The following is a 144,179-nucleotide window of genomic DNA, read 5'->3' as shown; positions in this document are numbered from 1 at the left end:
TTCTCAAGTTCAAGAGTCTAATAGACCACCATACAATAATCATGGGAGACTTCAACACACCTCTCTCACCACTGGACAGATCTTCCAAACAAAAGTTGAATAAGGAAACTATAGAACTCAATAACACAATTAACAACCTAGACTTAATTGACATATATAGAATATACCACCCAACATCAAGCAGTTACACTTTTTTCTCAGCAGCACATGGATCCTTCTCAAAAATAGATCATATATTATGTCACAGGGCAACTCTTAGACAATATAAAGGAGTAGAGATAATACCATGCATCTTATCTGACCATAATGGAATGAAACTGAAAATCAACGATAAAAGAAGGAAGGCAAAATCATGCATCACTTGGAGAATGAACAACAGGTTACTGAATGATCAATGGGTTATAGAAGACATTAAGGAGGAAATTAAAAAGTTCTTAGAGATAAATGAAAACACAGACACAACATATTGGAATCTATGGGACACATTGAAAGCAGTTCTAAGAGGAAAATTCATTGCATGGAGTTCATTCCTTAAAAAAAGAAAAAACCAACAAATAAATGATCTCATACTTCATCTCAAAATCCTAGAAAAAGAAGAGCAAAATAACAGCAAAAGAAGTAGAAGGCAAGAAATAATTAAAATCAGAGCTGAAATTAATGAAATCGAAACAAAAGAAACAATTGAAAAAATTGATAAAACTAAAAGTTGGTTCTTTGAAAAAATAAATAAGATCGACAGACCCTTAGCCATGCTAACAAAGAGAAGAAGAGAGAGAACTCAAATTACTAGCATACAGGATGAAAAAGGCAATATCACAACAGACACTTCAGAAATACAGAAGATAATCAGAAATTATTTTGAATCCTTATACTCCAATAAAACAGAAGATAGTGAAGGCATCGATAAATTTCTTAAGTCATATGATCTGCCCAGATTGAGACAGGAGGATACAGACAACCTAAATAGACCAATATCAATTGAGGAAATAGAAGAAACCATCAAAAGATTACCAACTAAGAAAAGCCCAGGACCAGATGGGTATACAGCAGAGTTTTACAAAACCTTTAAAGAGGAACTAATACCAATACTTTTCAAGCTATTTCAGGAAATAGAAAAAGAGGGAGAACTTCCAAATTCATTCTACGAGGCCAACATCACACTGATTCCTAAACCAGACAAAGATACTTCAAAGAAAGAAAACTACAGACCTATATCTCTAATGAACCTAGATGCAAAAATCCTCAATAAAATTCTGGCGAATCGGATACAAAATCATATCAAAAAAATTGTACACCATGATCAAGTAGGATTCATCCCTGGGATGCAAGGCTGGTTCAATATACGGAAATCAATAAATGTTATCCACCACATCAATAGACTTAAAAATAAGAACCATATGATCATCTCGGTAGATGCAGAAAAAGCATTTGACAAAGTACAGCATTGCTTTTTGTTCAAACCTTCGAAAAAATAGGGATAACAGGAACATACCTCAACATTGTAAAAGCAATCTACGCTAAGCCCCAGGCTAGCATCATTCTGAATGGAGAAAAGTTGAAGGCATTCCCTCTAAAATCTGGAACAAGACAGGGATGCCCTCTCTCACCACTTCTGTTCAACATAGTTCTCGAAACACTGGCCAGAGCAATTAGATGAAAGAAATTAAAGGCATAAAAATAGGAAAAGAAGAACTTAAATTATCACTATTTGCAGATGACATGATTCTATACCTAGCAGACCCAAAAGGGTCTACAAAGAAACTATTAGAGCTAATAAATGAATTCAGCAAAGTGGCAGGATATAAAATCAACACGCATAAATCAAAGGCATTCCTGTATATCAGCGACAAACCCTCTGAAATGGAAATGAGGACAACCACTCCATTCACAATATCCTCAAAAACAATAAAATACTTGGGAATCAACCTAACAAAAGAGGTAAAAGTCTTATACAATGAAAACTACAGAACCCTAAAGAGAGAAATTGAAGAAGATCTTAGAAGATGGAAAAATATACCCTGTTCATAGATAGGCAGAACTAACATCATCAAAATGGCGATATTACCAAAAGTTCTCTATAGGTTTAATGCAATGCCAATCAAAATCCCAATGGCATTTCTTGTAGAAATAGATAAAGCAATTATGAAATTCATATGGAAAAATAAAAGACCCAGAATAGCAAAAACAATGCTAAGCAGGAAGTGTGAATCAGGTGGTATAGTGATACCAGACTTCAAACTATACTACAGAGCAATAGTAACAAAAACAGCATGGTATTGGTACCGAAACAAGCGGGTGGACCAATGGTACAGAATAGAGGACACAGAAACCAACCCACAAAACTACAACTTTCTTATATTTGATAAAGGGGCTAGAAGCATGCAATGGAGGAAGGATAGCATCTTCAACAAATGGTGCTGGGAAAACTGGAAATCCATATGCAACAAAGTGAAACTGAATCCCTTTCTCTCGCCATGCACAAAAGTTAACTCAAAATGGATCAAGGAGCTTGATATCAAAACAGAGACAAGGCATCTGATAGAAGAAAAAGTTGGCTACAACCTACACACTGTGGGGTCAGGCTCCAAATTCCTCAATAGGACACCCATAGCACAAGAATTAATATCTAGAATCAACAAATGAGACTTGCTCAAACTAAAAAGTTTTTTCTCAGCAAAAGAAACAATAAGAGAGGTAAATAGGGAGCCTACATCATTGGAACAAATCTTTACTCCTCACACTTCAGATAGAGCCCTAATATCCAGAGTATATAAAGAACTCAAAAAATTAGACAATAAGATAACAAATAACCCAATCAACAAATGGGCCAAGGACCTAAACAGACACTTCTCAGAGGAGGACATACAATCAGTCAACAAGTACATGAAAAAATGCTCACCATCGCTAGCAGTCAGAGAAATGCAAATCAAAACCACCCTAAGATATCATCTCACTCCAGTAAGATTGGCAGCCATTATGAAGTCAAACAACAACAAGTGCTGGCGAGGATGTGGGGAAAAGGGTACACTTGTACATTGTTGGTGGGACTGCAAATTGGTGCAACCAATTTGGAAAGCAGTATGGAGATTTCTTGGAAAGCTGGGAATGGAACCACCATTTGATCCAGCTATTCCCCTTCTGGGTCTATTCCTTAAAGACCTAAAAACAGCATGCTACAGGGACACTGCTACATCGATGTTCATAGCAGTACAATTCACAATAGCAAGACTGTGGAAGCAACCTAGATGCCCTTCAATAGATGAATGGATAAAAAAATGTGGCATTTATACACAATGGAGTATTACTCTGCATTAAGAAATGACAAAATTATAGAATTTGGAGGGAAATGGATGGCATTAGAGCAGATTATGCTAAGTGAAGCTAGCCAATCCCTAAAAAACAAATGCCAAATGTCTTCTTTGATATAAGGAGAGTAACTAAGAACAGAGTAGAGAAGAAGAGCATGAGAAGATGAATAACATTAAACAGGGAGGAGAGGTGGGAGGGACAGGGAGAGAGAAGGGAAATTGCTTGGAAATGGAAGGAGACCCTTAGGGTTATACAAAATTACATACAAGAGGAAGTAAGGGGAAAGGGAAAAATAATACAAGGGGGAGAAATGAATTACAGTAGAGGGGGTAGAGAGAGAAGAGGGGAGGGGAGGGGAGGGGAGGGGGGATAGTAGAGGATAGGAAAGGCAGCTGAATACAACAGACATGAGTATGTCAATATGTAAATCAGTGGAAGTGTAACTGATGTGACTCTGCAATCTGTATACGGGCTAAAAATGGGAGTTCATAACCCAGTTGAATCAAAGTGTGAAATATGATATATCAAGAACTATGTAATGTTTTGAACAACCAATAAAAAAAAAAAACTCTCAGCATAAAAAAAAAAAGAAATCCATTTTCTCTGAAAAAAAAAACAGAAAAATAGTTCCAAACTTCAGAGCCTGTTGTGGATTTATTTATCCTCATATTATTGTTTTTATTGAATTGAGTTTACCCTTTTGATTTTTAAAAAAGAAATAAAAGTCACAAAGCAATCACCTCTGTTTCCACCTTAAAAATAGAAGAATACTGTCATTATCCACAGAAGAGGACTTTGAGGATTTCCTCTACACATTTACAATGTTGGGGGAAAGAAAAGTTTACTTCTCTGAAAGGCCCCTGCAGCAAGCTGCACCCCTATATGGGAGATAAGCCCAGCATAGCAGCTCAACAATCAATAGCATCCCTACAAGTTACAGTGGGTTTTCCAATATTTCACCCCATAGCAAGTTCTGTGGCCCATATGGCAACCCCTGCAGCTGGCATGGCTATGGTCTGTGCTCTCAGGCTCACACTAGGTCATTCCATTAGAGGACACTTCCATGGAGAAAGTAATGGTGAGCTCTCAAGGACTAATGTCACTTAGCAGGATTCTTAGGAAACCCAGTCACAGCAGCAGCTGTTTAGTGGCTATTGATTTATTAGAGAAAACAGTTTTTGGAGTGTGCCCTGAATTCTGGGAATCAGGGGTGGAAACAGTTCAGACTTGCAAATGAATTAGTCTAATCAAGAAGTTTAAATTTAGAAATAAAAGTCATCTGTCCTGACCTAGTTATAAAGTAACTAAAGATATAAAAATTTAATAGACAGTGAAAACATACAGTGCAAAAGCATCAGTTAAAAATGTTCTTCCAGGGAAGAATGGTTTCTGACTTTATAAAAGTTCACTGAGATGGGACAAAATTCAGGGCTGGTGAAATTAGTGTGACCTCCTTAAGCCATCTCCTGTGATGTTATTATTTGTGAGTTAGTTAGAATAAAGTAATTTTTTTTTCAAAAAAAAAAAGATGAACAAAATGTAAAATAGGTAGAAAAAAGGCAATAGTAAATATCAGAGCAGAAATCAAACAAATTGAAAACAGAAAAAAAAGAACAAAATAAATGAAACCAAAACCTCATTTTTTAAAAGAATCTTTTGCCAATGTGGTCAAGAGAGACAAATTAAAAATTGCCAGTCTCAAGCATGAAACTGCTGGGTGTGATGGTGCACACATGTAGTCCCAGTGGCTTGAGAGACTGAGGCAGGATAATTATGAGACTCTAAGCAACTCAGTGACACCCTACATAAAATACAAAAACAAAAAAATGACCAATAATGGGATGGATTCAAACTAAAAAGATTTTTTCTCAGAAAAAAAATCAGTGAGGTGAATGAGCTTACACAATGGGAGCTAATCTTTATCACAAGCACATCAGATAGAACACTAATCTCTTAGGATATTTCAGTCACTTAAAAACCTTAACACCAAAAAAAAAAAAAAAAACCCAAATAACCAAATCAATAAATAGGCCAAGGAATTGGACAGACACTTCTCAGAAGAGGATATACAAACAATCAACAAACATATGAAAAAATGTTCAACATCTCAAGCAATTAGAAGAATGCAAATCAAAACTACTCTAAGATTTCATCTCACTCCAGTCAGAATGACAGCTATTAAGACTACAAAGAACAGTAAGTGTTGGTGAGGATGTGGGAAGAAAGATTCACTCATACATTGCTGGTGGCACTGCAAATCGGTGCAGTCAATCTGGAAAACAGTATGGAGAATCCTTGGGAAACTGGGAATGAAACCACTGTTTGACCCAGCTATACCACTCCTCAGTTTATACCAAAAGGACTTAAAAACATCCTACTACAGGGACACAGCCATATCAATGTTTATAGCAGCACAATTCACAATAGCTAAATTGTGGAACCAACCCAGATACCTTTCAGTACATGAATGAATAGGGAATCTTTGGTATAAATACACAATAGAACATTACTCATCATTGAAAGAGGATAAAATCATGGCATTTGCAGGCAAATGGATGGAACTGGAGAATAAAATGCTAAGTGAAGTAAGCCAATCCCCCAAAAACCAAAACCGAATGTTTTCTTTGATATGACGATGCTGAGTCATAATGGCGATGTGGGGGGCAGGGGGTGAGGAGCATGGGAGGAATGGAGAAATGTTAGATAGGGTGAGGGGATGGTGGGGAAGTAAGTGGGCAAGGAAATAGAAATGATGGTGGAATGAGTTAGACATCATTACACTAAGTACATGTATGAAGACACGAATGGTGTGAAAATACTTTCTGTACAAGCAGTGACTTGAAAAATTGTGCTCTATATGTGTAGTATGAAATTAGTTGCACTCTGCCATCATATGTAACAAATTAGAATAAATGAATAATAAAACAACAAAAAAATGACTGGGGATGTGTCTCAGTGGTTAAAATATTATAACAATTTTATATGAATAAATTGTAATTTAGAAGAAATAGACAAATTCTTTGAAAGATGCTGTTGTGAAAATAAGTTAAGTAGCTTGGAGGAGTTTGGTGCATTTTATAATCCCAGCTACATGGGAGGCTCAAATAGGAGGATCACTTGAGTCTAGGAGTTTGAGGCCAGACTGAATTACATAGTAAGATTTTGTCTCAAAACAAACAAACAAACAAACAAACAAACAAACAAACAAACTACCATTTGACCCAGTTATCTCACTGCTTTGCCTATATTCAAAGGGCTTAAAAATAGCATATTACAGTGATGCTGTCACATCAATGTGCCAAACTGTGGAACCAACCTAGATGCCCTTCAATAGATGAATGGGATAAAGAAACTGTGGTATATATACACAATGGACTATTACTCAGCATGAAAAGAGAATAAAATTATCTCATTTGCAGGTAAATGGATTAAGTGGAGAGCATCATGCTCATTTATTTGTTAACTTTTTATTTTTTTTAATAAATGCACTCAATGCAATAAATTTTCCTTTTAATGCTGCCTTTGTAGTGTCCCAGAGATGTTGATACATAATATCAGTGTTATCATTTACCTCTAAGAATTATTTTATTTCATCCTTGATTTCTTATACTATCCACTCATCATTTAATTGTGTATTATTTAGAAGGAAATATTACATTGGACACATCTGAAATACAGAAGATAATTAGAAACTATTTTGAAAATTTATACTATAATAAAATAAAAAATATCAAAGACATTGTCAAATTTCTAGACATATGACATACCCAAACTGAATGAGAAAGTCATACATGAATTAAACAGATGGATTTCAATTAATAAAATAGAAACACCATCAAAAGTCTACCAACCAAGTAAAGCCCAGGGCCAGATGGATTCTCAGCAGAGTTCTATAAGACTTTCAAAGAAGAATTAACATGAATACTCTTCAAATTATTCCATGAAATAGAAAAGGAAGAACACTTCTAAATTCATTCTATGATGCCAATATTACCCTGATACCAAAACCACACAAAGACTCATCAAGAAAAGAAAACTTCAGACCAATATCCCTGAATAACATAGAGGCAAAAATTCTCAATAAAATTCTGGCAAATCACATACAAAAACACATCAAAAAGATAATACACCATCCCAAATACAGATTGCAGAATCTGTATTTGGGGTAAAAATGGGAGTTCATAACCCACTTGAGTTGAATGTATGAAATATGATATGTCAAGAGTTTTGTAATGTTTTGAATAACCAATAAAATGAAATAAAATAAAATAAAATATCAAGATAAAAAAAAAAGATAGTACATCATGATCAATTTTGATTATCCCAGGGATGCAGGGTTGGTTCAACATATGGAAATCTATAAAAATAGTTCAACATATTAATAGACTTAAAAACAAGAATCATTATCATCTCAATAGATGCAGAAAAAGCATTTGACAATATACAGCAAAGCTTCATATTAAAAACACCAGAAAAACTAGGGATAGTAGGAATATAATTCAATATTGTAAAAGCTATATATGCTAAACCCAAGACCAGCAGCATTCTAAATGGAGAAAAGTTGAAAGCATTTCTGTTAAGAACAGAAACAAGACAAGGATGTCCTCTTTCACCACTTCTACTCAACATCATTGTTGAAAATCTAGCCAGAGCAATTAGACAGAAGAAAGAAATTAAAAGGATACAAATAGGTGAAGAAGAACTATCACTATTTGCTGATGACATGATTCTATACCTAGAAGATCCAAAAAACTCTACCAGAAAACTTCTAGAACTAATAAATAAATTCAGCGAAGTAGCGGGATATAAAATCAACACCCATAAATCAAGTGCATTTCTATACATCAGCAATGAATCCACTGAAAGAGAAATTAGGAAAACTACCTCATTCTCAATAGCCTCAAAACAAAACAAAACAAATAAAAAACCTGGGAAGCAATCTAACAAAAGAGGTGGAAGATATCTACAATAAAAACTACAGAACACTAAAGAAAGAAATTGAAGAAAACCTCAGAAGATGGAAAGATTTCCCATGCTTCTGGATAGGCAGAATCAATATTATCAAAATGGCCATACTACCAAAAGCGTTATACATACTTAATGCAATTCTAGTTAAATTCCCAATGACATTCTTCATCAAAATTGAAAAAGGAGTTATGAAATTTATTTGGAAAAATAAGAGACCCAGAAGAGTGAAGGCAATCCTTAGCAAGCAAAGTAAAGCAGGAGGTATCACAATACCACAGAGCTATAGTAACAAAAATGGCATGGTATTGGCACCAAAATAGACTTGTAGACCAATGGTACAGAATAGAGGACACAGAGATAAACCCACACAAATATGGTTATCTCATACTAGACAAGGGTGCCAAAAAATTTACTGGAGAAAAGATAGCTTACTCAACAAATGGTGCTGTCAAAACTAGAAATCCATATGTAGCAAAATAAAATTAACCCTCTATCTCTCACCCTGCACAAAAATCAGCTCAAAATGGATCAAAGACTTAGGCACTAGAACAGAGACCCTGCAGCTAATAAAAGAAAAAAATAGGCCCAAATCTTCACCACATCAGCCGAGGATCTGACTTCCTTAACAAGACTCCTAAAGTTCAAGAAATAAAACCAAGAATCAATAAATTGGATGGATTCAAATTAAAAAGCTTCTTCTCAGCAAAGAGAACAATTAATAATGTGAAGAGAGAACCTACGGATTGGGAGAAAATCTTTATCACATGCACCTTCTATAAAGCATTAATCTCTAGGATATATAAAGAACTCAAAAAACTTAACACCAAAAAAGCAAATAATCCAATCAATAAATGGGCTAAGGAACTGAACAGAGACTTCATAGAAGAAGAAATATAAATACTGCATATTAGAGACTGTAAGAGGACTCCTATACAGCTGATTTCTGCAGAAATCATGAGCACTGTGACCCCCACACAGGGCTCAGAGCCTCAGTGTTTTAGTAGGACTCTGGACCCCTGACTCCTAAAACCCAAATCCCGAAGTTCTAGCCCACACATGGCTTTCAAGCAGCTAAGCAGAATCACCTGCAAGCACCTCTGCAGAATTCCAGACTGCACTCAGCTCCCACGCAGGTCACTCAGCTACTACCTACCCACAGTACAATGCCATCGCCTGGATCCCCCCACCTCACCAGACTCCCTGGCACTGGAAGCAGATCAACTCCATCTTGGATAACCTTTCTTGCCATATTTGGTGGTGGCAGTTCTCAGATTGGGTCTCCATCTGGCCAGGAATCAAATATACAACTCCCCACCAACCCCCACCCCCAGCAGCAATAACTCAGCACAGTGACCACCCACCACAAAAACAGCTCTCAGTTGGGCAGGTGTGCAGTGTGACCAGGGTGCTGCCCACCTGGTGTGTGAGCCTGGGTGTGAGACCTGGAAGATGTGAACTGCTAAGTGAGAGGGGTTGGGACTAATGCTTGGAGCCTAACAAGGAGATCAGGAATTGAGAAATCTCCAGGCAAGAGAGGGAGATGGTACTGGGTGCTCAAGTCAAACAAGTGGCTCCAAAAGGAGACCTGTGAGGTGCAATCTCCCTGCAGCGACTGGCAGGCACACTTCTCACTCTCAGACACCCTACACTAAGACCAGTCTTCTCACCCTGATTACCTACACCATTCTGAGGGCAGAGACACCAGTTTAAAACAGAACACACCACCTATTGAACGAGAAAAGAAATTCTTTTGAGTTTTTTTCTCTTTCTTTTCTACCCTTCTATTCTCTGACCCTCACATCCCCAACATATGTGAAACCAAGAACTCTGCATAAAATAGGATTTTGAGGATTGAGTCATCTGAATAATATAAAACAAAAAACATTGTGTATGCTCCTTTTTTTCTCCTTTCATTTTTCTTTCCCTCTCCAAATTTTATTATTTTAACATCCTGTATTTTTCTAAATATGTATATGTGTTGTTTTATGTAATCTACTGTCTTTCCATGTACCTACCTACCATAAATTATTTCCTGTCTATTCTCCTGCTACTAACCCTCTTCATTAGATTTCCCTAATATTTCCTAAGATATATTAACTCTATACCCTCACAATATTTCCCCTCAGCATATTGTCCTATGCTCCACCCCCAGTATATTGACCACTGTCAGAAACTGTATATCTTTTTACAAAACTACTGATTATATTTTAGAACATAATTGAATCCAACATTTCCATACATTGAGATTAAACTGTAAATGTCTTAATGAAAATAAAAAATAAATTGTTCATAGGTGATATATTGTTGATATTGGGATCTGTTAACATTGTCCTTCCCCACAAAGGAGGGATCCTAGAACCCTGCAAGAGCACTAAAAACCTATAGGGTAAAAACAATAACACCCAGACTCACAGAGCTAAAAAGGAAGACACATGAGCAACATGAAAAGGGAAGAAAATGGATGACATTAAAGAAGATTATGCTAAGTGAAGTTAGCCAATCCCAAAAAAACAAATGCCGAATGTCTTCTCTGATATAAGCGGGAGGACTGAAATGGGGTTGGGAGGGAGAACAAGGGAGGAAGATTACCTCTAGATAGGGAATTGGGGTGGAAGGGAATGGGAGGGAGAAGGGGAATAGCATGGATGGTGAAGGGAGACCCTCATCATTATACAAAATACATGTATGAAGATATGAATTTGGTGTCAACATACCATATATATAATCAGAGATATGATAAATTATTGTATAATGGTGTATTAAGATTTTTAAGCAAAATAAATAAATTTTAAAAAAGAAAAGACAAGGGAATAAATTACCACAAACAAATCACATTATGCAAACATCGCATTATTAGAAACATTGTCAGCCACAGCAGAAGTAATTACAGAGAAAGAGTTCAGGATATACATGGTTAATATGTTCTGTGAATTGAAGGAAGATATAAGAGAACAAATACAAGCAGTGAAAGATCACTTCCATGAAGACCTACATAAACAAATACAAGAAGCAAAAGATAACCTCAACAGGGAGATAAAAGTTCTAAAAAAAAAAAAACCACCACCACCACCACCACCACCAACAACAACAACAAAAAAAACCCGGAAACACTTGAAATGAAAGAAATAATAAACCAAATTAAAAACTCAAAGGAAAGCATCGCCAACAGAGTAGACTACTTAGAAGATAGGACATCAGAAAATGAAGATCAAATAAATCATCTTGAAAAGAACATAGACCACATAGTAAAAATGATAAGAATCTACAAGCAGAACATTAAAAAAAATATGGGATAGCTTAAAAAGACCAAATTTAAGAGTTATTGGAATAGAGAAAGTCATAGAGGTCCAAACAAAAGGAATAAACAATCTATTCAATAAAATAATATCAGATAACTTTCCAAACATGAAGAATGAATTGGAAATCCAAATCCAAGAAGGCTACAGGATGCTGAATGTGCAAAATCACAACAGATCCACACCAAGACACATTATTATAAAAATGCCCAACATACAGAATAAGGAGGGAATTTTAAAAGCCAGAAGAGAAAGGAATCAGATTACATATAGGGTAACCATTAGGATAATGGGCAGATTTTCCAACACAGACATAGAAAGCTAGAAGATCCTGGAACAACATATTTCAGACTCTGGAAGATAATGGATACCAACCAAGAATCTTTTATCCAGAAAAATTAAGCCTTATATTTGAAGATGAATAAAAACTTTCCACAATAAACAAAAGTTAAAAGAATTTATAGCTGGAAAACTGGCACTACAAAACATCCTTGGCAAAATATTTCATGAAGAAGAAATGAAAACAGCAATGAAAACCATCAGAGGGAGGTAGTACACTAAAGGAAAAACTAATCAAAGAAGAAAAATAATTCAAGTAAAATAATAAAAATAAACAAATATGGCTGGAAATACAAACCATGTCTTAATAATAACCCTAAATGTTAATAGCTTAAAGTTACCAACCAAAAGACACAGGCTAGCAGATTGGATTTTAAAAAACCACCCAACAATATGCTGCTTCCAGGAGACTCTTTTGATAGAAAAAGACATACACAGACTGAAGGTGAAAGGTTGAGAAAAATCATATCACTCACATGGACTGCAGAAGCAAGCAGGGGTTTCCATAGTCAGATCAAATAAAGTAGACTTAAAGCCAAGGATAATCAAAAGGGATAAAGATGGATATTACATACAGCTCAAGGGAAGCATACACCAACAAGACATAACAATCTTAAATATATATGCCCCAAACAGTGATGCAGCTATGTTCATCAAACAAACTCTTATCAAGTTCAAGAGTCAAATTGACCACAACACAATAATCTTGGGTGAATTTAACACACCTCTTTCACCACTGGATAGATCTTCCAAACAAAATCTGAATAAATAAATTATAGAACTCAATAACCCAATCAATAACTTAGACTTAACTGATATATATAGAATGTTTCAAGCTGCATCAAGTGGATATACTTTCTTCTCAACAGTACATGGGTCCTTCTCTAAAATAGACCATATACTATGCCACAAAGCAACTCTTAGCAAATACAAAAAGTAGAGATACTACCATGTATTTTATCTGATCATAATGAAATGAAATTGGAAATAAACAAAATTAAAAATTAAAAATTTCTCCATCATCTGGAGACTAAACACTATGCTACTGAATGAACAATGGGTTGCAGAAGACATCAAGAAGAAGATTAAAAAATACTTAGAGGTAAATGAGAAAATAGATACAAATTTTAAAATCTATGGGACACTATAAAGCAGTACTAAGAGGAAAATTCATTACATGGAGTTCATTCCTTAAAAGAAAAAAAAAGTCAACAAATAAATGACCTCACATGACATCTCAAAGCCCTAGAAAAAGAACAAATCAGCAGCAAAAGCAGTAGAAGGCAAGAAATAATTAAAATTAGAGTTGAAATCAATGAAATCAAAGCAAAAGAAACAATTTGAAAAATTGACAAAACATAAAGTTGGTTCTTTGAAAAAATAAATAAAATTGACAGACCCTTAGCTACACTAACAAAGAGAAGGAGAGAGAGAACTCAAATTACCAGCATACATGATGAAAATGGTAATATCACAACAGACACTACAGAAATGCAAAAGATAATTAAAAATTATTTTGAAAACTTATACTCCAATAAAATACAAGACATTGAAGGCATCAACAAATTTCCTAAGTCATACTATTTTCCCAGATTAAGTCAGGAAGATATACACAGTTTAAACAGACCAATATCAAGTGAGGAAATAGAAGATGCCATCAGAAGCTTACCAACAAAGAAAAGCTCAGGACAGGATGGATATACAGCCAAGTTCTACAAGACCTTTAAAGAAAAACTAACACCAATACTCTTCAATTTTTTTTCAGGAAATAGAAAAAGAGACAGCACTTCCAAATTCATTCTATGAGACCAATATCACCCTGATCCCCAAACCAGGCAAAGACATATCAAAGAAAGAAAACTTCAGACCAATATCTCTAATGAACATAGATGCAAAAATTCTCAATGAAGTTCTGGCAAATCAATACAAAAATATACCAAAAAGATTGTGCACCATGATCAATTGGGATTCATCTCAGGGATGCAAGGTTGGTTCAACATATGGAAATCAATAAATGTAATTAATCACATCAATAGATTCCAAGATAAGAATCATACGATCATCTCAAATAGACGCAGAAAAAACATTTGACAAAATACAGCACAACAAAATACCATTTATGTTCAAAACACTAGAAAAACTAGGGATAACAGGAACATATCTCAACATCATAAAAGATATCTACACTAAGCCTTAGGCCAACATCATTCTAAATGGAGAAAAATTGGAGACATTCCCTCTAAAAACTGGAACAAGACAGGGATGCCCTCTTTCACAACTTCTATTCAACATAGTTCTTGAAACACTGGCCAGAACAATTAGACAGACAAAAGAAACTAAAGGGATATGTATAGAAAAAGAAGAACTTAAATTAGCACTCTTTGCTGACAATATGATTTTATACCTAGAATACCCAAAAAGCTTCACCAGAAAAATTCTAGAACTAGTAAATGAATTCATCAAAGTAGAAGGATATAAAATCAACACCCATAAATCAAAGGCATTTCTATATATTGGTGATAAAGCCTCTTAGAAAGAAATGAGGAAAAACTACTCCCTTCACAATAACCTAAAAAAAAAATAAGATACTTCGGAATCAACAAAAGAGGTGAAAGATCTATACAGTAAAAACCACAGAACCCTAAAGAAAGAAATCAAAGAAGACCTTAGAAGATGGAAAGATCTACCTTGCTCTTGGATAGGCAGAATTAATATTATCAAAATAATCATACTTCCAAAAGCACTATACAGATATTTTGCAATTCTGATCAAAATCCCAATGGCATTCCTCATAGAATTAGAAAAAGAAATCATGAAATTTATCTGGAAAGTTAAGAGATCCAGAATAGCTAAAGCAATCATTAGCAGGAAGAGTGAAGCAGGTAGCATCACTTTATCAGTCCTTAAACTATACTACAGAGCAATAGTAAGAAAACAGCATAGTATTGGCACCAAAATAGACTGGTAGACCAATGGTACAGAATAGAGAACAAAGAGACTAACCCACAAAATTACAATTATCTTATATTAGACAAAGGTGCCAAAAACATGCAGTGGGGAAAAGATAGCATCTTCAACAAGTGGTGCTGGGAAAACTGGAAATACATATGCAACAAAATGAAATTAAACCCTTATCTCTCACCATGCATAAAACTCAATTCAAAATGGATCAAGGACCTAGGAATTAAACCAGAGACTCTGTGTCTAATAGAAGAGAAAGTAGGCCCTAAACATCATCATGTGGGATTAGGCCCCAACTTCATTAATAAGACTCCTATAGCACAAGAATTAAAACCAAGAATCAATAAATGGAATGGACTCAAACTAGAAAGTTTCTTCTCAGCAAAAGAAACAATCTGTGAAGTGAACAGAGAGCCTACATCCTGAGAGAAAATTTTTACCCCTCACACATCAGATAGAGCACTAATCTCTAGGGTATATAAAGAACTCAAAAAGCTAAGCACACACACACACACACACACACACACACAAAACCCCACAAAACAAACAAACAAACAAACAATAACCAAATAACCCAATCAATAATCAACAAATGGGCCAAGGACCTGAACAGACATTTCTCAGAAGAGGATATATGATGAATCAACAAATAAATGAAAAAAAATGTTCATCATCTCTAGCAATCAGAGAAATGCAAATCAAAACTACTCTAAGATATCATCTCATACCAGTCAGAATGGCAGCTATTAGAAAGACAAATAACAATCAGTGTTAGTGAGGATGTGGGGAAAAAGGTACACTCATACATTGCTGGTGGAACTGCAAATTGGTATAGCCAATATGCTAAGCAGTATGGAGTTTTCTTGGAAATCTTGGAATGGAACCACCATTTGACCCAGCTATCCCTTTCCCAAGACTATACCCAAAGGACTTAAAAACAGAATACTACATGGACACAGCCACATCAGTGTTCATAGCAGCACAATTCACAATAGCTAAACTGTGGAGCCAAACTAGGTACCCTTCAGTGGATGAATGGATAAAATAATGTGGCATATATACACAATGGAATTTTACTCAGCAATAAAAGAGAATAAAATCATGGCATTTACAGGTAAATGGATGGTGCTGGAGAAGATAATGCTAAGTGAAGTTAGCCAATCCCCCAAAACCAATGCTGAATGTTTTCTCTGATATAAGGAGGCTGAGTCATAGTGGGGTAGAGAGGGGGAGCATGGGAGGAATAGATAAATTCTAGATAGGGAAGAAGGGTGGGAGGGAAAGGGAGGGAGCAGGGGATTAGCAAGGATGGTGAAATGTGATGGACATCATTATCCAAAGTACATAAATTTGGTGTCAATATTATCCAAAGTACATGTATGAAGAATCAAATTGGGTGTCAACATAATTTATGTATAAACAGAGATATAAAAAATTGTGGTATATTTGTGTAATAAGAATTGTAATGCAAAAAAAGTACATGTATAAGGGCATGAATTGGTGTGAACATATTCTATATACAAAGATATAAAAATTGTGCTCAATATGTGTAATAAGAATTGTAATGCACTCCACTGTCATTTATTTAAAAATATAAAATCAAGAAAACAAAAATAAATAAGTAAGTAAACACATAAATAAATAAATAAAACAAAAGTATGCAAGGTAGCTTTCTGGATTTCATGCATACTCTTGGTTGTGAGGAGTAGGAAGAAATCAGTATCATTTATTATCTGTGAGCAACACTCAAGCATCTCTACCTACTATAGTTTTTCCTTTATTTTCTATAGGTTACTAGTTCCATGACCCTCTTGCATTTCCTCTATGCAGATTTATTTTTAAAAAAAGGTACAGACTTTCATACTATTGTTTAAACTACATATTCTCTAAATTATTTCTAAATTACTTGTAATTCCTAATAAACTATAAGGGCTACATAAACAGTTGTTATACTATATATTTTTTAAGGAGTGAGGAAAAAAGCCTGAACCAATTTAATGTAGATGAATACTTTTGATCCATGGTTGGTTGAACTAAAAAATATGAAACTCACAGATAAAAATGGTCAAGTTAATAAGATGGACAATATATTGAACACCAAATACTAGGAATCTATATTTTGTTTTAATGGGGCATGCTTCCCATTGTTAGAAATTGGTGCATTATTATAAATTTGTTCATTTTGCCTGAGATCTGTGGTGGCATTCTGCCTTACCTTTTACCCAGAGTAATGGAGTTGGCTGTCTATTGTGTGAGACCTCTGAGACCATGAGTCCCAATAAACTTTTCCCTCTCTAATTGTTCTTGTTAGATCTTTTGGTCACATAGATGAAAAAGTTGACTAATTACAGGCTCCTAAACTAGCATTTTAGAAAAAAAGTTTCAATCTGCAAAGTAGATAAAGGTGTGTGTGTGTGTGTGTGTGTGTGTGTGTGTGTGTGTGTGAGAGAGAGAGAGAGAGAGAGAGAGAGAGAGAGAGAGAGAGAGAGAGAGAGATATTTAATTTTTATAGTTTCATCCCATTAAGGTTTTTTTTTTTTTTAGTACTGGGTATTGAACCAAGGGGTGCTTAACTACTGAGCCATGTCCTCAGACCTTGTTACTTTTAAATTTGAGACAGGGTCTTACTAAGTTGTTAAGGCTAGTCTCTAACTTATTATCCTGCCTCAGGCTCTCAAATTCCTGGGATTATAGGCATGGGCCACCACACCCAGTTTATCACATTAAATTTTTAAACCAGTTTTGAAAATCCAATGTTTAGAGTGTCAATTAATGGCAAGAGCAGCTCAGGAGACAGACTGTACATGGTGACTCTGTTGTTAGAAGTCTAGCCCTAGGTCTGCAATTGATTCACTTAGTGAGCTTGAATAACATCATTAACTATGAACTTGCTTCAGCATCTGCTTCTGTGCCATAAAAATTAGAATTGTTAATCTACTGCAAGAAGAGCTAATCAAAGGGTTTTAAACACTTAACTTTCTTCCACATCTGCTTCAAGAAGTCACAATAATCTGTGTAATTTTGAACTTTGTCTGATTTGAAAAGTTGCCATGAGTTTTGCCCAAGCCATCAGCCTGAAAATTATAGTTAAACTTTAAAGTGGAATATAAACTTTATAGCAATGCAAAAAAAATCCATATGCCTATTTATTTATTTATTTATTTGGGTACTGGGGATTGAACTCAGGGCACTTGACCACTAAACCACATCCCCAGCCCTATTTTGTATCTTTAGAGACAGGGTCTCATTGAGTTACTTAGTGCCTCACATTTGCTGACACTGGCTTTGAACTTGTGATCTTCCTGTCTCAGCCTCTCAAGCTGCTGGGATTACAGACATGTGCCACCACACCTAGTAGCCTCATTTAAAATATGTTTTCCATGAAAAGATACTTCTGCTTTTTGCTAGTCTATATGTTTTTTTAATCCCTTATGTTTTTAACTAACTTCCTTATAAAGCACAATAGACAAATAAAAACTTGTTCAGTATTTTAAGCAACATTATTTATAAGCAAATTAATCGAAGAAAGAAGTATTTACTTCTCTTCTTAACTACACAAGTGTCTGCATTTGAGGTTTTGAATATAAATGATCTGCATATTATCCTTCTGTGCAGGCTCTGAGGAATGCTCCTGTGTCCTGTAAGCTTACAGGAAGAATCAGTTAACTATGTTGAGCTCTCTTATTTTGATGCCAAAGTATATTCAATATTTCAATGCTTATTACATGTGTACATATATCATATTCATTTATTTCTGTTGCTGAGGAATGAACTCAGGGCCTCAAGCATACGAAGCATGCACCCTACAATTATTCACATGACCAAAACTTTGTTGTATTTTTTTAAAACTAGGTGTGTAATGATATGAAAAATGGTTAATTATTTTGTCTGCAAAAGGACTCACTTTTTTTTTTTAAATTTTATTTGCATCATGGTGGGACTTCATTGACTGCAACTCATGAAAATGCTTAAGATAACAGATCCAGTGAGTTTGAGCCTACTGATGATGGACCTGGGTCAGAAGAGAAAAGGTGTTGGCCAAGAAATATGTGACAAGCACATAACTCTGGCATTGGCTTCCAAACAGCATGTTTTTGACATCATGCAGCCACTAGACTGTCATATATCATGGCATCCTATTATGGGTATGGTTGGGAGCTATGCTGAGAATCAGGTTTCTAGTCTGAAATGAGAAAGATGTATGTGATAGGTGTCAGGTTGGTGTTTTCTCCTGCAGAGTTTGATTCACCACCTGTGATGTCACTCCCTCCAGCACCATGTTCCGGTTGGTCTTCATATTCTTCTTAAAGCAAATACCAAATTCCATGTGATAGAGTTTGAACCTCACCAAAATCTTGAGAATAGCTCAATGGCTACACAATACACACACAGAGACATTCATCTCCCAGTGGCCACAGTTCACCTATAGGAAGAGGATTCAGCTGTTCTGCCTCAGGCACATTAGAAATAGAAAACCATGTCTTCCAGATCACCATAAAAGAGATCCAGCTGTGATGGTGTTATGTCCATGAAAACCAATGCTCCTGCCAGCAACATCAAGCTCAAGTACCAAAAGCTTAGAGACAGGCTGTGAAGAAAGTATTAAGTCAGCTCACCTCCATGTTTATTGAAGTTTTACCCTCTACCTGACTTTTACACACTTCTCTGCCTCCACCATCCTTGTGAGCTCTTGAGCATATCCCATTCCAGATACTACATCACAGATATCCTTCTTCTTCCCTCTCTAACTGTGTTTGATTTGGGGTGATGATAATTTCATGTCATTCCTTAAGAAGGCATTTGGAAGTCAATTTGGCTAACACATGCTCATAGGGCCATTTCCTGCATTTTCAGATTTCATCATTGACATATTTAATCATTGACCCTAACCCAAACTCTACTAACTATTGTCCAATTTTCTGACATTATTGGTACAATTGAACCTTCTCTACAATATATAGAGTTAAACCATCTGTGGCTTTAAAACAACAACAACAACAAAAACAAATTTTATTTGCTATTTTTAGTTATATATGACAGTAGAATCTATTTTGATATATTTGTACAAGCATAGAATATATCTTTTTTCTAATTAGGATCCAAGTCTTATGGATGTACATGTTGTTGAGATTCACTGTGATGTATTCATATCATATATAGGAAAGTTATGTCATATTCTTTCCACTGTCTTTCCTTTATCTATTCTCCCCCTTTGCTTCACTCCTCTTTTTCTAGTTCACTGAACTTCTTTTTTTCCCTCCCACCCTTATTTAGGTTTAGCATCTACATATTAGAGAGTATATGTGAACTTTAGTTTTTGGGATTAGCTTACTTCATGTAACATGATATTCTCCAAATCCATCCATTCATTTACCAGCAAATGTCATAAAGTCATTCTTCTTAATGACTGAATAATATTCCATTCATCTGTTGTTAGGCATTTAGATTGATTCCATAGCTAGGCTATTGTGAATTGATCTGTTATAAACATTGATATGGCTGCATCATTGAAGTATGTTAATTTTAACTCCTTTAAAATTTTTAATAATTTCTAACTACTTAATAAATTTTATATATTTTATATGTCATTTTGTTTATTCATTTATTGATATCACAAAACTACTACATGGCAGGGTTAGGGGTATATCTCAGTAATAGTGTATGTCCACACATGAGGCCCTCAGTTTGATTTCCAGTACCACAGACAAACAAAAACTCCTACATGGCATATGATATTTCCCCTAGCCCTCAAAACAAAATTATTTTTTCTCTTAAGACCTCCTTAATCTCATCCAATCTTTCAATGGCACTGAAAAACAATTTCTTTATTTTTATTTGCAGACATTATAATTTTTGTTCTTGAAGACCTTTATTACTCTCTAAAAAATCTATATTTTTAAAATAGAATAAAGATTCTATAAATAATATACAGTATTGATCTTACAAAATGTCTTTTCTGTGCATTGTACAATGAAGACATATTCCCCATCTCATTCCCATTGTTTACCTCTACCACAGATCATGTTCTCCAGTAATTTTACCCTTACTTTAATATATTCTGATACATTCCTATTTGTGTTCATTCCTCAGTATACCCCTACCTTATGCAGAATTGATTTACTTGGCATCTGCATACATTTCCAACCCTCTTATTCTTCTACATGAGGTTCAATCTCAACTCTGCCTAAGGCAACCTTCTGACTGCATCCCTGTTTCCCTCACCCATTACCAAACTGCAGTCCTTGTGTGTTGTTGACCTTCTACTCAAAATTGCCTCCCATGGACCTCAATTAACCTCCTTATCCCTCAAGTCATATCGCCAGAAGGGCTTTCTAGTCTTCAAAGTTTCCTGTTTGAGGTCTGTATTTACATAGTTAAGTTTTGGCTCGTGTATTGCAATTCACCTTTCTTCACTGAAAACTTTTATTTGGAGTCTTACATTTTTTTCTGAGTATTTATTTCCAGATACAATTAGGTTATTTGTAGCACTATATATTATATAAATATGCATAATATTATTTTAGTTTTTAAGTAAAAATATGATCAAGAGTGATAATATCACTTGATAATCATCTGTAGCAGTGATAGCAAAACCAAAATTGCTTCTTACACATAAGAAGTCACATCTTTGTTAGAGTTTTGTTTGTTTGTTTTTGTTTTTAAGTACTATGATTAAACCCAGGGCTTCACTCTGCTACTGAGCTATATCCCCAGCCCCTTTAAAAAAAACTGTTCTCATTAGTTATACATGCAGTAGAATGTATTTTGACATGGTGTGCTTGTGTGTGTGTGTGTGTGTGTACACACACACACAAATATTATATATATCTTCTTATTTCTTAGTTGTATATGATATGGAGTTACATTGATTGTTTATTCATATATGCACATAGGAAAGTAATGTCTAATTCATTCTACTATCTTTCCAACTCCCATTTTTCCCTTTTCTTCATTACCCTTTGTCTAATCCAAGCTACTTCTATTCTTTCTTACCTGCCTTTATTGTGAGTTTAGCATCTCCATATCAGAGAGAATATTGGGCCTTTGATTTTGGGGATTGGTTTATTTCACTTAGCATGATAGTCTTCACTTCCATCTATTTACTGGCAAATGCCATAATTTAATTTCTCTTTATGGCTGAGTAGTATTCCATCATGTATATATATCACACTTTCTTTATCCATTCATCCATTAAAGGGCACCCAGGCTGGATCTGTAGTTTAGCTATTGTGAATTAATTTGATATAAATATAGATGAGGCTGCATCATTGTAGTTTTCTGAATATAAGTCCTTTGGGTGGGATAACTGAGTCAAATGGTTGTTCCATTCTAAGTTTTCTGATGAATCTCCATACTGCTTTCCAGAGTGGTTGCACCAATTTGCAGTTTTATCAGCAATGTATGAGTATGCCCTTCCCTTTACATCCTTGCCAAAATTTATTGTTACTTGTATTCTTGATAATTGCCATTCTGAAATGTGATGAAATCTCAGTGTACTTTTAAAAAATTTAGTTGTTAATAGATCTTTATCTTATTTATTTATATGTGGTGCTGAGACTTGAACTCACACATGCTAGGTAAGTGCTGTGCCACTGAGCTACAACCATAGCCCTACACTTAGTTTTAATTGAAATTGCTTTAACTGCTAGAGATTTTGAATATTTTTTCATATATTTGTTGTAGAAAATCTTGGAGACATCAACAAATTTCTAGAGACATATGATTTACTCAAACTAAATCAGGAGGAAATATACAATTTAAACAGCTCGATATCAAGCAATGAAGTAGAAGACACCATCAAAAGCCTACCAACTGGACTTTACCTTTGAGGTTACTTCTGCTGACTCACCATAGATTCTTCTCCAATCGACTTATGCGTACACCACTACCACCATAACCCCTGCCTCTGTTACTATGACTGCCACCTCGAGGTCACCTGGAGATCTTCTTTCTGGGTGCTGCTGCCCTTGCAGCTACAGCCACCGGCTGCTGCAACCATAGACACATGTGCTCCCAATGCGACTGATACCGACAAGCTGCTGACACCCAGAGATCACTGCCCTCACAGCTGTGATTGGAGTGCTGACAGTGTTTTACTACCGCTTCTGCTGACCTGCTGCCTGCTAGCACCAACCATTACCACTACCTCTGCCAACATCTCCTAGAGGTCTACTGTCAGAAGACTCCAGGTTTGGTTGCACCTATTTTGGGATGCAGGCCAGGGCCTGGGGCCAGAGTTATAGCAGGTTTGCCACCACAAGAGCCTCTGTATGGGAACTCTGGCCAGGACCTACAGGTCCAGTGTGGGGGTGCCTAGGGTCTTCCTCTTGGGAGTGCTGGTAGCCCTTGTCTTGCTGCTGCATCTCAGGGTTGCTCCTTTGCATGAATGTATCCCTGGTGATCTCTCTGCAAGTAGGAACAGCACTGAGATATTGGGACTGCAGCATGGTTAAGCTTGAAGTATCTGAAGCCCAGATCAGTGGCATAGTGCCTGGGTCTGCGAGGGCTGATCTGGGCTTGGTGATCCTGAGAGATGTCCAAAACATGACTGAGAAACTTTTGAACACTGACACAGAAAGTTCAATTTCCATTGAGATTTATTTTATTTTTTGATTTGCAAATATCTCTACCATATTTGGAACATGGTATTTTTAATGTATCAGTGTGTGGAGGACAATGTTATATGAATGATGTCTGCATCTTTCTTATATTCTTAAGTCTTTATTTTTTTTCTCTTTGTTCATGTTCTTCCTCTCACTTGTCTTTTTCCTTAGATTTTCTTTCCAACTTTTCTCCAAAAAATATCCAATCTCTTTTGGCTTCTCTTCCACTCTTTCTGTAAATTTTTGCTTCTAGGTATTCTCTTCCTCACTTGCTTACTTTGTGTACTACACTACTTCTGTTCTCTCATCTATTTGAAATTGTAAACTGTTTTAGCAAATTTTCTATTTATATTATAGATAGTTATTGAACTCATCATTTTGGTTTAATGTGAGAAAGCAGTAGATGCCTTAGTGGGAGCTATTATATTTAAAACTATATATTGTTTTTATTGGATGCTGTTGATATCAGTCTGGCCATTAAAGGTGAGGTCCTGGAAACATTTAGAACAATGTAGATCTACAGGGTAGAATTTGTACTGCCTTAGAGCCATGCTTCTAGATGGGAAAACACATGAACTACATAAAAAAAAACAAGGGAACCCAAACAAACCAAGATGCTTCAACAATAAAAACCACTGATAACACAGTGGAAAACATGTCCAAGAAGGAGTTCAGAATGTACATTGTTCAATTGCTCTGTGAAGTACAGAATAATATAAAGGACAAAATCAAATAAAAAATACAGGAAGTGAAAGATTACTTCAATAAAGAAAGATTGAAAAAAAAAACAAGCAGAAATCCTCATAATGAAGAAATCAGTAACCAAATTATAAATTTAATAGAAAGCATCACCAATAGGCTAGACCACTTGGAAAACAGAACCTCAAGCAATGAAGACAAAATATAATTGTGAAAGTAGAGCTGATCATTCAGAGAAGATAGTAAGAAACCATTAAAGGAACATTCAAGAATTACAGGATAATATAAAAAGACCAAATTTAAGAGTTATCAAAATAGATGAAGGAGCAGAGATACAAACCAAAAGAATGCACAATCTTTTAAATGATATGATAGCAGAAAATTTTCCAAACCCCTAAAGAATGGAATGGAAAATCAAATATAAGAGCTTTACAGGACCCCAAATGTACAAAATTACAGTAGACCTACACCAGGACACAGTATAATGAGAATTATATAATGAGAATGACTAATAGAGAATAAAGATAAAATCTTAAAGGCCTTGTGAGAAAAAAAATCAAATGACATATAGAGGAAAACCAATTTATATCTCAATTGATTTCTCAATGCAGACCCTCAAAGCTAGGAGGTCCTGGAATTACATATTTCAAACTCTGAAAGAAAAAATATGCAAACCAAGAATTTTATACTTAGCAAAATTAAGTTTCAGATTTGAAGATGAAATTAAAAACCTTACATGATAGCAAAAATTTAAAAGATTAAAACTAGAAAGCCTACACTACAGAACATCCTCAACAAAACATTACATGAGGATTAAATTTTAAAAAAGTAAAAACTAGCAAAGGAATGATCTAAACTAAGGAATAACTAATTCAAGGAATAACAAAGGAAAAACTAAGTCAAATTAAAAACCAGAAATAAATAAAAATGAAAGGGAATACAAATCATATCTCAATAATAACTTTGAATGTTAATGGCCTAAAATCATCAATCAAAAGACACAGACTGGCAGATTGGATTAAAAAGAAGACCCCAAAATATGCTGTCTTCAAGAGACTAACCTATAGGCAAAGACATTCACAGGCTGAAGATGAAAGAATAGGAAAAAAAAAACTATCACTCATATGCATAAACAAGCAGGGGTTTCCATACTATCTCAGATAAAGTAGACTTCAAAATTGGTCAGAAGAGAAAAAGAAGGGCATTTCATACTTCTAAAAGAAAGTATATATACCCCAAACAATGAAGCATCTATGTACATAAAAAAAAACCCTTCTCAATTTCAAGAGTTGAATAGACCACAACACAATAATACTGGGTGACTTTAACTCATCTCTCTCACTACTGGACAGATCTTCCAAACAAAAACTAAATAAAGAAACTATAGAAATAAATAATAAATCAATAATTTAGACTTAACAGACATGCATAAAATATTTCATACATCAACAAGCAAATCTACTTTATTTTCAGCAGAATTAATATTGTCAAAATGGCCATACTACCAAAAGTGTTATACAGATTAAATGAATTGCCAGTTAAAATCTCAGTGACATTCTTTATAGAAATATTAAAAGCAATCATGAAATTTATTTGGAAAAATAAGAGACCCAGAATAGCTAACGCAATCCTTAGCATGAAAAGTGAAGCAGGAGGCATCACAATACCAGAATTTAAACTATACATAGGAAGAAAAATGGCATGGTATTGGCACCAAAATAGACTCATAGACCAATGATACAGAATAGTAGACACAGAGACAAACCCACAAAAATACAGTATCTCATATTAGACAAAAGTGCCAAAAACATTCACTGGAGAAATGATGTTCAACACATGGTGCTGGCAAAACTGGAAATCCATATGTAGCAAAGTGAAATTCAACCTGTATCTCTCACCCTGCACAAAAATCAACTCAAAGTGGATCAAAGACTTAGGCACTAGAACAGAGACCCTGGGACTAACAGAAGAAAAAGTAGGTCCAAATATTTGCCATGCTGCCTTAGGACCTGACTTCCTTAACGAGACCCCTAAAACTGAAGAAATAAAATCAGGAATCAATAAATTGGATGGATTTGAATTAAAAAGCTTCTTCTTAGCAGGGGAAACAATCAATAATGTGAAGAGAGAGAATACAGATTGAGAGAAATCTTTACCACATGTACCTCCAATAAAGCATTAGTCTCTAGGATATATAAAGAACTCAAAAAACTTAACACCAAAGAAAGAAAGAAAGAAAGAAAGAAAGAAAGAAAGAAAGAAAGAAAGAAAGACCAACAACAAAAACAAATAACCAAATCCATATATGAGCTAAGGAAATGAACAGACACTTCACAGAAGAAATACAATTTATCAACAAACATATGAAAAAGTGTTCAACATTTCTATCAATTAGGGAAACGCAGATCAAAACTACTCTAAGATTTCATCTCACTCTAGTCAGAATGGCAATCATCAAGAATACAGGCAACAAAAAATATTGGTGAGGATGTGGGGGAAAAAGTTAAACTCATACATTACAGGTGGTGCTGCATATTGATACAACCACTATAGAAAGCAGTATGGAGATTCCTCAGAAAACGTGGAATGGAACAACTATGTGATCCAGCTATCCCACTCCTTGGTTTATACCCCAAAGACTTAAAATCAGCATACTACAGTAATTCAGCCACATCACAGTTATAGTAGCTCCATTCACAATAGCTAAACTATGTAACCAACCTAGGTGTCCTTCAATAGATAAATTGTTAAAAAATGTGGTATATATATTCAATGGAATATTACTCAGCTTTAAAGAAGAATGAAATTATGACATTTGCCAGTAAATGGATGGAGTTGGAGAACATCATGCTAAGTGAAATAATCCAATACCAAAAAAGTCAAATGTTTTCTCTAATATGTGGGTGCTAATTCATAATAAGGTGGGGGGGCTAAGAGAATAGTTATCTTAGATTAGGTAGAGGGAAGTGATGGGAGGGAAGGGGTAGGAATGTGGGGATAGGAAGGATAGTAGAATGAAAGAGATATTATTACTTTATGTATATATGTGACTGCATGATCAACGTAATTCTGTGACATGAACTCTCAGAAACATGAAAAATATATTCCATCTATGTATTATATATTAAAGTGCATAAATGCATTCTACTCTCATGTATAACTAATTAAAACAAATTTAAAAAATTTAAAAAAGTCTACTAACTAAGAAAAGCCCAGGACTAGACAGATTCTCAGCTGAATTCTATCAGACCTTTGAAGAAGAATTAACACCAATACTCCTGAAATTATTCCATGAAATAGAAAAGGAGAGAACACTTCCAAACTCATTCTATGTAGATAGTGTCACCAGACAAAGACACATCAAGGAAAAAAAAACTTCAGACAAATATCTCTAGTATATAGATTAAAAAATTCTCAATAAAATTCTGGCAAAGCACATAAAATACATATTAAAAAGAGTGCACCATTAGCAAGTGGGATTCATACATGGGATGCAGGGTTGGTTCAACATACATGTTTAAGTCAGCTCTTTTGCTGCTGTGACTAAAAGATCTTCTCAAAAAAAATTCAGAAGAGGAAAAGTTTACTTGAGGACTCATAGTTTCAGAGGTCTTAATTCATAGAAGGCTGGTTCCATTCCCTGGGGCTCAAGGTGAGGCAGAACATAATGGCAGAAGAGTGTGGCAAAGGGAAGTAGCTCACTTGGTAATCAGTTTAAACGAGACACCATTAGATATTTTTCAAGTAGAGTAGTTCCCCATGTTCCTCTTGGAGGAACATTGTAATCTATTTGCTGCAATAAAATTTCTATACAATCTCATGTCTGCCTACATTAATTGTGATCAATTATGAACTGAATTTTTAAAAAAGTAGTGAATAGAAAACACAAGCTTTAAACTTCTTCCAAATGAAAGTCATAAGGCAATCTGCCATACTTCTCTTTGGCATGATCACTTTCAGTTTTGGGAAAAAATGATGATAAATTAATCATTCACTGCCTTGAATAAGGGCAAAATACCCTTTTCCCAGAACTGTTTAAATACCAAAGAGAAAATGTAAAGCTTCAAGGATTTTATTTTATCTCAATCATTTCATCAAGCACTTTGACACCTCTCTAAACATTTATTGCCACCTATTATTACTATTAATCATACCATATATTTTTTTTTACTCTTTGCTTGTCTTCTTGCCACATTCTTATTTGAAATTACTATAGGCAGAGACCTTAGGGTGGATCAACCTTTCTTATGACTTCAGCATTAATACAATGTAAGGACGAAGTACATTTATACATTCAGTAGATATCCACCTATGATATCCCAGGTATGGGTGCAGTTGCTTTAGATGCTATGGTAAAGAAGTCATTATCTTATCCTCAGTGGAATAAAATGTGATGAGAAAGAGAGAGGCTAAGGAGGACTGGGAGGTGTAGCTAAGGATAGATTAATGGTAGAGCACATGGTTATCATGAATGAGGGCCTGGGTTCAAGCTCCAGTTCTGGGATAGGTAATCAAAACTCTCAACTTTTCTTAAAAAAAACATAGACTTAAAGTATGGAGAAAATTCCCAGTTTCAAGCTCTGAGTGAGCCTAACTTCCAGCAAGTCAAAAAAGCTTAGAAAAATTCTCCTGTAATGATTTTCTTACATAGGGATTAAAAGATATTTAAAAAGGGGCTGAAAGCTCAAACTAAAGTAACCTGACAGGATTTCTGTTAATGAACATCATGTTCCTTAAATAAAGTACAACATTAATTCCAATTCTCAGAAGAGTAAAGTTTCCTGGAACTTGAAGAGTGGATGGAGTCCTACCCAAGTTATTGTTTGGTAGCATCAGACAAGTACACTCTTTCTACTCTTCTGGGGTACATGGAACTTTACTCCTTGGATTAATAAAAAATGTGTATTGAGGCTTCTAAAATATCATCTTTGGTGATTTAACTTTCATATGTTATCTCTAATTCCATAACTGTACTATAAGAGATTGGACAGCAAAGTCCTGGTGATGAGAGAGAGAGAAGGGAGGAGAGAAAAGATTGTCCTAGTCTCCTTTCAAGACAAATTTAGGAAAGCTGGTACCACATGGAACAAAATTTTAATTAATGCTGCTGGTGAGGAAATTATAGAAGCAAGAGAAATATCTACTAAACAAGCTACCAGAAGAAGACTAGAAGCATGATAGCAAAGATTGTCTCTGATAAAAACTCATCTTTGCTGTAGTACTGTCAGAACAACTTTTGTTAACAATTTTTAATTTTATCCTGAATAAATTTAGCAATCTGTCCTCTTCAAAGCAGGAAATTATTATGAATAAAGAGGGCTAAAAAACAATGACAACAGCAAAAATTAAAAACAAAAAAGAAATTTTACTTGGATTTTCAGAGAACTTGAAGCTAAAGGAATCTCTGCTTGGACTCTCTTCTCTCCCATTCAGTAAGGAGGTCCATGGAAGAGGGTAGAGGAGAGTGTGGCTGTGGAGTCATGAATCAAGCCTTCTAGAGACCAAGCTGGAAGCAGGTCTGATTTTATTGTGTAGTTACCATGTATATATACTCAGGCAGTAGCTAAGCAGATTATAGGCAACCACCAATACAATTTCTTGCCAACTCTTCTTGCAGCAACCAATTGAGGAGCAGGCCACTGAGCAAGCGCTGTGAGTGCAACATGGAGTCTTATGCCCAGGGCTGTGCCTATAGGGTAAGTGGTTTGCTGCTCAGGTGCCTAGGACAAGGGGATTGGTTTGCCACTCAGGCGCCCTAAACGTATGCCACATATGCAGTACTCTATGCACTTGTCCCCACAAAACTCAAGATTCAAATGAAGAAGTATGACTCACTTTATTCAATATTTAGACTTATGTAAAATATGGAAATTAGATATTTCTAGGTTTAATATCAGTCTTTAACACTGTTAGAAAATTTCCAAATGCAAGTTATATTTTATCTTCTATAATTACCTTCCTTCAGAAATGCTTTTGTTCAAAAAGAAGAGGAAAATTTTCAATTGAAATTGCCTTCTATTACTTCCTTTTAAATCTCTCACTTGCTAAATGAAGGAGGATAGCAAAAACTTTTTAAAGATGGAAAGATTCTAAGAAATAGTAGAGTTTATCTGCTACATAAAAAGTGTTAAACTTGTTTCTGGTTAATAAATGGAATAATACAGATGAAAAATAGAGTTTAATATTCAAATATTAATATTAAATAGAATTTAATGTTTTTAAGGATTTTTTATACCAGAGATTGAATCCAGAGGTACTTAACCACAGAGGCACATCTCATGAATTTTGTGATTCTTTTTTATATTTCTATAAGGAATGACATTGGGATTTTAACTGGAATTGCATTGAATCTGTATAGTGCTTTGGGTAGTATGGCCATTTTGACAATATTAATTCTACCTATCCAGGAGCATGGGAGATCTTTTCATTTTCTGAGGTTTTCTTTAGTTTCTTCCTTTAGCATTCTGTAGTTTTTATTATAGAGGTCTTTTACCTCTTTTGTTAAGTTGATTCCCAAGTATTTTATTGAGGCTTTGTGAATGGAGGTAGTTTTCTTAATTTCTCTTTCAGAGGATTCATCACTGATATATAGAAATGCATTTGATTTATGGGTATTGATTTTGAATCCTGATGCTTTTATAAATTTATTTATTAATTTTAGAAGTTTTCTGGTTAAATTTTTGGATCCTCTAAGTATAGAATCATGTTGTTGGCAAATTCTTCTTTTTCTATTCATGTCCCTTTAATTTCTGTCATATGTCTAATTACACTGGCTAGAGTTTCAAGGAGTATGTTGAATAGAAGTGGTGAAAGAGGGTGTCCCTGTCTTGTTCTAGTTTTTAGAGGGAATGCTTTCAATTTTTCTCCCTTTAGAATAATTTTGGCCTTGAGTTTAGCATAGATAGCTTTTCCAATGCTGAGGTATGTTCAATAGCACTAGTTTTTCTAGTGTTTTGAACGTGAAAGCATTCTGTATTTGTCAAATGCTTTCTGTGCATGAATTAACATAATTTTATGATTCTTATCTTTAAGTATGTTGATGTGATAAACTACATTTGTTGATTTCTGAATGTTGCATCCCTGGAACAAATCCCACTTGATCATGGTGCACTATTTTTTAATATGTTTTTGAATGAAATTTTCCAAAAATTTTTTGAGAATTTTTGAATCCATGTTACCATGGATATCGGTCTGAAATTTCTTTCTTTGATGTGTTTCTCTCTAGTTTTGGTATCAGGATAATACTAGCCTCATAGAATGAGTTTGGAAGGGTTCCCTCCTTTTCTGTTTCATGGATTAATTTGAAGAGTATTGGTATTAATTCATTTTTGTAGGTCTTGTAAAAGTCAGCTGATAATCCATCTGGTCCTGGACTTTTCTTGGTTGGTAGGCTATTAATGGTGTTTTCTATTTTATTACTTACTTGATTTCTTTAAATTATGTATGTCCTCATGGTTCAATTTGGGTAGACCATACACTTCTAGAAATTTTTCAGTGTTTTTGAGTTTTTCTATTTTACTGGAGTATACATTTTCAAAATTATTTCTAATTGCCTACTGTATTCCGTAGATTCTATCATGATATTTCTTTTTTTTCATCACTAATTTTAGTAATTTGAATTCTCTCTCTCCTTCTTTTTGTTAGGTAGCTAAAGGATTTGTCAATTTTATTTAACTATTATTCTTTTCTTTTTTTATTGGTTGTTCAAAACATTACAAAGCTCTTGACATATCATATTTCATACATTAGATTCAAGTGGGTTATAAACTCCCATTTTTACCCCAAATACAGATTGCAGAATCACATCAGTTACACATCCACACTTTTACATAATGCCATATTAGTAACTGTTGTATTCTGCTACCTTTCCTATCCTCTGCTATCCCACCTCCCCTCCCCTCCCATCTTCTCTCTCTACCCCATCTACTGTAATTCATTTCTCTCCTTGTTTATTTTCCCATTCCCCTCACAACCTCTTATATGTAATTTTGTATAACAATGAGGGTCTCCTTCCATTTCCATGCAATTTCCCTTTTCTCTCCCTTTCCCTCCCATCTCATGTCTGTGTTTAATGTTAATATTTTCCTCCTGCTCTTCCTCCCTGCACTGTTCTTAGTTGCTCTCATTATATCAAAAAAGACATTTGGCATTTGTTTTTTAGGGATTGGCTAGCTTCATTTAGCATAATCTGCTCTAGTGCCATCCATTTTCCTGCAAATTACATGATTTTGTCATTTTTTAGTGCTGCATAATACTCCATGGTGTATAAATGCCACATTTTTTTTATCCATTCATCTATTGAAGGGCATCTGGGTTGGTTCCACAGTCTAGCAATTGTGAAATGTGCTGCTATGAACATCGATGTGGCAGTATCCCTGTAGTACGCTCTTTTAAGGTCTTCAGGGAATAGTCCAAGAAGGCCAATAGCTGGGTCAAATGGTGGTTCCATTCCCAGCTTTCCCAGGAATCTCCATACTGCTTTCCAAATTGGCTGCACCAGTTTGCAGTCCCACCAGCAATGTACAAGAGTACCCTTTTCCCAACATCCTCGCCAGCACTCGTTGTTTGACTTCATAATGGCTGCCAATCTTACTGGGGTGAGATGGTATCTTAGGGTGGTTTTGATTTGCATTTCTCTGATTGCTAGAGATAGTGAGCATTTTTTCATGTACTTGTTGATTAATCGTATGTCCTCCTCTGAGAAATGTCTGTTCAGGTCCTTGGCCCATTTGTTGATTGAGTTATTTGTTATCTCATTGTCTAATTTTTCGAGTTCTTTGTATACTCAGGATATTAGGGCTCTATCTGAAGTGTGAGGAGTTGCTAGGAGCCACAAGCAAATAATATGATGCATGGCACTTTCGATTGTAAGGTGACGCCAGCTAGCCATTGAGATGATATGATTATGTTAAGATTTACATTCATATGGAAATTGGACTCCTGCTGTTCACCTTGGCCTGCTAGGGACTCATGTTACGGGACTCCTGGAGAGTTCCCATTGGTTGGGGAAGGATAGTAGGAGGGAATTCCGGGGGAGGTCCGGTCCTCCCCCCCCCTGTTCTGGTAGACGCGTGCGTGGGTGGACCGGGGTTTGGCTTGCCGGCGCATACGGAGTATTGGCGGCTTTTTCAAAAATAAAGTTTTGTTCCTGCTTGAGTGGCTCATGATTCTGTGCCCAGCCAAGACATTGGCAATTGGTGGCCCAGACGGGGAATGCCTGAAACTTAGAGGTGAGTAAAATTGCTCGCCCCTGAGGGAAGGCGACAGAATGGGTGACCATTTCAAAAAACAATGTGTTCTTGTTTTGATTTATTTTGTTTTTATTTCAAGCTCCCTAGCCCTAGAATTTTCTCAGGCAAACTGGGAAAAATGGTTGGCTCAAGGTTTGAAGTTATTTGGCCCTGAGAAAGAGAAAATTGATATAACCATTCTCTGCTCCGTTTTTGTTTCATTCTGCTTCGGCTTCGTTTTATCCTATCTTATTGGGTTACGTTACCTTTATAGTAGATTAGAATCTAGTAAAAAACAAACTGAAAAACTGTTAAGTAAATTGTTAGAGGTCCAAACTATGGTAGAAAAAACGCTAGGTCAAGCAAAAGAGAAGGTCTCTCAAGCTAGTCAGACAGAGGAAAATTTAAAGAAAGAAAGCTTAGAGGAAAAACAGCCATCAGGTGGAGAATTACAACAGGAGGCTGCTACTAACTCCGTTCTATCACCAGAGGGCGTAATTCAACCAACAGCTCCATCTACAGCTGAGCGGACCTCAACTCCCGTAGTTGATGGACGGGATTCTGAGGCAGGACCCCAAAGATTAGCATTCCCTGTACTTGAGCAGGCAGGAGGGCAACGAATTCACCGTGCTTTAGATTTCAAAACAGTAAAGCAATTAAAGGAGGCTGTAACAACCTATGGGCCACAAGCTCCCTTCACGGTAAGCATGGTCGAATCTGTTACCAACTTGGACATGACACCAGCAGATTGGGCTAACATGTGTCGATCTGTGCTAAATGGAGGACAATATTTGTTATGGAAGGTTGCCAATGAGGAATTTTGCATGGAGACAGCTAGGCAAAATGCAGAAGCTGGTTACCCTCAAAGAAATATAGATATGTTATTAGGAAAGGGACCTTATGAGGGTCAAAGACAGCAAATTGAATATGACCCTGGCGTATGCGCACAAATTGCTGTAGATGCAGTTAGGGCATGGAAAACTTTACAGGGGCATGGAGATTAACAAGGTCAATTATCTAAGGTAATACAAGGAACTAATGAAACTTACGCTGAATTTGTAGATAGGCTTATTCAGACAGCCTCTAGAATATTTGGAAATACAGAACAGGCAATGCCATTTATAAAACAACTAGCTTATGACCAAGCAAATCGTTGCTGCAGAGAGGTCATTAGACCATGGAGACATGAAGATTTAAACACACATATTAAATTATGTAGAGACATTAATGAACAAGGGCAAGTCTTAGCAGCAGTACAACAGGCTTTAGATGCCAGGCCAAAAACATGCTATAATTGTAATCAAACAGGACATTTTAAAAGGAGTTGCCCCATAAGAGGAGGGTTTAACAAAACTAGGTATCCAAGGAATAGAATACCGGGTATTTGCCCACGATGCCATAGAGGGAGACATTGGGCTAATGAATGCCGTTCTCAAACTACCATAGAGGGCATTCCATTATCAAAAAACGGACAAGGACCAAATATTTACCCGCGATATCATGGAGAAAGGTATCAGGCTCCATTGCCAAAAAACAGACTAGAGGGCCCAATGCCCTGGGGCCCAAAACCACAAATATACGGGGCAATGGAGGAACCCAGCAGCACCATCAAGGTATTGCCCAGGACACATTATCCATTAAATCCCTCATCAGACAAACTAGAGGGAGTGCAGGGTTGGACATCTGCGCCTCTGCCAGAGCAGTACTAACTCCGGAGTTCAAATCATTCCCACAGGAGTAAAAGGACCTCTTCCCCAGGGAACAGTAGGCTTATTATTGGGACACAGTTCTTCTACACTAAAAGGACTTATGATAAGTCCTGGGGTAATTGATCCCGATTATGAGGGTGAAATAAAAATTATAGCTAGTTCTCCAAGAGGTATATCAGTAATTTCACCAGGAGATAGAATAGCACAGTTATTAATAATACCAAGCCTGCATGATAAATTTTCCAGTTGTAATGTAGAAAGAGGTTACAAGGGATTAGGCTCCACAGGTGTAGATTGGGCTATGCTGTCTTTAAATTTATATTCTCGCCCAATGCTAAAATTAAATATTCAAGGTCATGACTTTAATGGGCTGCTGGACCTCAGCATCATATCTCGTCAAGAATGGCCAAAACATTGGCCATTACAACAAGCCACTCAAATGCTTCGAGGCCTAGGAGTGGCAACAAATCCCCATAGAAGTGCTATGGTATTAGATTGGAGGGATCCTGAAGGATGTGAAGGAACTATACAGCCCTATGTATTGGATCATCTTCCCGTAAATTTATGGGGACGAGATGTCCTAGATCAATTAGGATTGACATTAACAAATAACATCAATCCTAACGCGCCCACTACTAGGGCTAAACAAGGTTTTAGGAAAGAAAAAAGATTAAGAGAACAAGAACAAGGTATGACAGCACCTATTCAAATAGATCAAGAAATAAATAGACATGGATTGGGTTTTCAGAAAGGGCCACTGAGACAATCAAAATTACTTGGAAATCAGAAAGACCAGTGTGGGTTCCTCAGTGGCCCCTGACTAAAGAAAACATACAAGTAGCCCATGACTTGGTCAGACAACAATTAGCGGAAGGACATATACAACTTTCCATATCCCCCCATAATACTCCCATTTTTGTCATTAAAAAGAAATCTGGTAAATGGAGATTATTACAAGATTTAAGAGCCATTAATAATGAGATGGTTATTATGGGACCTGCTCAATCAGGGATTCCCCAATTGTCTGCTTTATCAAAAACCTGGCATGTTTTAGCTATAGATATTAAAGATTGTTTCTTTTCAATTCCAATTCATCCCGAGGATAGTCCACATTTTGCATTTACTATCCCTGCACTGAATCATGAAGGTCCTGATCAGAGATATGAATGGAAAGTACTCCCTCAAGGGATGGCTAACAGCCCAACTATGTGTCACATTTATGTTAATAAAGCAATCCAGCCACTTAGAAATCAAAATCCTGAACTACAAATATTTCACTATATGGATGATGTGTTATTGGCACATAAAGATAAAAACACATTGCTAGAATGGTATGCCACACTTACAAACTTATTGAAAAATTATAATCTAGAGATAGCAATAGATAAAGTACAATTAAATCTTCCAATTAATTATTTAGGAGTTCTATTATCCTCAACCATGGTCCGTTCACCAAAAATTCAAATACGAGTAGATCAACTCAAATCACTTAATGACTTTCAAAAGTTATTGGGAGACATAAATTGGATAAGGCCTTATCTAGGCATACCAACAGGAGAGTTGGGACCTTTATTTGATATTCTAAAAGGTCCATCAGATCCAAATTCACCCCGCATGTTAACGCCTGAAGCAAGAAAAGCATTAAAAATCATTGAAACATATATGGAAAATATACATTTGGATAGAATTGATATAAGTTTGCCTTTATTATTTATTGTACTACCAACAAAAAATATTCCTACAGGAATATTTTGGCAAGAATGTCCATTATTGTGGATACATTTATTTTATTCTCCTAACACTATTCTTACTAGTTATCCTGAGGCTGTAGGACAATTAATACTCAAAGGAATAAAAGCAGCAAAGGGAGTGTTTGGGATTTCTCCCAATAAAATTATTACTCCATATACTATGGATCAAATTGATGAGTTAGCTAATGAGTTAAACACTTGGGCAATAATCATGTGTAAAACCAGTGTTTCATTTGATAATCACTTACCATCTAATCCTTTGTTGTCTTTTTGGTCTAAGCATCCTGTAGTTTTTCCAAAAATGACAAGAAAAACCCCTATCATAAATGCTCCAAATATATTCACTGATGGGTCAAACAATGGTACAGCAGCAGTAGTTACTCCTGATCAAACTTTTACATTTTTAGTACCCAAACAATCAGCTCAAAAGGTAGAGCTTAATGCAGTATTACAAGCTTTTATGATGTTTAAAGATTCTGTATTTAATTTATTTTCTGATAGTCAGTATGTAGTTAATGCTATAGTATCCCTTGAAGATGCTGGTAGGATTTCACCTTCTTCTACTGTTTTCTCTTTGTTTTCCGCTATACAAAGTCTAATCTGGGACAGAAAAGATCCATTCTTTATAGGACATATCAGGGCACATACAGGATTTCCTGGAGCCCTTAGTATGGGCAATGAACTAGCAGATAAATCTACACATGACATACATATTTTCTCCACAATAGAAGAAGCTATAAATTTTCATAAAAGCTTCCATGTCAATGCTAATACTTTACAAAAGCATTTTAAAATAACTAAAGAACAAGCCAGACATATAATAAAACAATGTCAAAATTGTGTGACATTTTTACCACAAGTTAATCTTGGAGTCAATCCTAGAGGACTGATACCTAACCATATTTGGCAGATGGATGTCACACACTTGCCAGAATTTGGAAAATTAAAATATTTACATGTTACAATTGATACTTCTTCCAGATTTTTGATGGCCTCCCTTCATGCCGGAGAAAAAACTAAAGATGTTATAGCTCATTGCTTACAAAATTTTGCCACTGTGGGCGTTCCAAAACAGTTAAAAACAGACAATGGTCCTGGTTATACTTCCACCTCTTTTAAACAATTTTGCTCATCATTTGGCATTACTCACATAACAGGAATTCCATACAATCCACAAGGACAAGGCATAGTTGAAAGAGCTCATCAAACTATTAAAATGTACTTATTAAAACAAAAGGAGGGAATTGGAAAGGGGTATATATCCCCCAAAGATAAACTTAAAATAACCCTTTTTACTCTAAACTTTTTAAATTTGGATTCATCGGGACTTAGTGCTGCGGAAAGACATTTGTATCCAAAAAATGTACATAAGCCTAAGGTACTTTGGAAAGATATTCTAACAGGACAATGGAAAGGTCCGGATCCAGTGATAGTCTGGAGTCGGGGCTCTGTCTGTGTTTTTCCACAGGAGGAACAGCAGCCGATTTGGATTCCAGAGAGATTAACCAAAACAATTTCTACAGAAAAAGAAGATGATTTGACTCAAATCCTTAACAGCTGATATCCAGAACTCCAGCTTGGCTATTCTTACATCTTCGACAGTGATCAACCAGGATGCTTTTTTCAATATCTATTTTATTATTGCTTTTCCCACATCATAAAGTTCCATTTTAATTTTGAGCTCATACAGACATAAATTAATGTTTTTCTGATCAGTTTTATTTTTTGACTATGGAGTTTTTAAACATTGCAATGGAGATTTCACCTAGGTAATCTACAAGGCCTTTACTATTGTCTTATATGTTGTATGTTACGTGTGCACATTTCTGTTTTGTGTTGTATGTCTGTATGTGCGTATGTCCATATATCATATATGAGGAGCGCTCATAAAATATGGATCCCAATTTTTTTTTTATTATTCACGTGATTTTAATGGTTTAATTTAATTTGGGTAAACAGCTGTTGAAGACTGTTTTAATATGTGTACAAATAAGCAGGTTAACAGATCTGTTTGTTTACTTTCACCTTTCCTTTTCATTATATTTTATAATTCTGTTCAGGATAATGTAAATTGTTCTAAAATTGTTTTCTTAATACCTGTTGAAATGTTACATTTTTTTCTTCTCTTTTCTTAACATCACTGTCAATCCCTATTTTCATCCCAGTGCCAGTGAAGACAAAGATGAAACGAAACTACAAATTCTTCAATAATTATCACAACAAACTGTATAAACTGATGCATCAATGAATAATAACTCAACAGGTAATGCTCAGTGACTGAGTCGATTTATTTTGGGAGGAAATAGACATATTGATAGATTCCTCCACTTTGAACTGCTTACAAAACTTGCCTGGACTATGTATCACTTGTATGCATTGTGCTCTATCTGTTGATACAGCGAATTATGGTAGTGCTGGCGTATCTTTGCTGTAGTGTCACCAGTGATGCATTTTTTCCTAAAGAGCCATCTATTGAATTGATGTCATGGCATTTCTGTATCCTCCTCCCTTCTACTAGTGATGGTATAATGTGGGGGCCAACTGAGGTGAGGCAAAGAACCTCACCCCCCCAGCGGCACCGAGGTCAAATTTGGGGGCCAACAGAGGTGAGGCAAAGAACCTCACCCCCTCCCCACTGGTGCATAGGCCTATCCACAGGTATGGCTATATACTGGACCAGTAGTCAGTGACGGGTATGAATCAGTTGCAGTGGTATCAACCTAAGACAGGAGGCTGACACCTAGATGTCAGTTTTCCGATGACGGGTAAGAACCATATGTTGAATTGGACATACCTAACAGGCACGGTCCCTAGCCACATTGCCTGTTGCTTAATTAAACAGAAGGGGTCAGATGCTAGGAGCCACAAGCAAATAATATGATGCATGGCACTTTCGGTTGTAAGGTGACGCCAGCCAGCCATTGAGATGATATGATTATGTTAAGATTTACATTCATATGGAAACTGGACTCCGGCTGTTCACCTTGGCCTGCTAGGGACTCATGTTACGGGACTCCTGGAGAGTTCCCATTGGTTGGGGAAGGATAGTAGGAGGGAATTCCGGGGGAGGTCCGGTCCCCCCTGCCCGGTTCCGGTACACGCGCGAGTGGGTGGACCGGGGTTTGGCTTGCTGGCGCGTACGGAGAATTCGTGGCTTTTTCAAAAATAAAGTTTTGTTCCTGCTTGAGTGGCTCGTGATTCTGTGCCCAGCCAAGACATTGGCAAGGAGTAAAAATTTGTTCCCAGGATGTAGGCTCCATATTTACCTCTCTTATTGTTTCTCTTGCTGAGAAAAAAATTTTAGCTTAAGTAAGTCCCATTTGTTGATTCTTGTTATTAACTCTTGTGCTATGGGTGTCCTATTAAGGAATTTGGAGCCTAACCCCACAATATGTAGATCAGAGCCAACTTTTTCTTCGATCAGACGCAGAATCTCTGATTTGATATCAAGCTCCTTGATCCATTTTGAGTTAACTTTTGTGCATGGCGAGAGGAGGGGATTCAGTTTCATTTTGTTGCATATGGACTTCCAGTTTTCCCAACACCATTTGTTGAAGATGCTATCCTTCCTCCATTGCATGCTTTTAGCCCCTTTATCAAATATAAAATAGTTGTAACTTTGTGGATTAGTTTCTGTGTCCTCTATTCTGTACCATTGGTCCACCCACCTGTTTTGGTACCAGTACCATGCTGTTTTTGTTACTATTGCTCTGTAATATAGTTTGAAATCTGGTATCGCTATACCGCCTGAGTCACACTTCCTGCTTAGAATTGCTTTTGCTATTCTGGGTCTTTTATTTTTCCATATGAATTTCATGATTGCTTTATCTATTTCTACAAGAAATGTCCTTGGGATTTTGATTGGCATTGCATTAAACCTATAGAGAACTTTTGGTAATATCGCCATTTTGATGATGTTAGTTCTGCCTATCCATGAACAGGGTATATTTTTCCATCTTCTAAGATCTTCTTCTACTTCTCTCTTTAAGGTTCTGTAGTTTTCATTGTATAAATCTTTCACCTCTTTTGTTACGTTGATTCCCAAGTATTTTTTTTTTTTGAGGATATTGTGAATGGAGTGTTTTTCCTCATTTCTGTTTCAGAAGTTTTGTCGCTGATACACAGAAATGCCTTTGATTTATGCATGTTGATTTTGTATCCTGCCACTTTGCTGAATTCATTTATTAGTTCTAGTAGTTTCTTTGTAGACCCTTTTGGGTCTTCTAGGTATAGAATCATGTCATCCGCAAATAGTGATAATTTAAGTTCTTCTTTTCCTGTTTTTATGCCTTTAATTTCTTTTGTCTGTCTAATTGCTCTGGCCAGTGTTTCGAGATCTATATTGAATAGAATTGGTGATAGAGGGCATCCCTGTCTTGTTCCAGATTTTAGAGGGAATGCCTTCAATTTTTCTCCCTTCAGAATGATGCTAGCCTGAGGCTTAGCATAGATAGCTTTTACAATGTCAAGGTAAGTTCCTGTTATCCCTAGTTTTTCTAATGTTTTGAACATAAAGGGATGCTATACTTTGTTGAATACTTTTTCTGCATCTATCGAGATGATCATATGGTTCTTTAAGTATATTGATGTGGTGAATAACACTTATTGATTTCTGTATACTGAACCATCATTGCATCCCAGGGATGAATCCTACTTAATCATGGTGCACAATTATTTTGATGTGTTTTTGTGACCGATTCACCAGAAATTTATTGAGGATTTTTGTATCTAGGTTCATTAGAGATAATGGTCTGTAGTTTTCTTTCTTTGAGGTGTCTTTATCTGGTTTCAGAATCAGGGTGATGTTGGCCTCATAGAATGGATTTGAAAGAGCTCCCTTTTTTCTATTTCTTGAAATAACTTGAAAAGTATTGGTATTAATTCTTCTTTAAAGGTTTTGTAAAACTCCGCTGTATACCCATCCAGTCCTGGGCTTTTCTTGGTTGGTAGTCTTTTGATTCCTTCTTCTACTTCATCCATTGATATTGGTCTGTTCAAATTGTGTGTATCCTCCTGACTCAGTCTGGGCAAACCATATGACTTAAGAAATTTATCAATGTCTTCACTATCTTCTATTTTATTGGAATATAGGTTTTCAAAATAATTTCTAATTGTCTTCTGTATTTTTGTAGCATCTGTTGTGATATTGCCTTTTTCATCCCGTATGTTAGTAATTGGAGTTCTCTCTCTTCTTCTCTTCGTTAGCATGGCTAATGGTCTGTTCCAGGATCTTCTCGCTTTCAGCGTCTATGATGAAAAATCCGTTGTTAACCTTATTGGTTTACCCCTGAATGTAATCTGCCTCCTTTCTCTTGTAGCTTTTAATATTTTCTCTTCGTTCTGTATATTGGATATCTTCATAACAATGTGTGTTGGTGTTGGTCTACTGTGATTTTGTATGGCTGGTGTCCTGTATTCATCTACAATTTGTATATCCGTTTCCTTTTTTGTTTCTGGAAAATTTTCTGTAATTATTTAATTCAGCATGTTACTGATTCCCTTGGTTTGAATCTCTATACCTTCCTCTACCCTGATGACTCTTAAGTTTGGTTTTTTTATGTTATCCCATATCTCTTGGATGTTTTTCTCATTATATTTCTCATTTTGTCTTCATTATCTGACGTTCTGGCTTCTACTTGCTACACTTTGTTAGTGATACTCTCATTTGAGTTTTTAATTTGGTTTATACTTTCCTTCATTTCTCGAAGTATTGTTTGATTTTTTTATAATCTCTATCTCCTGATACAGATGCTTAACTTCTTCTTTTATCTGTTTATGTAATTCATTTTCAATGTGTTCTTTCACTGTTTGAATTTGCTGTCTCATATCCTCTTTAAGATTCCATTCTATCTGTCTAAGGTATTCCTTGAGTTCTTTATTTGACCATTTTTCTGATGACTCTAGGTCCTCCTGAATATTTAGGCTGTCCTGCATTGTTTGTACTCCTTTTCTTCCTTGCTTTTTCATGCTGCTTATGTTACTTCTTGTTCTGTTTGACTTCTGAGTTACTGTTTACTCCTATAAATTTATTTGATCCTTGGGAGGAAAGTTATTAGAAGGGAAGGGAAGAAGTCACTAAAGAGAATGAGAATAAGCAGGTAGAATAAGAAAATTGAAAAGAAATGAAAAGACAAAAGAAAATGCTTTCTTCCGTCATCTTGATGGCGTTTGCAGCCGATTTTGCCTGAGATCACTAGGCAATGCTGAGCTCACGTGGATCTGGGGTGAACAGTCTGGGCCTCTCAGAACACACATTGAGCCCGGATCGGCTGAATTTAAGCTCCTGTTCGCCTGCTTCCCGCAGACAAACACCTGTGACTCAGCACTAATCCATCCGGCTGAAACAACTGGTCGCCCTTCTGTTCCTACGGAGGTAAATGCCAACCAAGCCTTCATAGGTAGTGGCCACAGGTTTGAAACGGGGCTTGGGAGACACAGTAAGGACCCACCCGTTGCATTGGTCACCCGGCAAAGGTAAACGAACTGTCGCCATTTGCAAGAGATACCACCATGGCAGAGAACTGACGTCATCAGACTGCTGCGGAGGATATAACTTCATTGAAACCTGCGGCTACAGGTGTGTAATTCCCTAGCCTTCCCTCTCCACACATCGGGGAAACCTTAAGGGCCCCTCCCGGCTCTCCCGTAAGGGCCCCTCCCAGCTCTCCCGTAAGGGCCCCTCCCAGCTCTTCCGTGAGCGCGATAGCCAGACCGAGGGAATCAGAGGTGGCGTGGAACCCGCAGCGCGGAAGTACCACTCCCACCAGTGCTGACAGCTGAGGTCTCTTGCACCAGCTACCGGGGTCGTGGCTACCGGAGGGCAAGTAAAATTCGCTGAGGATTCTCAGCCCCAAGCTCTACAAACTTAGGGTCTGAGGGAATGGCAAACTGGAAGAGTGTGCCCAGTCATTCATGAAAACAGACTGCATTCATTAGTTTTTTTTCTTTTTTCTTTTCTCTCTCTTTTTTTTTGATTTGAGTTTTTCTTTCATTTTCATTTTTCTTTCTTGTTTTTTTTAATTTTTTTTACAATTTAAAAAATTTTTTTCTTCTAATTTTAATTTTAATTGTTTTTATTATTTTTTTAAAAAACAATTTTTTCTTTTTTTAATTTCCTATTGTTTTTCTTCTTTTGTGTTTTCATTTCTTTTCAATTATCTTATCCCCCATTCCTTGAATTCTACCTGCTTACTCTCATTCTCTTTAGTGACTTCTTCCCTTCCCTTCTAATACCTTTCCTCCCAAGCATCAAATAAATTTATAGGAGTAAACAGTAACTCAGCAGTCAAACAGAACAAGAAGTAACATGAGCAGCTTTAAAAAGCAAGGAAGAAAAGGAGTACAAACAATGCAGGAGAGCCTAAATATTCAGGAGGACCTAGAGTCATCAGAAAAATGGTCATATAAAGAACTCAAGGAACACCTTAGACAGATGGAATGGAACCTTAAGGAGGAGACAAGACAGCAAATTCAAGCAGCGAAAGAACACATTGAGAATGAATTACATAAACAGATAAAAGAAGAAGTTAAGCATCTTTATCAGGAGATAGAGATTATAAAAAATAATCAAACATTAATTCTAGAAATGAAGGAAATGATAAACCAAATTAAAAACTCAATTGAGAGTATCACTAACAGAGTGGAGCAAGTAGAAGCCAGAACGTCAGATAATGAAGACAAAATATATCATCTTGAAAAGAGTCTAGCCAACTCAGAAAGGTTGGTAAAAAATCACGAGAAAAACATCCAAGAGTTATGGGATAACATAAAAAAAAAAACCAAACTTACGAGTCATCAGGATAGAAGAAGGTACAGAGATTCAAACCAAGGGAATGAGTAACCTGCTGAATGAAATAATTACAGAAAACTTTCCAGAAATAAAAAAGGAAACAGATATACAAATTGAAGATGCATACAGGACACCGAGCACACAAAATCACAGTAGACCAACGCCAAGACACATTGTTATGAAGATATCCAATATACAGAACAAAGAGAAAATATTAAAAGCTACAAGAGAAAGGAGGCAGATTACATTCAGGGGTAAACCAATAAGGTTAACAACGGATTTTTCATCACAGACAATGAAAGCAAGAAGGTCATGGAACAATGTATTTCAAACACTGAAAGACAATGGATGCCAACCAAGAATTCTGTATCCAGCAAAATTAAGCTTCAGGAATGACAATGAAATAAAAATCTTTCATGATAAACAAAAGTTAAAAGAATTTGCAGCCAGAAAACCAGCACTGCAAAGCATTTTGAGCAAAACACTACACGAGGAAGAAATGAAAAACAATAACCAAAACCATCAGTGGGAAGTGCCTCGGTAAAGACAGATGGCGAGGGGAAAGATAATCATGGAGGAGCAAAGTAATTTTTTTTTAAAAAAGGATAAATAATCAAACATGGATGGAAGTACAAACCATATATCAATAGTAACTGTGAATGTTAATGGCTTAAACTCTCCAATAAAGCGACATAGGGTGGTATCATGGATTAAAAAAACAAACCAACAATATGCTGCCTCCAGGAGACACATCTGATTGGAAAAGACATACACAGGCTGAAGGTGAAAGGATGGGAAAAAATATACCATGCACATGGTCCTCGTAAGCAAGCAGGGGTTGCCATCCTCATATCGAATAAAATCGACTTCAAGACTAAGTTAATCAAAAGGGATAAAGAAGGACATCATATACTGTAAAAAGGAACCATTCACCAACAAGACATAACAATTATCAATATTTATGCACCAAATAATGGTGCTGCAACATTCTTAAAACAAATTCTCCTCAAGTTCAAGAATCAAATAGACCAGAACACAATAATTATGGGTGACTTCAACACACCTCTCTCACCATTGGACAGATCCTCCAAACAAAAGTTGAATAAAGAAACTATAGAACTCAATATCACAATCAATAACCTAGACTTAACTGACATATATAGAATATATCAACCATCATCAAATGGATATACTTTTTTTCTCAGCAGCACATGTATCCTTCTCAAAAATAGACCATATATTATGCCATAGGGCAACCCTCAGTAAATATAAAGGGTTGGAGATAATACCATGCATTTTATCTGATCATAATGGAATGAAACTGGAAATCAATGATAAAAGAAGGAAGGAAAAATCCTACATCACCTGGAAAATGAACAATATGTTACTGAATGATCAATGTGTTACAGAAGACATAAAGGAGGAAATAAAAAAATTCTTAGAGATAAATGAAAATACAGACACAACATATCGGAATCTATGGGACACAATGAAAGCAGTTTTAAGAGGAACGTTCATCGCCTGGTGGTCATTCCTCAAAAAAAGAAAAAAACAACAAATAAATGAGCTCACACTTCATCTCAAAGCCCTAGAAAAGGAAGAGCAAAACAACAGCAAATGTAGCAGAAGGCAAGAAATAATTAAAATCAGAGCGGAAATCAATGAAATTGAAACAAAAGAAACTATTGAAAAACTCAACAAAACTAAAAGTTTGTTCTTCGAAAAAATTAATAAGATTGACAGACCTTTAGCCATGCTAACGAAGAGAAGAAGAGAGAGAACTCAAATTACTAACATACGGGATGAAAAAGACAATATCACAACAGATGCTACAGAAACAAAGAAGACAACTAGAAAGTATCTTGAAAACGTATATTCCAATAAAATAGAAGATAGTGAAGACATCGATAAATTTCTTAAGTCATATGATTTGCCCAGAGTGAGTCAGGAGGATACACACAATTTGAACAGACCAATATCAATGGATGAAATTGAAGAAGCCATCAAAATAGTACCAACCAAGAAAAGCCCAGGACTGGATGGGTATACAGCTGAGTTTTACAAAACCTTTAAAGAAGAATTAATACCAATACTTTTCAAGTTATTTCAGGAAATAGTAAAAGAGGGAGCTCTTCCAAATTCATTCTATGAGGCCAACATCACCCTGATTCCGAAACCAGACAAAGACACCTCAAAGAACGAAAACTACAGACCAATATCTCTAATGAACCTAGATGCAAAAATCCTCAATAAAATTCTGGCGAATCAAATACAAAAACACATCAAAAAAATTGTGCACCATGATCAAGTAGGATTCATCCCTGGGATGCAAGGATGGCTCAATATACGGAAATCAATAAATGTTATTCACCACATCAATAGACTTAAAGATAAGAACCATATGATCATCTCGATAGACGCAGAAAAAGCATTCGAAAAATTACAGCATCCCTTTATGTTCAAAACATTAGAAAAACTAGGGATAACAGGAACTTACCTCGACATTGTAAAAGCTATCTATGCTAAGCCTCAGGCTAGCATCATTCTGAATGGACAAAAGGTAAAGGCATTCACTCTAAAATCTGGAACAAGACAGGGATGCCCTCTATCACCACTTCTATTCAATATAGATCTCGAAACACTGGCCAGAGCAATTAGACAGATGAAAGAAATTAAAGGCATAAAAATAGGAAAAGAAGAACTTAAATTATCACTATTTGTGGATGACATGATTCTATACCTAGAAGACCCAAAAGGGTCTACAAAGAAACTACTAGAACTAATAAATGAATTCAGCAAAGTGGCAGGATACAAAATCAACACGCATAAATCAAAGGCATTTCTGTGTATCAGCGACAAAACTTCTGAAACGGAAATGAGGAAAAACACTCCATTCACAATATTCTCAAAAAAAAAAAAAATAAAATACTTGGGAATCAACCTAACAAAAGAGGTGAAAGATTTATACAATGAAAACTACAGAACCCTAAAGAGAGAAGTAGAAGAAGATCTTAGAAGATGGAAAAATATACCCTGTTCATGGATAGGCAGAACTAACATTATCAAAATGGTGATATTACCAAAAGTTCTCTATAGGTTTAATGTAATGCCAATCAAAATCCCAACGGCATTTCTTGTAGAAATAGATAAAGCAATCATGAAATTCATATGAAAAAATAAAAGACCCAGAATAGCAAAAGCAATTCTAAGCAGGAAGTGTGAATCAGGCGGTATAGCGATACCAGATTTCAAAGTATATTACAGAGCAATAGTGACAAAGACAGCATGGTACTGGTACCAAAACAGGCGGGTGGACCAATGGTACAGAATAGAGGACACAGAAACTAATCCACAAAGTTACAACTATCTTATATTTGATAAAGGGGCTTAAAGCATGCAATGGAGGAACGATAGCATCTTCAACAAATGGTGTTGGGAAAACTGGAAGTCCATATGCAACAAAATGAAACTGAATCCCTTTCTCTTGCCATGCACAAAATTTAACTCAAAATGGGTCAAGGAGCTTGATATCAAATCAGAGACTCTGCATCTGATCGAAGAAAAAGTTGGCTCCGATCTACATATTGTGGGGTCAGGCTCCAAATTCCTTAATAGGACACCCATAGCACAAGAGTTAATAACAAGAATCAACAAATGGGACTTACTTAAACTAAAAAGTTTTTTCTCAGCAAGAGAAACAATAAGAGAGGTAAATCGGGAGCCTACATCCTGGGACCAAATTTTACTCCTCACACTTCAGATCGAGCCCTAATATCCAGAGTATACAAAGAACTCAAAAAATTAGACAATAAGATAACAAATAACCCAATCAACAAATGGGCCAAGGACCTGAACAGACACTTCTCATAGGAGGATATACAATCAATCAACAAGTACATGAAAAAATGCTCACCATCTCTAGCAGTCAGAGAAATGGAAATCAAAACCACCCTAAGATACCATCTCACTCCAGTAAGATTGGCAGCCACTATGAAGTCAAACAACAACAAGTGCTGGCGAGGATGTGGAGAAAAGGGTACTCTTGTACATTGCTGGTGGGACTGCAAATTGGTGCGGCCAATTTGGAAAGCAGTTTGGAGATTCCTGGGAAAGCTGGGAATGGAACCACCATTTGACCCTGCTATTGCCCTTCTCAGACTATTCCCTGAAGACCTTAAAAGAGCATGCTACAGGGATACTGCCACATTGATGTTCATAGTAGCACAATTCACAATAGCTAGACTGTGGAACCAACCCAGATGCCCTTCAATAGATGAATGGATAATAAAATGTGGCATCTATACACAATGGAGTACTATGCAGCAATAAAAAATGACAAAATCATAGAATTTGCAGGGAAATGGATGGCACTAGAGCAGATTATGCTTAGTGAAGCTAGCCAATCCCTAAAAAACAAATACCAAATGTCTTCTTTGATATAATGAGAGCAACTATGAACAGTGCAGGGAGGAAGAGCAGGAAGAAAAGATTAACATTAAACAGAGACATGAGATGGGAGGGAAAGGAGAGAAAAGGGAAATTGCATGGAAATGAAGGGAGACCCTCATTGCTATACAAAATTACATATAAGAGGTTGTGAGGGGAATGGGAAAATAAACAAGGAGAGAAATGAATTACAGTAGATGGGGTAGAGAGAGAAGATGGGAGGGGAGGGGAGGGGGGATATTAGGGGATAGGAAAGGTAGCAGAATACAACAATTACTAATAGGGCATTATGTAAAATTGGGGATGTGTAACTGACGTGATTTTGAAATCTGCATTTGGGGTAAAATTTGGAGTTCATAACCCACTTCAATCTAATGTATGAAATATGATATGTCAAGAGCTTTGTAATGTTGTGAACAACCAATAAAAAAATAATAAAATTTAAAAAAAAATTAAAAAATAAAAAAAGAAAAGACAAAAGATAAAAAATAGAAAAGAAAAAACAAAAAAATTTTAAAAAATAATAAAAAAATAAAAATTTAAATTAAAAAAATAATAAAATATTTTAAAAATATTTAAAAACAACAACAAAAAATGAAAATGAAAAAAACCCCAAATTTAAAAAAAAATTATTAAATACAATCTTAGATTTTGATTAACTTCTCTTCCAGTAGTTGGAACTGTGCCCACCGGGCCAAGCTTCTCCTCTGAATACACAGGAAGCAATCACTGTGCAGCAGTATCTCCTCCCAGACTGGGCGGGTCTCCAATCCTGAGTGCCTAAGGCCTTCTCTTGTGCCTAGTCACTTTCCCACTTTTCCTCAAGCCAGGCCACGCTCACCGGTTACGCTCACCACAATACTGGCTACACGCCAGGTCTGTTGCTCCTGGGAGCCCTATTTTCATGAATGACTGGGCACACTCTCCCTGTTTGCCATTCCCTCAGACCCTAAGTTTGTGGAGCTTGGGGCTGATAATCCTCAGTGAATTTTGCTTGCCCTCTGGTAGCCACGCCCCTGGTAGCTGGTGCAAGAGACCTCAGTTGTCAGCACTGGTGGGAGCGGTAGCCGGGAGTTCTGCACCACGGGTCCTGAGCCACTCCTGATTCCCTCGGTCTGACTATCACGCTCACAGGATAGCTGGGAGGGGCCCTTAAGGTTTCCCCGCTGTGTGGAGACAGAAGGCTAGGGGATTACACACCTGTCACCGCTGGTTTCAATGAAGTTATCTCCTCCGCCGCCGCATTCTGGTGACGTCAGTTCTCTGCCATGGTGGTATCCCATGCAAATGGTGACAGTTCGTTCCCTTTGCCGGGTGATCAATGCAACAGGTGGGTCCTGACTGTCTCTCCCAAGCCCCGTTTCAATCCTGTGGCCACTGCCTATGAAGGCTCATTTGGCATTAACCTCTGTAGGATCAGAAGGGCCGACCAGTTGTTTCAGCGGTATTGTTTAGTGTTGAGTCACAGCAGTTTGTCTGCGAGAAGCAGGCGAACGGGAGCTTGAATTCAGCCGATCCGGGCTCGGTGTGTGTTCTGAGAGACCCAGACTGTTCGCCCCAGATCCACGTCATCTCAGCTTTGCCTAGTGATCCTGAGCAAACAGCATTTAGACGGTTTATGACTCCCTATGCCCGCGCAGCTGAAGAGGTCAGAGACTTGATCTCTCCGCGCCCGCCACCATGTTGGATCTCAATTTTATTTAATTATTTTTGAAGAACAAGCTTTTGGTTTTTTCAGTATTTTTAATTGTTCCTTTTGTTTTAATTTCATTGATTTCAGCTCTGATTTTATTATTTTCTGTCTTGTACTACTTTTTGTGTTGGTTTGTTTTTCTTTTTCCAGGACGTTGAAATGTAATGTCATGTTGTTTATTTGTTGACTTTTTCTTCTTTTAATGAATGAGCTAAATGAAATGAACATTCCTACTAACACAGCCTTCATAGTGTCCCAGGGATTTTGATATGTTGTATAGGAGTTTTTATTTACCTCTAAGATTTTTTTAAAATCTTCTCTCTGTCTTCTGTTATCCATGTATCATTCAAGAGTGTATTATTTAGTCTCCAGCTGTTTGAATAGCTTCTATTTTTAAAATTTTACCATTGATTTATAATTTTCTTCTATTATGGTTAGATTGAATGTAGGGTACTGTCTATATTATAATTATAATTATTATTATTTTGTATTTGCTTAGAGTTGCTTTGTGCCATAACAGATAGTCTATTTTGGAGAAGAATCCATGTGATGCTGAAAAAAAGTATATTCACTCATTAATGGATGGAATATTGTATACATGTCAGTTAAGTCTTAATTATTGATGGTTTTATTGAGTTCTATTGTTTCTTTGTTTAGTTTTTGTTTGGAAGATCTATCCAGCAGTGAGAGAGGTGTGTTAAAGTCATCCAGTATTATTGTATTGTGGTCTATTTGATTCTTGAAGTTGAGAAGGATTTGTTTGATATACATATATGCCCCATTGTTTGGGTCATAGATATTTAAATTGTTATGTCTTGTTGATGTATAATTCCCTTAAGTAGTATGAAATTATCTTCTTTATCCCTTCTCATTAACTTTGGTTTGAAGTCCGCTTTATCTGATATGAGGATGAGAACCCTGCTTGTTTATGTGTTCCATGTGTGAGATTTTATCTCATTCTTTTTTTAAAGAGAGAGAGAGAGAGAGAACTTTTTAATATTTATTTTTTAGTTTTCGGCGGACAAAACATCTTTGTTTGTATGTAGTGCTGAGGATTAAACCCAGGCCGCACGCATGCCAGGCGAGCACGCTACTGCTTGAGCCACATTCCCAGCCCTTATCTCATTCTTTTACCTCCACTCTGTGGATGTCTTTTCCTGTGAAATGTTATTGAAGGCAGCATATTGTTCGGTCTTATTTTTAATCCACTCTGTGAGTCTGTCTTTTAATTGATGAGTGTATGCCATTCACATTCAGGGTTATTATTCAGCTATATTTTGTATTCCAGGTCATTTTGGTTTATTTTGGTATTTTAACATGACTTAGTCTCTTCTTTTTTTTTATACTGTGGATTGAACTTAGGGGCACTTGACCCTGAGTTCAATCCCCAGACCTATTTTGTATTTTATTTAGAGACAGGGTCTCACTGAGTTTCATAGTGACTCATTGTAGCTGAGGCTGGTTTTGAACTTGTGATTCTCCTACCTAAGCCTACCTAGCTGCAGAAATTACAGGCATGTACCATTATGCCCATCTTCCCCTTTGATTAATCTTTCCTTTATTGTAGTTTCTTCCTTTATAGATTTTTATTGTTGTTTTTTATTTCCTCCTCATAGAATATTTTGCAAAGAATGTACTGCAGGCTTTCTCACTGTAAATTCTTTTAACTTTTGTTTATCATGAAAAATTTTTATTTTGTCAGTAAATCTGAATTTTAATTTTGCTGGAATATAAGATTTTTTGTTGGCATTCATTTTCTTTCAGAGATTGGCTTTGAGGGTCTGTGTTGAATAATTGTTTGAGATCTGAATTGGTGTCCTCTTATATGTAATCTGTTTCCTGTCTTTTGCAGCCTTTAAAATTCCATCCTTATTCTGTATGCCAGGCATTTTCATTATAATGTGTGTTGATTTAGATCTGTTATAATTTTGTACCTTTGGCATCTCATAAGCCTCTTGTAGTTTTCAATTCATTCTTTATGTTTGGGAGATTTTATGATATTATTTCATTAAAAAGATTTTGTATTCCTTTGTTTTGAATCTCTGCACCTTCCTCTATCTTGATAAATCTTAGATATTTTGATGTTATCCCATAATTCTTGTATGTTCTGTTCATGGTTTATTGCTATCTTTACTGTGTGGTCAATTTTATTTTCAAGATTGTGTATTTTGTCTTCATTTTCTAAGGTTCTGTTTTCCAAGTGATCTAGTCTGTTGGTCATTCTTTATATTGAGGGTTTTATTTGGTTTCTTGTTTCCTTTATTTCAAGGACTTCTGGGTTGTTTTTTTTCAAAATTTTTATCTCTTTCTTGAAATAATCTTTTCCTTTCTGTATTTCCTCTATTATCTTTCTGTTGGTATGATCAATAGTTGCCTGTCTTTGCTCTCTTATCATTTTGTGGGAGTGATAAAATTTTCCCTGTATTTGCTCTCTTATGTCATTTTAATTTGTAGATCATTTTAATAATGTACATTCTGAACTTCTTCTCTGACATTACATCTAATGCACTGTCAGTAGATTATATTATTGTAGTATCTTGGTTTGTTTGGGGCACTTTTCTCCCTTTTTTTATGTTGTCCATGTGTCTTCCTCTTTTGCAGTATGGCGCTGAGATATTGAAGTTTCAACTCTATAATCTTGTAGTTTCCCTTCAAGTTACCAATACTTCATCTTTAAGGGTGAAATCAATGTTTTTAGCACCAAATATGCAGCCATAAATCAATTAGCTTCTATTTAGATATTTACAGGGTTGGTTTTTTTTGCTATAAACAGAAACAATGAGTTTGTTTTCTTCTACCACATAGGCAGTAGGTTTGCATAGGGATTTACAGTTTCTAATGGTGGATAGAGAGAGAATGTGGTTGGGGTAGGTTGTGATGTTTTTGAGGTAGGATATGAGAATATAAAGGAATTAGATTATAGGATGAGTGAAAGGGGAATTAAAAGAATTTGGCTGTTAGCAGAAGAAAAAAAGAGAGAAAGGTGACTCTATGCAAGACTCCCTGTTGCCTATGCAACAGGATGGGGTCTGTCAACAAACCTAGTAGGGATACCTCTGGTGCAACCAGGCCCACAGGGACCTTGATGATGGTCTTCCAAGTCCTGGTTGTTGTCCTTAAATGCAAGCGGCCATGTCCTTAGTTGGTGGTAGCAGTAGTGTCAAATCTATAGTTACCTTGATTTTAGGCTTCCAGACGCCAATTGGTGTCTCAAGGTGGAAGCTGCCTCAACTAAATATTGCAGAGGTGGTAGCAGAGGTAACCCAAGATGGTGGCAAAAGTGTCCCAAGATGGAGGCAACCATTTTTAGAGATGAGGCTGGAAGGATGGACTGTGCTATGTCAATGGGTGGCCTGTTCAGTGATGCACAATGTGGTGTGTGATGCTTCCTCCTGGTCCTATCCATTTTCCCTTGGTAGAGATTACAATGTGGGGAGGGCTATGGCAGTGGCTAAAATGTCCCAAGATTGAGGCAGTTTGGGTGGAAATGCATGTTGATGGATAGGGAACATCAGCACAGTGTTCCTCTCTGCACAGGCAGTGCAGGTGTTTTGGAATCAGTGTAGGTGGTGCAGGTGTTGGGGGGTTGATTTTTATTTTGATAAACTGGAATTAAAAATGCTTTCTCTTGGGCTGAGGGTATGACTCTAAGGTAGAGTTTTGGTTTAGCATGCCAGGTCCTGGGTTTTAATATCCAAAACCCTCAAAGAAGAGAAAAACAGTGGCCAACTTGCTTTTCAGGTCATTTTTAGCAAAGTCTTTGCCAACATAATATGTAGAAGTAGGCATTTGTATTTGCTTCTAATTTTTTTGTCATTTTGCATTATTGAAAAAATTAAAAGTTTTGTCATGTACTTTATGTTTGTGACATAAAATATAACTAGTTTCTGAGCATGGTGGCATGTACCTGTGATCCCAGATACTGCAATGCTCAACAAGCAGAACAGCAAGTTCTGGGTCAGATTAGGCCACTCAACAAGGTCTTTGTCAAAATAACAAATAAAAAGACTGGGGATATAGTTTAGTTGTAAAGAATCACTGGATTTAATCTCTAGTAGGAAATAGCAACAACAAAATGCAGCTAATTTTCTCCAACCAGTTAAAAGCTATTTTATTCATGAATGATTCTTCTATTCCTACAAATATGAAATGTCAGCAGGCCTTCACTTCTAAACTTTTACTGATAATTGGGTGTTTTTTGTTCCACATATATGGTTATTAATAAATAAGTAATTTGTAAAAATCAAGAGCATACATTGATAACTAGAAGAGCATATCTTTGCTGATTGCATACATTTTCTTAGTTTGGTCACAATAGTAAGACAGCATGTGGAAATTAAAAATATTAAGAATTTCTTATATTTATTTGGTTTATGAAAAATTGATCAACATAAAATTTGCACTTTGGGAATAATGAGTCTTCTTATTTAAGAACAGGAAACCAGGGCTCAGGTGCTTCAGGTAACCCTGGGTACTCTGATAATATCCTACAGACAAAACCAGGAGTTTCAGGGCTGTTTTCTGCACACTGCTCAGGCTGGGTGCCATCTGCACACTGTCCATGGCCCTTTGGGGATAAGGGTTTGCCTCCTTGCCTAGCATTTCAGAGAAATGTGAATGAATAAGATCAGGAAATTGTATTGGGATGATGGGGATTGTCATATTTCCTAGAAAACTATAGTAAATGTTGTGGACTGTAACAATTGGAATCACCAATTTTTCATAGGAAACTTGGGGAAGTGTTTCCTGTAGTCTGCTTGAATTTGGAAAAAAATGTAAAAATCAAGATGATTTTGGTGACTTAGAAAGTATGAAAGCTGCCAGTGAATGCCATTCTTTATCAGAGTAAGCGATTAAAGTTTAATGAAGCACTTTCAGAAAACCCAGGGCTTTTCAACAAATGTTATGAAGATGATTCATTGATCAAAATGGCAGAGAATAAACACTTCAAAGCTAGAGGATGTAAAATGAGTGAAAGGCATATGGCTAATACATAAAACCTATGGGGGAGTGGAATGGAACATCTATTTAAGCCAAAAAGAAAGAACTTTCATAAAAACAAACACCCAGTCATTTTACCAGAGATTCCTTGAAAGATTTCTCATTGAAAATATATACATACATAGATGTACACTGATAGATATTAAGTGTTAATCAAACAAACTTTAGCCCTGAAGTTGATGTTTTATGGGTAGTATTTCTTATACATCTTTCTATGGTGTGTCTAACATTATAGTTTTCTAAAGAAATACATTAAAATTAAAATGCTGTACATACTTCATTTTTAAAAGGCAAAACACTTTAAAATATCCAATAAAGTGTTATATCAGGGGAATGATAAATGGGGATGGGCAAACAGATAAACTTATGTTTTCATTTTGCCATTTATTAAAATGGCCTGATTGATAGACCCCTCCAGTTTTCAGTCCCCAGGTACTTGATTGGTCCTAGGGAGACTAAATCCAAGAATCCTGGTGAATGGAGAGCCAGCCTCCCCATTTCTCTTCCCCTGTACACTACTTGGAAGGGGCTTGCTTCACCCTCATGTTCCCCTGCCAGTGCCTCAGTACTGTTGTCCCTTGGCTCCAGCTCTATTACATGTTCTTTCCATCTCTTATTTATGCCACTTTCTCCAAGAAAAATCATACATGGAACTTTGCCTATATTATCTACACTTGCAGTCTTCTGGATCATGCTGACAGCTATATATCCCACCTGGTATCTGGGCAAATAAGGCTTGCTCCAAACAAAGAACACAACTTCATCCTCAGACTGTTAGAGGAGCCCATAAATTCTTGATCCATACTCTGCAAACCAAAAATCTTTTTGGCAAAAGCCACAAATTTCAGAGAGATCTTATCTCTCCATTGGAAAATGCCACCTAACCCTTGAACCCTTGAATGTAGGAGGACCAAATTTTGGTGGCAAGATGGAGTTGGTGAAAGGATCCATTTTGCCCAATATCTAGGAAATCTTCAGGAAGAATTTGGGCAGAGATTCTACTAAATTCAGAATTTCCTGAAAGCTGTTCAAATGCTTCAGAATGAAGGTGTTCCTGTTCTCGCTGGGAAATGCTTCTGCTTAGGGCTACTACAACAGGGAACAAAGCAGAAAGTGCACTCTGAGAACTAACTGATTGTGTGAAATTTCAAGCACCTAGCACAAACTGTGTTGTATTTCCAGTTCCAATTGCATTCATCCCTATAGGGCAAAATGAAGTGAAACCTGAAAATTCAAAGCATTCCTGCAGGTGAACCCTTAAACCTAGGAGAACCAAATTTGGAGGGCAAAGTGGGAATGGTGAAGGGATCCATACTGATCAGTATAAATGAAATCTGCAGGTAAAATTTGGGCAGAGATTCCAGTAAATTCGGACACTCCTACAAGCTGCTCAATTGCTCCCAAAAGAAGGTGTTCCTCTTTATGCTGGGAAATACTTCTCTTAGGGCTACTTCAACAGGGAACAGAGCAAGTAGTGCACACTGAGAACTGAATATGTGAAGTTTCATGATACTAGCACAAACCATGTTGGATTTCCACTTCTAATTGAATTCATCCCCTTAGGGCAAAATGAAGTGAAATGGGAAAACTCAAAGTGTTCATGCCATCGCATTCTTGAACCTAGGAGTACCAAATTTGGGGGACAAGTGAAACTGGTTAAAGGATTCATCCAGCCCAGTATAAATGAAATTGGCAGGAAAAATTTAGGCAGAAATTCCAGTAAATTCAGACTTCCTTGCAAGCTGCTCAAACTCTCCCAAAATAAGGTATTCCTCCACGCTCTCGGAAATGTGATTGCTTAGGGCTACTTAAACAGGGAACATAGCAGGGAGTACACACTGAAAACTAACTGAATATGTGTAGTTTCAACCAGCTAGCACAAACTGTGTTGGATTTCCAGTTCCAATTGCATTCATCCCTATAAGGTAAAGCAAAGTGAAACCTGAAAATTCAAAGCATTCCTGCAAGCAAACCCTTATATCTAGGAGGACCAAATTTGGGGAGCATGATAAAACTGGTGAAAGGATCCATTCCTCCCAGTATCAAAAAAATCTGCCAGAAAAATTTGGGTAGAGATTACAGTAAATTGGACTTACCTGCAAGCTGTTCAAATGCTCCCAAATGAAGGTGTTTCTGCTTGTTCTTGGAAATGATTCTGCTTAGGGGTACTTCAACAGGGAACAAAGTAGGGAGTTTACACTGAGAACTAACTGAGTGTGTGAAGTTTCAAGCAGCTAGCACAAACTGTATTTGATTTCCAGGTCCAATTCCATTTAACCCTCCAGGGCAAAATGAAGAGAAACATGAAAATTCAAACTGTTACTGACATGGAACCATTCAATCTAGGAAAACCAAACTTGGGGAGCCAATTGAGGCTGGTGAAATGGCCAATCCTGCCCAATATCAAAGAAATTTGACAAAAAAAGTTTTGAACACTTTCAGTAAATGGCTGCTCTCCTGCCAGCTTCTAAAGCATTCAAAGTATAACATCTTCCTGCATCCTTTTTTTTAGGGAAACTTCAACTAGAAACAAACCTCTGTGCCCCCACTGATAACTAATTTAATGTGTGAAACTTGAAGCACCTAGCACAAACCGTGTTTGGATTTTAGGTCCATTTCCATTCAACCCTATAGGGCAAAACAAAGTGAAACCTGAAAATTCAACCTGTTCCTGTCAGCAAATCATTGAACCTAAGAAAACCAAACTTGAAAAGCCAAGTGGTTCTGGTGAAAGGATCAATCCTGCCTAGTCCATAAAATATCCAATGAAAAAATTTTTTGGAGCTATTTCAGTAAAGGTATATTCTAGCTAGCTCCAAAAGCACTTACAGGAAAATCTGTTTCTGTGTTCATCTGCTTTGGGCTACTTCAACTAGAAACAAACTATTGTGCACATATGGAGAAATAATTGAGCATGTGAAGTTTCAAGAAGCTAATACAAACCGTGTTAGATTTCCAGTTCCAATAGCATTCATCCCTATAGGGCAAAACAAAGTGAAACCTGAAAATTCAAAGCATTCCTGGCAGCGCGCCCCGAACCTAGGAGGCCAAATTTGGGAGGCAAGGTGGGACTCATGAAACAATCCATCCTGCCAAGTATAAACAAAATTTGCAGGAAAAATTTGGGCAGAGACTCCAATAAATCCAGACTTTCCTGCAAGCTGCTCAAATGCTCCTCCTGAAGGGTGTTTCTCTAGGCTCTGAGAAATGCTTCTGCCTAGGGCTACTTCAACAGGGAACAGAGCATGGAGTGCACACTGCAACTAATGGAGTATGTAAAGTTTTATGCTGCTAGAAAAACCATGTTGGATTCACACTTTTTATTGCATTCATCCCCTTAGGGCAAAATGAAGTGAAATGGGAAAATTCAAAGCGTTCGTGCTATCGCATTCTTGAACCTAGGAGGATCAAATTTGGGGGACAAGGTGAAACTGGTGAATGGATTCATCCAGCCCATTATCAATGAAATTGGCAGGAAAAATTTGGGCAGAGATTTCAGTAAATTCGGACTTTCTTGCAAGCTGTACAAACGTTCCCAAAAGATGGTGTTCTTCCACATGCTTCTGCTTAGGACTACTTCAATAGGCAACAGTACAGGAAGTGAACACTGAGAACTAACAGAGGATGTGTAGTTTCAAGCACCTAGCACAAACTGTATTGGATTTCCAGATCCAAATGCATTCATTCCTATAGAGGAAAACAAAATAAATCCTGAAAATTCAAAGCATTCCTACCAGCGACCCTTTGAAACTAGGTGGTCCAAATTTTGGTGGCAAGATGGAACTGGTGAAAGGATCCATTCTGCCCAGTATCTAGGAAATCCACAGGAAGAATTTGGGCAGAGATTCCACTAAATTCAGAATTTCCTGAAAGCTCTTCAAGTACTCCTGAATGAAGGTGTTCTTGCTCTCACAGGGAAATGGTTCTCCTTAGGGCTACTTCAACAGGGAACAAAGCAGGGAGTGCACACTGAGAACTAACTGTGTGAAGTTTCAAGCAGTTAGCACAAACCATGTTGGATTTCCAGTTCCAGTTGCAATCATCTCTATAGCGCAAAATTAAGTGAAACCTGAAAATTCAAAGCATTCCTACCTGCAAACAGTTGAACCAAGGAGAACCAAACATGGGAAGCCAACTGAGGGTTGTGAAAAAAAGAATCCTGCCCAGTAACATACCAATACAATAAGAATATTTTTCCAGCTATTTCAGTACGTGGATATTCTTCTGCTACCTCCTAAAGAGCTCCCAGAAAAAGCTATTCCTTCATGCTTCTGATTAGGGCTACTTCAATTAGGAACAAACCAGAGTGTGCACTGAGAACTGATTGAATGTGTGAAGTTTCAAGCAGCTAGCACAAATTGTGTTTGATTTGTAGCTCCATTTCCATTCATCACTATAGGGCAAAATGAAGTGAAACCTGAAAATTCAAATTGATCCTGCCTATGACCTAGGAGAACTGAACTTGGGAGCATAGTGGGGTTACTGAAAGGATGAATTCTGCCCAGTATCTAAGAAGTCAGACAAAAAATTTTGGCAGCTGTTTCAGTGCATGGGTATTCTCCTGGTAGCTCCTAAAATGCTCCCAGTGAAAGCTTCTGAGTGCTTCTGCGTATGGCTACTTTAACTAGAAAAAAGAACAGAGAATGTGCACTGAGAACTGATTGAGTGTGTGAAGTTTCAAGCAACTAGCACAAATGGTGTTTGATTTGCAACTCCATTTCCATTCATCACTACAGAGCAAAACAAAATGAAACCTGAAAATTCAAACTATTTTTTCTTGCAAACAATTAATCCTAGGAGGACCATACTTGGGATCCAAAGGTTAGTGAAAGGATGAATCCTGCTATCAAAGAAATACAATGAAAAATTTTTTGGAGAAATTTCAGTACATGGATATTCTCCTGCTAGCTCCTAAAGTACTCTTTAGAAAAGTGGTTCCTGCATGCTTCTGCTTAGGGCTACTTCACCAGGAACAAACCATAGAGTGCACACTGATACCTGATTAAGTGTGTAATGTTTCAAGCAGCTAGAAAAAAATGGTGTTTGATTTGTAGCTCCATTTCCATTCATCACTACAGGGCAAATCATAGTGAAACCTGCAAATTAAAATTGTTCCTGCATGCACACGGTTGAACCCAGGAGAACCTAACTTGGAGAGCCAAGTGGCAATAGTGAAAGGATGAATCTTGCCCAGTATCAAATAAATCCAATGAAAAAAAAATTGCAGCTGTTTTAGTACATGGGTATGCTTTTTGTAGCTCCTCAAGTACTCCAGGGAGAGTTCTTCTTGTGTGTTTCTGCTTAGGGCTACTTCAACCAGAATGAAACTATTAAGACCATGCTTAGTACTAATTGAGTGTGTGAAGTTTTAAGGAGCTAGGACAAATGGTGTTAGATTTGAAGCTCCATTTCCATTCATCACTACAGGGCAAAACAAAGTGAAACCTGAAATTTCAAATTGTTCCTGCCTGAGAAGGCTTGAACCTAGGACAACCAAACTTGGGAAGCTAAGTGGGGCTAGTGAAAAGATAAATCCTTCCCAGAATCAAATAAATCCAATGAAAAAAAATTTTGCAGCTGTTACAGTACATGGATATCTATGGTGAGCTCCTAAAGCATTCACAGGTACAGCTGTGCCTGAGTGCTTCTGCTTAGGGCTATTTTAAACAGGAGCAAACCAGAGATTGAGCACTGAGAACTTATTGAGTGTGTATACTTTCAAGGAGCTAGCACAAATGGTGTTTGACTTGAAGCTCCATTTCCATATATCACTACATGGCAAAAAGAAATGAAACCTGAAAATCCAAACACTTCCTGCTTGTGAATCATTGATCCTAGGGAACAAAACTTGGGATCCAAATGGTGTTGGTGAAAGAATAAATCCAGCCCAGTATCAAAGATATCCCACCAAACCTAATCCTAACCCTAACATTAACCCTAAATCTAAACCTAACCTATTCCTGTTAATGAACCATTGAACCTAGAAGACCCAAACTTAGGAAGCCTAGTCACATTAGGTAAAGGATGAATCTTGTCCAGTATAAAGAGAATTAGACCAAAACAATTTTGGAGCTATTTTAGTCCATGAGTATTCTCTTTTGTTCCCAGATAAAGTTGTTCCTGCTTGCTTGAGCTTAGGGCTACTTCAACAAATAATAAAGCAATGAGTGTGCACTGAGAACTGATTCAGTGAGTGAAGTTTCAAGCAGCTAGCACCAAACCTGTTTGATTTCTACATCCCATTACATTCATCCACATAGGGCAAAATGAAGTGAAACATGAAAATTCAAAGTGTTCCTGACAGTGAACCATTGAACCTAGAAGTCCCAAACTTGGGGAGCCTAGTGGAGATAGGTAAAAAAATTAATCCTGCCTAGGTTCAGTGAAATCCTACAAAACTTAACTTTAACACTAACACTAACCCTAACGCTAACCCTAACCCTAACCCTAAATGTAACCCTAACCTGTTAGCAAACCATTGAACTTGGAAGACCCAAACTTAGGGAGACTAGTGGGGTTAGGTAAAGGATGAATCCTGCCATGTATGAAAAAATTCTGGCCAAAAAAGCTCGCCGCTATTACAGTACATGGGTATTTGCCTGTGTTGTCCTAAAGTACTCACAGATAAAGCTGTTTATTTCTACTTCAGCTTAGGGATATTTCAACAAGGAACAAACCAGAGAGTGAACACTGAGAACTGATTGAGTGAGTGAAGTTTCAAGCAGCTAGCACCAACCCTGCTTGACTTCCACCTCCCTTTCTGTTCATCCCCATAGGGCAAAATGTAGTGAAACATGAAAATTCAAATTGTTCCTGACAGCAAACCATTTAACCTAGAAGTCCCAAACTTGGGGAGACTAGTGGGACTAGGTAAAGTATGAATCCTGGCAGTATCAATGAAATTCAACCAAACTTAACATGAACCCTAACACTAACTCTAACCCTAAACCTAACCCTAACATTAACACTAACCCCAACCTAACCCCAGCCTGTTAGCAAACTGTTGAACCTAGAAGCCCCAAACTTGGGGAGCCTACTGGGGTTAGGCCAAGGATGAACATTGCCTTGAAACGTTGTGCCAAACAGATTCATTTTTGTAGTGTTATTTATTTGCCATGTAAATCATGTCTAGATTTCTCAAGAAAAATAAATGTAAGAACCCTTTGCTTTGTACTTACAAGCTAAAGCTTACCCTGTCGCCCAGATTGTCATATTGCTGCTTTTTAACATTGATTCTCAGAAGCAATGAGACATTCTAAGAGTGCTGAGAGGAGTTGGCTGTATGGATGTTAATGGTGTGTCTGCTGCACAGGCCTTCCTTCTGTGACTTTAAGAAAGATGGACAATGTCTCTGGGCTTTAGATATTTTACTTGCAAAAAGAGGAAAGCTAACTCTAAAATTTTGTGACATCTAAATTACTTTGTTTTTAGGCACAGGATAAGTAAGCTTCCAGTGACTGCTGAAAATAATGTAAAATAGCCCTTTCAGATCACAAATATATACAAACTTTTATACAACTAGGACAACTTATAAATGTAAGAAAATACAGATGACTGGAATTATGAATATTTGGGGTGAATTCTTTGTTATAAAGCAAATTTCAAGCACAATAAAGTAATATTTACAGTGCACGTTTTTATAAGGTCACTCTTTCTGCAACCTGACACACTTCATCTGTTTTGCAGCTGATGTTTACTCTCAGTTCCTTGTTTGTGCTTGGCCAATTATTTTTCTCTTGAAAGGGACAATACACAAGTGAACTCTGGTCGTGGCTTCTTTCTTCAACCGCATATCATGACATCTACGTAGTAGGTACATCCAGTTCTGTGGTGCACTAGTTTTCAATTGTTCCTGTCCCCATTTGTACTTGAAACTGGTTATCTGAACAACTGTGTAATTCACCTGAGATAACCTGCATTTTATAATGAGGCCAGTGCTTTCTTTGTTGAAAAACAACCCAAAAAGAAGATTCTGTAAATATGCAAGAGAAAGATAGGAAGAGATATTCAAATGAATTTCCAATCCTATACAATGACTGCCATTCTCAAAGAAGCAATGAGGAATAATAATCTGCTTTATGAAATGTAATAAATCCTCCAACTCAATTATATTGAAAAATAGAATAAAAATTATTTTGATGCTCAAAAAAAAAATAAAAAAAGAAAACTCAAAATTGGAAAGACTTGTGGGGTCAGGTAAAGAATGAATTGGCCCAGTATTAAAAAAATTTAAAAAAAGTTTTGCAGCTATTTCAGTACGTGTGTATTTGCATGCCTCTCCTAAAGCACTCACAGAAAAAGCTGTTTCTTTCTAATTCAGCTGAGGGTTAATTCAACAAGGAAAAAACCAGAGAGTGCACACTGAGAACAGATGGACTGAATGAAGTTTCAATGAGCTAGCACAAACCCTGTTGGGTTTCCACCTCCCTTTCCATTCAGGGAAAATTGAAGTGAAACATGAAAACTAAAACTTCTCCTGACAGGAAACCATTGAACCTAGAAAACCCAAACTTGTGGAGCCTAGTGAGGTTAGGTAAAGGATGATTTTTGCCCAGTTTAAAAAAAATCTGAACAAAAAATTTTGCTGCTGTTTCAGAACAAATGTAATTGCCTGCTTTCTACTTAAGCACTCACAATTAAAGCTGTTTCTTTCTAGTTCAGCTTAGGGCTACTTCAACAAGGAATAAACCAGAGAGTGTGCAGTGAGAACATTGAGTGAGTGAAGTTTCAAGCAGCTGCCACAAACCATTTTTGATTTCCACCTAAATTTTCATGCATTCCTATAAGGTCAAAGAAATTGAAACATGAAAATTCATACTGTTCCTGATAGTGAACAATTGAACCAACAAGTCTCAAACTTAGGGAGCGTATTGGGTCTAGGTAAAGGATGAATCCTGCCCAGTGTCAAAGAAATCCGACCAAAAATTTTGGCAGCTATTTCAGTACATGCATATTTGCCTGTGTTCTCCTAAAGCACTTGCAAATAAAGCTGTTTCATTCTCCTTCAGCTTAGGGCCATTTCAACAAAAAAAAAAACCAGAGAGTGTGCACTGAGAACTGATTGAGTAAGTAAAGTTTCAGGAAGCTAGCACAAACCCTGTTTGACTTCCACAATTATTTCCATTTAGGGCAAACTGAAGTGAAACATGAAAATGCAAACTGCTCCTGACAGCCAACCATTGAACCTAGAAGACCCAAAATTGGGGAGCCTAGTGGGGTTAAGTAAAGGTTAACCCTGACCAGTATCAAAGAAATCCCACCAAAAAACTTTGAAGCTATTTCAGTACATGGGTATTTGCCTGCTTTCTCTTTAAGCACTCACAGATAAAGCTGTTTCTTTACATTTCAGCTTAGTGCTACTTCAAGAAAGAACAATCCATAGAGTGAACACTGAGGATTGATTGAATAAGTGAAGTTTCAAGCAGGTATCACAAGCCCTGTTTGAATTCCACCTCCTTTTTCATTAATCCCCATAGGGAAAAATGAAGTGAAACATAAAAATTCAAACTGTTGATGACAGTGAACTATTGAACTCAAAGTACCAAACTTAGGGAGACTAGAGGGGATAGATAAAGGATGAAACCTGCCCAGGATCAAAGAAATCCAACAAAACTTAACCATAACCATAACACTAACCCTAACCCTAACCCTAATTCTAAACCAAAAGCTAAATATAACCCTAAAAGGAACCCTAACATGTTAGTGAATGAATGAATCAGGAAGACTGAAATTTGTGGAGCCTATTGGGGTCAGGTGAAGGAGGAATCCTGCCTAGTATCAAAGAAATTAACTTAAAAAATTTTGCAGCCATTTCAGTACATGGGTATTTGCCTGCTTTCTCTTAAAGCTCTTACAGATAAAGTTCTTTATTTCTACATCAGCTTAGGTCTACTTCAACAAGGAACAAACCAGAGAGTGAGCATTGAGAACTGAGTGAGTGAGTGAAGTTTCAAGCAGCTAGTGCAAACACTGTTTGATTTTCACTTCCCTTTCCATTCAGGGTAAACTGAAGAGAAACATGAAAATTCAAATTGCTCCTGACAGTGAACCATTGAACGTAGAATACCCCAATTTGGGGATCCTAGTGTAGTTAGGTAAAGCATGAATCCTGCATAGTATCAAAGAAATCAGATAAAAATATTTGCAGCTATTTCAATAAATGTGTATTTGCCTGCTTTCTCCTAAAGCACTCACAGATATATCTTTTTCTTTCTAATTCATCTTCAGACTTCTTCAACAAGAAACAAAGTAGAGAGTGTGCACCGAGAACTGATTGAGTGAGTGATGTTTCAATCAGCCAGAACAAACCCTGTTTGATTTCCACTTCCCTTTACATTTATCTCTATATGGCAACCTGAAGTGAAACATGAAAATTCAAACTCTTCTGACAGCAAAGCATTGAACCTACAGTACCCAAACTTAGGGAGCCTAGTTAGGTTAGGTAAAAAATAAATCCTGCCCAGTATCAAAAAATCTGAACAAAAAAAATTTCCAGCTATTACACTACATTGGTAATGGCTTGCTTTCTACTAAAGCACTCAACATTAAAGCTGTTTCTTTCTAGTTCAGCTTAAGGCTACTTGTAAAAGTTCTTTGTACTTGCATACTAAGAACCCATTGATTGAGTAAAGTTTCAAGCAGCTAGCACAAAGCCTATTCTATTTCCACCTCCCTTTCCATTCATTTATACAGGACAAAATTAAGTGAAACATGAGAATTCAAACTGCTCCTGACAGCAACCCATTGAACCTACAAGATGCAAACTTTGGGAGCCAAGTTGGGGGAAGAAAAGGATGAATCCTATCCAGTATCAAAGAAATCTGACCAAAAAAATTTTGTAGCTATTTCAGAACATGGGTAGTTGCCTGCTTTCTACTAAAGAGCTCACAATTAAAGCTGTTTCTTTCTACTTCAGCCTAAGGCAACTTCTATAAGGAACAAACCAGACAGTGCGCACTGAGAACTTATTGAGTGAGTGAAGTTTCAAACAGCTAGCAAAAATTCTATTTGATTTCCACCTCCATTTTCATGCATTCATATAAGGCCAAAGGAATGGAAACATGAAAATTCAAACTGTTCCTGACAGCAAACCATTAAACTGACAAGTCCAAACTTAGGGAGTCTACTGAGGCTAGGTAAAGGATGAATCCTTCCCAGTATCAATGAAATCTGACCAAAATTAACCCTAAACCTAATGCTAACCCTAAACATAAACCTAACCCTAACCCTAAACCTAACCCTAACCTGTTATCAAACTGTTGGACCTAGAAGACCCAAACTTTGGGAGCCCAGTGGAGTTAGGTAAAGGATGAATCTTGTCCAGTATCCAAAAAATACAATCAAAAAATTTTGAAGCTATTTCAGTACATGGGTACTTGCCTGTGTTCTTCTAAAGCACTCAGAGATAAAGCTATTTATTTCTACATCAGATTCAGGCTGCTTCAACAAGGAAGAAACCACTAAGTGTGCACTGAAAACTTATTGAGTGAGTGAAGTTTCAAGCAGCTAGAAAAAAGACTATTTGATTTCCACTTTGCTTTCCATTGAGGGCAAACTGAAGTGAAACTTGAAAATTCAAACTGCTCTTGACAGCAATCCATTGAACCTAGAAGATGCAAAATTGGAAAGCCAAATGTGGTGAGCTAATACATGAATCCTACACACTATCAAAGAAATCTGACCAAAAAAATTTCAGATATTTCAATACATGGGTAATTGCCTGCTTTCTAATACAGAGCTCACAATTAAAGCTGTTTCTTTTTACTTCAGCCTAGAGCTACTTCCACAAGGAACAAACCAGACAGTGCACACTGAGAACTTATTGAGTGAGTGAAGATACAAGCAGGTAGCAAAATTTCTGTTTGACTTCCACCTCCATTTTCATGCATCCATATAAGGCCAAAGGAATTGAAACATGAAAATTCAAACTGTTCATGACAGTAAACCATTGAACCAACAACTCCAAAGTTAAGTATCCTACTGGGGCTAGGTAAAGGATGAATCCTACCCAATATCTAAAAATCTGACTGAACTTAACCCTAACCTAACGCTAACCCTAACCATGAACATAACACTAACCTTAAACTTAACCCTAACATGTTAGCAAACTGTTGGACCTAGAAGACCCAATCTTGACGAGCTTAGTGGGGTTAGCTGAAGGATGAATCCTGCCTAGTATCAAGAAAATCTGACCAAAAAACTTTTGCAGATATTTCAGTACATAGGTATTTGCCTGTTTTCTCCTAAAGCATTCACAAATGAAGCTGTTTTTTTTTCTACTTCAGCATCAGGCTACTTCAACTAGGTACAAACCAGAGAGTGGGCATTGAGAACTGATTGAGTGAGTGAAGTTTCAAGCATCTAGCAAAAACCCTGTTTGATTTTCACCTCCCTTTCCATTCATCCCAATAGTCCAAAATGAGGTAAAACATGAATATTCAAATTGCTCCTGACAATGAACCTTTGAACCTAGAAGACGAAAACTTGGTGAGCCTAGTGGAGTTAGCTGAAGGATGAATCCTGCCTAGTATCAAGATATCCAACAAATAAAATTTAGTACATGGTTATTTGCCTGCTTTATTCAAAAGCACTCACAGACAAAGCTGCTTTTTTTTCCTTTACGCAGCTTAGGGTGACTTCAAAAAGGAAGAAACCAGAGTGTGCACTGAGAACTGATTGAGCAAATTAAGTTTTAAACAGCTAGCACAAACCCTGTTTGATTTCCACCTTGCTTTCCATTCAAGATATACTGAAGTGAAAAATGGAAAAACAAACTGCTCCTGACAGCGAACAATTGAGCATGGAATACCAAAACTTGGGGAGCCTAGTGGAGTTAGGTAAAGAATGAATCTTGCCCAGTATCAAAGAAATGAGAAAAAGATTTTGCAGCTATTTCAGTACATGTGTATTTGCCTGCATTCTCCTAAAGCACTCACATATAAAGCTGTTTCTTTCTAATTCAGCTTAGGGCTACTTCAACAAGGAACAAACCAGAGAGTGTGTAGTGAGAACTTATTGAGTGAGTGAAGTTTCAAGCAGCTAGCTCAAACCCTGTTTGATTTCCACCTCCATTTTCATGCATCCCTATAAGGCCAATAAGTTGAAACATGAAAATTCAAGCTGTACCTGACACCAAACCCTTCATCCGACCAGACCCACATAAGGGAGCCAACTGGGGCTAGGTAAAGGATGAATCCTGCCCAGTATCAATGAAATTCACCCAAACTTAACGCTAACTCTAACACAAATCTTAACCATAAACATAACACGAACCCTAAACTTAACCCTAACATGTGAGCAAACCACTGAACCTAGAAGACCCAAACTTGGGGAGCATAGTGGAGTGAGGTTAATATTAATTATACCCAGCATCAAAGAAATCCCAGCAAAAAAAATTTGCAGCTATTTCAGTACATGTGTATTTGCCTGCTTTCTACTAAAGCGCTCACACTTAATGCTGTTTCTTTCTACTTCACTTAGGGCCACTTTAACAAGGAACAAACCAGAGAGTGTGTAGTGAGAACTTATTGAGTGAGTGAAATTTCAAGCCTCTAGCACAAAACCTATTTGATTTCCACCTCCCTTTCCATTCATCCTGAATGGATAGAATGAAGTGAAACATGAAAATTTAAACTGCTCCTGAAATGAACCATTGAACCTAGAAGACCCAAATTTGGAGAGCCTTGTGGGGATATCTGAATGATGAATCCTGCCTAGTATCAAGGCAATAAAAAAATTGCAGATATTTCAGTACATAGGTATTTGCCTGCTTTCTCCTAATGCACTCACAGATAAAGTTATTTTTTTTTCTACTTCAGCTTTGGTCTATTTCAACAAGGAAGAAACCAGACAGTGGCACTTATAACTTATTGAGTGAGTGAAGTGTCAAGAAGCTAGCACAAATACCTTATGATTTCCACCTTTATTTTCATGCATCCCTATAAGGCCAAAGGAATTGAAACATGAAAATTCAAACTGTTGCTGATAAGGAACCATTGAACTGACAAGTTCCAAACTTAGGGAGCCTACTGGGGCTAGGTAAAGAATGAGTCCTGCCCAGTATCAATAAAATCCAACCAAACTTAAATCTAACCTAATGCTAACCCTAACCATAAACATAACCTTAACTGTGAACTTAACCCTCTCTGGTTAATGAACTGTTAAACCTAGAAGATTCAAACTTGGGGAGGCTAGTGGGTTTAGGAAAAGGATGAATCCTGCCTAGTGTCAAAGAAATCTGATGAAAAAAAATATTGTAACTATTTCAGTACATGGGTATTTGCCTATGTTCTTCTAAAGCACTTACAAATAAAGCAGTTTCATTCTACTTCAGTTTAGGCCTACTCCAACAAGGAAGAAAAACAGGCAGTGCACCCTGAGAACTGATTGAGTGATTGAAGTTTCAAGAAGCTAGCACAAACTCTGTTTGTTTATCACCTCCTTTTCCATTCATCACTATAGGGAAAAATGAAGTGAAATACGAAAATTCAAACTACTCCTGAAAATGAACTGTTGAACCTAGAAGACCCAAACTTGGTTGGCATAGTGGGGTTAGGTGATGGATGAATCCCTTTTCATATCTAAGAAATCCGACCAAAAAAATTGCAGCTATTTCATTACATGAGTATTTGTCTGCTTTCTTCTAAAGCACTCAGAGATAAAGGTATTTCTTTCCACTTTTGCTTTGGGGTACTTCAAGATGTAACAAATCAGAGAGTGCACACTGAGAAATGATTGAGTGAGTGAAGTTTCAAGCAGCTAGCAATAACCTTGTTTGATTTCCACCTCGCTTTCTATTCAGAGCAAACATAAGTGAAACACTGAAATTCAAACTTATTCTGCTAGTGAGCCAGTGAACCTAGAAGACCCAAACTTGGGGAGCTGAGTGGAGTTAGGTAAAGAATGAATCTTGCCCAGTATCAAAAAAATCAAACCAAAAATTTTTGCAGTGATTTCAGTGCATGTGTAATTGCCTGCTTTCTCCTGAAGCACTAACACATAAAGCTGTTTCTTTCTAACTCAGCTTAGGTCTACTTCAACAAGGAACAAACCAGAGAGTGTACACTGAGAACTGATTGAGTGAGTGAAGTTTTAAGCAGGTAGCACAAACTCTATTTGATTTCTACCTCCATTTTCATTCATCCCTATTAGGACAAGCAAATTGAAACATGAAATTTCAAACTGTTCCTGACAGTGAACCATTAAACTGACAAATCCCAAACTTAATTAACCTATGGGGCCTAGGAAAAGAATGAATCCTGTGTAGTATCAATGAAGTCCCATCAAACTTAACCCTAGCCCGAATGCAAAACCTAACCATAAACATAACGCTAACCCTAAACTTAACTCTAATCTATTAGCAAATCATTGAACCTAGAAGACCTAAACTTGGGGAGCCATCATGAGGTTAGGTAAGATGAACCCTGCCCAGTTCCAAAGAAATCTGACAAAGAAAATTTGCAGCTATTTCAGTACATGACTATTTGCCTTATATCTCCTAATACACTCACAGATAAAGCTGTTTCTTCCTATTCAGCTTAGGGCTATTTCAACAAGGAGAAAACCAGAGTGTGCACAAGAGAACTGATTAGTGAGTGAAGTTTCAAGCAGCTAGCACAAAGCCTGTTTGATTTCCATCTCCCTTTTCTTTCATCCTTGTAGAGCAAATAAAGTCAAACATAAAAATTCAAACTGTTCCTGACAGTGAATCATTGAACATAGAAATCCGAAAGGTTGGGAAACTAGTGGGCCTAGGTAAAGAATGAATCCTGCCCAGTATCAACAGAATCTGACCAAACTTAACCCAACCCTAAGCTAATTCTAACCCTAAAACTAACTCTAACACTAACCCTAACCCTAACCTGTTAGCAAACCATTGAACCCATGATACCCAAACTTGAGGAGCCTAGTGGGGTTAGGTAAAGGATGAATCCTCCCCAGTAAAAAGAAATCTGACCAGAAAATTTTGTTGCATCTATTTCAATGTATGGATATTTACCCGCCTTATCATAAAGCACTCAAAGATAAAACTGCTTCTTTCTACTTCAGCTTAGGGATAATTCAAAAAGGAACAACCCAGACAGTGTGCATTGAGAACTGACTGAGTGAAGTTTCAAGGAGGTAGCATAAGTTCTGCTTTATTTACACCTCCCTTTCCATTCATCCCTATAGCACAAATAGAATTGAAACATGAAAATTCCATTTTTTCCAGACAGCAAAACTTTAAACCTAGAAAACCCAAGCTTGGGGAGACCAGTGGGATTATGTAAATGACGAATCGTGTCCAGTATCAAAGAAATCTGAATAAAACTATTTAACACATATTTCAGTACATAGGTATTTGCCTGCTTTCTCCTAAAGAAGTTATAGATAAAGCTGTTTCTTTCTACTTCAGCTTTGGGCTACTCCAACATAGAACAAACAAGACTTTGCACAGTGAGTACTGATTGCATGAGTGAAGTTTCAAGCAGCTAGCACAAACCTTGTTTGATTTACACCTACTTTCCATTTAGGTCATACTGAAGTGAAACATGAAAATTCAAACTGCTCCTTACAGCAAACCATTGAAATTAAAAGACCCAAACTTGGAGATCCTAGTGGGCTTAGGGCAAGGATGAAACCTGCCCTGTATAAAAGATATACAACCAAAAAATTTTACAGCTATTTCAGTACATCAGTATTTGCCTGCTTTCTCCTAAAGCAATCACAGATAAAGATGTTTTATTCTACTTCAGCTAAGGGCTACTTCAACAAAAACAAACCAAGGAGTGGGCACTGAGAATTGATTAAGTGAGTGAAGTTTTGATCAGCTGGAACAAACCCTGTTTGGTTTCCACCTCCCTTTCCATTCATCTCTATAGGGCAAAATGAAGTGAAACATGAAAACTCAAACTGCTCCTGACAGTGAACCATTGAACCTAGAAGATGTAAACCATTGAACCTAGAAGGGGCGCCTAGTGGGGTTAGGCCAAGGATAAATTTTGACCAGTATCATAGAAATCCAACCAAAAAATTTTGGCTGATATTTGAGTATATGTGTATTTGCCTTCTTTCTCCTAAAGCACACAAAGATAAAGCTTCATCTTTCTACTTCAACTTAGGACTACTTCACCAAAAAAAAAAAAAAAAAAAAAACAAAAACAAAAACAAAAAAACCAGAAAGTGTACACCGAGAACTGATTGAGAGAGTGAAGTTTTAAGCAGCTAGCACAAACACTGTTTGATTTCCACCTCCCTTTCCAATCATTCCACAGGGAAAATGAAGTGAAATATGAAAATTCAACCTGCTCCTGACAGCTAACAGTTGAAACTAGAAGACCCAACTTGGGAAGCTGAGTGGGATTATGGCAAGGATAAATCTTGCCAACTATCAAAGAAATCTTACCACAAAAATTTGGCAGCTTTTCCAGTACATTGCTATTCGCCTGATTTATCCAAAAGCACTAACCAATAAAGCTATTTCTTTCTAATTTAGCTTGGGGCTACTACAACAAGGAACAAATTAGAGAGTTCACACTGAGAACTGATTGAGTGAGTGAAGTTTCAAGCAGCTAGCACAAATCCTGTTTGATTTCCACCTTTTTTCCCATGCATCCCTATAGGGCAAAATGAAGTGAAACATGAAAATTCAAACTGCTCATGACAGTGGAACCAATAAACTTAAAAGACCCAAACCTGAGGAGCCTAGTGGGGTTAGGTTGAGGATGAAACCTGCCCAGTATCAAAGATATCCCACCAAAAAAATTTTGCAGCTATTTCAGTACATGGATATTTGCCTGCTTTCTCCTAAAGCACTCACAGATATAGCTGTTTAGTTCTACTTCAGCTTAGGGCTACTTCAACAAAAACAAACTAGGGAGTGTGCACTGAGAATTGATTGAGTGAGTGAAGTTTCAAGCAGCTGGAACAAACCCTGTTTGATTTCCACCTCACTTTCTATTCATCCCTGTAGGATAAAATGAAGTGAAACACAAAAATTCAAACTGCTCCTGACAGCAAACCATAGAACCTATAATCTTGGGCATCCAAGGGGAAGCAGGTAAAGGATGAATCCTATCTACTGTCAAAGAAATCCAACCAAAAAATTTTGAAGGTATTTTAGCAAATTGGTTTTTGCCTGTGTTCTTCTGAAACACTCACAGATAAAGCTGTTTCTTTCTACTTCAGCTTAGTTCTACTTCACCAAGGAAAAAACAGAGAGCGAGCAATTGATTGAGTGAGTGAAGTTTCAAGAAGCTAGCACAAACCATGTTTGTTTTCTATCTCCCATTCTATTCATGCCTATAGGGCATTTCTAAGACAGGGTAGGGTCACCTTTATTTGAAAGTGTTTGAGAAACTTGCACAAAACTCCAAGTTTACTAGAAACTCTCCAAATCTTTTTTTCACTGGATTTTGTTGATACTTGGCAGGAATGATCCTTTCACATTTCTCACTTTACCACTTAAATTTTGTTCTCCTAGGTTGAAGTGTTCACTTGCAGGAGCACTTTTAATTTTTAGGTTTCACATCGTTGTGTGCTATAGGGATGAATGCATTTGAAACTGGAAATCAAACATGGCATGTGCTAGCTGCTGAAACTTCACCAAAGAAATTAGTTCTTAGTGGACACTCTATGGTTTTTTTGCCCTAAGCAGACACATTTCTCAGCCAAGGCAGAAACACCTTCATTTGAAAGTGTTTGAGAAGCTTGCACAAAGCTCCCAGTTTACTGAAAACTTTGCAAATGATTTTTAACTGAATTTTGAAGATACTTGGCAGAAAGGATCCTTACAGAGGTCTCACTTTAACCCCCAAACTTGCTTTTCCTAGGTTGAAGTGTTCACTTGCAGGAAAATTTCTAAGTTTTGCATTCTTTTGCTCTAAAGGGATGAATGAAGTTGGAACTGGAAGTCAAAAACAGTTTATTGTAGCTGCATGAAACTTCACCCACAAAAATGGGAGTTCATAATCCGTTTGAATCAAATGTATGAAATATGATATGTCAAGAGCTTTGTAATGTTTTGAACAACTAATAAAAAAAAGAAACTTCACCCACATAATTAGTTTTCACTGGGCACTCTATGTTTTCTTCCCTGTTGAAGTAGCCCTAAGCAGAGGCATTTATCAATCAAGGCAGGATCACCTGCATTTGAAACCATTTGAGACGCTTCGACAACACTACGAGTTTACTGAAAAGTCTGCAAAAAATTTTCACCGTCAAGAACTATGCAATGTTTTGAACAACCAACAATAAAAATTTTTAAAAAAATTCACACTTTGCAAGTATGAACCTTACACTAGTCCTACTTTGCATCCCACATTTGGTTCTCTGAGGTTGAAGAGTTCACTTGCAGGATCACTTTTAATTTTTAGGTTTCAATTTCTTTTGCCCCATACAGGTTTACACATTTGGAACTGGAATCAAACATGGTTTGCACTAGCTGCTTGATACTCACCCAGGCAATTTGTACTCAGTGGGCACTCTATGTTTTTTTTTTCCCTGTTGAAGTGGACCTAAGCAGACGCATTTCTCAGACAAGGCAGTAACATCTTCATTTAAAACCATTTGAGAAGCTTGGACAAACTCTGAGTTTACTGAAACTTCTGCAAAAAAAATATTTTTTTTACTGGATTTTGTTGATAGCTGGAAGGAAGGATCATTATACCAGTCTCACTTTGGACCCTAAATTTGGTTCTCTTAGGTTGAAGTTATCACTTTCAGGATCACTTTTAATTTTTAGTTTTCACTTTGTTTTTCCCCATACATGTTTTTGCATTTGGAACTGAAAACTGGAAATCAAACATGGTTTGTCCTAGCTGCATAAAACTTAACCCAAAAAATTATGTATCAGTGGGCACTCTATATTTTGTTCCCTGTTAAAGTAACTTTAAGCAGAGGCATTTCTCAGCCAAGGCAGGAACACCTTCATTTAAAACCATTTGAGAAACCTTGGACAAACTCTGAGATTACTGAAAACTCTGCAAATATATATATTTTTACTGGATTTTTAGACACTTTGCTGGTATTATTCCTACACCATTCCTACTTTGCACCCAAAATTTGGTTCTCCTAGGTTGAAGGTTCACTTTCAGGAACACTTTTTATTTTTAGGTTTCACTTCATTTTGTCTCATATGAGTTTATGCATTTGGAACTGGAAATCAAACATGGTGTGTGCTAGCTGCATGAAACTTCATCCACACAATTAGTTCTCAGTGGGCACTCTATGTTTTGGTCCCTGTTGAAGTATCCCTAAGCAGAGGCATTTCTCAGCCAAGGCAAGAACACCTTCATTTGAAACCTTTTGAGAAGCTTGGGAAAATGTCTGAATTTACTGAAAACTTGACAAATATTTTTTCACCGGATTTTGTTGATCCTTGGCAGGGCAGATCCATGCACCATTCTCACTTTTCCCTCCAAATTTTATTCTCGTAGTTGAAGTGTTCACTTGCAGGAGCACTGTTAATTTTTAGGGTTCACTTTGTTTTGTCCCATACTAGTTTATGCATTTGGAACTGGAAAGCAAACATGGTTTGTGCTAGCTGATTGAAACTTCACAATTAGTTCTCAATGGGCACTATATGTTTGATTCCCTGTTGAAGTAGCCTTAATAAGTGGCATTTCTCAGCCAACTCAGAAGCACCTTCCTTTGAACCTTTTGAGAAGCTCTGGCAAAACTATGAGTTTACTGAAAACTCTGCAAATATTTTTTCTTTGGATTTTGTTGATACTTGGCAGGAAGGATCCTTACACCATCCAACTTTTCCCCCAAATTTGGTTCTTCTTGTTTGAAACATTCGCTTGCAGGATCACTTTACATTTTTAGTTTTCACTACGTTTTGACCCATACGAGTTTATGCTTTTGTAACTGGAAATCAAACACGGTTTTTGTGCTAGTTGCTTGAAACTTCACCCACACAATCATTTCTTTGTGGGCATTCTATGTATTGTTCCCTGTTCATGTAACCCTGAGCAGAAGTATTTCTAAGCCAAGGTAAGAAAATCTTCAATTGAAACCATTTGAGAAGCTTGAACAAAACTCCAAGTTTACTGAAAACTCTGCACATATTTTTTCACCAGATTTTGTAGATACTTGGCAGTAAGGATTTGTACACAAGTCCCACTTTGCCAACAAAATTTGGTTCTCCTAGGTTGAAGTGTTCACTTGGAGGACAACTTTTAAATTTCACGTTTTATTTCATTTTGCCCATTATGGGTTTATGAATTTGGAACTAAAAATCAAATACGTTTTGTACTAGCTGATTGAAACTTTACCCACACAATTAGTTCCCAGTGGACACTCTGTGTTTTGTTCCTTGTTGAAGTAGCTCTAATAAGAGGCATTTCTCAGTCAAGGCAGGAGCACATTTATTGGAAAACCTCCTACAAGCATGGAAAAAACTCTGAGTTTACTGAATACTCTGGAAATATTTTTTGACTTGATTTGTTGATACTGGGCAGGAAAGATTTTTACACAAGTCCCATTTGGCCCCCAAAATTTGGTTCTTCTAGGTTGAAGCTTTCTTTTGTAGAAACACTTCTAATTTTTACGTTTCGTTTCATTTTGCCCAATAAGGGTTTATGCATTTGGAACTGGAAATAAAATCCAGTTTGTGCTAGCTGCTTGAAACTTCACCCACACAATTAATTCTTAGTGGGAACTCTATGTTTGGTTTCCTCTTGAAATAGCCCTAATCAGAGGCATTTCTCAGCCAAGGCAGGAACACCTTCATTTGAATACCTTTGAGAAGCTTGGACCAAACTCCTTAGTTTACTGAAGAATCTGCAAATATTTTTCAAACTGTTTTTGTTCATACTTGGTAGGAAGTATTCGTACACTAGTCCCATTTTGTCCCTCAAATTTGGTTTTCCTATGTTGAAGCATTCTCTTGCAAGAGCACTTTAAATTTTTAGGTTTCACTTCATTTTGCCTCATACCGGTTTATGCATTTGGAACTGAAAATCAAACATGGTTTGTGCTAGCTGATTGAAACTTCACACACACAATTAGTTGTCAGTGGGCACTCTGTGTTTTCTTCTCTGTTAAAGTATCCCTGAGCAGAAGCATTTCTCAGCCAAGGCAGGAACAACTTCATTTGAAACCCTTTGAGAAGCTTGGACAAAACTCCAAGTTTACTGAAAACTCTGCACATATTTTTTCACCAAATTTTGTGATACTTGGCAGTAAGGATAAATACATCAGTCCCACTTTGATGCCAAAATTTTTTTTTTTCTAGGTTGAAGCGTTCACTTGCAGGAACGCTTTTAATTTTTAGGTTTCACTTCATTTTGCCCCATATGGGTTTATGCATTTAGAACTGGAAATCAAACACGGTTTGTGCTAGCTACTTGAAACATCACCCACACGGTTAATTCTCAGTGGGCATTCTATGTTTGGTTCCCCATTGAAGTATCCCTTAAAAATAGGTATTTCTCAGCCAAGGTAGGAACACGTTCATTTGAAACCCTTTGAGATGTTTGGACAAAAGTCTGATTTTACTGAAGAATCTGCAAATATTTTTTACCTGTTTTTGTTGATACTTTGCATGAAGGATCTGTGCATTAGTTCCACTTTGTCCCTCAAATTTGGTTCTCCTAGGTTGAAGCATTTGCTTGAAGAAACACTTTTATTTTTTTAGGTTTCACTTTGTTTTGCCCCATATAGGTTTATGCATTTGGAAGTGGAAATAAAACCCCATTTGTGCTAGCTGCTTGAAACTTCACCCACACAATTAATTCTCAGTGAGCACTCTATATTTGGTTCCCCATTGAAGTAGCCCTAATAAGAGGCATTTCTCAGCCAACGAAGGAACACCTTCATTTGAAACTGTTTGAGAAGCTGGGACAAAATACCAAATTTACTGAAAACCCTGCAAATATTTTTTTTATCAGCTGTTCTTGATACTTGGCTGGAAGAATCCTTACACATCTCAATTTGCCTCCCAAATTTGGTTCTCCTAGGTTGAAGCTTTCTCTTGCAGGACCACTTTTAATTTTTAGGTTTCACTTTGTTTTGCCCCATATGGGTTTATGCATTTGGAACTGCAAATCAAACATGGTTTGTGCTAGCTGCTTGAAACTTCACCCAATTAATTCTCAATGGGCACTCTATGTTTGGTTCCCTGTTGAAGTAGTTTTAATAAGAGGCATTTTTTTTAGCCAAGGCAGCAACACCTTCATTTGAAACCCTTTGAGAACCTTGGACAAAACTGAGTTTACTGAAGAATCTGCAAATATTTTTCAACCTGTTTTTGTTGATACTTGTCAGAAAGGATCCAGACAATAGTCCCACTTTGTCCCCCAAATTTGGTTCTTATAGGTTGAAGCATTCACTTGCAGGAAAACTTTTAATTTTTATGTTTCACTTTGTTTTGCCTCATACAGATTTATTCATTTGGAACTGGAAATCAAACACGGTTTGTTCTAGCTGCTTGAAACTTCACTCACACAATTAATTCTCAGTGGGCACACTATGCTTGTTTCCCTGTTGAAGTAGCCCTAATCAGAGGCGTTTCTCAGCCAAGGTTGGAACACCTTCATTTGAAACAGTTTGAGAAGCCTGGACAAAACTCCAAGTGTATTGTACAGGTCAATGGAAGGGACTGTTGGACATTCGGGCCCAAAGGATTTCTGGACTGGACCTGGTGCCCAGCAGCAGCAGCTGCAGCAGCCGCCTCCACTGCCTTGTCCACCACCACCGCCCCCACCACCAAAGTGGGGCCTGGCTGGTGCATAAGGTTCACTGCACTGGAAGCTCCCTTGCTCTCTTGCTCCTTCCCTCTGACACCCATGTTCAGGGACTCCCTCCCTGCTGCCCTCCCTAGGAAGCAAGGGGGCCCACCCACCTGCCCTTAACCTTCATTCTGCCCAGGTGGCAGTGATATCCTGGATTGGCTTTCTAGGAATGGCCGGAAACCCCGACCAAGTTAGTGGGATGTTATTGAGCTCATAGTTCCCAAAACCCACCGAGCTGCCTTGGATGCTTCCCTGCCCTCACATGTCTGCAGCAGCTTCTCCCTGGGCTGAGTAGGCCAACTTTCAGCAAAGCCAGGACCTGGAGGAGCAGGACAGGAGAGCAAAGCCGCTGGGGCTGGTGCTACCTGTGGTGATCCTCGCATCCTCCCCATGCTTGCTGGATCTGCGGAGCCCCCAGTGCTGGCACCAGGATAAAAGTGTCGGGGTTGCTCCGCCTGCCTGGTGCCACCAACTGCGGACTGCGCCTCCTATTGGCACTGCAGGGTGGTGCTGGCAGGTGAGTGACAGCTGGGTCCCAGGGCCCTGGAAGGAGCAGGAGTGCCCAAAGGGCACATTGGGTAGGCCACCAACAGAATCACGATCCACTTCCAGGGGCTGAAGGAGTTGGGGTTGCATATGTTGAAAAGAACATGCCCTCATGGGGTTTGGTCTCACGGTCTCCCCTCCTAACATGACTGCTGAGCTGCTGCTTGTGTTGGATCTTCCTGGGATGCCGCCAGGACCTGAAGCACTTTGGCTGGCCTGGCGCATGGTGACGTCATTGTGCTGTCAGTCCCCCTGTCCTGTGACACCTGCAGGTATCTGGAGAGCGGCCAGATGGCAAAGTAGCCACCCAGCAGGACCCTTGGCACAAGGCCCAGAAAGACCCACAGGGGACACAAAGCAATGCACTCTCCTGCCAGAGCCTAGGATCTCCAGGCCTTTGATTCTGAAGTGGATGGATATGGGACACTTCCACTCTGTGTGCAGGACTTTCCCCCGCTCTGCAGACATTTCACGGGAGCATTGTTCACACACTCAGGAATTTCCTTGACAAGAATAGAAACCAAGGTAAGTGGATTTTTGAGTGGAGTGCATATTGAGATGTTTGGGGACAAAGACTGTCTGGAAACTCACATCACTGGCATGATCCCTTGTGTGGGTTGCGGACAATCAGAGCATCTGGAGGATCAAAGTTCAATGAGCCTTTCTGTTGTTCCTTTTCTTTTCTTTTTTTCTTTCTTTTTTGGTACCGCATATTGTATCCAGGGATGATTGTCCACCGAGTGTGGGGTGTTACTCTGCCTCTTCTTGAAGAAGAAAGGATTCTCACAGTTACTCCATGGCATGAAATCAAAGGAGAACCTGCACCAGTATTTGTTCTGGAGTACCTTTCTGAGGCAGGATCCCTGGCTGTATGTAAAATTAGGTGGCCTAACACTAGTTGTCAGCATAGAAGTCCAATTCCATGTGAGCTGAGCAACCTAGAGGTGATGACAAAAGAGAGCTGGTCCTCGGCACTGCCTTTTCTCCCTTTCTTCTGTTTAGCATTTGTACCATTTGATGGTTTCTTTGAGAAAATGAGGAAGAGCTGATGCAGGGATATCTTAGTTGTTCTCATTGGACTGAGCAGCAATGGCAGATATTGACAAAGGTGGCTTGTTTGTAACATATTCATCCGGTCACAACTCTTTAGATACATTTTTATATAGTCTTTTGTGGTTGTATTGGATATTTCCCAAACATGGTGTGTAGTGTTGGGTGTAGGAGGCTGTTTTCTCCCCTGGTAAATACTTCTTAGAGTCTTCGGATAGTAGAAGTTAATTGGGCATTAAGAGCCTTAACCCAATCTGTGAACTACTCACCTGCTGGGATTGGTTGACTGGTAACTGAAGGCAGGTGGGATGTCTCCAGACCTGGAGGAAGTTTATCTTTGGGGTCAAGGCTGTGGGCTGTCTATCTGTATGCGGAAAGTGAAAATCTATTTCTCTGCTTTTTGATGATCCTGTCAGCTACTTCCCTCTGCCATACTCTTCTGCCATGATGTTTTGCCTCCTCTGAGGTCCCAAAGACTGGAGTCTGCTCTCTATGGACCGAGACCTCTGAACTTGTAAGCCCCCAAATAAACTTTTGCTCCCCAATACATTTGGGGGCTGGGGCTGTAGCTCAGTAGTAGAGCACTCACCTCACATGTGTGAAGCACTGGGTTCAATCAAGATCACCACTCAACAATAAGTAAATAAAGTTACTGTGTTCATGTACAACTAAAAAAAAATACATTTTGGTATCTATTCCTCTATCAATCTCTCCATTGATCTATCCAGGCAGACATATTTCCAGATGGAAACCACCTAACTTGCAAAAGAATTCATTATTCTCTCATTAGAGCCATTTATATTCTTTCAGGTTTTTGGTATATATATGAAAAAGGCATTATTAGTGCTAAAAAGATTTAAAAAATAAAAACCCAAACACAACAAATAAGTACTCCTGTTTTCTTTCACCTGATAAGAAAATGAAATTATTAATTTCATGTTATTTTGCAAGCATAACATAGTTAAATTTTATACTGTTCTTTGTGAGTGTACAGTGTGTGTTATGTGTATGTTTGTGTTTCACTAAAACCTTGGGGTACAATTTACCTTGTTCCATTAGTTAATTTTTCCCCCCATGTAACCTAGTTGGTAAAAACTGGCTTTCACTTTCAAAAGAAATTTTTAAAATAATTATCTTTTGTCATAAAAAAATCTGAGTTTCTTTCTGTTGAATCAAATGTGTTAATATATGTCTATGTTACAACCATCTCAGTTCTGATTTCTAAATTTAAGATAGTGTTTGCAGTATGTCTGCTAAAGGAGTCCAGTCCTTTCCCTGTGGTATTAAACAAGTACTCCTCTCATCTGTTTTTGGTACTATTTCTTAATTCACCATGAGATACCATTTAATTTTCACTCCATTTTCCACAGTTAGGGAATTAATAGTAACTGGCATCAACATGGATGCAGGTCAGCATAACCTGAAAAGTTCGAGAGTTTCAGAACCATTTTAAAGATTTTTGGCATCATCACACCAAGTTGTATGTTCACACACTTTCTTGGCAGGCAGCTTCACCCTTGGAGAGATGCCCTAGAGAAAGGGTATTCCAACAGACATGCAAGTATTGCCTTAGCGATATTATTTGCCATAGCAAAAATAAATAAATAAAGGCAGGTTATTGGGGTGGGTGGAATATTCTTCAGTAGGAAAATGAATAATTTTCAATATAGTCTAATAAATGAATGAATTATAGTTATAAATGTTAATATAGGTGAACATAAAATATAGTGTTGAGGGTCGAAAAAACATCTCACCAGATGATATAAAGTTGAGGCACACTAGACAAAGGCAATCACAAAGTACATATGTGCACATATGGAAATTTGTTAAACACTGAATGTGTTTTTGCAGGTAAGTAGGAAAATGATGGACTACTCAATTAGTGGAGCTCAGCTCATTGATTTCAAAGTGGCAAAAGTACTAAATTTCTCCCTTGAACCATACAGATATTTGCAGGAGGAGATCCAATTGCATAAGGCAGAAGTTTTTGAAGACAACAGCATAGGCTATCTTCATTACCTTGGAGTGGGGAAGAATTTTTTGAAAGCAGAAAAAACACTCATCCAACATTAATTCAATGAAATATTCTTGGAAATGCCTTTTCTCTATATTCTGTATAGTGTGTGGTCATTTCTTTTGCATTGCTTTATCTTTCCAATCATACTTGTGATGTGGTGACACTTATTTGCCTATTTTCCTCCTTGGCTTACTTCTGTGTAGAACTCCATGCTTATAATTAATTGCTCCACAGATATTGTTGAGTAAACAGAAAGTCTAATAAATTTGACTATATTGAAAAACTTATGTACATCAAATGAAATGATAAACTAAGTGAAAAGACTTGCAGAACAATACCAAGGCTCCTAAAATTAATTAGATGTTCTGACAGAATAATTAGAAGAGGGTACAGATAATTCACATCTAATAAACATGAAAGACACTCAGTCTTACTAATATCAAGACAATGTATGATAAAACCACAATGAAAAGCTATTTTGCCCCCACCAGGTTGGCAAAAACTGAGTAAATTGGTGGGACTATTAATTAGTACAACTATTGTGAGGACAAATATAGCCTGATCTCATAAAGCTGGAGAGGACCCAGTTATTTCTTATCCAGACATGAGCCATAGAGAGGATTTTGCATACAAAACAAACCTGAAAAGACAATTATTGTAGCATAGATTGTAGTGGCAGGAAATTGGAAAGAACTTAAATGTCTACTGACTTGAGAATCTAAAACTAAATTTCAGAAGTGTGAATTGGAATACTATAGAGTACTTAAAACAAATTCATTATAGCTAACTAGCAGAACCAATCTCAAATACATTGCCTTGAGAAAAACAAAATGCTAATGGTGGGCACACTATAATGCTGTTTAAATTTTTGGAACATGACATGCAGCTTAGATCTGTTTCTCAGAACCCAGTATGCCTAAGAAAATTGCATCTAGTGTTCAACCCTGACACAAAGAGAAGTCCACCAACTCCAATTTTAAATCAAATTAAAGCAAGCTTGCATTGTGTACACACACAAAAAAGAGCTGATCAGCAGCTGTCTCTCCCAATCCAGGCTAGAGATCAGCACTCCAGCTGTCCAGGAACAAGGTTTTATAGCACAAAAGTTGCAAATGTGGGTGTCTTGAGAACTTATAGATAGCAGGATTTTGACAAGCATACAAAGGCAGGTAGTAAGTTAATGATCTACATGGCTTAATATTTAAAGGTAGGGAATACATTTAGATCCCAACATCAGAATTTATGAGGTGCTGCTGATGTTTCAGGGAGGGTTGTTTTCTGTTCAGGGGGAGCTAGGATTATGAGGTGTCACTAAGATTTTAGAGAGGCTTGTTATCTGGTCCAGGAAAACAAGGCATGAGTGAGTTCAAGGCACAGACAGGAATTGCAAACAAGTTTAGAAATCACGGTAATTTATAGTAAAACAGAAATTAACTTTTCATAACTTTGTGATGAGATGGCTTCCAATATTAAAATAGAATTAGTCTGGGTTCATCAGTAGGAGTACTCAACTTCAAATTCAGGTCATTGTAGACATGTATGGAAATGTCATGAGGTACCCCATAAACAATTATTTTTATGTGTCAGCTTAAAAATAAGTTTAAATGTAAACACTTGCTACCAGCACATTATTCTCTTTGGTAGTCTTGCCAATCAAAACCATCCTCAGTACCAGATGGTTTTGGGCTGGGATTGTCACTCAGTTGTAGTTGCCTTGCACATGTGAGGCACTGGGTTCAATCCTGAATACCACATAAAAATAAATAAATAAAAGTATTTTGTTCATCTACAACTTAAACAACAACAACAACAAAAAATTACGGTTGATTGCCCTGTTCTCAGAGGTGAAGTTTCCTATACATTTTTTTTTAAAGAGAGAGTGAGAGAGGAGAGAGAGAGAGAGAGAGAGAGAGAATTTTTAATATTTATTTTTTAGTTCTCGGTGGACACAACATCTTTGTTGGTATGTGGTGCTGAGGATCGAACCCGGGCCGCACGCATGCCAGGCGAGCGCTAATGCTTGAGCCACATCCCCAGCCCTCCTATACATTTTTGTACCACTTCCACATGAAATATTCCTCAGTTGAAATTTTCCTACAAACTCTAATGTGTCTGTCAGGCAGCCAATTTAGCAAGTCATTCTAAAAAAATACTCTCTGACTTCCCACTATAGGTTAAATTAATGTAAGGTCTGATTTGTATAGTGAATATCTGTGTTTTTAGTGCCAGATACCCTGTTTCATATTGTATGGCAGCTACAGTGATGCTAACAAAAGGAAACTAGATGAGGGGCTGGGGGTATAGCTCAGTGGTAGAGCACTGCCTAGCATGTACAGTGACTGTAACTGCTTCTATCTAAGGAGACTGGATGGAACATTCTGGGTGTTTTCCTATTTCTCACAGCTTAATATGGTCATTCTGCTAATTTTTAGTTATGTTTTATTCTCTAGTTAAAAATATTGAAAATTTTTCCTCAAGCTGAATTTCTATACATATTTCTTAGTAATATCTTATTGAATATGTTCAAGTACTTTGTATACTAACTAATATTATCTTTTTAATATATTGAGATATACTAAAATATCCCCAAAAACACAAAAAAATAAAATAAAATAAAATAAAATATCCCATTGCATTGTGGATCAGATCAACTTTATAATTTTGCCAAGTTATTCATTTAACTTTATTCATGTGCTACCTTGTTAAAAATAGTGGCCTCAAGAATGCTGAATGTGGTGTTATTTATAATAACACTTTTTCATTTTCAACATTATTAGTAATTTTTATTCCTTAAGCTGAGTGGAAACTGGTCACATGCTTATTTTATTAAAAATGAATAGTTAAAGATCACTTTATGTATATTAAATGTTTTACAAAATATGAATATGCTTTTAGCACAATAGGATAAAAACAGTCACTTTGTATTGATAAAATTATGCATTTTTAAATCCTTTAACATTTTCTTTGTGAAATTGTATTTGTTTCACTTGGAAGAAAACTATTTTTAATTTAAAAAAGAAAATTACAGTAAATAATCATGAAGAAGTTAACATTTGGGTATTTCAGCTGTGTGATGTCTCTTGTGGGACAGTGTTTCTAAGCTATAAATTAGGACAGGTGGCCCACTTTGTTCTGAAACCTCATATTTACTAAATCTTCCTTTTTTTCAGATGAGAAATTTCACCCCCACCCTCCTTTTTTGGCCAAAAACAAAATTATTTAAATTTCAAAGTAAAGTATAAAATAAAAGTCAGTCTTTGTTTCATTTTTGCTGAAGATCAGCTGTAAGTAACAGCAGAACCTGCTCCTGGGGAGTCAAAGTACCCCTTCACCCCTGGCAAAAAAAGGACTCTTTGGGGACAGAGTGGGGTAATATAAAGAGGTCACCAGAGCCAGGTACATTGCTTATTAATTTCCATGCTTTTTGATACTTAGTTTATAAAATTTTAAGAAGTATAATATGTTATATTGAGAATTATATCACTGTTTTACATTGGTGAAAGTATTCTATTTTGTATCAATCCACAGTGAAGGTGGTGCTGAGCAAAATTTTAAAATATCTGACAAAATAATTAATGTTAGTGATTGTGTACCTAGAAATCAATGGAATATGTTTGTAGATTCAAAATTCAAAACTGTTTACAATGCATTCATGAGATTTCACTTTTATATAAAAAAGGTTGATATTTGTATACAATTTTTGTCTTCTTATTTTAGCAGATATCTTAAGAATTTATTAAGTTTGGAAGAAGTATTTTTAAATTCAATTCAATTTTCTTCTTTCTTTCTGGAATTTTATGTTGTTCACTATCATTGCCATTGCTTCCAAGGAATGAGATTTTATTTTGAAATGTATGAAATCTAGAATGTCATTTTCATAAGTTCCCAGCTTCTTGATGTCCATGTCATAATTCTTTGTATTTGTGGAATTATAGAAAAACTATCCATTTTCGGGAAAGTAGTCATTGAAAAAACCCATCAAGTAAATGTATATATATGTATATATGAAAATATGTGGTGTTTTTGTTAATATTCAACAATATACCATGTGAGCATTAGAAACTCTGGATTCCTGGCATCTCCACCTGGGTCAGGACCATATTGAGGGCTGTTTCCAAGCTGGCTTTCAAGAACTTCAATGTTGTTGATGGTGAGTATGCTCATTTGGCTCATTTTTAAGATTCTGGTACAGTGAAACTGTGGTTCTGATTCCTGGTGTTGGAGAGTAAGTGAGCAGATGACCTGGAACTTTTAAGTCCCATGGGCACCACATGGCCAATTGGATCAGGCACTCTTGAAATATCTGTAGCAGAACTTAATGGAAATTATCTGATGGACTCACTCTCATAGAACTTTAACTCTGGTAGGGAGGGGCTGGGGATGGGAGAGAGGATTGATGGAGTGAGATGTGGGTGTCCTTCTGTCTTCCAGTTGCCACCTGGGAGGCATAAGTGCTGTGAAGCTGTTCCAGTCCTGAGGCTGACAAGTAAGTGGGTCATTTTGTTTCCATTCTCTTTTCCTTGCTTAAGAAACTCTACTAAATGTAACATGCCTAAGGAGTTTTCCTTTAACCTTAAAGTATGGGGTAGAAATTAAAAGCTTATTAATTTTCATGTAATTATGAGTCTGTGATATGTACATTTAAGACCTATTCACATCTTGAAGAAATCTAATATTTAAAATAAAACAGTGTTTCTTATTAATGTTTGTGAAGCCAGTATGCTCTGTGAGCTATGGCATGTAAAACTGTTATGAAATTTTGAACAAAAGTTAAAATACAAATACAATTGTGTGAATACTTATATACATAAAATATGTTTCAGAGAAATAAAGTTTGCATGATTATCTTTGCAAATTTTGACAGAAAAAGTGAACAGAGTGAGGAGCACTTCTGCCAAGGAGTTGATCCTGATAGAAAAGGAGCAGAAAGTTCTGTGCACATAGATGAATGAGTGATCAATTTCCAAAGATGAGCAGGTGCAGGGTACAGAGTTAGCTCTTGTAGAGTTCTGAGTGTTTGGGTAGGAAGGCTCCAAGTGCCATCCTAGGAGGAAGGACCACTTCAGGGTCTTGGGGAGGTTCACACAGGAAGCCAATCTACAGGGGCTCAGTTCATTGGCTGCCCACTCTTCCCCATGCCAACTCAAGCCTGCCCCCTGCCTCAAAGGAATCCCCTCACAAGAAAAATTGGGGTCCAAAGTGTCAAGGGCCCTACCTATACAAACAATCAATAACTGATTGCTACATGGATGGATTAGAACATAATGTGCTCCTGTGCCCCTTTGGATGACATCCTAGGAAGAGATCAGTGTTGTAGCCACCTGGAGCTATGCACTTGAGGGGACTAACAGTCCATTTTGGTTCAATGTGCCTGGGTCTCTGGTCAGTCTAGATGGACATGTGCTTTGTAGCAACTAGGGTGTCATATGGCAGAGGTGCTAATCTGTCATATGGACACAGAGGGATGGGCATGAATGCTCAATGGAAGTGGAGTCCTCAGGGCCTGAGGCCCCGAGACAGCCCAACCTCTGGAAGCATAGGCTGCACCTAGAGCTGCAGGTGGGCACTGTACTGTGAGCTAGGAAGGCTGGAGAGCAAACCTGTCACCTAGGAGCTTTCATGGCTTCTTATCCTGAAGAGCAAAAATCATGAACGCATTTTGGCAGAAAACCCTTATGTGTATGGTCAATATCATGATGTGCTAAGGCATCACCCAGAATGCATAGGCATGCTAATGATGAAGAACCTTTTCAACAAGAGGTGCTGTGAGAACAGACAAACACATAGAAGAGAATGGAGTCACACTCCCTCTCTCACTTCATACACAGACACACACACAGACAGACAGACATACACACACACAAACAAACAAGCACACGCTCTCAAAATATATCACAGAACTCAATGCAAAATTAAAACTACAAACTCTTAGAAAAAACAGGAATACATCATTTGGCCTTACATTTTTTAGTAGTGGTTACTAAGATAAGGCACCAGCTAAGCAACATAAGAAGTAATAAGTAAATTGAACTTCATTGAAAATAAAAGTTTTTGAGCATTAAAGAATTCACTAAGAAATTGAATTGATAACTCACAGAATGGAAGAAAATATTTGCAAATCATAGGTTATAACTCAGAAATGACGGTTACCCCAAATATAGAAAGAACTGTTACAATTAAACAACAAAGAAAATCCAATAAAAAGTGTTCAAAGACTTGAATATGCAGTTCTCAAAACAGTCATCATTTATCATTTATCATTAAGGATTTGCAAATCAAAGTCATAACAAGAGACCACTTTATGACTAGAAGGATGGCTACAATCAAAGACATGGACAATGGCATATGTTCTCAGGGATAAGGACACACAGTGACCTGGGGAAGGAAATGTAAAGGATGTGCCTACTTTCTAGCACAGTCTGGCAACTCCTTCCATGTTAGACACAGACTTACTAAATGACCCAGCAATCCCCCTCCTAGGTGTACACCCAAGAGAAACAAATGTAGACATGCACACAAAAGTTTGTATATAAGTGTTCACAGCAGTGTTATTCAAATAGCCAAAAGTACACGTGACTCACTCAACTAACAAAATAGATTAATAAATATGGCATATCCATCTAATGGAATGTTGTTCTGCAATAGAAAGGAATGGAGTACTGATAACATGCTACAGCATGAATGAACCTTTAAAATATTAGGCCAACTCAAAGAAGCCAGTCACAAAAAAAGACAGGGTCTCCCTTAAGGCCCTGATTTTACCCTTGATGAAGGAAGGGTCACTTGGCACTTTGTCCCATGTGCAGGCAGCCACACACCTCTCCAGGCACAGTTAGAGACAGGCTTACTGAAAAGTTTCTAGGAGAAGCCAGGTTTCACAGCATGCTTTGCATGGTTCCTCCTCCAAATTCCCTGGTGCCACAATTCATTTCAACACCTGTTCCTCCATCAGGTTCTCCAGACAGGAGGCAGCATCTTCCAGAATATTCTTTGTCATGCCATGCCATTTTCTTGCCCAGACTTCTCCATTCCTGCCTTCTTCTGGACCTCACCAGAGAGCCGATTTTTTTTTTATCAGGGCAGATCTCACTGCTCTCAGGCAGCAGACCCTGCAGCCTCCAGCTGGTCTCCTTAGAAGCATGGGCTAATGGAAGATAGGGGACTTAGGAAAAAGTGCATCATGTAATTTTTATCACAGAATTTTCCTATGAGTACATAAAGTATATTCATGTTTTGAATAGAGGTTTACATGTTCCAAAGGAAGTTATCATTTCTTATTCTCAAGAATCTGTCACTTTAAAACACTCTAACAATAGGAGGCCACACTTGTCATATTTTTGACCTTCATAAAGTTGTATGTTGAAAAAAAAAGACAAAAAAATAAAGTTGTATGTTGTCCTCTGACCCAATATTGATATAGCTAATGGCACAATGAGTCATTCAACCAAAATTTCAGGCAAGGATTTATGAACAGCATGCCATCACCAACCAAGCCCCCCCCCCCCAAATGAATCCTCAAATGGACACCTCACCAGACTGGATATCCCAGGATGTGGCTGTTTACCGGTGATGAGTCCTTGCTTCCCCAGTGTTGAAGTATAACACCAGAGAAGAATGCTGAGGCAAGTTTAGAGTGGAAAATAGAAGCTTTTTTATAGGACAGCAGAAAAGACTTCTCCCAGAGGAAGAAGGGGACCCAAGAGGTGGAATCCTTGGAAGGGCTATGTCTTCCCCTTTTTATAGCTAAGGTCTTCATTCAGCTTTCCCATATTCCTGGCGCATTCCTGTCCTTTGTTCTGTTAACTTTCAGTGTTGGAATGTAGGTGGGAAGGCCCAAAGGGTGGAACACAGGTGGGCCAAAGGAGTAATCTGGGCAGGAAGGACTTTTGGATTAGCATCTCCATGTTTTCTGGGAGCTGTTTCATTAACATTTCTTTGGGAGGGGTTCTGGGTCTTGGGGACATTAACATTTCAAGAGTTCTGCTTTTCTTAGAATCCATTCTCAACATGGCCTTCATTTTTTTATTTTATTCGATATTAGACCCAATTTATCTAACTACACTGACTACCTATCTTTAAATCTGGCTTCAGCACCATCTGAAACACCTATTGAAATCAGGCCACATGCCATCCTCACTGAGAACACACTTGTCTGTTCCTTTAGACTCACAGTTCCCTCACTGGTATCCTTCAGTTGTTTTCCATTTTAAACATTTTATTGTGGTTAAAATATACATGATGTAAAATTTGCCATGTTAACCATTTTTTTTAAAAAAAATATTTTTTTTTTGTTGTAGATAGACACACTACCTTTATTTATCTATATGCGGTGCTGAGGATATAACCCAGAACCTTGCACATTCTAGGTGAGTGCTCTATCACTGAGTCACAACCCCAGACCTCAAATTTTTTTAAACACAATCCTTTTACTCAATATCGATACTCTCAGGTCCATAGCATATTTAAGGAATATTGATATCCTGAATATATGAATTTAATTCATTTCAGCACAATTCTGCCATACCCATTTCCTCTATTGTAGAAGAGTAGATGCTGGCCAAGTGCTAGGAAATATTTCAGGCCTTTGGTAAAACCAATATAGAATCAAAGAATCCATTTAATGAATAGAACATTAGAAAATAATGTTGGGGCTTTTATTTCTTTGATAATGGAGATATACTCATTTCCTTTTTAGATTATTGTTAGTAGTTATTAAAACATAATCATGGCTGGGGTTGTGGCTCAGTGGCAGAGTGTGTGAGGCACTGGATTTTATTCTCTGTACTACATATAAATAAATAAATAAAGGCCAATCAACAACTAAAAAATGTTTATAAATAAAACACCTTATCATATACCTATCAGTTTAATTCACTCATTCTATATGTTAAAAAAGGCTATTCCTTTAATTATAACAGCTCAAATATCAGGAAGATTCTTCTTTAGTTGTGGGAATTTTTATTTTTATAATAACAGCTGAATTATTTACATAAAGTACATATAAATATGTACTGTATTATATGACTTCATTTTTGGATTTAATATTTCCTTATTTTTCTATAAATTGCCAATTTTTAATATTGTCATTTTTTAGAGCTGTAAACAATGTTGGAACCTGATTCAATAAATGGTGTCATATTTAGAAGGGTCTTTCAGGTTTTTCTTCAGAAGCTATAACTTTTTATAGGACTGTACCATGGTATTTAGGCATTTTAGTTCTGTTTTTAATCTGAAATTACCTTATTTCCAGTTTCTTGCTGTAAAACAAGAAATATACTAGCAACTATTTTCCTGTAGTAGTTAGGGCAGAAGTACTTCTGGATCAACATCAGTGGGGGATCATCAGTCCATTTTATACACACCATGGATGTAGACTGCCATCTGAAAGAATTCCCCATGCAAAGACACTTCGCTGGGAGAATTCCAATTTTATTGCAAAAAGCTGTGTGCTTATATAGAACTAAAGGGGAGATGGTAGGGCTTAGATAAATGGCAGGCCACCCGTTTATTGGCAAGTTCTTCCAGATATCAGCTCCCGCGCCCAGGAATTAGTTCTCATTGGGGCTAAGGTTCCCCGCCAGCGAGGTTTGAAGAGTTCACAAGGGTGGGAACTTTTCGCGCCACTGCAGAGAAGAAGAAGGTAGGAAGAAGAAGTCCTTAGGCGCCATGTTGGGGTTTTTTCTCTGGGGTACAGCTGCCGTTTATACTTTTCCCAACACCATCCACTCATTTAGAGTGAGGAATGTCTTATGCTGGAAAGTAAAAATTATTCATATGATTGATTTAATAACCAGTGTTACTCTCAAGGGAAAACAGATTAGATTTATTGAACTTCTAGAGTTTCTTTTTCAAGGCCCAACATTTTTCTCATTTAAATTAATTGTGGGCTCAAGTATTATTGAATGTCTTCACTGGCCATCAATTTTCATAAAGCTGCTGCTTATATTTAAGAATAAAGTTATATTACTGCATTTATTTTAGACTTAAATGTATACTCTTTACAAAAAACTGAAGAGCATATTTAACACTAGAAAAAAGCTTTAACCACTAATTCTTAATTAGGGTATTTTTAATAAATGTTCTTTCTTGGTTTCTATCAGGGAAACATTGTGTGAATTGTCATCTATGGACTGGTGCAGTTTTGCAAATTGTTATTTATTTGCAATAATCTAGAAATTGAGATTAAAAACTTCAAACACTTATAGTAGTTTAGCAGAGTCATTTTATAGCTATCAAATCTAACAACAAAATTTGAAGTTATGTCTTTGTTTTTCATTTTAGTGTCCTAATAATCCATTTCTATTTTACAAATGTCTCCCTGAAAACAAAACAAAGACTAGGACACTCCACATATCAGGGAACCACAGCAAAATGGGTATAAAATAATGGGTATAAAATATAAGACTGTATATATAAGGGAAATCAGGGACAGAGTGAACTTAAATTATGGTTTCCAATTTCTACAAGTTTTCTAAGAACTGAATTTTTTCTTAGTTTGTATTTGAAATCTCCTTTTTCCATGATATGTATAGTTGCTTTTTTTCTGATTTACTCTTAACATGCTCTATTCTTTTTTTATGGAAAAAGTAGCTGATTTTTATTATTATTGCCAAACAAGAATTTAAATCAATTAAAATCTTTCATTATGCATAAAGTTACTTTCACATTTGTTACAATCACAGTAAATATGTTTCTTTGTATAAGAAGACAGCCTTTATTTGAAGTCTAAAATATCCCCAACTGCAAGATTACATATATAAAACTCCATTTGTTTCTCATATAATAGTGCATTAATCAAATTAAATGTTATACTCTCTATAATAAGATAAAATGGAAATAATTTACTCATAAAATTTATATTTAAACCATCTTTATTTTCAAAATACTATCCTAAAAATTATATTTCCATTAAGCTTCAATTGGAGCAAAAGTATAATCACTTAAATAAAAGCAGTTACTTAAACTAAAAATGAGAGATAAAATACTTTTGAAGGCAGATAAAAAATATTGTCAGGTTTCTTGTTGTGCTTCTGGATGTTCAGTAGCAGGCTCATTTGAAGGTGGAATCAATCCTAAAGGATACTGACTTCTACTTTCAGGATGCGGGGGTGAGTGACAGGGGAAGAAATCAAACTCTTGGAGGGAGATAGTGAGGAAAACACCGTGGTCCCATTGGGAATGGAGGGGGTGGTGGGCCCAGTGGAAAATATTCTAGAGATGCTCCATACATGTTTCCTGGAGGAGGTAGAGAAAAAAGAGGTCCTTTTCTCATAAACTGACTACTTGGATCCACTGGAAACAATGGACTTCTGATTGGAGGGAAAGTTGAGAAAGCAAAGCCAGAGCCAGTTGCTTCATTTTCAACAGGGAGAGGTGAATCAGGCACATTGGAATCACCTAGATCAAATTTGGTATCATTTCTTTTTTTTTCTTTTTTTATTGTTGGTCGTTCAAAACATTACATAATTCTTGATATATCATATTTCACAGTTTGATTCAAGTGGGTTATGAACTCCCATTTTTACCCCGTATACAGATTGCTGAATCACATCCTTTACACTTCCATTGATTTACACATTGCCATTCTAGTGTCTGTTGTATTCTGCTGCCTTTCCTATCCTCTACTATCCCCCCTCCCCTCCCCTCCCCTCCCCTCCCCTCTTCTCTCTCTACCCCCTCTACTGTAAATCATTTCTTCCACTTGTATTATTCTTCCCCTTACCCCTCACTTCCTCTTGTATGTAATTTTGTATAACCCTGAGGATCGCCTTCCATTTCCATGCAATTTCCCATTCTCTCTCCCTTTCCCTCCCACTTCTCATTCCTGTTTAATGTTAATCTTCTTCTCATGCTCTTCGTCCCTACTCTGTCCTTAGTTACTCCCCTTATATCAAAGAAGACATTTGGCATTTGTTTTTTGGGGATTGGCTAGCTTCACTTAGCATAATCTGCTCTAATGCCATCCATCTCCCTCCAAATTCTATGATTTTGTCATTTTTTAATGCAGAGTAATACTCCATTGTGTATAAATGCCACATTTTTTTTTATCCATTCATCTATTGAAGGGCATCTAGGTTGGTTCCACAATCTTGCTATCATGAATTCTGCTGCTATGAACATTGATGTAGCAGTGTCCCTGTAGCATGCTCTTATTAGGTCTTTAGGGAATAGACCGAGAAGGGGAATAGCTGGGTCAAATGGTGGTTCCATTCCCAATTTCCAAGAAATCTCCATATTGCTTTCCAAATTGGCTGCACCAATTTGCAGTCCCACCAACAATGAACAAGTGTACCCTTCTCACCACATCCTCGCCAGCACTTATTGTTGTTTGACTTCATAATGGCTGCCCATCTTACTGGAGTGAGATGGTCTCTTAGGGTGGTTTTGATTTGCATTTCTCTGACTGCTAGCAATGGTGAGCATTTTTTCATGTACATGTTGATTGATTGTATGTCTTCCTCTGAGAAGTGTCTGTTCAGGTCCTTGGCCCATTTGTTGATTGGGTTATTTGTTATCTTATTGTCTAATTTTTTGAGTTCTTTGTATATTCTGGATATTAGGGCTCTATCTGAAGTGTGAGGAGTAAAGATTTTTTCCCAGGATGTAGGCTCCCTATTTACCTCTCTTATTGTTTCTTTTGCTGAGAAAAAAACTTTTTAGTTTGAGTAAGTCCCATTTGTTGATTCTAGATGTTAACTCTTGCTCTATGGGTGTCCTATTGAGGAATTTGGAGCCCACCCCCACAGTATGTAGATCATAGCCAACTTTTTCTTCTATCAGACGCCGTGTCTCTGATTTGATATCAAGCTCCTTGATCCATTTTGAGTTAACTTTTGTGCATGGCGAGAGAAAGGGATTCAGTTTCATTTTGATGCAAATGGATTTCCAGTTTTCCCAGCACCATTTGTTGAAGATGCTATCCTTCCTCCATTGCATGATTTTAGCCCCTTTATCAAATATAAGATAGTTGTAGTTTTGTGGATTGGCTTCTGTGTCCTCTATTCTGTACCATTGGTCCACCCGCCTGTTTTGGTACCAGTACCATGCTGTTTTTGTTACTATTGCTCTGTAGTATAGTTTGAAGTCTGGTATCACTATACCACCTGATTCACACTTCCTGCTTAGCATTGTTTTTGCTATTTTGGGTCTTTTATTTTTTCATATGAATTTCGTGATTGCTTTATCTATTTCTACAAGAAATGCCATTGGGATTTTGATTGGCATTGCATTGAACTTATAGAGAACTTTTGGTAATATCACCATTTTGATGATGTTAGTTCTGCCTATCCATGAACAGGGTATATTTTTCCATCTTCTAAGATCTTCTTCTATATCTCTCTTTAGGGTTCTGTAGTTTTCATTGTATAAGTCTTTCACCTCTTTTGTTAGGTTGATTCCCAAGTATTTTATTTTTTTTTTGAGGATATTGTGAATGGAGTAGTTGTCCTCATTTCCATTTCAGAGGATTTGTCGCTGATATACAGGAATGCCTTTGATTTATGCGTGTTGATTTTATATCCTGCCACTTTGCTGAATTCATTTATTAGCTCTAATAGTTTCTTTGTAGACCCTTTTGGGTCTGCTAGGTATAGAATCATGTCATCTACAAATAGTGATAATTTAAGTTCTTCTTTTCCTATTTTTATGCCTTTAATTTCTTTCATCTGTCTAATTGCTCTGGCCAGTGTTTTGAGGACTATGTTGAACAGAAATGGTGAGAGAGGGCATCCCTGTCTTGTTCCAGATTTTAGAGGGAATGCCTTCAATTTTTCTCCATTCAGAATGTGCTAGCCTATGGCTTAGCATAGATTGCTTTTACAATGTTGAGGTATGATCCTGTTATCCCTAGTTTTTTTAGTGTTTTGAACATAAAGGGATGCTATACTTTGTCGAATGCTTTTTCTGCATCTACCGAGATGATCATATGGTACTTATTTTTAAGTCCATTGATGTGGTGAATAACATTTATTGATTTCCATATATTGAACCAGACTTGCATCCCCGGGATGAATCCTACTTGATCATGGTGTACAATTTTTTTGATATGTTTTTGAATCCGATTCGCCAGAATTTTATTGAGGATTTTTGCATCTAGGTTAATTAGAGATATTGGTCTGTAGTTTTCTTTGTTTGAAGTGTCTTTGTCTGGTTTAGGCATCAGGGTGATGTTGGCCTCATAGAATGAATTTGGAAGTTCTCCCTCTTTTTCTATTTCCTGAAATAGCTTGAAAAGTATTGGTATTAGTTCCTCTTTAAAGGTTTTGTAAAACTCTGCTGTATACCCATCGGTCCTGGGCTTTTCTTAGTTGGTAGTCTTTTGATGGTTTCTTCTATTTCCTCAATTGTTATTGGTCTGTTTAGGTTGTCTATATCCTCCTGACTCAATCTGGGCAGATCATATAACTTAAGAAATTTATTGATGCCTTCACTATCTTCTATTTCATTGGAGTATAAGGATTCAAAATAATTTCTGATTTTCTTCTGTATTTCTGAAGTGTCTGTTGTGATATTGCCTTTTTCATGCCGTATGCTAGTAATTTGAGTTCTCTCTCTTCTTCTCTTCGTTAGCATGGCTAAGGGTCTGTCGATTTTATTTATTTTTTCAACGAACCAACTTTTAGTTTTGTCAATTTTTTCAATTGTTTCTTTAGTTTCGATTTCATTAATTTCAGCTCTGATTTTAATTATTTCTTGTCTTCTACTTCTTTTGCTGTTGTTTTGCTCTTCTTTTTCTAGAATTTTGAGATGAAGTATGAGATCATTTATTTGTTGGTTTTTTCTTTTTTTAAGGAATGAACTCCAAGCAATGAATTTTTCTCTTAGAACTGCTTTCAATGTGTCCCATAGATTCCGATATGTTGTGTCTGAGTTTTCATTTAACTCTAAGCAGTTTTTAATTTCCTCCTTGATGTCTTCTAAAACCCATTGATCATTCAGTAACCTATTGTTCATTCTCCAAGTGATGCATGATTTTTCCTTCCTTCTTTTATCGTTGATTTTCAGTTTCATTCCATTATGATCAGATATGATGCATGGTATTATCTCTACTCCTTTATATTGTCTAAGAGTTGCCCTGTGACATAATATATGATCTATTTTTGAGAAGGATCCATGTGCTGCTGAGAAAAAAGTGTAACTGCTTAATGTTGGGTGGTATATTCTATATGTGTCAATTAAGTCTAGGTTGTTAATTGTGTTATTGAGTTCTATAGTTTCCTTATTCAACTTTTGTTTGGAAGATCTGTCCAGTGGTGAGAGAGGTGTGTTGAAGTCTCCCATGATTATTGTATGGTGGTCTATTAGACTCTTGAACTTGAGAAGAGTTTGCTTGATGAACATAGCTGCTCCATTGTTTGGGGCATATATATTTATGATTATTATGTCTTGTTGGTGTATGGTTCCCTTGAGCAGTATGCAGTGTCCCTCTTTATCCCTTTTGATTAACTTTGGCTTGAAATCTATTTTATTTGATATGAGTATGGACACTCCTGCTTGTTTCCGCAGTCCGTATGAGTGATATGATTTTTCCCAACCTTTAACATTCAGTCTATGTATATCTTTTCCTATCAAATGCGTCTCCTGTAGGCAGCATATTGTTGGGTCTTGTTTTGGGATCCATTTGACTAGCCTGTGTCTCTTAATTGGTGAGTTTAAGCCATTGACATTTAGGGTTATTATTGAGATATGGTTTGTTCTTCCAGCCATATTTGTTTATTAATGTTACTAAACCTGAGTTGTTTTTCTTCTTTATTTTCCCCCCTTTACTGTCCTACCTCCCACTGTTGGTTTTCAATGTTATTTTCCATTTCCTCTTCCTGTAATGTTTTGCCAAGGATTTTTTGAAGAGATGGTTTTCTAGCTGCAAATTCTTTAACTTTTGTTTATCGTGGAAGATTTTAATTTCATCTTCCATCCTGAAGCTTAATTTCGCCGGATACACGATTCTTGGTTGGAACCCATTTTCTTTCAGTGTTTGAAATATGTTATTCCAGGATCTTCTAGCTTTCAGAGTCTGTGTTGAGAGATCAGCTGTTATCCTGATTGGTTTACCCCTAAATGTAATCTGTTTCCTTTCTCTTGTAGCTTTTAAAATTCTCTCCTTATTCTGTATGTTGGGCATCTTCATTATAATGTGTCTAGGTGTGGATCTCTTATGATTTTGCACATTCGGCGTCCTGTAGGCTTCTAGGATTTGGGATTCTGTCTCATTCTTCAAGTCTGGGAAGTTTTCTCATATTATTTCATTGAATAGATTGTTTATTCCTTTGGTTTGGACCTCTATGCCTTCCTGTATCCCAATGACTCTTAAGTTTGGCATCTTTATGTTATCCCATATCTCTTGGATGTTCTGCTCATGGTTTCTTAACAGTCTTGCTGAGCTGTCTATGTTCTTTTCAAGTTGAAATACTTTGTCTTCATTGTCTGATGTTCTATCTTCTAAGTGATCTACTCTGCTGGTAGTATTCTCAATTGAGTTTTTAAGTTGGTTTATTGCTTCCTGCATTTCTAGGATTTGTATTTGTTTGTTTTTTATTACCTCTATCTCCCTGTATAATTGATCCTTTGCTTCTTGGGTTTGTTTATGTAATTCCTTGTCAAAGTGATCTTTCATTGTCTGATTTTTCTGTCTCATGTCTTCCTTGAGACTCCAGATCATCTGAAGCATGTATATCCTGAATTCTTTGACATTCCATCTGTTGCAGTTATTACCTCTTCTAAAGTTGAGTTGACCTGCATTGCTTGTGGTCCTTTCTTGCCTTGTCTTTTCATACTGCTCGTGTTTCTTTCTGCTTGGTAAAACTGTTGTGTTTTTGAAATTTTCCCCCTATTTATTTATATTGCTCTTGTATAGTTGCAAAATCTCCCTTGTAGGGTGGGTAGTGGCTGTGCTCCTCCTCCAATTGGGGTGATCTGTCTATCACGCTGGCGGGCCGCTACGACTGCTCTGCCGGTCAGTCGCAGGTCTGCCCACCCTCCGGGCGCAGGTGGCGGCTCTGCTCTGCCCCCACTCCAATTGTGGTGACGTGACTACCACTCCCTCGGGTCGTTGGGCCTGATCCAGATGTGGGCGGCGGCTCTGCTTGGCCCCTACTCCAATTGGTGTGACGTGTCTACCACGCTGGCAGGCCTCTGGGCCTGATCCGCTGGTGGGTCGCAGGTCTGCCTACCTTGCGGGCTTGGGCGGCAGCTCTGCTTGGCCCCCACTCCAAATGGGGCTACCTGACTGCCACTCCGGCAGGTCGCTGGTCCTTTTCCGGACACAGGCAGCGGCTCTGCTCCGCCCCCACTCCAACCAGTGTGACGTGTCTGCCTCGCCGGCCGGCCGCTGGACCCATTCTGCCAGTGGACCGCCGGTCTGCCTACCTTGCGAGCTCAGGCGGCGGCTCTGCTCGGCCCCCACTACAAATGGGGTGACTTGACTGCCATGCCGGTGGGTCGCTGGGCCTTTTCCAGGCACAGGCAGCGGCCCCACTCAGCCCCCACTCCAATCGGTGCGACATGTCCACCACGCTGGCAGGCCACCGGGCCTGTCCTGCCGGTGGGTTGCAGGTCTGCCTACCTTGCAGGCTCGGGCGGCGGCTCTGCTTGGCCCCTACTCCAAATGGGGTGACTTGACTACCACGCCATTGGGTCGCTGGTCCTGATCCAGGCGTGGGCAGCTGCTCTCTTCGGCCCCAACTGCAGTTGGGGTGACATGGTACCACGCCGGCGGGTCGCTTGGCCTGTTCTGGGCACAGGCGGCAGCTCCACTCTGCCCCTTTGGCCCCCACAGCACCCGGACCGAGAAGCAGTTTCCGCGGGTTCCCCAGCCCTGGGCCAAAGCAGCTCCGGGAGCCTGAACCCGGCCGCTCCGAGCTCGGTGCACGCTCTTCTGGGAGCAGGCTCCAAGAAGCAGTGTCCACGGGTTCCCCAGCCCTGGGCCAAAAGAGTTCCGGGAGTCAGCACCCGGCCGCTCCAAGCTCGGTGCACGGTCCGCTAGGAGCAGGCTCCAAGAAGCAGTCTCCGTGGGTTCCCCAGCCCTGGGCCAAAGCAGCTCCGGGAGCCAGAACCCGGCTGCTCTGAGCTTGGTGCATGCTCTGCTAGGAGCAAGCTCCAAGAAGCAGTCTCTGCGGGTTCTCTAGCCCTGAGCCTGAGCTATCTGTCTGCGAGATGCAGGCAAATAACAGCCTGAAATCACCTGTTCCATAGCTGAATGAGCTGAGATCAGTAGAAAACAGGGATGATTACGTTAGCTCTCCAAGATGGCGGCCGCTGGCTTCCTCCGTGGTCCGACCGGTGTGGAGAACCGAACTGGACCGCTTCCCTCCTCCGTCTCAAACCCATAACTAAGCACTGAGCACAGCCATTGCACCACTGGTAGGAGCCCACAGAATCCGCAGCGCTGCACCTCCTCGCCGCCACCTCACCGCTTCCCAGCGCGCGCCGCAGACTCCAGTCGCGGGGCTATCCACCGAACAAGCAGTGCGACCCTCCGTGCGGAGAAATCACCCGCGACCGAGCCCCTGCAGCCGATCCTCGTGTGATGAAAATCCCTCCACTAGATTCTGGAGCACCTCAATTTCACTGGAAATTCCCAACAAGACTACCTTCAGCTGTTTTAACTCGTCATTCTCCTGCACAGTGACGCGGCTCACGGGGGTGATGCACTCCCTTTGCCGCCATCTTCTTCTCTCTTCTTCTTCTCATTTCTACTGAATTTCTACTGGATTCAATATCTGAAGACATAGACCCATCCATTTTATCTAAAGGCAGCATAGTGGAACTTTTGAATTCTGATCCAGATGGTCTACCATGATTAAAACAACATTCATCTTGCCTTTGTAGAGGAAGCTGTGGATCAAAATATGGTTGGCCTGTTGGAGGGATCATTTTATGGGCCTGTTGACATGGAGGTGCCAGGGGCCCAGTGTCAGAAGGTGCTCTCTGAGGATCAGTTAACCTACCACAGTTTGATTCTCTTCTTTCATTGCTAGTCAGATGGTCCAGAGAATTCTCTGGGCCCCTTAAGGCTCTTCCTTCTCCCACTGGCACCAAAGGTTAGAGTCTGAGTGGACCATTCTTTTCCAAAAGTGGAGATCTCATTTCAGATGAAGGTTGACCCAATGGTGAGGGACCATTTGGGGAATGCTGTCTGCCAGAATCTGTATTTGAAATATCAAGTGTAGAAGGATATTTTTCTGCAAGTTTAAATTTGAACTCCATTTCAGTTAATTTTTGTCTGTTGTGAGCATTTTGTTTTCTTAAATCATTGAGGTATCTTTCAGCGCTCTGAGCTGCCAACTCATTACCATGTGCTTTTTTCTCATAGTATATAACACGCCCCTGATAAAAATGAATGGTTCTCTCCAATTATTCTTCAAGATCTTTGGCTCACTTTCTATAGGTCTCCAGCAGTTTAGTTGTATGGCTGATCTTTTTTTTTTACACTTTGGAAAGTTTCTCTTCTTGATCTACCTGGCAATTTTTCTCTCCTATTAATTGTCTTTGGAGTTCCATTATGTTTTCTTGATATAGTTCCATCATGACTTTAAGTTTCTGCTGAAGAATCTGATTCTTTCTTTCAAACTGTGTATTTTCTGCTTGTAAATATTCTTGTTCTGTCTTCAGATTTTTAATGTTTTATAATGTCTTCCTTTGTTTCAATTACTTCAGATAATAAAGTAAAAATTTGATTTCTTTCTCTTTCTAAGGTTTTAAAAGAGGCCTTTAACTTAGCAACATAAATCAATTTCTTCAAAGCCTCTTTTGGCTGATCTTCTAAGTGAGCACAGATTTCAGATTCACTCTCTATTTCCAACTCCAAGTTACCATCGTTTGTTAGGACTTCTGTAAGTACAGGAGCCCAATCTTTTATCTGCAGCAAGTGTTCAGTCAGAGACTTAGTGTGATTTTCTTTATCTCTTAGAACTTGTTCTGCATGTACTTTAGTATGTTCAAATGTCATTTTCTGTTTATTGAGTCCATTCACTTTTTCTTTCCATACCTCAACTTCTTTTAAAAGCTGTTTCTGACTTTCCTGAAGTTGGGAATTTTCATTCAAAGCCTCTTTTATTGCTACTGCAACTGCTTCTTTATTCATTTTAAACATTCTCAAGGTTGTTTTAGCTTGAAATTTGAGGGATTTTGATTCATCTTCTAGGGACTTAATTCTTTTTAATTTATCCACCAACAATTCATCCTGTTGAAAATGTCTAGTTTTCTCTTCTTTTAGTTTTTTTTTTCTAAAAAGAGTATTTCATCCTCAAGTTTAGATACAGACCTATCCAGGTTTTCATATATTATCTCCAAATTTTCTGTTTCTACTGACTCCTTCTCCAAAATGGCATCCTTTAAAGATGACTCTAAGCCTTCATACTCTTTTTGAACAAGGCTAACATTTTCAAGTAGTTCACATTTTTCTTCAATTAGTCCAGAAAGTTTTAGAGCAAGCTTTTCTTCTCTTCTCATGTAACACCTGCTTCTCACAGACTGATAACTTCTCCACAAAAACAAGAGAACAACAAAAAAATACAATAGCTGTACATATCACCAACTCCCACGGACAGCCATAAGGACTAGGGTGTGTTTCCATGTCTTCAGACAAGGCAGACCATAACCCTGCTTACTTCTTCCAGGACTACCTCCATGTTTGGCTGAGGGGCAGCTGTTGCCCCTTCATTACATTAAGGCTACTTTGGCTATTCCCTCCAGAACCACACCATGCCCAGCCAAGCTGAAACAGGCTGTGGACACTCAGGCCTTAGGTTAGGAACAAACCTGCACCAGGCAACAGAGCAGATCACTGTGAACCAGTGAGGGGGGAGGGGTGTATGCATGGGCATGAGGAGCCCTGGTCACGGGCTCCCAGGGGCCTAGCACACTGCCTGTCAGAGAAGTCTTGGCATTTTCACTATGTTGTGCATCTTGAAGCAGCACAGGTTCCAATCAAGAGAGAGAAAAGTCCTCTCCAGGTCACCCACCCATTGGTTTGATTTAGGCCAGGCCAAGGCAGAACTTCTATATAGTCATAATATCACCCAGTTTGATGTCACTAAAATTCTAAAGCTCTGTAAAATTTTTAAAGAGTTAGTACATCATATATTTATATTTGTACCATTTTCCCTTGTGTTTCAACATCTCATTCCTTTCCCTCTCCTCCTGTCACTATTCTTTTTCCTTCCTTCCTTATTGCCTCCTTTCCTTTTCTTGCAGTGTTGGTGACTAAATTTCAAGGCCTAGTCCATGCTGGGCAAGCTCTCTAGCACTGATCTACATCTTCAGGCCTGTTGACACTTTCTATAGAAGCCATGTGAATTATTGCCATAGAAAATCTCTTGTGTTAGGCTATTTTTTAAAAATTTTTATTTCTTACATATATGAAAATAGTGGAATGCATAACAATCATAATTATTGTGTTAGGCTATTTTAAAAGTAATTTTAGAGGAGTTGCAAACATGGGCACAAATAAGTTTGGATAAGTTATTTTTAAGTAGTATAGCATATGTAATATTTCTAAAAAGAAGGAGCTTAAAACTTGAATTGGTTTTCATGTCAGTTTTTGTAGACTACTATTTATTTAAGAATCTTCAAAATCTTTTTTCAGATGTTCTTTTCACTTCTCATAGGATGTAAACACTTCTAAGAAAGCTGGTCATTATAAATATATAACAATGAGAGGGCTAAGATAAGTGAGATCCTGTCTCAAACCAAACAAAAAAAATTACATGGGATTCTCACACAGACAGGGGACACCAGGGAAGCAGTGTTTATCTGTGTGCATCCAGCCTCAGTGGATTCTTGTCCAAAGGCTGATCATTTAGTCTAGGGAGTAATCCCTTATATATTCTGATCAGTTTCCTTTTACATACTAACTTTGTCTTGATATGAGGTAATATACATTCCTGTTTGGGCATTCTATTTATATACTACAAAGTAGCAAGAATGTTCAAAACTGATTTCTGGAAGGCTCACAATGATACAGATGGCATCATGTTCTCTTTCCTTTGTTCTGAGAAATCTGTACCTCAAATTGTAGCTCAGTGGTAAAACACCTCTGACTTCTATTCCCAGGAGGAAACCAAACAAATGGCAGATGCACTTCATTTAGGGCAGAGAATTTAGCATTATAATGAGTTAGAGTGAGCAAAGTTTACCCTAGGTCACTTAGAAGAGGAGCTGTATATCTTTGACTGATTCAAGCTGGTTATTCCAGGCCTTTTCTAAAGAGCAGTTTCTGTAACAAAGAAACAACTTTAAGTGAAGTTAGCAGTGAGCAGCTCTCTCCCTGCAGTCACAAGTGTTCCTAAGTTCCTGCCTGGCAGCTGACCACATTGCAGACTGTTTGCTGGTGGGAAGAAAAGTCTGAAGGGGGACAGAACTTGACATCTGGATCCCTTGTGGGATATCCTTTCTCTTAGGCTATTCTAACCAACTCCCTGGCAGCACCTCTAGTATCTGAGATGCAGAGAGTTTGAATGACCTCCGAAGCTAGGGCTTTGAGCCCTGATCCCAGGCCCTGACCTCATTTCACTTCCCTGGGTTGTGGTTGTTTTCTGAGGCACCTCAAGGCCCTGATTGTGGAGGATTACACTTCCATCCCAAGTCTGTGCCCTTCAGTTCACTGAGGGCTTCGATTGCAGTACCTGGAATTGGGGAGGTTCTCCAGGCAGGGGATTCAGTCTTCCTAGCAGTCTGTTTTGACCTTGACCCTACAGAAGACAGTGCCCTTGGGGCTACCAAGTAGACCACCTTTGGGCTGTTACTTATGGGGTTGAGTCTTAGCAGTTGTTGCCAGACAGGCATTTCTCCCTTGTGCCCACGATCTCCCTCCCTGAGTTAATAGTTACTCTTTGATGGAGGCTGAAGGCTATCTAGGTGCCAACTACTCACTTTTTTCACTTCCTCTGCCCACTGGTATCAGAATCAGGTTTTTCTCTCACAGCCCATTGCCCAAGGCTCAAGTAACCCAGGAGGCTTTAAAGGCTAGTTGTGTGGGAGTGGGTGCAAAGGGACACTATTTTTTTTGAGAGGCTGCAGTGATAGGAATCACCTTCAGGTTTTCTTCTAGACCATCTTGTCAGTGGGGTTGTGATGGATGCCGTCAGAAATACCTTTAAATTAGCTGTCATTTGTGGCTAGAAATGGAGCCAGAATCATGTAGTCCGGGGTTAGAGAGGAGAAAGCATATTGGGGCACATTGTACAGGAGAGAAATTGCTGGTTAGGGGTATAAAGGGTGTGGGGAAGCTTGAAAACACCTCTGAAGACCTTCCTGGGACACTTGGTGAGAAGTGCCAAGGGGACAGGCAGGGCTTCTGACCCACCAGCTCATGAGCCATCACTGCTCATTAGCCATAGATTCAAAGCCACATCTTCATTCTGACTGCAAAATGGTGACTGAAGTACAGAAGGCCAGAGCAGTTCAGGTCTTGATGGGATTATTTCAGGGTCCAGCAGTGATGTCAGGCTTGCTGGCCACTCACAGGTATTAATCAAGAGGTGGTAGCTAAGCTCTCCAGGCCATGAGTGCAGATAAGGGCAAAGATACAGCCTGATACAAAGAGCTCCTTCATGTTCTGGGACTTCTGACCTGTTCTGAGTATCACAGCCAGATTCTTGCATGAGCAGGATCATATGTAATAGAAGAGAAACTGTCACCAAGAGAGGACTTGTTAGTTGCCCAAGTCACAAATCTCAGGAGTGGCTCAACCCAGGTTAAATTCAGGCATTTTATCTTGACTCAGTCTTTCACACACCAAGCTCAGGGAGTTGCTGTCAGTGGGTGGTCAGCAGATCTAGGGGATGGTCCTGGTGACCACTGTGTGCTGTCCATAGTTGCAGGATTTTGCACTCACTGTGCTCTGCCATCCTCATAAGTAAAGGTGATCTGCATGGTATAGAAGAGAAAAATAGAAGCCCCAAGGTGTGCTGGGATTTGGTAATGAGCACCCAATTTGGTATAGAAGAGAAAAATAGAAGCCCCAAGGTGTGCTGGGATTTGGTAATGAGCACACAATTAGTAAGCAGCAAACAGGGACTAGACCAGGGCATCTACAAGCTCTTTGTTCATGGGCCTGGCCTCATGACTTCTTATTGATGAGGAAGCTCATGGAAATCACGACTAGACCTGCCTGTGTGGGAGGGAGATGGAGGTGGAAGGTGGACTCTGACCCACTTCCTGTGTCTGTAACACCTGTGAGGTTGGCTTTTACTACTGTGGGCCATGTCCTGTGGCCAGGTGGGGAATCCAGTAAATGTTTTTCTTTCCCCTTTGATATTACCATAATGGGAGGTTGCTTAACATTATTTTTTTTTGTAAATGTTTAAAATATTTATTTATTGGTGCTGGGACCAGATCCAGAGTCCTTCTGCATACTATGTGCAGACTCATCACTGAGCCACTTCCCTAGCTCCTGATCAGATTTAGGAGGAAGCTTTCCTATTTCCAGAGGTTAGCCAAGATGAACTTAATGAATATAGTCAATTCCTGAGACTAATGGGAAAAGTATTTGCCAAAGAGTAAGAAGTGTAAGTTTTCTCTATCACTGCCAATTTCTGTCTTCAGAAGGCTAGTGTTGATATACATCATGGCAGTGTGAGTGTAGAAGAAGCCCTCTTGAGTGCTGTTAATGAGCCAGAATGAGTTTCTGTTTCTAATGTCTTGCTGCAGGGAACATCCAGTTGCTCTGTAGTGATAGGACATCTAGTCCAGGGCTTCTCCTGACTCCAGGCTGAAGGGTGACCTTTTAAGCCTATCCAAACTGTTGCACACCAACACTGGTGTCACATACAATGGAAGTGAGTAACTAAGTAAATGAAGTGGAAGAAGCCAAGGACATTCTCAAACCATGCCTTTGGGCCATCTGATGGATGGTGTGGCTATGAGGGTGCTGTAGAGGATCCTAGCCATTATTACCAGAATTCCTATCTTCATCCCAGTGCCGGTGAAGACAAAGATAAAACCAATCTACAGCTTCTGCAATAGCCATCACTGAACTGCTTGCAGAACTTGCCTGGACTATGTATCACTTGTATGCATTGTGAACTCACCTGTATGCATTGTGAACTATCTGTTGGTGCAGCGACTTGTGGTAGTGTTGGGGTATTTTTGCGATGATGTCATCGGTGGTACAATTTTTCCAAAAGGAGCCGTCAATTGTGGGGAGCCATTCTGACACGTGATTGGGTGACTCCCGTTAAGGGCCTGAGGCACTCTGGCTGTGTCGGAGTTATCCCGACCCTTTCCTGATGAGAGAGCCCATCCGTGTGGGGGTGTGCGTAACCACTGACCCTGGAGACCCAATCACTGACCCTGACCTTGGAGTACAGCCCCCCCTCAACCTTCATTGGATGGAATTCTCCCCTGAATCTCTTGTCCCCCCAAATAAAAGGCTACTCCCCGGCATGTTCACTCTCTCTCTCTCCTGCTAGCCCAGAGTAATCCTCGCTGCCCTGCTGGGCGGCTGGAGGCGGGAATCAGGGAGGCGAGCCGTCTCGGACCTAGCAATATAAAATAAGGTACTGGTTTGTGTGTTTTATTTTGATCTCTTCTAACTAACTTAATGCCAGAACCTCATTAATGAAACCACTGCGCAGGCCGCGTGGTAGAGTCAATTGGCTTGGTATATCTTCCTCCCTTCTGCTTGTCATGATTGTTCAGCTAAAATTTGGGGGCCAACAGAGGTGAGGCAAAGAACCTCACCCCCCCCGCTGGTGCAAAGACCTCTCTACAGGTGTGGCTGTATACTGGACCAGTAGTCAGTGACGGGTAAGATCCAATTGCAATGGTACCAACCTAAGACAGGAGGCTGACGCCTTGAGGTCAGCTCATCCGATATCGGGTAAGGACCATATGTACTATTGGGACAACCTAAGACAGGCACGGTCCTTAAGCCACATGCTTGTTGTTTAAACAGAGAGGGGGAGATGTTGAGAGCCACAGCCGAAGGGGCCCCAGCAAACTTTCAGACTGCCAGCTGATGATTGTCTTACAGCGGCCCCAGCAACATCTAGCTGATTGGCCCCTCTGCGGTGATGCTCATTGGGCTGTTTCCCTGGCCTTTCAGACCACGGAGCTGCTCATTGGGGGACTTTTTTGGCTCTGCCCATGTGACCCAGCCAATCGGCCTCAAGAGCAGGAGGATGGTGGGAGGTGGAGAGGCTTGTGGTGAGGGGAGAGGCTTGTGGGAAGCCGGTGGTGGCAGTTGGGCTCTGAGGGTTTTTCCTGAGGAGCTGTTTTGTTTGGCGTGTGTGGTTCTAAAAATAAAGTTAGTTTCTTTTGACAAGTGGCTCCTGATTGTGCCCAGCCAGACTGTGGCAGTGTCACATACAATGGAAGTGAGTAACTAAGTAAATGAAGTGGAAGAAGCCAAGGACACTCTCAAACCATGCCTTTGGGCCATCTGATGGATGGTGTGGCTATGAGGGTGCTGTAGAGGATCCTATGTGTTCAGTGTGGTCCTCTGTGCTGACCATTTATGAAGCACTCATGATTGTGGAGCAGCAGCACCTTAGCCTCCAGGTGAAGGAGCAGCCATCGCCCATGTGAGTCCCCAATATGCTGTTAGCCAGGCCTCAGACAGGTGGCTGCCCCTCCTGAGCATCCCCCTGGACAGGTACCTGATACAAGGTTCACCAGAGCCTTTTCCCAACACTGAGGACCCCAAAGAGCTCTGTTTATGTGTGTGTCCTCTTTCATATTTTCCCTGATAGAAATTAAAACTGAGAAATTTAAACAATAATATGTTCATTTATGACTTCATTTGAAGGTAATATAAACCTGTTAATGTTAACATAAACATTATCTTTTTAAATTAATTAATTAATTAATTTTAATTAGGTATATATGACAGCAGAATGCACTTTGATTCCTTCTATACAATTGCAGCAAAATTTTCGTTTGTACCCGATGTAGCGTCGTACCATATGTGCAGTCATACATATATTTAGGTTAATGATGTCCATCTCATTCCAGTGTCTTTCCTCTCCCCATGCTCCTTCCCCACCCTCCCTCCCCTCTGAGCCATCAAAGTTTTCCATTGCCCCAATTATGGATCAGCATCCACTTATCAGAGAGAACACTCAGCCTTTCTTTTCTTTTCTTTCTTTCTTTCTTTTTTTGTAATTGGTTTACTTTGCTTAGTATAATATTCTCTGGCTCCATCCATTTACCTACAAAAGCTATAATTTTATTTTCTTTTAAATAATTTTATTTCCGAGTAATATTCCATTGTGTGTGTGTGTGTGTGTGTGTGTATCACAGTTTCATTATCCATTTATCTATTGAAGAGAATCTAGGATGCTTCCACAGTTTAGCTATTGTGAATTGAACTGCTATAAACATTGGCTGCATTACTAAGCCATAACCCCAGCCCATGTTAACCATTTTTAAGTGCACATACAATTCAGAAATGCTAAGTACATTCACTATCACCACCATCTGTTGCTTGACTTCATCTTTATAATAGAAACTCTATACCCATGAAATAATGCCACCCCACTATCCCTCATCCAGTCCCCTGCTTTCTGTTTGTGTGGGTTTGATGACTCTAGATACATCATCTACAGAATCACATACTAAGTGTTGTTTTGTGATTGTGTGACTACACTTAACATAATGTATGGTGAATTATATTCCATTGTGTGTATGGACAACATGTTTATCCATTCCTCCATCAATGGATGCTTGCATTACTTACACTCTTCAGTTCTGGGGAACTCCTACTTGGCATTTCTGGAAGCTTGAGCACTAGAGGAGGTGGAGAATCTACAGGAAATGAGCTGTGGTTGGGATCTCATGGGTCCATGACTTTCACCTCGATATAATCTGTAGGCAAGAGGAGATATGAGCTGATCCAGGTGAGGGCACCTGCAGTTAGCACAGATGCTATAGGGAAGGCCAGAACAACCTCTTCACTCTAAATAAAGAGAGGAAATAATGAAACTCAGAGACAGACTTGATAAGAGGGCCCACAGCTAAGGAAAGGGGAAGTGGAGCCAAACAAAGAACCCTAAGAAGTAATGAATGTGAGTGAAGGATGAGCAAAGCCCAGGTACACTCTTCTTCCCAACATCACAGGTTGCACCTGCCATCCTTTGTTTTCAGTTGATGAGCAGAAGGCTTAGTGTATACTACATTTAAACACTCCAGTTTCCAAGATCACTGCTACCTGCACCATTTAACAGAGGGGTACCTTCTACAGACTTTCCTTTTAAGGACTTAGAAGTTCCTTGAGTACAAGGGCTGAGTCTAATCTTTGCATGTCCCAAAGTGCCTGATGCATAGTCAGCACTGGGTCTTTCTGCAGTGTCAGACTGAGGACAGGGGTCAGGCCCAAGAAGCAAGATATAGGAATCCATCAGTTGGAGGAAGATGCAAGGCACCGTGGGAATATTGGTCATCCCTTATTCAGAGGTGGCAATAGCCCCAGGATCATTTCCATACTTCTTTTTAATATAAAGGCCAAACAAAAAAAAGGCACATTGCCAAGAAGCTGGTGCATCTCTACAAGCAAATGTTTATGACCTTGATAACATATGCTGAATCACCATGTTTCTGACCTTGACTACACACTGACCATAAAATAGCACATTCATAGCCTCAGGCACTCACTAAAAGCATAACAGCTTACTGGAAGTCCAGCAAGGGAGCCATTTTGGCCCTTCCCCAAAACATGGCTTTAGCTTGAACACTGATCCCCTGCACACTGTTCGACAGTTTCCACACACAGAGGCAAGGACAACTTGTGCTTTCCTCCTTAGGAGCTGACAGCACTGATGGAGAGGACACAGCAGCAACAAGTCACTGGGACCAGCTCCTTGAGGGCAGTTTAGCATTATGAGGAGAGAGAGTCCTGGTTGCTGCTCACACTGAGAGAGGAAGGGCCTTGAGAATTGTGCTGGTGGTGGGAATGAGTTTTAAGAGAATAAAACAACAATAAAAGCAAATGATTTTTTGCTTGCATATATTGTCAGAGGTTTTGATATTGTAATAAGAAATAATAATTATTTAAAAAGTCAGCTGACTGTTCTCAGGTGAGATCTTTCAGGGCTTGCTTGGGGGTATTTGCTATAAGCAATCAACCTTCTTCTTCCCTTATTATTAAGTCATATTGAAAGCAAGACAAGGAACATCAATGAAACATAAATATTAGCTGTCTGGCATTTCTTTTGAGATGATGAAGATTTTGGGAAAAAACCAGAAACATTGTAATAATTCAATATAAATATTTATGTCAGAGAAAAATAGGTAAGACTGGAAGATTCTCAATTTCCTTCAATGTTCAAAACCTCTGTTTTCTTTCTATATTTAAGGTCAATCAATTGCACTTTGACATGAAAACTACTTTTGTTTGATCCAGTATTCAATAGCCATTTTAGTCCAAGTTTCCCATTGAAAGGGGAAAAATTGCAATTATTTTATAAATACAACAAAGAAGTACATAGTTGCTATACAAACATAAAGTAAAGGACATTTGGAGACAACAGAGTGTCCAATATGCAGGAAAATCAGAACACAAAGTGATGACTTGTTTTTACTCTTTAAAGGTCTGCATCCCAGCCACATGGTATGGTGAGTCACTGAAGCTGGGCTGGCCATAGATGGCTGCACTATCCCAAGTAAATATAAAATTAAAATAGACAAAATATAAAATTACATACTCATCAGGGAACCTAAAACTATGTATCACACTGATAGTATAACTACAAAGATGAGGGGGGGAAAATAAGAATTAATTTAAGTAACTTTATAACCAATCACTCTAGCAGGATATTACTGATGAGATTTATTTTAAAAAAATAAGCAACCTTGAACTGAACTTAAAGACCTGTCCATGCAATGTTAGGGAGTATGAGTCCCATGTGTACCTGGAGTTCAGAAGATGATATTCTAATCAACCAGGTTCTCACTGTGGGAGAAACAGATGCAATGTGGAGTGGGACTGGATTGGATTCAAAGTCTCAGAATAAAATCTCAGTCAGTTGATTGATCATGCAATCAGTAGATCAGTCATTCTACCAGCTCTGTCCACTGAAAGGGTCTAGAGGCAAATATAACCCAGTAGCCATCACCACATAACTGTTCCCCTATCATTTTGTGTCCAAATGCCATCCACCATGCAAGATAAAGCTCCTTGAAGAAATGGTTGATTTTTCCAGGGCTTCAGCAAGGAAAGCACAAGCTAAGCCCGCAGCATCCTGCTGAGGAAGAAAGTAAGAGCATATTCATCAACCCATGGGATATATCCAAAGGACTTGGGAACTGCTTCAATGGTCCCACTTGCAAATTATAAATACTTTGAACACAAAAGGAATAAAATCATTATGCAAAATTCATGTATAAAGATGTGAATTTGGTGTCAAGATACCTTATATACAAACAGAGATTTGATAAACTGTGGTATAAGGATGTATTAAGAATTGCAATGCAAAAAAATTATGAATGTAATGCATGTAATGTAATGACTGAAAGAGTATTGGGAATGCAATATATGCAGACTCAGATTTTGCTTCACAGATGGTTTACTAAATACAGAGGGAAGACAGGTAGCTTTGCAATACAGATGACATCTGGGTGACACCAGCATCACAGTGGCCACACTGAACAGCACCAGGAATGGGCTGGGCAGGGGGAAGGGAAAGGATGACATCAAGTCCCTCTGAGGTGGTACACAGGGACATAGCACTTCCCTAGTGGGAACAATGACCAAAAAAAGAATGCATAATCATGCCTCCAGTCTCAAAGGAATCAATCAAAAGAGTACATGTTCATACTTTTTGCAAAACAATTGTCAATGCCATAAGAGAGAACAGAAAGGTATGGAGAACTTTTTCTAGAAAAAGGGCTAACTGGAGGATTCAACATGGTGGGCGGAGAGGCAGCGATTTCAGTACCCCCCAGTGTTGGGGTCAGAGAGATGCATAAATACGCTTAGATTCTACCTGCAGAGAATCTCCTAGCAAAATTCCACTGAAGAGAGACCGGCCGGGAGTTACTAGGATTTTTGGAAGTCACAGTTTGCCCCAGATGAGTGAATCCCCGCCACGAGACGCAGAGGTGCAGACCCGCCAGATGCTGTCCACGCGCTGTGCCGCAGCCGCCCACCCGTAGCCACTGTGACTGGGTGGCTAGCCTCTGAGATGCAGCTTGGCAGGAAGAGGTCTTTAGCCAAGCCTTCATGAAATAGCAAGCCGGGAGCTGAGGCCAACCAGGGACGGACCAGTACCACCCCTCCCTTCGGACACTCCAGCAAGGAGCCTGGGGCCCGCCATAGCAGAGAGGTGACGTCACTGGACTTAGGCCAATGGAATTCTTTCCCAGCAGAATCCACTTTAGCAGGTGTGTGACTCCTACCCCATCCAGATACAAGCAGCCAGGAAACCTCAGGGATCTCTCCAAGGGCGTGTCTGTAGGGAAGCAGAGGGGATTCCCAACCCCCAATCCCCCATAACACCAGCGGCGACTCCCAAGGTCTTAGCCACCAGTTTACCACAGCACTGGGGCTTAAATGGGACACGTGGTGGGGCTGCAAGTGTAACTAGATCTTTGGGGAACTGCTTCCGGTGATCAGGACCTGGCTGGCCAGCTGACAGGAGGAAGGGGGGAGGGGCTGGAGAAGTGAAATGGCTCTGGACTGACAAGATTGAGAGACTCCCAGGAGCTGCCTTACAGGGTTTGCTATTGGCACATAGAGGGCAGAAGCTTGCCTCGGAGGGCACAGCTCCACCTACTGGAAGAGAAGAAAATGGATCTCTAAGACTTCAATTTGTTTTTCTTTTTTTTTTCTTCTCTCTCTGTTCTTTTCTCCCCTTTTCCTTCTTTCTTTCTTTCCCATTTCAAGTTTTATTGTTCTTTTCATTATCCTCTAATCTATCTATCTCTCTCTCCTTCTTTCTTTTTAAGAGCACCTTCCTTCCCCTACCCCACAACTTTCATCCCAAGCATTATGTCTTCCATTACATGTAATTGTCTAAATGCAAATAGGTGAATGTTTCGAGGCTGTCTATAGGGCTCCTAAATACCTAGCTACTACCAACACCCTGATCCAATTTCCTGTTAGTATCCCCCTTCAGTAGGGCAATCTTCTAAAGTAGCCAAGACATACTAACCCTCATACCACCATAGCACCTAAACTAAACATAAAATCCTAAGAACAAACAACAAATCACTATATGCATACAGAACCTGGAAGCCTTTTATGAATTGAATGAATAACCTTTAAAGTACAATAAAGCCCAACATTTCTAGGCATAATCTCCCACCACAAAGGAGAGACAACAGAGATATACAAAGCCAAAACAACTTTATAGGAGAAAGCAGTTACACAGCAGTCAAACAGAGGTGGAAAGTAACGTGAACAACATGAAAAAACAAGGTAAAAAAGGATTACAAACAATGCAGGACAACTTAAATCTATAGGAGGACCTAGAAGCATCAGCAACATGGACAGGGAAAGAACTCAAGGCATACCTAACTCAGATGGAATGGAATATTAGAGAAGACATGAGACAGCAAGCCCAAGCAATGAAAGTATATTTTGAAAACGAATTAAACAAACAAATTCAAACTTCAAAGAACGAGCTTTACCAGGAGATAGAGATTTAAAAGAAACAAAGAGTAATCCTAGAAATGCAGGAAACCATAAACCAAATTAAAAACTCTAACGAGAATATTACAAATAGACTAGATCAAGTAGAAGTCAGAACATCAGATAATGAAGACAAAGTTTATCAACTTGAAAAGAATATAGTCAACACAGAAAAGATGCTTAAATCTCACGAGCAATCTATCCAAGAGATATGGGATCTCATAAAAAAACCAAACCAGTCATTGGGATAGAAGAAGGTATAGAGGTTCAAACCATAGGAATAGACAACCTATTAAATGAAATAATCCTAGAAAACTTCCCAGAGATGAAAGATGGAATGGATTGCCAAATCCTGGAAGCCTACAGGACCCCAAACATTCAAAACCATAATAGACCAACTCCAAGATATATAATTATGAAGATAGCCAACATACAGAACAAGGAGAGAATATTAAAAGCTACGAGAGAATGGAGGCAGATTACATTCAGGGGTAAACCAATTATGTTAACGACTGATTTTTCATCACAGACTTTGAAAGCGAGAAGATCCTGGAACAATGTATTTCAAATGCAGAAAAATAATGGATTCCAACCAAGAATACTGTATCCAGCAAAATAAAGCTTCAGATTTGACAATGAAATTAAAATATTTCCCGATAAACAAAAGCTAAAAGAATTCGCAGCCAGAAAATCAGCACTGCAAAGCATTTTGAGCAATATACTACAAGAAGAGGAATTAAAAAATAGCGCCCAAAACTAACAGTGGGTGATATCTCAGTAAAGGGGGAGAAAAATAACCAAAGAGGAAAAACTAGCCAAACTAAAATAAATAAATAAATAAACATGACTGGAAGTACAAACCATATTTCAATTGTAACCTTAAATGTTAATGGCTTAAATTCACCAATCAAGAGACATAGGCTAGTAACCTGGATTAAAAAAAAACAAATCCAACAATGTGCTGCCTTTAGGAGACTCATATGATAGGTAAAGACATACACAGGCTGAAGGTGAAAGGTTGGAAAAAATCATACCACTCACATGGCCCTCAGAAGCAAGCAGGAGTGGCCATACTCATATTGAATAAAATCAACTTCAAACCTAAGTTAATCAAAAGGCATAAAGAAGGACACTATATACTGTTAAAAGGAACCATCCACCATCAAGACATAACAATTATCAATTTGTATGCACCAAACAATGGTGCTGCAATGTTCATAAAACAAACTCTCCTCAAGTTCAAGAGTCAAATAGACCACAACACAATAATTATGGTTGACTTCAACACACCGCTTTCGCCATTAGACAGATCCTCAAGACAAAAGCTGAATAAAGAAACTATAGAACTCAATAACGCTATCAATAACCTAGACTTAACTGACATATATAGAATATATCAACCATCATCAAGTGGATACACGTTCTTCTCAGCAGCACATGGATCCTACTCAAAGATAGACCATTTATTATGCCATAGGGCAACTCTCAGTAAATATAAAGGTGTGGAGATAATACCATGCACCATATCTGACCATAATGGAATGAAACTGGAAATCAATGATAAAAGAAGGAAGGAAAAATCCTGCATCACCTGGAAAATGAACAGTATGTTACTGAATGATCAATGGGTTACAGAAGACATAAAGGAGGAAATTAAAAAATTCTTAGAGATAAACGACAATACAGACACAACATACCAGAATCTATGGGACACAATGAAAGCACTTTTAAGAGGGAAATTCATTTCCTGGAGTTCATTCCTCAAGAAAAGAAAAAACCAACAAATAAATGAACTCACACTACATCTTAAAACCCTAGAAAAGGAAGAGCAAAACAACAGCAAATGTAGTATAAGACAAGAAATAATTAAAATCAGAGTGGATATCATCGAAATTGAAACAAAAAAACCTTGAAAAAATTGATAAAACTAAAAGTTTGTTCTTTGAAAAAATAAATAAGATCGACAGACCCTTAGCCATGGTAACAAAGAGAAGAAGAGAGAGAACTCAAATTACTAACATACGGGATGAAAAAGGCAATATCACAACAGACACTACAGAAATACAGAAGATAATTAGAAAGTATTTTGAAACCCTATATTCCAATAAAATAGAAGATAGTGAAGATATCGATAAATTTCTTAAGTCATATGATCTGCCCAGATTGAGTCAGGAAGACACACACAATTTAAACAGACCAATAACAAAGGAAGAAATAGAAGAAGCCATCAAAAGACTACCAAACAAGAAAAGCCCTGGACTGGATGGGTATACAGCAGAGTATTACAAAACCTTCAAAGAAGAATTAATACCAATACTTTTCAAGCTATTTCAAGAAATAGAAAAAGAAGGAGCTCTTCCAAATTCATTCTATGAGGCCAACATCACCCTGATCCTGAAACCAGACAAAGACACTTCAAAGAAAGAAAACTACAGACCAATATCTCTAATGAACTTGGATGCAAAAATTCTCAATAAAATCCTGGTGAATCGAATACAAAAGCATATCAAAAAAATTGTGCATCATGATCAAGTAGGATTCATCCCTGGGATGCAAGGCTGGAAATCAATAAATGTTATTCACCACATCAATAGACTTAAAGATAAGAACCATATGATCATCTTGATAGATGCAGAAAAAGCATTCGACAAAGTACACCATTCCTTTATGTTCAAAACACTAGAAAAACTAGGGATAACAGGAACTTACTTCAACATTGTAAAAGCTATATATGCTAAGCCTCAGGCTAGCATCATTCTAAATGGAGAAAAACTGAAGGCATTCCCTCTAAAATTTGGAACTAGACAGGGATGCCTTCTCTCACCACTTCTATTCAATTTAGTTCTTGAAATACTAGCCAGAGCAATTAGACAGACAAAAGAAATTAAAGGCATAAAAATAGGAAAAGAAGAACTTAAATTATCACTATTTGCAGATGACATGATTCTATACCTAGAAGACCCAAAGGATCTACAAAGAAACTACTAGAACTAATAAATGAATTCAGCAAAGTGGCAGGATATAAAATCAACACGCATAAATCAAAGGCATTCCTGTATATCAGCAACAAAACTTCTGAAATGGAAATGAGGAAAAACACTCCATTCACAATATCCTCAAAAAAAAAAAAATAAAATACTTGGGAATCAACCTAACAAAAGAGGTGAAAGATTTATACAATGAAAACTACAGAACCCTAAAGAGAGAGAGAGAAGAAGATCTTAGAAGATGGAAAAATGTACCCTGTTCATGGATAGGCAGAACTAACATCATCAAAATGGCGATATTACCCAAAGTTCTCTACAGGTTTAATGTGATGCCAATCAAAATCCCAACGGCATTTCTTGTAGAAATAGATAAAGCAATCATGAAATTCATATGGAAAAACAAAAGACCCAGAATATCAAAAGCAATTCTAAGCAGGAAGTGTGAATCTGGAGGTATAGCGATACCAGATTTCAAACTGTACTATAGAGCAATAGTAACAAAAACAGCATGGTACTGGTACCAAAACAGGCAGGTGGACCAATGGTACAGAATAGAGGACACAGAGACCAATCCACAAAATTACAACTTTCTTATATTTGATAAAGGGGCTAAAAACATGCAATGGAGGAAGGATAGCATTTTCAACAAATGGTGCTGGGAAAACTGGAAATCCATATGCAACAAAATGAAGCTGAACCCCTTTCTCTCGCCATGCACAAAAGTTAACTCAAAATGGATCAAAGAGCTTGATATCAAATCAGAGACTCTGCACCTGATAGAAGAAAAAGTTGGCTCAGATCTACATATTGCGGGGTCGGGCTCCAAATTCCTTAATAGGACGCCCATAGCCCAAGAGTTAACAACAAGAATCAACAAATGGGACTTACTTAAACTAAAAAGGTTTTTCCTCAGCAAGAGAAACAATAAGAGAAGTAAATAGGAAGCCAGCATCCTGGAAACAAATCTTTACTCCTCATACTTCAGATAGAGCCCTAATTTCCAGAATATACAAGGAACTCAAAAAATTAAACAATAAGATAACAAATAACCCAATCAACAAATGGGCCAAGGACCTGAACAGACATTTCTCAGAGGAGGACATACAATCAATCAATAAGTACATGAAAAAATGCTCACCATCTCTAGCAGTCAGAGAAATGCAAATCAAAACCACCCTAAGATACCATCTCACTCCAGTAAGATTGGCAGCCATTATGAAGTCAAACAACAATAAGTGCTGGTGAGGATGTGGGGAAAAGGGTACACTTGTATATTGCTGGTGGGACTGCAAATTGGTGCGGCCAATTTGGAAAGCAGTATGGAGATTCCTGGGAAAGCTGGGAATGGAACCACCATTTGACCCAGCTATCGCCCTTCTTGGAGTATTCCCTGAGGACCTTAAAAGAGCGTACTATAGGGATACTGCCACATCAATGATCATAGCAGCACAATTCACAATAGCTAGACTGTGGAACCAACCTAGATGCCCTTCAATAGATGAATGGATAAAAAAATGTGGCATTTATACAAAATGGAGTATTACGCTATACAAAATGGAGTATTACGCAGCACTAAGAAATGACAAAATCATGGAATTTGCAGGGAAATGGATGGCATTAGAGCAGATTATGCTAAGTGAAGCTAGCCAATCCTTAAAAAACAAATGCCAAATGTCTTCTTTGATTTAAGGAGAGCAACTAAGAACTGAGCAGGGAGGAAGAGCATGAGGAAAAGATTAACATTAAACAGAGACGAGTGGTGGGAGGGAAAGGGAGAGAGAAGGGAAATAGCATGGAAATGGAAGGAAACCCTCAACGTTATACGAAATCACATATAAGAGGTTGTGAGGGGAAAGGGGGGAAAACAAGGGAGAGAACTGAACAACAGTAGATGAGGTAGAGAGGGAAGATGGGAGGGGAGGGGAGGGGGAATAGTAGGGGATAGGAAAGGCAGCAGAATACAACAGTCACTAATATGGCATTATGTAAAAATGTGAATGTGTAACTGATGTGATTCTGCAATTTGTATTTGGGGTAAAAATGAGAGTTCATAGATCACTTGAATCAAATATATGAAAGATGATATGTCATGAGCTTTGTAATGTTTTGAACAACCAATAAAAAAAAAAAAAAAGAAAAAGGGCTAACCAAGCAACCCAAAGCCATGAAAGATCTATGACTACATCTTGGAGTACAGGATACAACAGGATATTGTCAAGGAAATTTGTACAACAGCTCTCCATTAGACACAGCAGTGTGTCAATCCCTAAGTTCACTATAGAGCCCCCAAGCCTCCTCCACATAGTGCATGTCAGGTGCTACTCAGGGTCTGCCCATCCTTGTCTGCTAACCTTATCAGTGTTGAGGTCAGTCTACCTTCTTCTGCTGTTCCCAGTAAACCCAGGGCATCTGGCACTTGGTTGACTGCTGCCATGAACATTAGTCCTGTCCCACAGATGCTCCAGCACTTCCTTGGGGCACAGTTGGGACTGCAGTCTTCTCTCTTGAGGTCAGGTGTACCATATGGCTTGCCCTGATTTCAATGTCTGAGTGAAAAGCTTATCTGCCACTTCCAGGCAAAAGGTCAGGAGTCAGTGCATGAAGCCACTCTTTCTGCCTCTGCCACCCTGTCTGGCAATGATTGTTTAGGGTGAGATGAGGAGGAGGATATAGAAGCCAACCCAAAGTGGAGCTTCAATCTGTGTCCCTACAGGCCTACAATGAGCTTAAATTCCTAATCATGTCCCTCAAGCCCCCTGACCACACTCAACATGTAGCCTGAATAAGAGTAAAGTCAGAGAGATACTGAGTTGGCTGTTATATTAGCACTCACCAGCTTATCTCAGGTGATACATGTGTGTTCAACTCAGTGCAAATTCAAATAGCCCAATAGGTTACCTAAACACCAAATAAGTCAGAGAGTTTACCTTTATATGTGGTGACACACCACATGGACATAGGAGCTCTCTAGAGCCAGGAGTTCTGTCAAGTGGGAAAATAAGGTTGCACACCCAGGAACAGCTGAATATGTGCCATATTCTGAAGCCCCAGGACAGTTTATCACTATGTCCATGAGCCAAGAAAGCCCTGCTCTCCACCACAAGGACATAGAAAATGTGAGTCCCTTTGTGAGGGAGGAGGAAGGTGCCATTCTCCTACCCCTTCCTGCCTAGGGAATTCACTGAGCACTTGCATCTTTGATTACTTTGATTGCTGTGTAGAGCTGGACATTCTGAAATCCAAGTCAATTCTTTGTGTCTCTGAGAGCAGGAATAGAATGTGGGTGCCTATCACCACAACGCTTGCCCACATTTTACACTCAGGGTAGGGAAAACCCTACAGAGCACATCAAATGGGACACTGGGTGACAAAGGTGCTATATGATCAAACCTGGGGCCATCACATGCAAACATCCACTCAGCTGTGTACACAATGACATGTGAGGACAACACAGGAGGCTGTGCAGAGGCTGCCCCTCCAGGGGCACACTGGGACCAAGCATGGCAGGAAAATTCACTTTCTGCCCCTTGTCAGTATTGTGTGTCTTCCTGCCCATGTATGCCAATACAAGCACATGCTGTGAAATGACTTGGGAGAGGTGGGAAGACTTGGTGGGTAAGAACTGCAGCTGCTTGGTGAGGGCATGTCTGCCTGTGCATCTACAAACATGTTAATTAACCTTTCTGTGCCAGTTTTATCAGCTTGAAAATGGAGTATGGACAGGGCCTCCCCAGGGCATGATGAGGATGTGATGATATAGTTCACACAAAACTTTTTCAAAAGTACCTGCCGCATGTGTACTCAACAGGCATTATCAGTTGTTGTTACTGTCTCAGTAATAATAGTAATATAATACAATTTACAGGACAAAGGGGTAAGATCCATTAGGAAAAATGAAATCTAGCACCATGAAGAGCCACTCCATGTTTTGCTTTCATAGGGAGCAAGAAGGGATTTAGGACAAATAAAATGGGAATGAGCCTGGGTGATAATTAGAGTTCATCATTTGAGAGATTAAAGTCAGAAAATAATAATCACCTGTAAGTACCTAGTACCATGCAAAAGAGATCAAACTGAGTGAGCTGCATCTCCAGTTAAAACAAAATGATGGGGCACAAGAGCATTGAAGAGTACAGGAAACATAGTTTATCCCAGGAAAGCACTACCCAATCCATAACCAGTATCTAAGGGGGATCTCAGGAAGCCCCAGTAGGGAATGGGGGTGTGGACACAGTTCTAGCTGCTAGGAACCTAGTGATGAACTTTGCAACTACAACAGAAAGGAAACTGGCCCATTATGGAGGGTGTTTCACCTAACCTCCCAATGCAGCAGGGGTGGGCCCTCTGTGGAAGATACAGAAACACAAGCTGAGTGCAGAGACCCTACTGCAGATGTGCCTGGTCTATTGGGAGGGTGAGAGTACAGGGGAGGGATTTTGTGGAAGACTGGGTTCATCACTCACGGGAGGTGGCATCAGCATGAGAAGAGTGAAGATGAGTGCCCTGGGGACTATGGGTGAAGTTCCTCATCAGAGTGTGTACTTCAGGAAAGTGGATCCTGGCACAGAGCTGGCCCTTTGCACCCATATTCAAGAAGTCATCTAAAGCAGGGCATTTTAGGACAACTGTCAGAGATGGCATTCACCCCAAACCAAGTTGGTGGTCTGCACTTCTTGCAGAGGCCCAGGGACCAGGGAACAATGTCTTTTCTGCATTGCCCGGCTTGGAGCTCTTCACCTCAAACCCATCTCTACTTCATGCAGGGTAGGGCAGGATGAAGAAGTTGCCATGTTCCAGTGAATTACAGGAAAATTGCAAAGGGTCAGGAATCTCAATTCAAGAGTAAATGAAGGCCTAGAGGTGGAAGGCCCATATAATGAGGTTCTTGGAGTCCAGGGAGTAAAGAAAATGTGGAACACGAGATTCAATTACATCAAGAGGCTTTCTAACAGAGAAACTGAATATAAATGCTAGGAATGACCAAGATGAGAGGCAATCCTTTTGGAAACAGCAACGCATCAAGCAGTTGGTCAAAATAACATTGAGTGGAACAGGCCAGACTTGCTACATAATGGTGTGCAGAGAGTATCCTACACAGAGGCCTCCAGATGCTGCAGTCAAATGTGCTACCAAAGGATAACTTTTGGTGGAGCCCTCCTTTCCATAATTCACACAAAGTCATCTGCTAAAGTTTAAAAGTCCTCCAAAGACCCATGTGCTTTAGACTTGGTCACCAGCCTGTGGTGCTACTGGGAGATAGTGGAACCTATAGGAGCTGGAGCCTGGTAGAAGGAAGTTACATCACCAGGGTCATGCCCTCAAAAGGAATATTGGGAGTCCAGTCCTTCCTCTCTCTTTTGCTTCCTGGCTGCCATGATATGAGCAGCCTCATATGGCCTCCACATTTGGCCATGGGCTCTCACCATGATGTGCTGCCTTGGCTCAGGCCCAAAGCAACAGGGCCAACAGACCAGGAACTGAAACTCTGAAACCATGAGACATATAAATCTTCACTCTTTTAAGCTGATTTTTCTCAGTTGTTTTTGACAGAAATGGAAATTTGACATCTATGATCACTATGAGAAGTGGGGTGGAAGAAAGAATTGCTAAAGAAATGCAGGACCTAAGCAGAGTTGCTGCTGCTGCAGAATGAGGGAGTGGCTGCAGTCTATCATGAAAAAGCCATCAACTAGGTGTGAAAATAACCATTAGCCTGCCCAGGGCTTGCTCTATGTCCAGGGCTATGCTAGGACTTGACAGAGTATCCTATCTAATTAGAGTTATAGCAATTAGAAATAAAGGGGTTCTTACCAAGAAAATTTCCTAGGGCAAAATTAAAAAATCACAATTGGAAAAATAGCACATTTGACTCAAATGAAGGCACAAGAAAGGCAACAATGCTTCAGCTATGAGAAAACACAGGCTCTCTACAGGGAAGAAGGGGTAGCCCATCTTACCAGGCCTGGGTATCATATATGTTGCTGCCTCTTTGGGTCATGAAGGATGTGTATGCCCCTCCATTCTTCACTATTTGCTCTTCCTCTCTACTAAGGCTGACCATGATGCCCCACAATTGTCATAACCCAAACGTAGGTGAGTCTCCTGTTCTTGGAGCTCATAGTGGTCTGGTGTACACCATGTCAGACAGCGTGGTGTTGTGTAAGGCCAAAGACCTGGACACAACAGGACCTTGGCTAACATTCCAAGTCCTGTCACTTCCTTTCTATAGAACCTTGGGCAAATAACCAGCTCTCTTGGGACCTCAGATCAACATTACCAAATGAAACCCAGTGTCCCTGTATTACAGATGGTAGAACAAGATCTGAAGAAGTGGGGTAACTTACACAAGGCCATACAACTGATGAGCTAAAGACTGGGAAAAATGTCTTTGGACATGACAAGGCTCATGGAGCACATAGGAGGTCAGCATTAGGCCCCCAGTGCTTCTGTTCCAAGCTCCTCCTGCACCTCTCTCAGTGGTCAACTTCAAAGAATACACACAGGATCATGTGCAAAAAATGGAAGTCTAAATATCTCTGTATATAGTTCATTTTTCAGAAAATTAGCTTGTTAATAAAGCAGATTAAAACCTGAAAATTGCCCAACTTTGCCTAATGCTTTAGTTTTGTATTTTTAGCATTAATCATAAACATATAAATCATTTGTAAACAAATAACTTATTTTCCATATTACCAACCAAATCTGAATAAATTATAGGGCTAAGAAGTGTTTGAATAATTAGTAATTAATAAAATTTTTACATAGGTATTCAAGGTTCCTATTTAATTAAAAGGTGAATCCTTCCAACAGTGGGACTAACTTTTTAAGATCTTTAAAATTGTGCAAAACCCATAAATGTTTAGGACATATTAAATAACAGAACTAAGAATATGTCCCTGCTATCAGTACACAGTCAGGTATTGTTTTTAACCAAATTTGTATCAAAATAACAAAATGAAAAAGGTGTTAACAATCACAAGCAACACTGAAGTGCAGAAGAATATAGTTAAGGCTCAAGACCAGAGAAGAGAAGTTTTGGTGGGTTAGGGAGCCTTCTTTTATTTTTTACTTGTAGATGGACACTATACCTTGATTTTATTCATTTGTTTTTTATATGACCAAACCCAGTGCTTCATACACACCAGGTGAGTGCTTTACCACTGAGCCACAACCCCAGCCCAGGGCCCTTCTTTTTCTGAGAGCACTTTCAGAAACCAGAAGGCCAGAGTAAGGATAGGCTGACAAGCATTGTTTCAATAAGACAGATGATGCATAAAAAAGAAGCCTCACAACAAACATGCCCACCTACAACTCCTCTCTAATAACTAAAATCACACTGGCACCGGGATATGAAAATTTTGGTATTGCTGTTTTGATTTTTTAAAGGTTCAATATTAAATTAGTTAGATATATTTAACTTAGGTAAGAAGTTCATCAACATAAATATTCAGCAAGAATTCACCTATCACAACCTCATGAAAGCATCAAACCCCAACAAGGGGCTGCAATACTTCTTTAGCATAAACTACTTTACATTGATCCATTACATCTTTCTACAGATCACTATCCCCCAGTGGTGCGGAAATTGAAAGGTGAGGAAGTGATCACTGAACCTACCTTCTCAAAGCAAAATGGGAAGAGTGGAGGGCCAACCACTGAAATAGGCTAGCTCTGACATTTTCTTTTGCCTTTTGGTTATCTTGTACAACATTTTATACCAAATACAGTCCCAAGGTAACAAGCTATGAGGCCTCAGGTTATGCACCTACAAAATAGGGTCAACACTCCTGGTGACAAGCAGAGTCTGACTCATCCTTTCACCCAGCATCAATTTAATGAGTTCCGACCCCCAAGTCATCTTTATGTCTTTCCTTCCTGGTGAATCCCAGTGCCCCTGCACATTCTCTGTCCCAAATTCCAGAAGTTCTTCTGTTCTCATCTTTTAAGAATCATGACACCTCCCCCACACACCAGCTTTCTTCCTTGAGACAGACCTGGGTCTATAGTGCCTTCCTACTCTTCCACCTACCCTAAGTGCTGAGGGACTCACCAGGTGCTGATGCAGCAGCAGCAGCAGCAGCAGGAACAGTCCCAGGTAGAGTTTGCAGCTTTTGGAGAAACTTCCTCTACTGGTGGTCCTGGTACCAGCCCCTGTTGAGTGGGCCCCTCATGTGAGAGCAACTGTTGCCCCTAGGACACCACACCAGAGGTGTACCCGGAGGGTTACCAGCACTTTTGCAAGTTCCCACATGCCCTCGGGCCTTACATGCTCCACACAGGTTGCATACTGCCACTTCTGCACCTTCCTCCCCAATTCATCTTCTGCCTGTACCTGTGGACTGTAGCACTAGTACCCACAGCTACTGCTAACTAACAGGGTGCCACATCCAAGGGAGGAAAGATTTTCTCCTTGTACTCTTCTGTGGCTGTTTAGAGGATACTCCAAGGCTCCTCTCCATGCTCTGCCTGCACAGACCTTAAACCAAGAGGTAATTTTGTTGCTTAAAGATCCATGTTGCTCAAGAGCAACACCTCATCCTCAGTCTGCATTTAGCTCTGGACCCCAGGGAGCCCTGCTTGCTAACTTTATTCCCCCAAGGCCTCTCAGTATAAGAAGATGAGTGAAATCATACCTGCTATAGAAATGAGTGATTTAGAAAATTTGTCACAGAGGTAATTCTAACTACAGATGATAAGTCTAGAGGTCCTCATTCATAACTCTGAACAAAAAATCAAAAAATTTTAATATAATTAAGTCTGAGCCCTTGTGGTTGAGCTGCCTATAATTTCATTGACTCTGGAGGCTGAGGCAGGAGGATTCTAAGTTGAAATCAAGCCTCAGAAACTTAATGAGGCCCTAAACAAGTCAGTGAGACTCTGGTTCTAATAATAATAATAGGGCAGGGGATGTGGCACATGCTTAAGTGTGCTTGGATTCAATCCCAGGAATAATAAAAAAAGTTGAAAGCTAAAAACCCTGAGATAATGATCTCCATGAATTATGAATAAGAAAAGCAAAAGAAATGCTTAAAAATTATAATGATTGGTCTTCCTAAGATTTAAAGGACTGTTCCTTGGATTGAAAGTAGAATAACAGGCTGTTATTACAGAAGAGCAGTTGTTAAGTGAAAGGGAATTGTGACTCTTAACAGAGCTGTGATTCTCATCTGCAAACATTTTCAGAAAATAGGGAAGAAAGAACACTTTCCAACTCATTCTACAAGGCAAATATTCTCGTATAGAAAATCAAGAGCAAACATGACAAGAAAACCACAGACCACTTATTGTCCCTCCTTAAGAAAAGCAAAAACCATTAATAAAATGCTGGTCATCTGAATGAAGCCACACTGACAAGGAGTATATAACATGAATAGGTAGAATTTACCCAAGAATTCCAGGTTGGCTTAATAGCCCCAAACCAGTCAGGCACTGAGGTTGACATTCATCTGCACCACAGAGGGCACCACAGGCCTGCAACATGCCTGTCACCTTCCCTCAGAGCTGCATGAAAAGGAGACAATACTTTTGAGAAGAAGACGTCTGAGACCAAGGAGCAAGCTGTGGAAACAGGAAAAAGAAATTTCAAAAAATTCCCTGAACCAAAACTCACAAAGAGGAGGCCTAGAAAATAACTACTCCTGAGAAGCAAGCAGGTAGAGTTTGAATGCAGTATCTTTAATGATTTTAGCCTATTTTAATATTTATTTTGTCTTTTGGAAAATGCATTTTTCTAGGAATTTTGTCCACTTTACAGGAATTGCCTGCTGTGTTACTATAAAAGTTTTGATAAATATATTTTTCTAGGAATTTTTCTTCTTCATCAGAGAGCCTGCTGTATGGATATAAAGTTTTCCATACTGTCTTCTTATGGAATTTTAAAATATCTGTGAGCCAGGCAATGATGTGAGCCTTTTCATCCTCCTTCAGCCCCTTGCCCTTCTCACTGCCCAGGATCAGTCATCAGGGATCCATTCCCTGCTTACTCTTTCCCTGGCAAAAACCTTTGGACTTTGTAGACCGTCTCCATTGAGGGTTGTTTTCTATTTGTTAATTTGTGTTCTTTGTATTTCCGTTCCTGCCACCATGTCTGAGCTCTATTGTTCTTCTTTTTCTTACTTCTTGAGACAGGTGCTTCTCATTTGGGTTTGCCCCTCTGTCCACCCTGTGTACACAGGCAAACCTGTATGTTTTCCCCTAACAGTGGCATTAGGTGCAGCCCGCAAAGTTTGATAGCCTATCTTATGGTTCAGTTCAAAATAATATCTATATTATATTGGGATTCTTTATATCCTTATGTTATTTGAAATTATATTGCTTCTAAATAGGTACAAGTACACAGGAGCATTTTATAAAAATGTATGATTCCTCATTGAATTCAAAAGAACAAACTCTTAGTGATTGATGAAAATCTATGATGAAGAATATGATCAGTTTTGAAAATGTGCTTAAAAAGAATGGTTTATATGCCCTGAAAGGTTGCATTATTCTCTAAGTGTATGTATGGTTAAATCTGCTAAAATTTATTCCATTATCTATTTATACCAATTTGTGTTCTACATGGATGTGTCCATGTGTGTGTGTGCATGTGTGTACTGTTGCAGATGGAACCCAGGACCTTATGCCTGCTAGAGAAGTGTTCTACCACTGAGCTACATTTCTAGACCTGCTTTTCTATCAGACAAAATCTTCTATGGCTGGGGTTGTGGCTCAGCAGTAGAGCACTTGCCTAGCAACTACAAAAGTGAGGCACTGGGTTTGATCCTCAGCACCACATAAAAATAAAATGAAGGTTATTTTTCACCTACAACTAAAAAACAAATATTTAAAAAGAAAACTTCTATGTTTTACTTGCCTGTCTCTTTTTAAGTTTTGTTCAATTCATATACATACACAAAAATGTCTGCAAAATATTTTCACATTAGACTATATTCTTCAACATAAATCAGACCTCAATGAATTTCAAATAAGTGAAATCATTCAGCTTTCAGAGTATTTTCTCTAGAACAAATGAGAAATCAAAAAAAATATATTAGAAAATCAGGGCTAGGGCTATAGCTCAGTAGTAGAGCATTTGCCTAGCATGTGTGAGGCACTGGCTTGTATCCTCAGCACCACATAAAAATAAAAAAATAAAATAAAGGCATTCTGTCCATCTACAACTTTTTTATTTTAATTTTTAAATATGAGAAAATCATCATATCCATAATAGGTATCTATAAAAATATACACATATACACACATGCACACCAGGTTATTAGATAGACAATGTTCATTTGATCCACAAAACTTGTCCCTGACAAAGGACAGGTTTATGTGTAACGACATATGTATATGTGCTGTATATGTGTAATAAGGTTACAAGGTTACTTTAAAAAATCTTCTGAAGAACCAAGCCTTCAGTGATCATGCAGCATCTCTCCAGTAATATTTGTACTTAAATTCTATTTTGTGTGATATTTTGTAGTCAACCACTGGTTTTAGGTTAGTATTTGTATGGCTTATCTTTCTGCATCATTTTCTTTTCAATTTTCTGTGTCCTTTTATTCTAGGTTTTTTCATATAAGAAGCATGAGTTTTTATTTAGTCTGATTGATTTATGGCTTTTAATTAGAATATTTACCCTACTGTATTTAGCATAGCTCTTGTAAGAATTCTGGATTTAGTTAAATCATCTTGTCATATATACTCATCCTTCTTTTTCTTTGCTCTCTTTTGGCTTCTTTTGAATGGATTATTTTTTAATTTTTCAATTTTCTTTCCATCGGCTTGAAAGTCAGAAACCCTGAAACCTTTGTTAAAACCCTGAAACCTTTCAGGAACAGAAAGTGATGTGTTTCTGATAGGCATAGAGCTGGAAGAGGATAGAAGTGTGACAAGTTTAATTTAGAAAATATTGACTTAGAAAATTATTACAGGAGAAAGGAAGAGTGTGGGGAGGAGGAGTGGAGGGAATAGTTAGTAAAGTTAGCCAATCCCAACAAAACAAATGCTGAACTTTTTCTATGATATAAGGAGGCTGACTCATAGTGGGGTAGGGAGGGGGAGCATGGGAGGAATATACAAACTCTAGATAGGGCAAAGGGGTGGGAGGGGAAGGGAGATGGCATGTGGTTAGAAATAATGGTGGAATATGATGAACATCATTATCCAAAGTACATGTATAAAAACACAAATTGCTGTGAAAATACTTTATATACAATCAGAGATGAAAAGTGTGCTGTATATGTGTAATAAGAATTGTAATGCATTCTGCTGTCATTTATTTTTTTAAAAAATGAATTTAAAAAATAGGAAAAAAGAGAAAAAGCTAAAGGGAAGTGGCCTTTACTCATTAGTAGCACTAGAGGGTGCCAGAACACTGGAATTCAGTAACAGAAAGCCCATGATCTGCATTGCAAAGAAAAGAAGGACTTCAAACAGGGTGAATTCAATACTCCACAAAACTTGTCTCTGCCGAAGTACAGCCTGGCTTTTAACCCAGTTAGTTTGCTCACATCTTGTGAATTCTATGTGTCTGTTCTTGGGGATTTTATTATTGACTTTTTTAGGTTATTGTTTTCTTAAGCTTCTATACAATAAGTGTCCCTGAAACACAGTATAGAAATAACAGAACTCAAGAAATACTCTGATTTTACAATTAAAGAACATTTGGAGAAATAAAAGAGGATTTTACCTAGTTATTAAAAGGGCACATCATGTCCCCACCCCCAAAGTTACAAAAACAGATGAACCAAAAACATTAAAATACATCCTAAGGGGGCTGGGTTGTGGCTCAGTGGTAGAGCACTTGCCTAGCATGTGTGAGACACTGGGTTCAATTCTCAGCACTGCATATATATAAATGAATAAAATAAAGGCTCATCAACAACTAAAAAAATTTTTTAAAAATACATCCTAGGACAATGGTCATCTGTAAATAGAGAACAAGGACCTGGTAGACACATACTATCCCACAAGCAAAGTAACTACAATCATCCACTTCTGAACTGTGAAATTAAATGAGGCTGTGTATCAAATGAACATTGTCTATCCAAGAGAAAGTAATGTAGGTAAGACAGTGATGTCTTGCCACAGTCTGGCTGGGCACAAAATAAACGAGCCACCACATAGCCTTGTAGATTCAAACAGCAACTCTTTTTTTTTTTTTTTTTTGGAAAAGGTAAAACTTTTAATAGCAAATTGAGCATATTCAAATGGAAAAAGCAGATTCGCTACAGAATGATAAAATTATGAAATATTCTTCCCCATACATTCAGCATTTGCAATTTTTCTTTCTAATCACCCTGCAACCTTTCTCCTATACATTTCTATTACTTTCTGCTGCAGTCTGGCTGGGCACATTTCAGGAGCCACTTGTCAAAAGAAACTAACTTTATTTTTAGAACTAAAAACACCAAACAAAACCGCTCCTCAGGAAAAACCCCTCAGAGCCCAGCTGCCACCACCGGCTTCCCACAAGCCTCTCACCCCCACACAACCCTCACCACCTCCCACAATCCTCCTGTTCTTGAGGCCAATTGGCTGGGTCGTGTGGGCGGAGCCAAAGAAGTCCCCCAATGAGCAGCTCCGTGGAGGAGCCAATCAGCTAGATGTTGCTGGGGCTGCTGTGAGCCAATCATCAGCTGGCAGTCTGAAGGGCAGGAAAACAGCCCAATGAACATCACCGCTGAGGAGCCAATCAGCTAGATGTTGCTGGGGCTGCTGTGAGCCAATCATCAGCCGGCAGCTGGAAGTTTGCTGGCAGCTGGAAGTTTGCTGGGGCCCCTTTGGCTGTGGCTCTCAACATCTCCCCCTCTCTGTTTAAACAACAAGCATGTGGCTTGGGGACCGTGCCTGCCTTAGGTTGTCCAATACTACATATGGTCCTTACCCGTCTTCGGATGAGCTGACCTCAGGGCGTCAGCCTCCTGTCTTAGGTTGGTACCATTGTAATTGGATCTTACCCGTCATTGACTACCGGTCCAGTATGCAGCCACACCTGTGGAGAGGTCTTTGTCATGACAAGCAGAAGGGAGGAAGATACACCAAGCCAATTGATGGCTCTTGTTGGAAAAATCGTACCACCGATGACATCATCAGCAAAAATACCCCAACACTACCACAAGTCGCTGCACCAACAGATAGTTCACAATGCATAGTCTAGGCAAGTCTAGGCAAGTTCTGCAAGTTCTGCACATAGTTTAGGCAAGTTCTGCAAGCAGTTCAGTGATGGCTATTGCAGAAGCTGTAGATTAGTTTTATCTTTGTCTTCACCGGCACTAGGATGAAGATAGGAATTCTGGCAATAATGGCTAAAGAAAAAATTATGTAACATTCCAGAAGGCACTAAAAGAAAACAATTTTCTTAACAATTTACATTGTCTTCACTGGCACTGGGATGAAGATAGGAATTCTGGCAATAATGGCTAAAGAAAAAATTATGTAACATTCCAGAAGGCACTAAAAGAAAACAATTTTCTTAACAATTTACATTATCTTGAAGAGAATTATTAAATATAATGAAAAGGAAAGGTGAAAGTAAACAAACAGATCTGTTAACCTTCTTTTTTGTTTACATATTAAAACAATTCTTAATAGTTATTTACCCAATTTAAATTAAACCATTTAAATCACGTGAATAAAAAAAAATATTTGGATCCATTTTTTCATGAGTGCTCATCATATATGATATATGGACATATGTACATTCAAACATATAACACAAAACACAAGTGTGCACACATAATATAATACATACAACACATAACATAATAGTAAAAGCCTTATAACTTTTTACAGGTGAAATCTCCATTCCAATGTTTAAAACTCTATAGTCAAAAAAAAAAAAAAATAGAACTGATCAGCAAAACATTAACCTAGGTCTGTATGAGCTCAAAAAACAAAATAGAAATTCATGATATGGGAAAGGGCAATAATAAAATAGATATTGAAAAAAGCATCCTGGTTCTGTCGCAGATGTAAGGATAGCCAAATTGGAGTTTTGGATATCAGCTGTTATGGATTTGAGCCAAATCATCTTCTTTTTGGTCTGTAGAAATTGCTTTAGTTAATCTCTCTGGAATCCAAATCAGCTGCTGTTCTCCCTGTGGAAATACACAAACAGGCCCCCGACTCCAGACAATCACTGGGTCAGGACTTTAGTTAATCTCTCTGGAATCCAAATCGGCTGCTGTTCTTCCTGTGGAAACACACAAACAGACCCCCGACTCCAGACAATTACTGGGTCAGGACCTTTCCATTGTCCTGTTAGAATATCTTTCCAAAGTACCTTGGGCTTATGTACATTTTTGGACACATATGCCTTTCTGCAGCACTAAGTCCTGATGAATCCAAATTTAAAAAGTTTAGAGTAAAAAGGGTTATTTTAAGTTTATCTTTGGGGAATATATACCCCTTCCCAATTCCGTCTTTTTGCTTTAATAAGTACATTTTAATAGTTTGATGAGCTCTTTCAACTATGCCTTGTCCCTGTGGATTATATGGGATTCCTGTTATATGAGTAATGCCAAATAATGAGCAAAATTGTTTAAAAGAGGTAGAAGTATAACCAGGGGCATTATCTGTTTTTAACTGTTTTGGAATGCCCACAGTGGCAAAATTTTGTAAGCAATGAGCTATAACATCTTTAGTTTTTTCTCCGGCATGAAGGGAGCCCATCAAAAATCCAGAAGAAGTATCAACTGTAACATGAAAATATTTTAATTTTCCAAATTCTGGCAAGTGTGTGACGTCCATCTGCCAAATATGGTTAGGTATCAATCCTCTAGGATTGACTCCAAGATTAACTTGTGGTAAAAAGGTCACACAATTTTGACATTGTTTTATTATTTGTCTAGCTTGTTCCTTAGTTATTTTAAAACACTTTTGTAAAGTATTAGCATTGACATGGAACCTTTTATTAAAATTTATAGCTTCTTCTAGTGTAGAGAAAATATGTATGTAATGTGTAGTTTTATCTGCTAAATCATTGCCCAAACTAAGGGCTCCAGGCAATCCTGTATGTGCCCTGATATGTCCTATAAAGAATGGATCTTTTCTGTCCCAGATTAAACTTTGTATAGTGGAAAACAAAGAGAAAACAGTAGAAGAAGGGGAAATCCTACCAGCATCTTCAAGGGATACTATAGCATTAACTATATACTGACTATCAGAAAATAAATTAAATACAGAATCTTTAAACATCACAAAAGCTTGTAATACTGCATTAAGCTCTACCTTTTGAGCTGATTGTTTGGGTACTAAAAATGTAAAAGTTTGATCAGGTGTAACTATTGCTGCTGTACCATTATTTGACCCATCAGTGAATAGATTTGGAGCATTCATGATAGGTGTTTTTCTTGTCATCTTTGGAAAAATTACAGGATGCAATGACCAAAAAGACAATAAAGGATTAGATGGTAAGTGGTTATCAAATGAAACATTAGATTTGCACATGATTATTGCCCAAGTATTTAACTCATTAGCTAATTCATCAATTTGATTCATAGTATATGGAGTAATAATTTTATTGGGAGAAATTCCAAATACTCCCTTTGCTGTTTTTATTCCTTTGAGTATTAATTGTCCTACAGCCTCAGGATACCTAGTAAGAATAGTGTTAGGAGAATAAGATAAATGTATCCATAATAATGGACCTTCTTGCCAAAATACTCCTGTAGGAATATTTTTTTGTTGGTAGTACAATAAATAATAAAGGCAAACTTATATCAATTCTATCCAAATGCATATTTTCCATATATGTTTCAATGATTTTTAATGCCTTTCTTGCTTCAGGCGTTAACATTCGGGGTGAATTTGGATCTGATGGACCTTTTAGGATATCAAATAAAGGTCCTAATTCTCCTGTTGGAATACCTAGATAAGGCCTTATCCAGTTTATGTCTCCTAATAACTTTTGAAAGTCATTAAGTGATTTGAGTTGATCTACTCGTATTTGAATTTTTGGTGGACGGACCATGCTTGAGGATAATAGAACTCCTAAATAATTAATTGGAAAATTTAATTGTACTTTATCTATTGCTATCTCTAGATTATAATTTTTTAATAAATTTGTAAGTGTGGCATAACATTCTAGCAATGTGTTTTTAGCTTTGTGTGCTAATAATACATCATCCATATAGTGAAATATTTGTAGTTCAGGATTTTGATTTCTAAGTGGCTGGATTACTTCGTTAACATAAATTTGACACATAGTTGGGCTGTTAGCCATCCCTTGAGGGAGTACTTTCCATTCATATCTCTGATCAGGACCTTCATGATTTAGTGCAGGGATAGTAAATGCAAAACGTGGACTATCCTCAGGATGAATTGGAATTGAAAAAAAAACAATCTTTAATATCTATAACTAAAACATACCAAGTTTTTGGCAAAGCAGACAATTGAGGAATCCCCGATTGAGCAGGTCCCATAATGACCATTTCATTATTAATGGCTCTTAAGTCTTGCAATAATCTCCATTTACCAGATTTCTTTTTGATGACAAAAATGGGAGTATTATGGGGAGATACAGAAGGTTGTATATGTCCTTCCGCTAATTGTTGTTTGACCAGATCATGGGCTACTTGTATCTTTTCTTTAGTCAAGGGCCACTGAGGAACCCATACTGGTCTTTCTGATTTCCATGTAATTTTTATTGTCTCAGTGGCCCTTTGTGAAAATCCAACCCATGTCTGTCTGTTCCTTGATCTATTTGTATTGGTGCTGCTAAACCTTGTTCTTGTTTTTCTAATCTTTTTCCTTTCCTAAAACCTTGTCTAGCCATAATAGTGGGTGCATTTTGATTGATGTTATTTGTTAATGTCAAACCTAATTGATCTAAGACATTTCGTCCCCATAAATTTACGGGAAGATGATCCAATACATATGGCTGTATAGTTCCTTCACATCCTTCAGGATCCTTCCAATCTAATACCATTGCGCTTCTATCGGGATTAGTCGCCACTCCTAGGCCTCGAAGCGTTTGAGTGGCTTGTTGTAATGGCCAATGTTTTGGCCATTCTTGACGAGAGATGATGCTAAGGTCTGCACCTGTATCCAGTAGCCCATTAAATTCATGTCCTTGAATATTTAGTTTTAGCATGGGGCGAGAATCTAAATTTAAAGAAAGCATAGCCCAACCTACACCTGTGGAGCCTTGGAACCTCTTTCTACAGCATGACTGGAAAATTTATCATGTAGGCTTGGTATTATTAGTAACTGTGCTATTCTATCTCCTGGTGAAATTATTGATATACCCTTTGGAGAACTGGCTATAATTTTTATTTCACCTTCATAATCAGGATCAATTACCCCAGGACTTATCAAAAGTCCTTTTAGAGTAGAAGAGCTGCGTCCCAATAATAAGCCTACTGTTCCTTTGGGAAGAGGTCCATTTACCCCTGTGGGAATGATTTGAACTCCCATCTCTGGAGTTAGTACTGATCTGGCGGAGGCGCAGATGTCCAACCCTGCGCTCCCTCTGGTTTGTCTGATGAGGGATCTGATGGACAATGTGTCCTGGTCACTACCCTGGTCACTGAGGAACCCATACTGGTCTTTCTGATTTCCATGTAATTTTTATTGTCTCAGTGGCCCTTTGTGAAAATCCAACCCATGTCTGTCTGTTCCTTGATCTATTTGTATTGGTGCTGCTAAACCTTGTTCTTGTTTTTCTAATCTTTTTCCTTTCCTAAAACCTTGTCTAGCCATAATAGTGGGTGCATTTTGATTGATGTTATTTGTTAATGTCAAACCTAATTGATCTAAGACATTTCGTCCCCATAAATTTACGGGAAGATGATCCAATACATATGGCTGTATAGTTCCTTCACATCCTTCAGGATCCTTCCAATCTAATACCATTGCGCTTCTATCGGGATTAGTCGCCACTCCTAGGCCTCGAAGCGTTTGAGTGGCTTGTTGTAATGGCCAATGTTTTGGCCATTCTTGACGAGAGATGATGCTAAGGTCTGCACCTGTATCCAGTAGCCCATTAAATTCATGTCCTTGAATATTTAGTTTTAGCATGGGGCGAGAATCTAAATTTAAAGAAAGCATAGCCCAACCTACACCTGTGGAGCCTTGGAACCTCTTTCTACAGCATGACTGGAAAATTTATCATGTAGGCTTGGTATTATTAGTAACTGTGCTATTCTATCTCCTGGTGAAATTATTGATATACCCTTTGGAGAACTGGCTATAATTTTTATTTCACCTTCATAATCAGGATCAATTACCCCAGGACTTATCAAAAGTCCTTTTAGAGTAGAAGAGCTGCGTCCCAATAATAAGCCTACTGTTCCTTTGGGAAGAGGTCCATTTACCCCTGTGGGAATGATTTGAACTCCCATCTCTGGAGTTAGTACTGATCTGGCGGAGGCGCAGATGTCCAACCCTGCGCTCCCTCTGGTTTGTCTGATGAGGGATCTGATGGACAATGTGTCCTGGTCACTACCCTGATGGGGTTGCTGGGTTCCTCCAGTGCTCCATATATTTGTGGTTTGGGGCCCCGGAGCATTGGGGCCCCCTGTCCATTTTTTGGCAACGGAGCCCGATGCCTTTGTCCACGATATTGTAGATAAACACCTTGTCCTTGTTTGTTTTTTGATAATGGAGTACCCTCTATGGTGGTTTGAGAACAGCATTCATTAGCCCAATGTAATGGAGTACCCTCTATGGTGGTTTGAGAACGGCATTCATTAGCCCAATGTCTCCCTCTATGGCACCGTGGGCAAATACCGGGTATTCTACTCCTTTGATACCTAGTTTTGTTAAACCCTCCTCCTATGGGGCAATTCCTTTTAAAATGTCCTGTTTGTTGACAATTGTAGCATGTTCTTGGCCTGGTATATAAAGCCTGTTTTACTGCAGCTGCCACAATTTGCCCTTGTTCATTAATGTCTCTGGCATCTAAAGCCTGTTTTACTGCAGCTGCCATGACTTGCTCTTGTTCATTAATGTCTCTACATAATTTAATATATGTGTTTAAATCTTCCTGTTTCCATGGTCTAATGATATCTCTGCACCAACGATTCGCTTGGTCATAAGCCAGTTGTTTTATTAATGGCATTGCTTGTTCTGTATTCCCAAAAATTCTGGTAGCTGTTTGAATAAGCCTATCTACAAATTCAGCATAAGGTTCATTAGCTTCTTGTATTACCTTAGATAATTGACCTTGTAAACCTCCATGTCCTTGTAAAGTCTTCCATGCCCTAATCGCCTCTGCAGCAATTTGTGAGTATATGCCAGGATCATATGCAATTTGTTGCTGCTGATCCTCATAAGGCCCCTTTCCTAACAACATATCTAGATTTCTCTGAGGATAACCAGCTGCTGCATTTTGCTTAGCCGTCTCCTTGCAAAATTCCTCATTGGCAACCTTCCATAACAGGTATTGACCTCCATTTAGCACAGCTTTACACATATTAGCCCAATCTGCTGGCGTCATGTTCAAGTTGTTAATGGATTCGACCAAGCTTACAGTGAAGGGTGCTTGAGGACCATAGGTTGTTACAGCCTCTTTTAGCTCCTTTACTGTTTTGAAATTTAAACCCTGGTAAATTCGCTGCCCTCCTACCTCAAATACAGGGCATACTTGAGATCCTGTCTCAGGATCCCAACTATCAACTGTGGGGGTTGGGAGTCTCCTAGCATATGGAGGTGGACACTTATGCCCTCTGGTGATAGAATGCTGTTAGTAGCAGTCTCCTGTAGAGGTGGTGCTGTTGGTTGGACACTTACGCTCTCTGATAGAAAGGTGTTATTAGCAGTCTCCTGTTGTAACTTTTCCCCTGATGTCTTTTTCTGCTCTAAACTTCCTTCCTCTGTCTCACTAGCTTGAAAGACCTTCTCTTTTACTTGAATCTTTTCCTCTTTCTGACTAACTTGAGAGACCTTCTCTTTTACTTGAATCAATATGTCTTCTCCTTCCTCTACCTTTGTCTGAATTGAAGGCTTTGGACTAAGCAAACCAGATACGAGTGTCCACAATGGCAATGTGCCAACTGGCAGAGTCCCTGGGTTGTTCTTTTCTATTCTTTTTAAATCTTCACCATGATGGTTCCATTGTGATATATCTAACAACTCCTCCTTAAAAAGCCATGGGCTACATTGTTGTATTGTATCAATGTATGCCCTAACTGTTCTTGATTTTACTGAGATGCCTCCTTCCTCTAACAATTTACTTAACAGTCTTTCGGTTTGTTTTTTACTAATTGCTGATCCCGTATTTCTACTATAATACAACCCAACAAGATAACACCAAACAAAACCGAGACAGAATGAAATAAAATTGGAACCACACAAAATCATTATATCAGCCTTTCTATCCTCCTGAAATGTGTATCCATCCTTTCTCCCTATCTGTTCCTCAGACGCAAATAATTTTTCCTCAGATGTGAGCAGTTTTTCTTCCGTCTCACTCATCTCCAGGGACAGGCAAGTTAAAACAAAAATGAAGCAAAACAAAAGAGGAATCTTAGAATGGCTACCCATCCTCTCGCCCTGCCCTCAGGGGCGAGCAGTTTACTTACCCTCAGTCGCTCCCTGTGTGAGCCACCAAATGCCGCAGTCTGGCTGGGCACAATTCAGGAGCCACTTGTCAAAAGAAACTAACTTTATTTTTAGAACTAAAAACACCAAACAAAACCGCTCCTCAGGAAAAACGCCTCAGAGCCCAACTGCCACCACCGGCTTCCCACAAGCCTCTCACCCCCACACAACCCTCACCACCTCCCACAATCCTCCTGTTCTTGAGGCCAATTGGCTGGGTCGTGTGGGCAGAGCCAAAGAAGTCCCCCAATGAGCAGCTCCGTGGAGGAGCCAATCAGCTAGATGTTGCTGGGGCTGCTGTGAGCCAATCATCAGCTGGCAGTCTGAAGGGCAGGGAAACAGCCCAATGAACATCACCGCAGAGGAGCCAATCAACTAGATGTTGCTGGGACCGCTGTGAGCCAATCATCAGCTGGCAGTCTGAAGGGCAGGGAAACAGCCCAATGAACATCACCGCTGAGGAGCCAATCAGCTAGATGTTGCTGGGGCTGCTGTGAGCCAATCATCAGCCGGCAGCTGGAAGTTTGCTGGCAGCTGGAAGTTTGCTGGGGCCCCTTTGGCTGTGGCTCTCAACAACTTTCCCCATCTGTTCCATGGACAGATTCCTTCCTCCCCCACCCCCCCAGTAATACAGAAACTTCCCTAGGAAAACTAAAATGACTATCATTAAATTTTTTAAATATGCCCTTTAACCTTCCTAACATCTGGGTAATACCACTCCTTTCCCCTCATCCCCAGTTAGCTTCCACACTTCTGGACAGACATGATGTTGTATTCGTCAACTTTCTAGATCTATGTTGGGGTGATGAGAGTGTAAGTTTCAGTTACCTATGTTGTTTTCTCCAATAATTCTTTCAAAGTGGTTACACAAGAAATAAACTTACTAAATTCTTCTATATCAAAAAATATCTTTGTTTGACCCTGGAAATCAAATGACAATTTGGCTGGATACAGGATTCTAGGGTGAAATCCTTTCTCCTGAAGCACTTTTATGATATTGCTCCATTGACTTCTTGCATCCAGGGTGCCCAGTGATAAATCGACTGTCAGTCGGATTCTTGTGCCTCTGTAGGTGATTTCTTTTTTCTCTCTAGAAGCCTTTAGGATTTTCTCTTTATCACTACAATTCAAAAACTTCACTAAGATGTGCCTAGGAGTGAGTCTGTTTTTGTCAATCACGCTGGGGATCCGGTGTGCTCTTACTATCCCCAAACTAGAATCCCAAAGCTCTGGAAAATTTTCTTCAATTATTTCCTGTACTATGTCCTCTGCTTCATTCTCTTCACTCTCTTTTTCTGGGGTTCCAATCAAACGGAGGTTGGCACTTCTGAATCGATCCTCCCTCTCCCTTAGAGTTTCTTTATTAATTATCTGCTTGGCCATCTGTATGGTATTCTTAGACAATTTTTTCATCTCATCATCTAGATTGCAAAGTCTTTCTTCAAGGATGTCTATTCTACTCCTCAGATCATCTATTGAATTCTTAGTTTCCAAGATATCTGAAAGGCATTTTTTCATTTTTCCAATCTCTTCTTCCATCTCTCTGAAGATTCTGATCACAGTTGTTCTATAGTTTGTTTCTGTTTCCTGGATTAGGTCTGCCTCTTTGGATGTTTGTGTTTGAAGAGTCTTCCCTATAAAAAACCCTCCTACTTCCTCTTTCTCCTCATTCTCAGAATTCCGTACCTTACTGAACACCATAATCTCTTCATCAGCTCCCATCTTTCCCATCACACTTATCGCAGGAACAAGGCGACAGGTTGAGTCCCGTTTCTCACATAATATTGAGTCATCTTCGCCCTCCACCTCCTCCTCCCACCACTCCTCCTCCTCCTCCCACCACTCCTCCTCCTCCTCCCACCACTCCTCCTCCTCCTCCCACCATTCCTCCTTTATTCACGAACTCTCACCGACACTCTACCCACACTTCCCGTGAACACCCTGCCTCCACCCGGCTTTGTGCACCAATTATCTCAGAACCCCTGGAGAACTCAACAGGAACTCCAAAGGAGTGGGCACCTGAGGCCGCAGGATCCGCCCTAATCCTGGAGCCGCCCTATTCCCAGCAGGATCCACCCTAAACCCAGAGCCACCCTAATCCCTGAGTAGGGTCACCTTTCAACCCAAATGCCATGCATCATTCCTACTTGGCTATGGCTCTCAGCAATATCTGTTACATCTTCACAGAGGCTTCCTCCTGTCCTCTCCATCTCAAGACCAGTAACCTGCTTACAAAGTTATGAAAAGGTGTCCCTTAGAATTTAAGTACACTACACATATTTCGAATCCACACAGAGAAATAAAAAGCAGCAGCAAAGGTGGTTGGGCCCCTGGGGAATATGGAACAGGATGCACACATCATACCTATAACTCCTTTCTTCCAATAGTTATTTTAAAAGACAACTGCAGAAAGCAAGAGTTACAAAACTGTGTTGAAGGACTTAAAATGAACCAAGAAAAAACTTGTTTTACAAAATAGCCCAAAGGAAGTGGGAGGAAATGGAGTTATATTGGAGTCAGGTTTTGTACAATATTGAACTTAATATTAACCTGAATTAGATTGTTTTTAAAAGCTCATAATACTCCCTAGGACAATTACTAAGAAGTTGAATTTTAAAATTCAATAAAAGAAACAAGAAGAGACTTAAAATAGTACACTAGAATGTACCCACTTAGCAGTAAAGAAGGTATAAGTGGGGGGTTGTGGCTCAGTAGTAGAGCACTGGCCTAGCACATGTGAGCCACTGGGTGTTACCCTCAGAACCACACAAAAGTAAAGGTTAAAAAAAGAAAGAAGAAGGCATAAGTGGAGAAACATAGAAACATCATACAAATGCCATATTGAAACATGAACCAGACGCAAATTATACCTCCTCAGTAATCATGCCAAATGGAAATGGACTAAACACTAAAATCAAAAGGTATAGATTGACAGAGTGGATTGAAAAACAAGATCATGTAACATATTTCTATTGAAGACACACCTTAGATTCAAGAATACAAATAGGTGCAAAGCAATAGGGAGGAAAAAGACACGGCAAATAAGCAAAGTTGGCATGACTCCATTGACACAGAATAATAGACTTTGGAACATAGTTGTTTACAAAGAAAGAGAAGAACATCTTATGGCAAATGGCCAATTTACTAAGAACATAAGTAGGAATAAACAAATGTGCATAAAACAGCAGAGCACCATTAGGAAGGAAAAGTGAGAAGATTAAGGGAGCAACCAATCATTCAATGTTAACAGTGGAGACTTTGAAATCTCACCCTAAGTAAGAGAGAGAACAACCAGGAAGATCCATGAGGAATAGAATCCTGAGCAACAGCATGTGGGCATCTACAGCCACAGCATGGACCCCGTCCAGAGCCTAGCTGGGCTGTGAAGTCCTGTGACTAGGTAACAATAATACAGGTGCCATCACTGCACTCTTGAGGGAGGGACCACCTGTCCAGAGATCCTCAAAGGTTTGGAGGGCACAGAGGCACAGAGGTGTGTCCTTGTGGCAAGGAAGTGTGTGCCTTCAGGGGTGATTTGAATGTTGTGCTGTTTAAAACACAAAAGCAATCCAAAATGATGTTTGAAGATCTGATAAACTTCACATGATAGTGAAGAATTAAACAGCTAAGATTTTTTTAATATCTATTTTTTTAGTTGTAGTTGGATACAATACCTTCATTTTATTTATTTTTATGTGGTTCTGAGGATCGAACCCAGGGCCTTGCATGTGCTAGGGAAGACCTCTACCACTGAGCCACAACCCCAGACCAACAGCTTAGATTTTTGAGGTTTGATTTTCCTGGGAGTGTTCACCAAATCTACTAGAGGCAGGTCTACAAACTTGTGATTTGAAGTCCATGTGGGGGCTTCTGGTATATAAAGATATTCCCTATCTTTTCCTGGGTCCCAATTACAAGGATCTGTGTTTTATAACAAGTCATTAAGCTGCATGACTTAAGGTTCAGTTCTCCTTTCT

The 144,179-nt window shown here is 38.4% G+C and overlaps 1 pseudogene across 1 annotated transcript; it reads right to left on the bottom strand.

Moving 5' to 3' along the window:
- Positions 1–23,110: 23,110 nt before the first annotated feature.
- LOC308651278 (melanoma inhibitory activity protein 2-like) lies at positions 23,111–103,611 on the bottom strand (annotated as a pseudogene). The gene is made up of 3 exons: positions 102,237–103,611; positions 101,939–102,146; positions 23,111–23,399 (listed from the first exon to the last, which is right to left on the bottom strand). The product of its transcript is annotated as a melanoma inhibitory activity protein 2-like (transcript).
- Between the last annotated feature and the right edge of the window lie 40,568 nt (positions 103,612–144,179).

Source organism: Spermophilus citellus (genome assembly GCF_964194105.1).
Source record: "Spermophilus citellus genome assembly, chromosome: 6".
NCBI lineage: Eukaryota > Metazoa > Chordata > Mammalia > Rodentia > Sciuridae > Spermophilus > Spermophilus citellus.
This window is presented reverse-complemented; position numbering and strand designations above follow the sequence as displayed.